At 43.7% G+C, this 137574-nt stretch overlaps 2 protein-coding genes across 7 annotated transcripts in view; one reads left to right on the forward strand and one right to left on the reverse strand.

Moving 5' to 3' along the window:
* Window positions 1-52037: 52037 nt before the first annotated feature.
* On the reverse strand, window positions 52038-104500 carry RNF182 (ring finger protein 182). The gene is made up of 2 exons (XM_086370239.1): window positions 101765-104500; window positions 52038-55164 (listed from the first exon to the last, which is right to left on the reverse strand). Exon 2 carries the CDS (start codon window positions 54943-54945, stop codon window positions 54196-54198), a length of 750 nt encoding a protein of 249 aa, XP_086226365.1. The 5' UTR covers window positions 54946-55164; window positions 101765-104500; the 3' UTR covers window positions 52038-54195.
* Window positions 104501-134017: 29517 nt separating this feature from the next.
* MCUR1 (mitochondrial calcium uniporter regulator 1) overlaps window positions 134018-137574 on the forward strand; it is a 22274-nt gene continuing 18717 nt past the window's right edge. For all 6 annotated transcript variants that reach the window (XM_086370243.1, XM_086370242.1, XM_086370240.1 and 3 more), the window contains exon 1: window positions 134018-134518. In XM_086370243.1, coding sequence (XP_086226369.1) covers window positions 134080-134518 — 439 coding nt within the window. In that variant the 5' untranslated portion in view covers window positions 134018-134079. The remainder of the gene's footprint in view (window positions 134519-137574) is intronic.

Here is a 137574-nt window from a genome sequence, read left to right on the forward strand (position 1 = left end):
CTCCTGCCACTCCAAACTTGTCTCCTCACAGCCACTCATTCATTCATTCATTCACTCCCACCTACTGAGTAGCTTCGATGCATCAGTATTCTATGTGCTAGAGCGACACCAGGAAACAATCCGCACCTTTATGTCCTTTACATTCTTCTCAGAAAGACTTAGAGCAAAGAATCCACATATAGTAAATACTCTGCTACATGGTGAATGGTGCTGTGGAGAGAAATAAAATGGAAATAGGATAAGCCAAGATGAGAAGGAGAGGTTCGAGACCAGGCATTGGCTCTGTGTCAGGGGGAATTGAGCCTCCCCATGGGATATGTCCCAATGTCTGGAAACACTTTTTATTGTTACAACTGTCAAAGTGCTACTGGCAGGCAGTGGGTGGGGGCCAAGGATTCTGCCAAACACCCTACAATTCACAGGAAAGCCCCACACAGCCAAGGATGCTGTACTTCAAAGGTCACCAGCACTGAGCTTGAGAAACCTGCAATCAGGCATCACCCAACAAGGAAACAAAAGCCGCACAGTGTCCTGAACAAGGAAAGGGAAAGATAAAGACTTATTAACATGGGATCGACAGGCAGTGGGCACTGGCTGGGGAGAGTTAAAGAGAATTCTAAAGGAAATAGAAGCAGCAGCCTAAGGAGCGTACACACCCCCCAGGGCTGAGGTGGACCACCTGAGGATGAGCCCAGCTCCGGGGCTGAGAGCCGAAAGTCCTTGGAGAGGTCAGGGCTGCAGTTTATGGGCTGGTACGGGAGTCGCTGCTGGACGAGCTGGACATCTCCCCCCTGGGAGGCCGAGGGACCTGCTGGCTGGTGGTGGAGCCCTGCTGCAAGGGGCACCGAGCAGGAGGCTCTAGGAAGCCCCGAGCTGGAGGAAGCGGCAGGGCTGCAGGAGTCAAGCGGTGCAGAAAGTGACGCCGCAGGAGACCCACCTGGGGACGTGGTGCTGCTGCACGCGTCCAGCCCTGGAGAAAGTGTGCTGGGCAGGAGCCCAGAGCTGAGGAAAGCCCACCAGGCATGAGGCCAGCAGGTGGGTGTGCAGGGGGAGGTCAGGACACAGACTGCAGTGCCACTGGTGGGCAGTGCACAGACTGGAGTGGACATTGTCTGTGTGGGGGTGTGGGGCACAGGGAGGTGGCCGCCAGGCCAGGCCCAGAGTTACGAGCTCCCCAAGAATCTGTATGCCCTGCACATGCATTGCTGGACACATGCCATGCAGTAGGAGCAAGAGAAAACAAAACCACAGCAGCTCTGGGACCGGAGAGAGAAGGCCTCCAGTGCCCGTTCCTGACAGAACTTAGCATCAAACCGCTGCAAGGAGAAACGCTTTCAGAGTCCAGGTTATCCTCACAGAGCAGGTACTCAAGGGTGAATTTGGAGCTGGAGGGAACACACTGGGAGCTGCCACAGAGGTCCAATCTGAGAACTCCCCTGTTTCCACAGCTTTGGCATCTGCAGATCTAACCGACTGCAGACCAAAAATATTTTTTAAAAAATCCAGAAAGCTCCAAAAAGCAAAACTTGTATTTGCTGTAAGTCGGCAACTATCAGCATAGCATACATTGTACTAGGTATTATAAGTAATCTAGAGATGATTTAAAGCATGCCAGAGGATGTACATAGGATATATGCAAACAGCCACTTTATATAAGGACTTGAGCATCCTTGGATTTTTGGTAACCATGGGTGGGGGAGTTGTCCTGGAACCAAACCCTCCAGATACTCAGAGATGACTAAATTTTAATATTTGCACTGAGGTCTTGATGGAGGGAGGGAGGAGCTGTGAAGACACTGAGAGACAGAAGGAACAGGTTCAAACACTCCCAGGTGAGGTGTAAACAGAGATGTTCATTGTCTATCACCATCCACAGCAATAAAAGCTTCTGACAAGGCAGCAGCCAGGGATATAAATTGCTGGGTATTCCTGATGCTTCCAAATCTTAGTTTTGATTGGTGTTTGACTTACATACACTTTTTTGGCTAAGGATTTACACAAATACAATAGATTGTACCAAAGGACTGCCTTGGATGTCTGCACTTGGATTTGATTCCAGCTCTGCCACTTATCGGGGGCTTCCCAGGTGACTCCGTGGTAAAGAATATGCTTGCCAAGGCAAGGAACACTGGAGATGGTGGGTTTGATCCCTGGGTCAAGAAGATTGTCTGGAGCATGTGTGCGTTTAGTCCCTCAGTCATGTCCAGCTCTTTCGACCCCATGGACTGTAGCCTGCCAGGCTCCTCTGTCCACGGATTATAAGAACACTGGAGCGGGTTACCATTTCCTTCTCCTGGGGCTCTTCCCAACCCAAGGATTGAATCCACATCTTCTACATTGCAGGTAGGTTTTTTTTTTACCACTGAGCCACAGGGGGATATCCCATCCCCTTAGGAAATGGCAACCCACTCCAGTATTCTTGCCTGGAAAATTCCATGGACAGAGGAGTCTGGTGGGCTACAACCTATGGGGTCACAAAGAGTCGGACATGATTGAGCAACTGAGCTCGCACACACTGCCACTTTTTTAAAATGAGGATGAGGTATATATGGTCTCTAACTTGAAAAGTCTTAAACATATCTGCACTTGTAACGCATCTTTCTACACATAAGAAGAAGGAAAAAAATTTCACCTTTGTCCCTGTCCCAGCCACCTTAGTTTCTCAGGCTCAAAACTGTAGAAGTAGGAAAGACCTTCACATTGGGAGTATAACCGTCCATTTTATAGATGAAGATGAGGCCCAAGTGCTAGCAGAATTAGGAGGATCTGATGGGCTGAGACCTAACTATTCCTGTTGGGCATAAGAATGGCAAGGGACTCACAGCTGGAGGGCTCCCTTGGGTGGGAGCTTCTAGAAGGGGGAAAGCTAGAGACAAAGGAGGTCCAATCAGTTCACCTTCAAAGGCTCAGGGAGATTCCCTGTGGTAGACACTTGAGAATCTCTTACTTAGGTACTTGCCTATTTCTCCCCATGAAAATAGATGGTGTATGATCTCGGGCTCTTTGCATACCTGGTTGTCTCCATAGCCATCAGCCCTAAACCTGTCCAGGAGCTCAGAAAACAATGAAGGAGGACTTGCCACCTCCATGAGCCAAATGCTCTCTCGGAGTTCAGGGGTCATGATGAACACCCCAACTCTGCCTCTTGGCCTTGACGCCCCTTGTTTGGGTAGAACTCCAGGGTACAGCTAAACACAAATACAGGTAAACACTGCAGCCGCTTAGTATTGCCTCTGTCAGTAACAGCAGTATTTTTGAAAGTGTACAGAAATCAAGAGAAAACAAGTGCATCTATATACATTATTGGATTGTTTCCAATGCATTAGCAACGCTTTTTTTAATCGTGAACTTTCTATCACTAGTAGCCTTATTCGTTGGGTATTTTGTCTCTTTCCAAAGGGTTGGGCTGAACCTGGTAGAATTACTGGGGACAGAACTGGATTTGGAAGATCTTGGGCTCAAATATAACCAGAAGGATGTACGCGTGAGAGATCTGAAGGTACAGCCAGCATAGGACCAAGATTGTTACCAAGAGAAGCCACGTTTGCCCCCAGAGACCACACAGCACTTCACATCAAATCAAAAAAAAGAGAAAGAAGAAAGGATGGAAATCCGAGAATGAGCAGCCATGTCTTGATTGGGAGCGTCCAGATAAGGTGCCGTGATTGAGAACAGGAGCAGGGTTCAGCAGGAATTTATAAGGATGGGAAAGTGACCTCTTCGTTTGGTGCCTGTACCCAATGCGGGCAGAATGGGGATTTAAAGGAGCTTTCAGATGGGCCGCCAGCAGGTCACCTCACAGGCTTTGTGGTCAGTGGAACGTGAAAGAGATGCATTTTCATAGGGGATTAAGTCTGATAGATGCAGACAGCCTTTTTCTCTGTGGGTTTGTCATCACTTGCTTTGAATCCTACAAAGAGCTTTAATGCAGGATGAGAAGCCATGTAAACATTCAATAACCAGGTGAACTTGCCACTTTTAAATAATTATTTCCCTTGGACAGCAAGGACATCAAACCAGTCAATCCTCAAGGAAATCAACCCTGACTATTCATTGAAAGGACTGATGCTGAAGTTGAAGCTCCAATTCTCGGGCCGCCTGATGTGAAGAGCCAACTCTTTGGAAAAGACCCTGATGCTGGGAAAGATTGAGGGCAAGAGGAGAAGGGGACGACAGAGGATGAGATGGTTGGATGGCATCACTGACTCAATAAACTCCAGGAGTTAGTAAAGGATGGGAAAGCCTGGCTTGCTGTAGTTCATGGGGTCACAAAGAGTCAGACACAACTTAGCTACTGAACGACAACCACAACTAAAGCAAAGCCCTTTTTATGAGAGAAAATGGAAACTTTATATAAAGTGTGCAGTTTAGATAATGTCCTACATCATTCAGAAAGAAACAAATAGCCAGCCAAGGAGAAGGAAGGGTTTACTAACCTAAAGTGGATTGTCTGGCTTTGCACATCATTCTTTCATTCAGCAAGAACTGATGTCTCTAAACACCCATCTTCACTAGGTAATTCTCTCACTCTTCCTCATGCTGCTTAGGCAGAGACAACTCTTTCTCTCTCCACAAGCAGAGAACTGCCCACTACAAAGTTCAACTCCAGAGGTCTTGGGGGAGCTGTGCCTTCAGGAAGGCCCTCCTCACTCACTGTTGCCAGTTAATTTTGTTGAGCGTCTCCATTGCCTTGAGCTTCCCAAGTGGCGCAGTGGTAAAGAACTCAGGTTTGATCCCTGGGTGGGGAAGATCCCCTGGAGGAGGAAATGGCAACCCGCTCTAGTACTCTTGCCTGGTAAGTCCCATTGACGGAGGAGCTTGACTGGCTACAGTTCATGGGGTCACAAAAGAGAAATCCCAGGGACAGAGGAGCCTGGTGGGCTACAGTCCACGGGGTCACAAAATTGTTGAATGAGACTTCGAGACTAAACAGCAACAAGTCCATTGCCTTATCAGGGCAGCTCAGGAGGCAAGAGGAGGTGACGTCATCAGGCCTGGAGAAGAATCACCAATCAGGACGGTGTCAGAGCATCTCTTGAGATGCTTCATAATGAACACTTCCGTGGGCAGTCCTGCCCTCGTGTTGACATGGAAAAGGAGGACAAAATCAAGGCTCCCCGACCAGTGACAGAATTTCTGCCTGTGACCCCAGTTATACTCAAGCAATCGGCTTCTACACAACCTGTTTAAAACAGGACACACGACAAATCTCTCAAAGGTCGTGGAAACAGCCACAATCTGTCCTAAAATCTCAGTCAAGGAAAGAAGAAAAAAGCCACAGGGAGTAAGAGAACATACAGGATTAATGATCTCCCCACTCGGCAGGGAGAAACCAACACCAGCTGGGGGGTGGATCCGTCAGAGGCAACGAACGACGTGGGCAGAGACTGCTGATAAGTTCGTTCATCGCAGAATTTGAAATACGATTTACTGTTATGTGCAGAACATGGAGGAGTATCATTCGTTGCAGAGGATAAACACCCCCCAAATACTTGCAGCCCAGCGATGAAATTCATCTCTCTGGGGCTTCTAATTTTTTCCCGAGCCTGTGCCCTTGTTGCCATACAATTCATGGGGTTTGAAGTAGGAAAATTACAAATATTAGTTTTTTTAAGCAGTAGTCGCAAAGGCACAATGTACTTGCAATATGCATTTTCACGGTAAAAACCATCTCAAAAAGTCAACTTATTCACAATCACACTTGTTTATTCGAATATTTCAGAGGTATAACTATACCAAATGTATATTATTTCCATGTAATGTGTATTATATTCTTTGTGTTAAAACTGAAGCTGTTTTTAAGGGATTCCAGTTTAAATTTCCTTGATATGTTGGAGGGCATATGTTTCCAGCTGCCCAGCTCGTACAGGCCAAAATTTCTATAATGACAGCATGATTACCAGTAAGGAGAAAATAAATTCAAACTCCATTCATATGGATTAATTCCTATGATGTCAAACCAATGCAACTGATTTAAAAATATTTTTTACCAGGCATGAGACTGGATTAACTTGAGGATTTAAATCCACAAATAATCTAATAAAGATGAGGCTTGAACCCCTAAGTCATCTCAGTGTAGACAGCATGTCTTTTCCTTCCACAAACCTTTTACGCTCAGTGTAACGAGCAACCTTAGCTTTCCCCTCTCTTCGAGCACCCTGACAATGGTATCTTCATGGAAAGTGAAAGAAAGCAGGAGAAAAAAGACGACCCACAAACTGGGGCATCCCAGCTGGGGGTCGGTCAGGGTCCTAGAATCTTTGCCTGGGAGCATTAGATCATCACTTGGAGATCAGGTGCAGAGCAGCAGAATCGAGGGGTCCAGGGCCCGAGCCAGCAAGGGGAGTGGGAGATGAGTGTGAAATGGAGGATGAGCAATCAAGGGGCACAGCCCTCCAGGCTCTTCTCCCTGCTCCAGGCTTCCAGGCGAAAAGCCTTAAACTGGAGACGCGAAAGCTTTGCTATTAGACTTGATATTAAAAAAAAAAACTTCTAAGTGAAACCACTCATTAAGATGTAAAACTGGCCAGAAACGCTGTGGGGTCAGAGAGGTCAGAAAGTGGGGGAAGAAAAGATGAAGACGGAGACCAAGCATCGAGTTTCTCCCGCTGACGCTGTGCCGAGTCCAGTCCGTTCAGGACCAGCCACACCAGGGCGATGCATCGAGTTTCTCCCGCTGACACTGTGCCGAGTCCAGTCCGCTCAGGACCAGCCACACCAGGGCGATGCTCCCAGCCATGCGAACCTTGGACCTTTGGTGGATAAGGTAACTTTCTTACCTGGACACTCGCTTGGGCTCCAGATAAGCTTAAATTGGGGCCAGTAAACAAAGCTGCTCCATCACCTTCACTAACCTTTCTTGAAGTTCGGCTATCCCGACCTAAGGGGGCCACCCTGGTCTGGACTCCCCTGTAGCCACTAGGGTATTCAGGGTTCTGCCTGCTGAATATTCACCCGTTAACACCGAGCCTCAGAACGCACTGTCTCTAGGGGAGGGAGGGCATTCCGCATCCTGGCCGGCGAAGGAATCCTGCGCTGACTTCTTGGGGAATCATTAGCCTGCCGGCTGAGGGTTGTTGCAGGCGCAGACCCAAGAACTGGAAAATGTCAGGCTCTGCTCAGCAAGTCCCTTCTGTGACTGAGAGGAACGGATGAGCTTGGAGGGAATAAAAATGGGACAACGGCTTAAAGCAACCGCATGAATCTACCAGCCTCTCCCTGACCCTTTTAGATGGAGCAAGAGAAGAGAGAAATAGAGGAGAAATCCCTTCCAGTCATCTCTCCCTCATGTAGTGGAGACATTACCTTTCCGTGCACATGACATTTTTCATGTTCTAAATTTCAAGAACTGGTGAAGAGCTATACGTCAGTATTTCTCCCTGCTTATAGTTCCCTCTCTGCATTTTTTGGTGTATGTGTGCATGTGTGTGTTTGTGTGTGTGTTGATGTACTGCATTAGCCAAAAAATTCATTCGGATTTTTCCATAAGATGTTATGAGAAAACCTGAAGAAAATTTGTGGTCAACCCAACATTAGTTTCTTAGAACTGCCGTAACAAATGATCACAAATATGCTGTCTTCAAACAACAGAAATTTATTCTCTCACTGTGTTGTCCTCAGCTTCCAAAAGACCATGTCTTATTACAACTTGGAGCCCAGCAGGTCTTTTCTGAGGCTTCTATAGAAGGAAAAAAAAAATGTTGTTTCTAAAGGAAAATCATCTGAGACTTACAATTCTGCCCTCCAGTGAAGACATTTTAATTATGTAAAACATTTAGATTCTTGTTGTTTTAAACGTCTCTATTGCAGAAGATGATGTGGGATTTATGTGTTTCATAACCAAAAAGTCCATTAAAGTGTTTCTCTGCGATTAATGAAAAAGTCTGTCCTCTGTCTCCAGAGAAAAAGAAACATTACAGGCAGCTTCAAAAAGAGCAGTTTCTTCCTATATTGATGTTTCTTAGAGAAAAAAAAAAAGACGTCCAGCAGTTCCCCAGAGCACCCTGCTCACTCACAGAGTGAAGGGATGGAAAGAAGGAAAGAGGGAGGGAAGAGGGTGAGGACGCTTCTTGATCAGTTTCAGAACTTGGTCAGATAACAGTTTAATTCTTTGTTTCCTCGTTTGTCTCTCTCACTACAGTAAGCAACTGAAGAGCAGAGGCTGTGACCTAATCAACAGTGTGAAAGTGAAAGTGTCAGCCGTGTCCGACTCTTTGTGACCCCAGGGACTGTAGCCCACCAGGCTCCTCTGTCCGTGGGATTATCCAGGCAAGAATACTAGAGTGGGTAGCCATTCCCCTCTCCAGGGGATCTTCCCAACCCAGGGATCGAACCTGGGTCTCCCGCATTGCAGGCAGATTCTTTACTGTCTGAGTCCCAAGGGAAGCCCATGTAATAGGGTCTAACAGGTGGTCAGTGAAAGCTGAACCCACGGATGCACGTATCAATCGATGGATGCATGGATGAGTGCATCAAAAGAAGGAAGGAAGGAGGGAGGAAGAAATAGCATAGATAAAATAATGGTAAGATATGCAATCATCTTGGCCCTCCCTTTACACCATTTGAAAGTGAAAGTGAAAGTGAAGTTGCTGAGTCGTGTCCGACTCTTTGTGACCCCATGGACTGTAGCCTACCAGGCTTCTCAGTCCATGGGATTTTCCAGGCAATAGTAATGGAGTGGATTGCCATTTCCTTCTCCAGGGGATCTTCCCAACCCAGGGATTGAACCCAGGTCTCCCACATTGTAGACAGACGCTTAACCATCTGAGCCACCAGGGATAGAAACACAATTCTATCAGCCCTGTATGGGTGTGTGCTCAGTCACTCAGTTGTGTCCGACTCTGTGTGACCCCATGGACTATAGCCTGTCAGGCTCCTCTGTCCAGGGAATTTCCCAGGCAGGAATATTGGAATGGCTGCCACTTCCTTTTCCGGGGATCTTCCTGACCCAGGGATCGAACCTGCATCTCTTGAGTCTCCTATGTTGGCAGGCAGATTGTTTACCACTGTGCCACCTGGGAAGCCTTTTCTATCAGGCTTGATGCTCTCGTTAGTAATGCTTAAGGAAATGAGGTGTGGTGAGAGTATAAAAATCTCCAGGTTGCCCTTGGGGCCTTGTGTAGTCCACAACCCACATGTTCTCTTTGCCCAACGAGAGCTGCGAGCCTGCAGATCCGGAGGAGAAACAACGAAGAACGCGTTTTTAACCTTCGATGTCTGGCATCTGCCTACTCATTGAGAGAGAGCAGTACGCTCTCATGTCCTGACCGCCTTCTCACTCCCAGCGAGGAACTGACACTGTGTCTCCATCACGCACATGAAGACTCTGAGGGTGACCAAGGGACGCGGAGCTTCCAAGGTCCAGCAGCTGGATCCTGAACCTAGGTTTTCTGAGTCTCACTCCAGCACTTATCCCCTTTCACAGGTGGAACGAGAGTGTTCGTTGGTGTCTTCATATCATGGAAATCAATGTTCTCTGTTAATATTAAAAGTCTCAGGAGTCTGCATTGCTGGAACAGACATCAGTTAGTGGTGTGATGTGTCAGGAGTGAGAGAATCAGCTGTCTCCTGCTCCCGGGGCAGTAATTCCACGTAAGCCGTAGTTATAACACCCAACAGAGAGCTGCAAAGTGATCAGTTCAACCAGAGCAAAAAAGCAAAGTATACTCGTTCTGCCAACACTGGAGAGGCCCTTTGAGGATGCCCCTCTGAGCGTTAGGCTGGTGGAAGGAAAGATGCCCGCTGGGACCCTGCCAGCGCATACTGACAGGCTCGTGTGTCCTCGGGCGGGTCACTCGGTTAAGCGTGTACCAGTGGAGGAAAGAGCAAGATGAAGGGCCGTCCCTGAAGGTGGCGGGGGAGGGTGCACGGGCTGGGCTGCCAGGCTACCGCGCAGTGAGGTCACAGGCACCAGGGGAGAAAGGGCATGCATGGCTACGCTGTGCCTCAAGGCACACACCGGGTCCAGGCGATGCTGGGCTTGGGCGTAACATCACCGGGCATCGGCCTAGGCCAGCAACTCCTGAATGTAGAGGCCGGAGGCTGGGGAATGAATGGGGCTTCCCTGGTGGCTCAGAGGGTAAAGAATCTGCCTGGAATGCAGGACATGTGGGTTCAATCCCTGGGTCAAGGAGACACCCTGGAGAAGGGAAAGGCAACCCATTCCAGTATTCTTGCCTGGAGAATTCCATGGACAGTGGAGCCCGGTGGGCTACATACAGTCTGTGGGGTCACAAGAGTTGGGCACAACTAAAAGTGTATCGGGGTCCATATTCTCCACCTCCAGGCCAATCCCCCTGAGTATTTGTGAGAAGGAAGCAGGAAGCAGTTGATGTGGCAGAAGGAGAACAGGTTTCTGAGTCACACAAGCCAAATAAGATGCTGGCTCTGCAAACTACTGAATGACAACTGAGTTCAGGCCCTACAGCTTCTCAGAGCCTCGGGTCCCCCATCTGCTGGGGGAAAGACAGAACTGCTCCTCCCCCTGAGAAGGGCAAGGTTTTCTGAGGCCCTGGAGGTACCTGCATAAGGTTAAAAGTGTCAAGCACTCATCTAGCAGCTCCTTAATTCCTCCAAGACATGGGGGCTCACTACACCAGGACATGGCAGCACAGGCTCCACAGTTTAACTCTTCCTCATCATGAGTAATAAAAAAAGTAAGAAATGGACCTAGAGACTGTCATACAGAGTGAAGTAAGCCAGACACAGAAAAACAAAGATCGTACATCAGCACGTAAAATGGAGTTGAGTTACATGGTATAGATGATCTTACTTACAAAACAGAAACAGAGACACAGACATGGAGAACAAATATGTGGATGCCAAGAGGGGAAACGAGCGGGGATGAACTGGGAGACGGGGATTGACATGTATACACTATTGATACTATGTATAAAATAGATAACTAGTGAGAACCTACTGTCTGGCACGGGGAACCCTATTCAGTGCCCCTGTGGTGACCTAAATGGGAAGGAAATTCAAACCCGAGGGGATACAGGTATGCGTATAGGTGATTCACTTTGCTGTACGGTAGAAAACAACACAACGTTGTAAAGCACCTATACTCCAGTAAAAATTCATTTAAAACATTTTTAAACTAAAAATAAATAAAAATAAAGTAAGAAATTAAGGCATGTAATGAGGCCATAAGGCTTCCCTGGTGGCTCAGCGGTAAAGAACACACCTGCCGAAAGCCCAGAGATAAATCCACGCACATATGGACACCTTATCTTTGACAAAGGAGGCAAGAATATACAATGGATTAAAAACAATCTCTTTAACAAGTGGTGCTGGGAAATCTGGTCAACCACTTGTAAAAGAATGAAACTAGAACACTTTCTAACACCATACACAAAAATAAACTCAAAATGGATTAAAGATCTAAATGTAAGACCAGAAACTATAAAACTCCTAGAGGAGAACATAGGCAAAACACTTTCTGACATACATCACAGCAGGATCCCCTATGACCCACCTCCCAGAATATTGGAAATAAAAGCAAAAATAAACAAATGGGACCTAATTAACCTTAAAAGCTTCTGCACATCAAAGGAAACTATTAGCAAGGTGAAAAGACAGCCTTCAGAATGGAAGAAAATAATAGCAAATGAAGCAACTGACAAACAACTAATCTCAAAAATATACAAGCAACTCCTACAGCTCAACTCCAGAAAAATAAATGACCCAATCAAAAAATGGGCCCAAGAACTAAATAGACATTTCTCCAAAGAAGACATACAGATGGCTAACAAACACATGAAAAGATGCTCAACATCACTCATTATCAGAGAAATGCAAATCAAAACCACTATGAGGTACCATTTCACACCAGTCAGAATGGCTGCGATCCAAAAGTCTACAAGTAATAAATGCTGGAGAGGGTGTGGAGAAAAGGGAACCCTCTTACACTGTTGGTGGGAATGCAAACTAGTACAGCCACTATGGAGAACAGTGTGGAGATTCCTTAAAAAACTGGAAATAGAACCGCCTTATGATCCAGCAATCCCACTGCTGGGCATACACACTGAGGAAACCAGAAGGGAAAGAGACACGTGTACCCCAATGTTCATCGCAGCACTGTTTATAATAGCCAGGACATGGAAGCAACCTAGATGTCCATCAGCAGATGAATGGATAAGAAAGCTGTGGTACATATACACAATGGAGTATTACTCAGCCATTAAAAAGAATACATTTGAATCAGTTCTAATGAGATAGATGAAACTGGAACCTATTATACAGAGTGAAGTAAGCCAGAAAGAAAAACACCAATACAGTATACTAACACATATATATGGAATTTAGAAAGATGGTAACAATAACCCTGTGTACGAGACAGCAAAAGAGACACTGATGTATAGAACAGTCTTATGGACTCTATGGGAGAGGGAGAGGGTGGGAAGATTTGGGAGAATGGCATTGAAACATGTAAAATATCATGTATGAGACGAGATGCCAGTCCAGGTTCAATGCACGATACTGGATGCTTGGGGCTAGTGCACTGGGACGACCCAGAGGGATGGTATGGGGAGGGAGAAGGGCGGAGGGTTCAGGATGGGGAACACATGTATACCTGTGGCGGATTCATTTTGATATTTGGCAAAACTAATACAATTATGTAAAGTTTAAAAATAAAATAAAATTAAAAAAAAAAAAAGAACACACCTGCCAGTGTAGGAGACGTGGGGTCAGTCCCAGGGTTCGGAAGCTCCCCTGGAGGAGGAAATGGCTCCCACTCCAGTATTCATGCCTGGGACATCCCATGGACAGAGGAGCCTGGCGGGCTGCTGTCCATGGGGTCACAAAAGTCAAACACAACTTAGCAACTAAACAACAACAAAAAATGACCCACTAGTGATTCTCTTCTCTGAAGAACAACATCCCTTAAAATGGTGCTGCAAATTCGAAATCCAACTTGTGGCAAGATTTTAAAAAGTCGAACTCCTACACTCAAAGCTAGCATTGCCTTGCACAGAACCATCCACTGTGGCTCAGTTTAATCTTGGCTCTTTAGCTTACTCGCTTCCTTTCCTAGTTCCCCAAATGCTAGATCTATATTTTCTTAGTAGTACTATTACTTTGAGGCTCTATAGAGCTGTGTGTTTAAAAGAGAAAGAAAAGAGGAAAGGGAGGGGGGAGGGGAGAAGGAAGGAAGGAAGGAAAAAGAAAAGAAAGCCTCCTGGTTTAGCAGGATGGCATGTTACTTCTGCTTTCAAGTTCCACCAATTAGCCCCAGCACATGGTTTCTCTTGGCAGCCTTCTGCTTCCCATCACAGATGGTATGGAAAAGTCTGACTGCTGACTTTCTGGCTCTCCTTTCCTATTTCCTCTCCCCACAGCTAATTTAAGAAAGTCTACGTGATACCAGGACAACTGTCAGCCCTGCCTCGTCTCCCCTGCCCTGGCCGCCTCCAGCCCCCCACGGCCACGGCTGGTCCCTCCAGCCCCCGAGCCTGACCTGACGGCCACAGGGAAGAATCAGCCTCCTTCGCCAGTGACGTGGGATTAAGTGACACCCTTAGAGGGGGGGACCCCAGACTCTGAACTTCAGGGCTCCTCCAAGATCCCACTGCCTCATGTCTGAACGTCTCCGCCCTCACAGTTTGGGTCCAATCCGTGGAGCTGGGCTATTCCCTAGTGCACCGGTGCCTCACTCACCCTGGGCAGGGAAGTCCCAAAGTCCAGTTCATAAGCCAAATTCTGGGTCTCGCCATCGCACCCTGCAAAGGCTGCTCATTTCCAAATGCTTATCAGCAAGTAGACAAGATTCAACCAGCTCTCCCTAGGTAGCCCCACCTGTGATTGAACCTGCCCAGGCCAGAATCTCCACCTGGGGGCTCGCCTAGTCCACACCCACACTTCCTTCACTTAGATCCCAGGACGCAGGAGCCAGTTTCCGGGGCAGGCAGAGCAGAACAGAGCCTTCTGCTGGATGGGAAGGAGCAGAAGGGATGAGGCAAGACACACTCTCAGCAGTTCCTGAGGACAAAGTCCAATCTGCTGCTGCTGCTAAGTCGCTTCAGTCGCATCCGACTCTGTGAAACCCCATAGACGGCAGCCCACCAGGCTCCCCCGTCCCTGGGATTCTCCAGGCAAGAACACTGGAGTGGGTTGCCATTTCCTTCTCCAATGCATGAAAGTGAAAAGTGAAAGTGAAGTTGCTCAGTCATGTCCAATGCTTAGCGACCCCATGGACTGAAGCCCACCAGGCTCCTCCATCCATGGGATTTTCCAGGCAAGAGTACTGGAGTGGGCTGCCATTGCCTTCTCCAAGTCCAATCTGAGTCTGTGGCAATTGAAAGAAAGGAACGGCTTTCCAAGGATTGCAGGTAAACGGACAAAAACTCCTTACTGTTGGTTATGTGACAGAAGCCCACTGCTGTCAGGGAGGGGCAGAGAGAGAAAGAAAGATTTATTCCAAGGAACTGGCTCATTGATTGTGAAGGCTGGCGAGTTCAAGATCTGCAGAGTAGGCCAGCAGACTGGAGACCCAGAGAAGAACTGATGTTGAAGCTCAACTTCCAAAGGCAATCTGCCAGCAGGACTCCCTTTTTTCCCGGGAAGGTCATTCTCTTTTCTATTAACACGCTCAACTAATTAGATGGGGCTCACCATCTCTGGGAGATAGCGAAGGACAGGGAAGCCTGGCATGCTGCAATCCATGGGGTCACAAAGAGTCAGACACGACCTAGTGACTGAACAACCACCACCACCACCCACCTTATGGAAGGTAATCTGCTTTACTCAAAGTCCACTGTGTCCGACTTTTTGCAACCCCATGGACTGTAGCCCAACCAGGTTCCTCCGTCCATGGGATTTTTCAGGCAAGAATACTGGAGTGGGTTGCCATTTCCTTCTCCAGGAGATCTTCCTGACCTAGGGATTGAACCCAAGTCTCCTGCATTGTAGGCAGATGCTTTACCATCTGAGCCACCAGGGAAGATCCAATTTATATATTAGTCTCATCTAAAACAAGCCTTCACAGAGATGTCTAAATAATATTTGATCAAATATCTGGGTACTTTGGCTCAGCGAGCGGACACCTAAAATTAATCATCACAAACATTGCATCCCAGCTTCTCTTCCCATCATGCTTCTATATGGGCTCGTCTCCCAGCCACTCAGAGACTAGTGATGGTTCCCTGGCCAGACAGGGAATTTTCAAAGCTCTGGGCCCTTGTCCATCCCTGCATATCCCAGAGCCGTGTTCCTGTGTCTCAGTATTTTTCATCACAATTAGTGTTCATCTGCCTGTCTGCTCATCCGTGGACTCGGACATCCTCAAAGATACATCCCCAAAGACTAAAAGAGATTCCGTCTCTTACTCATCATGTTGCCAGCATCTAACATAGTAGTTGGAACTTGAAGACTTTCAATGGATGTCTGTGGAGCAAAAATTGGTCCAGAAAGCTGAAGACCCACACCAAAGATGAGGGCTGCTGGGATAACTAGGGACTGAGATGGACAAGGAGGTGGAAATTCAGAAAGTCACGGTGAAGCCCAGAATCACTTCTGGCTTTGAAAATCCCAAAAGATTTCATCAAGGAGTTAGCATTTCAATTGTGCTCCGCAGAATGGTGGGATTTCAACAGGTAAGAATGGAGGAAGGGCATTTCAGCAGAGGTAAGGCCTTCAATAAAAGCCCTGAGGTGGGACGATGCAGAGAATGTTCAGGAAAGAATGGAGAGAGTTACACGCAGGCCGGGAAGGAGGCTGGAAAGGCGGCAGGGGCCAGATGCTTGCAGGCTGCAATGCCAGGCTCTGCACGCTGGATGTATTCAGATGCAGTGGTATTCAGATCGGAGGCTGTCTACACCGGGCAGGGGATGGGGAGTGACATGATGGTTCAGGACGGGCTGTCACTTCTGTCTATGCCTGGAAAGTTATTCGAGCGAGGTCGCTGAGGTGCCAGTCCTGGGAGGTGAGCTCACTGATGCCTGAGTGGATTGAATGCCAAGGGTGGGCGAGGGACACCACCTTCACTGTCATTCATTTGCAAACTGTAGGCAGGACCAGAGATCTGACTGCTTCCTTTACATTTAGCGGTGTCATTTAGACACTGTCGGAATGCAGGAAAGGAACAAGTTCCAAATGCTGAATGACCAAAACAATGGCTGGGCTTTAGTCCTGGCTGCAAATGCAAGCAAACAAAAGGATGTGTGCAGTGATGTCATTGTTCAGTCAGTTCAGTCACTCAATCGTGTCTGACTCTTTGCAACCCCATGAATCACAGCACACCAGGCCTCCTTGTCCATCACCAACTCCTGGAGTTCACTCAAACTCAAGTCCATCGAGTCAGTGATGCCATCCAGCCATCTCATCCTCTGTCGTCCCCCTTCTCCTCCTGCCCCCAATCTTTCCCAGCATCAGGGTCTTTTCAAATGAGTCAGCTCTTCACATCAGGTGGCCAAATTATTGGAGTTTCAGCTTCATCATCAGTCCTTCCAAAGAACACCCAGGATTGATCTCCTTTAGGATGGACTGGTTGGATCTCCTTGCAGTCCAAGGGGCTCACAAGAGTCTTCTCCAACACCACAGTTCAAAAGCATCAATTCTTCGGCGCTCAGGTTTCCTTATAGTCCAACTCTCTCATCCATCCATGACCACTGGAAAAACCATAGCCTTGACTAGACGGACCTTTGTTGACAAAGTAATGTCTCTGCTTTTTAACATGCTGTCTAGGTTGGTCATAACTTTCCTTCCAGGAGTAAGCGTCTTTTAATTTCATGGCTGCAGTCACCATCTGCAGTGATTTTGGAGCACCCCAAAATTAAGTCTGACACTGTTTCCACTGTTTCCCCATCTATTTCCCATGAAGTCATGGGACCAGATGCCATGATCTTAGTTTTCTGAATGTTGAACTTTAAGCCAACTTTTTCACTCTTCTCTTTCACTTTCATCAAGAGGCTCTTTAGTTCTTCTTCACTTTCTGCCCTAAGGGTGGTGTCATCTGCATATCTGAGGTTATTGATATTTCTCCCGGCAATCTTGATTCCAGCTTGTGCTTCCTCCAGCCCAGCATTTCTCATGATGTACTCTGCATATAAATTAAATAAGCAGGGTGACAATATACAGCCTTGACATACTCCTTTTCCTATTTGGAACCAGTCTGTTGTTCCATGTCCAGTTCTAACTGTTGCTTCCTGACCTGCATATAGGTTTCTCAAGAGGCAGGTCAGGTGGTCTGGTATTCCCATCTCCTTCAGAATTTTCCACATAGGTTTATTGTGATCCACAATGGTCAAAGGCTTTGGCATAGTCATTGAGAGAGTCTCTAACGTGGGTGGAAAGGTGGGGGTCAGGAGCTGGGGGCTGGCGTCCACAGCAAGGCCTGGATGGGCTGGGTTTCATGGCCTCTCCTCTGTATCCTCAGGATGCCCATGGTCCGTCTGATGGCCCCAGGCTGCTGGCCTCGATACAGGGAGAAGCAGAGCCCGGCTCATTCCCTGGAGATCCATGCAGGGAGGCCAGGCAGGTGCAGATGGGGGGGGGGCGGTGCTTGGTAGTACCAGGTCCCCCACTTCCACCCTCCTGTGTTGTTTTCCACTGAGTTCAGTCTTAAACATGCTTGTGAAGAAGGACTTTGCCAGAACATACTTTCTAAACGCTTTCCCTAGAGCCTCAGCACCCAGAGAAGAGCCAGTCCCCAACATGACCCTCGGATGCATCACAGCTGTTGGAATGCCTTGCCTGGGCCCCAGGTATCACCTCCCCTGTGGGACTGAAAGAGGCTCACGCCTATTCTCTTGGTTCCCCCCACATCTGACGAGCCAGGCCGGCAGGTGCACCCCTGGCACCCCATGTTCAGGGCTCCAGTCTCCTGAGTAATGGTGGACATGCACACAAGTGTGTTGAGAGTTGGCAGAAAGTTCCAGGCGTGAAACACTCAATGCCAGTGTTCTGGGGGTGCAGGGCACAGCCTGCCCCACTGTGTGCAACCCCAGGCAGTGAGAAGAGATGCTCCCTGGGCAGGCGGGGTGCTCCACTCCAGCCCTCTTTTATTTCTAACTGGGTTTTGGCTGCAGCGCTTTGGGACAATTAAAGCAGAGCTTTAGGAAGGAGAAAGAAGGGCAGAGGACCCAACATCCTGGAATATTTCTTCTACTGGGATCTTTCAGTGAGGAAAAATATGGACAAAATTATTTTTCCACTAAAAAAAAAGTAAAGAAAAAAATTCTAGCAGGAGATTAAGAAAATGAATTGAAGGCTTATTAAGCACAGAAGTATTTTGTTTATTCCCTGCAGGCTGCATTTCATAATTATTACCTTTCTTTCTTTAACAAATAACCCAGTCAAACGATAGGATAAATTGTCAGCCCGCAGCCTCATAAAGCTTTCCTGAGCAAACCTTCTCCAGAAAGACCGGGTGGCAGTCTTCGGAGCTCTGATTCTTCCAGTCAGACAGCAGGAGGCAGGTAATTCCAAGGACGGTGTCGGGGGTCCCCTGATTTCCTAAGACAAAGCCTGGAGAACATTTTAAAACTCCTCCTCCTGGAAAGAAAAGAAGTCCCATTCAACAACAACATTGGATTCTGACCCCTAAGAGCCAGGGAGGGAAGGGCACCCTTCCCTCTGGCAAAGTCCTGCGTAGGCAGAAAGGTCCTCTGGTTCAGCCAGCCTGTACCCCATTGCCCCCAGGCTGTGATGGGTGACATTTATGGGGAGGATCCTACACTGGCCCCTGAAACAAGAAGAGTAGGTGCTCCAGGTGGATCCACTCGCTGAGATGGACAGACTGGAAGAAAAGTTTAATGTGGATAATAATCTGGCTCTTAGGAGCAGAAACATATCCCATCTAGCTTAAGTGCAGATTAAAGGAACAAAGGATTTGTAAGGTTGCTCCCCACCAATCTACCCATAATAAAGCCTGATATTAAACACATCCAAAATAGAAAAAAGTAGACCCATCCACTGCTCTATCTGACTTAGTCCTCACTCTGGCCCCACGGGTTAAGGAGGTACTATGATTATCTCCATTGTCGACATAGAAAACAGAAGCCCAGAGCAGTTAAGTAACTAGCCCAAGCTCACACAGCTAGCAGAATTCGAACTGAGGACTGTCTGAGCCCAGAGTCTAAGACTTCCAACATTTTTTAAATTAGCTGCCTCGTGCGCTGGCCTGAGTGTTGCCATCAGCTCCTTCTTATCCAAGCCCTGCCACTTAGGATCAGGGAACGGGGAGAGGAACATGGTTGGGCAGAACAGCCAGAGTCTAAGAACAGGGCAAAATAACAGGGACACAGACATGGGCAAACCATACCCCAGTCATTCCTCCAGCAAAGATGCCACGCCTAACCCACACCTAACCCATGGGGGTGGCTGCCATTCTATGACTCCAGCTAGCCATAGATAATTTTTTGTCCAGATAGTCTGGGTCTTACAAACGTAAAACAGAAACATCAAGCCTCGTGAGATGCAGCATAAGATGACAAATTCAACATATGTGACCTCCTCCTTCCTCTCCCTTTAGTCTGTCCTGGGACACGCCAGGGAACAGGGAGTATATTTGCAAATGACGTTGCTTTTCTCACCCTCTTGACTCACCTCTGTCCAGTTATCTTGAAAGTGAAAGGGGAATTTCCAGGGACAAAACAAATAGGGGAGTGTTGAAAATGTTTAACAATTTTTGATGATTCACTATGAAAGCCAGTGCATTGCGATACTGCAAGGCCACTGTGTTCTTGGAAACTCTAACCGTTGTTAAGTCGCTAAGTCGTGTCCGACTCTTTGCAACTCCATGGACTGTAGCCTGCCAGGCTCCTCTGTTCATGGTATTTCCCAGGCAAGAGTACTAGAGTGGATTGCCCTTTCCCTCTCCAGGGGATCTTCCCAACTCAGGGATCAAGCCCACATCTCCTGCATTGGCAGACAGATTCCTGCATTGGCGGGCAGATTCTTTACCTGGGAAGCCCGAACCCTCCCAGAGACCTGACAAATACTGATCTCAGCTTGGCAATGCACTGAGCTGCCCAAAGTCAGAAGCATCTTCTCCCATGCTGCACAAAAGAGTCAGTGTTCATGGGTGCCCAACATGACAACACAGGATTTATGTAAGATCCAGCTTAAGTAACACAAGCATAGCATCTCTGCGTAGCATCCCCCACGTAACATCTCTGCCTTCATGAGTTGAGAGAGTGAGGGGATTCAGGGTCTCCATTTGTGTGATGAAGCCTATCAAGACTTCTTTTTAATCCTGAGTAACTCATTTTCGATGTTGTTATGATTATTTTCCAAAAGCTTTGGAGGAAGTCTCCAAGGACGCCAAATCTTCAATCAACTCTCTGGGGTGCTGGCTATGCGATACCTGGCAACCTTCTCACTGGCAGGCAGTGGGAAGACAAACGATGGTTTCTTATTTCTGGGAGCAGTGGGGTGTCAGGATAGCTCAGGGGCCTGGCAGTACTTCAACCAAAGTCTCAAAAATCCCCTTGCCTCTCTATGTCATTAATCCCTAATGAGAAAACAGCACTTACTTATCCCACACAGTCTCCAGGGAACACAAGTACAGAAAATCTATCCCGATGCACAGGATCAAAAGATGTACTTTGGAAGGTGAGTGTGCATGCTAAGCCACTTCAGTCGTGTCTGACTCTTTGCAACCCCACGGGCTGTAGCCCACCAGGCTCCTCTGTCCATGGGGATTCTCCAGACAAGAATACTGGAGAGGGTTGCCATACCCTCCTCCAGGGGATCTTCCTGACCCAGAGATCAAACCTTTGTCTCTTGTGTCTCCTGCATTGGCAGGTGGATTTCTTTACCACTGAGCCACCTGGGAAGCCCCCTCTAATCCTGTAGTGCATTCAGCTGCACCCCATTCCTGGGGCTGCTCCAGCCCTGTACCCTACCTCTGTCTAATGGAAACACACCAGGACATAGCTGATGCTTTCTCTCTGCTCTAAATCAAAAAAAAAGAAAATCACAAGAGCACCAAAGAAAGGAGAGCTCTAGAGAGAAACTAAGCAGCTGTCAGAGCAATTTATACAAGAGACACACACTCAAATATTGGTCTACTCCCAAGATCTACAAAAGCCTATTTATAAATCAGCAGTTGAATTGCTTGGGAGCACCTTTGCACAAATAAATGCTGACCGGGAACATCAGTCCGCAGTAGAAAACGATCCTGAAGGGACGAATGATGATCTGCACTTGGGGAGGAATGATTCATGGCACTGCTTTCCACTAGACCTTCCCCTGCCCTGCTTTGAGCGAGGGGGAAACAGGTGAATTTAAATATTCATTCGTGGCAGACGTTCTCCTTTTTGTTTCCACTGTATGACATCCTTTTGGGAAATGTTCATCCTCACCCTCTGTGACTTCCCAGAGCTGCCAGTCCTTATCTGTCCGGCCTTAATGCCTTCTGTGTACAGGAATGAGCATGACCTGTGCCTGTGTCTGAGGGGGGGCGGCTGCCAAGATGACCCACCCCTGTGATCTTGCCTCTTTGGGCAGCGCCACACCTTCGTGTAGCCCCACCATCTGGGGACCAGAGCTGGGCCGTGTGACCAACGGAAAACAGCGGAAATGATGGGATGTCACTTCCAAGACTAGGTTGTAAAAGACTGTGGCTTCTCTATTGGGTTTATCCTCTCCAACTCTCCTCTCCCCTTTCCCTCCTGGATCGGTCACTCTCGGAGAGCCAGCTGCCACATGGAAAGGACACTCAGACGAGCTAGGGAGAGGCCATTCGGGGAAGCCCACAAACAGCCTCATGGATGAGCGAGCTTGGAAGCGGCTGGTCCAGCCCCGGGTGAGCCTTGACAACCTGACTGCCCCCTTGTGAGAGACTCTGAGTTAGAACCACCCAGCAAAGCTGTTGGCAGATTCCTGCCCCAGAGAAAACATTTGAGATAATGAAGGTTTTAAGCTGCTAAATATGGGAGCAATTTGTGATGCAGCAACAGAGAGCAAACAAGCCAATCAGACTCTGCCAAACTCCTGAACACATCGAACACCGTCCTCGGCCCAGGGGTGGAAACACAATCTAAAGCAGAGCCAGCAGGTTTCCTTATAAGGACTGACATGGAGCCCAAAAGAACTAAGTAGCAAAGAATCCGCCTGCCAACACAGGAGACACAGGTTCTATCCTTGGGTGGGGAAGATCCCCTGGAGTAGGAAATGGTAAGCCACTCCAGTATGCTTGCCTAGAAAATCCCATGGACCGAGAAGCCTGGCAGGATACAGTCCATGTGGTCACAAGAGTCGGACACCACTTAGCGACTAAAAACAAAAAATAAAACCAAGAGAATCATGGCTGCTTCCTCATTCAACTATCCATTCATTCCAATAATAATGATTGAGCCTTTGCTGTGTGCAAGCCACAGATTTAGATCCCAGAAAATCTATAGTTAAAGGTGGCACATTTCAGAAGGAAATGTAATTACTAATTACAATGCAGAGTGATATGAGGTATTTATACACACACACACACACACACACTTCTTTTTAATGCTGAGGAAACAAAAAAGAGGAACATCAGCTCAGTCCAGGAGGAGGGAGTCTGGAAAGAACTCGGGCAGGTATAAAAGGAAATTGATAACTTCTAAAAGACTGTCTGGAAATGCCAGCGAGAAGGCAGAGGAGCCTTGCTTGATAATCAAGTGACTCATTGCACAGGCCAAAGCTTTTAATCTATCCTGGTCCTGGTTGTGGAGGCTGAGATCAGAATGATTCGAGAATCACTTATGGGTCATTTGGGAAAACACAGAGTAATAAGACAAAGCGGCCCTGATCCAATAAACTGTCTCTTCTAAAGGCACCCAGGTCTTTTTCTTTTTCCATTTTCCATTTCTTCATGATTTCTAGTATTTCATCTTGAGAAATAAGCCTCTATTATTAAAGCCACTCTGTTTTAAAAAAGTGATTTAAAAAAAAAAAAGAATAAGATATTCTTTCCTAACCAGACACAGGTCAGAGTGAGCAAAATCATTTTTATCATTCCTGACGTTTTTGCATCTCCTTTGCCTGATGTGAAGAATTATGGGAGGAAGTTACATGCTATTAATTGGTGCACTGCAATAGCCCTGCTTCCTAGGAAGGGAAGTATGGAGTGCTCCATGTTAAGGACGCTCTCAATCTCTTGTGAATACCCAGGCTGAGTCCTGGGTATAAGTGAAGAAAGAAGTAGCAGCTGGATTTTTTTCCAGAGACTGCTAAACATTCCCCCAAGTAACACCCCAACCCAGAACTTTCCAGGCCATCCATCAATCACATGATCTTATTGATCGGGGGGACTACGAGAGCAAAGCATCGTTTCAGGCACCAGAGGAAAGCACAGGGAGAGAGAGCCTGTCCTTGTTCTCAAAAGACTTACAGTCATTAGAGACACCATCAGGAGGCGACAGGAGCTTACGTCTCAGAACTGGCTGAACCACAGTGAGAGAACAGTCAGGAGGCAGTCCAGAGATGCCTGCCAGGGTCTTGAGTGAAGGATAGAATTTGACCAAGAAGAGAGAAGGAAGAACACTTCCTTAAGGCCAGAGGATCAGAGGCTAGAGCAGAATCAGAGGAGCATTGTGAACCAGATGGGGAGCCGCCTCAGGCCAGGGTCCAGCTCTATACCTACTGCTCATCAGCCTCAAATCCACACTTCTTCACCTGCTCTGTGATAAGAAAGCTTTAAGCACTTCTCCTGTGCAGCAAATGCAATATTAAGCTTTCTCAGCAAAGAGCTCTGCAAGAGGCGTGCGAGGGGAAGGGGCTTCTTTTCCCGGCTCTGGGCTGATGCTGTCTTCTCCCCTCCTTGGGTTGCGTGGCACCCAGCAGCTGGTCACTGGTGTGCACCAGCCTCATCACCCCCATCATCTGGCCCCTTGTGCACTCACGGTGATCAGCTGGGGAAGATGATAAATGCAAACTTGCATCGACTGGCTGTGGGACTGGAGAGTCCAATGAAGAATGGACAGGATCTGGTGGTGGACTGGATCCAAACAAGAGAGCATTCTGGGGAAGGAGTGGAGAGGAAAGCAGTAATTATTTCCAGGAAACCTCCTCAAGAAAGAGGACACGAGGGACTTCCCTGGTGGTCCAGAGGTTAAGACTCCACGCCTCCAACGAAGGGGACGTGTTTCAATCCCTGCTTGGATAACTAGGATCCCACATGACGTGTGGCATAGACAAAACAGAAAATACAAGCCACTCACCAGGAGATATTCTGGTGTATGCTGTTTAATGATTGATATCAAGAATATATAGAAATTATATATATATACCACAACATTTATTAACAATGTTAAACAATGCTCAGTTGTGTCTGACTCTTTGTGACTCCACGGACTGTAGCCCACCAGGCTCCTCTGTCCTTGGGATTCTCCAGGCAAGAATACTGGAGTGGGTTGCCATGCTCTTCTCCAGGGGATCTTTCTGACCCAGGGATCAAACCTGCATCTCTTATGTCTCCTGCATTGGCAGGCAGTGCCACTGGGAAGCTTGATCAATTATACTCCAATATAAAAAAAAAATTAAATAAAGTTGGAAGAAAAAAGAAGACATGAGGGAAGGGAAGAATTGGCCTCTCTCCCCTCAGCTTCCTTACTTATAGTGTAGACATACTAACACCCACTGCAGAGTGTGGGCTTAAGGAGTCAACGCAACACACTTAAGTGGTATATGGAATTCGGAAATGCTCGCCATGTGGGAAAGTAGAGTGCAGAGATGGGCACCCCATGGGTGGGCTTGGGCCTCAGTGGGATGGGAGAGGTGGATGGGGCTGGCTGCAAGGACAGGGCTCCTGCCACCCAGAAAAAAGAGGGAGCATCAGGAGGGCACAGGCCCTGGGCAGGGAGGAGGGCCCTAGTGATGAGCGGACATCAGCAAGGAGGGCGTGGTACCACCCTCTCACGACTTCACCTGGGGCTGGGGGGCTTTTGAAATTTCAGACTAATCATAGCAATACATTTATTGTTTGTCCCTTGCCCTTTTCGGCAGGACAGGGTCATTGTATTGGGTCATTCAGAGTGACCTTTTTTAATGGTAACCTACTACCTTACACTCCTGGGTCAGAGGTCACCCCTGTTCTGGGGTCATGCCCAGAAGTCAGGAGAAAATGCCTGTGTTACCTTTGTCAGAGAACTTCCTGCCTCTGTTTTTTTTTTTTATTTAATCTGTGATCTTAGAAAATTCCCTGCAGGTTAATTAAAACCTTTCCATTGCAGCCTCTGGTGTGTTGTGCTCAATATATTTGTTGGTTGGGATGTCAACAGCAACTGATGTTAGTGCAGATCTTAGCAACATCAAAGGGTTGAGGGAAAGGAGAGGGAAGAGACCGCAAACACCGCACACCACAGCTGAATCACTGCCTCGCCTTCAGCGCTTATTAAAATCATCTAATTGTACACAGGAAGCACTTTATTAAAAGGCTTCAGGTAAATAAACATATTCAAACAGGGCACACTTTTAAATTAAATAAAGCACTCCAATCTTCACATGTGTTTATGAGACTATGATCGCACATCGACGGTGTCGAGTCATTGACAAATACAACATGACAAAAATGATTATATGTTAAATTGTTTGGTAACCCCCCTCAACACACACACACACACACTCACTCACACACACACACATGCACACACACACACGCACATGCACACACCCACACGCACGCACTCACACGCATGCACACACACATACGCGCACACACACGCATGCACACACACACGCGCGCGCACGCACGCACACTCACACGCACATACGCGCACCCGCGCACACACATGCACACACGTGCACACACGCACGCAGGCACGCACGCACACACATGCACGCACGCACATGCGCACACACACGCACACACACGCATGCACACGCACACACACGCACACACACATTCCAGACAAGAGACTGAGCAGACTCATTCATCACCCTCTAGCATAAAATTAAAAGAAAGAATCAGGATATTAGTCAAGAGTTTCAATCTCTTGAGCCAGAATTCTAACCTTTATTGAAATTCTAAATCTGATGATGATGATTTTTTAAAAAGATTCCAAAACAAAAAGCAGGATTTTTTCAGAATGACACATTTTAAAGTGTGTTTTTTTTTCCCCCTTTGAAGGACAACCCCAATCAAACTTACCCTACCACTAACACACAGTCTCTCATGAAAGAGGTTTATGTTAATTAGAGCCAGCTCCCTTGGTTTATCAATAAGTAGTTACCATTAAAAACAAATTTCATTAAGTCCCTCTCCAAAGTTCTGAACTCTCTGCTTCTGTTAATTACCTAACGATTGTGCAGTGTGTTAGGGACCTATTTGGAAACACCAGAAGGAATGTTAGAGTCGCTTAGCACTTGCTTACTTGGCTTCTGCATGAGTCAATGTGCAGGGAAATAGAACTTGAACGGTCTTGTGAGGGAATCCGAGCCTGGCCATCCCCTGCAGGTAATTCTTGGGAGCCACCACAGTCCCACTGCCCTGTCCTGTCTTCATCTTCAGTCTCTGTCAGATGCCTCCCCTCATCACCACATCTCAGGGCCGTGTCACCCTCGCTGAACCATGCACTCAGACTACCCCCCTGACCTGGGTTCAACCACAGGAAGCTGAGCACATGCCCAAGAAGCGTGCTATTAAGCTGGATAGGCTAAACTCAGATGAGCCACTTCCTGGTCTCTGAGTAAACTGGCAGTCCTATTAAAAAAAAAATCAAAAATTGCATACTGGAAATTATGTGGAAAACCAGAAAGAGAGAAAAACAAGGAAAATCAACTGTAAGCGGTGAACAAGTCACCAGCACTGCACCTTGTCTCTCATGATTTAGAATCCTAGACTCTCAGGATTGGATGGAAATTTAAAGCTTGATGTATTAGGTAAGGTGACTGCTAGCTGCTAAAACAAATAAACCCAGAAATCTCGGTGACTTAAAATAAAAGTTGAAAACAGCAAAGAAAGCTGGAGAGTGTAGTCTTCGGGGGGAGAGAAAAGGTTAGTGAGCAACTCGCCCAGCCCTACCATAGTTCCCTAGAACAATCTTTCAAACCTCCCCTTAAGCACCTACACGAGTGTGGGGCACCTGTCCTTGAGCTCCTCCGGGTGAGTATCTCATCCCCAAGTGGAAAGCATGTTGCATACTCAGGGCTGGACCAAACGAGCCAGTGGAATATCTGATGGTTGGATAGGTCCTGCTCTACCTCCTGTATCAGAAGAGAGAGATAGGGGTACAGGCTTAACAACTCCACTGGGAGTTAATTCTAAACTGACCCCAGTATGGTCAGAAATTCAGGCTCTACAAACATAAGACCACTGGAAACTTTGAAAGTCAGCCCAGTTTGCTTTTGGAAGGGTTGTTAGTCAGTCAACATAAATAAAGACATACAGCATCTTTTTAATATCTAAGGCTTATGAGTCACAGCAGGTCATTGTTTAAAAAATCAGTGCATAATTGGCTCTTGTCCCTTGGTTTACAGGAACGCTGGGGTGCTTTGTAAACTGCAAAACCCTATGCTGTTGCTTAGCTGCTCCTGCCCACTCTTCAGGACCCCATGGACTATAGCCCGCCAGGCTCCTCTGTCCATGGGATTTCCCAGGCAAGAACACTGGAGTGAGTTGCCATTTCCTCCTCCAGGGGATCTTCCCAACCCAGGCATCAAACCCGCATCTCCTGCATTGGCAGGTGGATTCTTTACTGCTGAGCCAGTAAGCTTGGGAAAGCCTGTAAAACTCTACACAGGTTAAAAAAAAATGTGACTGTTGATTTTCAAAAACAAGGGCTTCCCTTGTGGGTCAGCTGGTGAAGAATCCACCTGCATTGTGGGAGACCTGGGTTCGATCCCTGGGTTGGGAAGATCCCCTGTATTCTGGCCTGGAGAATTCCATGGACTGTATAGTCCATGGGGTCGCAAAGAGTCATACATGGCTGAGTGGCTTTCACTTTGTCAAAAACAAATACATATTAATTTTCAGTCCATTGTGTAATAGGTTTATTAGTAAACCCATTCTTCCTTGGGAAGACTGAAGAAAATAAACACAACACAAACACCCTTAGCACTGTCTGCCTATTTATTACCATCTCTACCGACATTTATGTCCACTCCTCTAAGAGTTTTGCACGCTGACAATCAGTCCTAAGAACATGATCTTGTATCTGCACACAGGTTACTGCTGTAGCCAAGTGTGATCTTACTGGGAAGCCTGTCACCTTGTTGAGAGTCAGATTGCTCTGTAATACAGGATGTGCTAATTCCTGACAACAACCGTAGCTGTAAATGCCAATAGTAAAATGCCATGAAAGAGCAGGTGGAGAGATTTTAACCGTCGGAAATGAATCGTATCAGGAAAATAAAAAGGCTTCAGGATTAAAGGGGAAGAAGAGTACAGTGGACAGGACCCACTCTACAGGATATTTCTTCTGTCCTAAATTAGAAGGAGGCTTTATCCCTCAGCCCAGACAGCCCCATTTTTCTGAGGACATTCACAGACAGACAGACAGACAGACGTCATTTGTCAGGGAGCAACAACAATGCTGATATTTGAATAGGGGACTCCCTGCATGTTTCAAACATATCATGAGCTCAATGGAGACAGGCACGGGGAGGGCTTTGAAGTACAGCTGATGACATCTGCACTGGGCTGGGGGGCGGGGCTGGGGACGATACCAAGGACAGCAGGCATGCAGCCACCTTGGGGGTGTGGCCTTTGGGGGCTGAGGAGGATGGCCATGCTGCTGGCCTGGGGCTGTGTCTTCCGGAGGCGGCCAGTAGGAATGAAAATAGCTCTGGTAGCAGATGCAGAAAAAGATCTGAGGCTGTTAGACTCAAAATTAGCCTATCTTCTGTATTACCTGAATTCAGGTGCATTTTAGACAAAAGTAATGGTCTTCGCAGCAATTTCACTGAAGGAACTTACTTGTGATGATATGGACATGTCCATTTCCAGCATGCTACTGACAGATTCCTCCCCCGCCAAAAAAAACCCACAATTTTTTTTTTTAAAAAAAGCTTTTCATTTCCGAATTTTTCTCTCTAGCATGAAACGTGGTAAATTCTACTCATCCAGGAGTATATTCTGCTATTGAGGCCGACAGCTACTTCAAAGATCTTGATAATGCCAATGTTTACAGGATTACTATCGAATACAAATGTCTAAGGGGATGCATTTGGTTTTCACCAAGCCCGCAAAAGCTCGTACAACAGGAAAACAGAAAAAAAAAAAAAAGTCTTCTTTTCTAATGAACTCAGAGCATTTTAACGTATTCCCAGGTAAGAGCAGCTTTATGAGACAGATGAGGTGGAAATCAGCGTGTCCATTTAATAAATGGATACAAAGAAACCCAGAAATTACTTTCCCAAAGCTCTATGGCACATTGCATCGTAAAATGGGGTGACAGGTCACCCATGACCCACTGCAGATAAGCCCCCAAGAGATGTTTCCTGGTGACCCTAGGACATTAAGGCCCCTGACCCAAGGACCAGAAACCTGTCGATGTCCTAACTTTCTTTCCTGACTCCCTAGACTTTATCTCAGAAAAATGCTTGAAAGTGCAAGAAGGGACTTGCTGTTCAGTAAAAGCTGGGCACAGAGCAAACATCTAATTAGAAAGGGATCTGTCTGATTGTTTTACAGACGGAGAGACTGAGGCCGAGAAGGCAAATGGCAGGGAGTAAGTGCAGAGCTGGGCAAGAACTCAGACTTCCCGATCCCTTCTCCCCGCAGGTGGAGAGACTGGAGGCGGAACCCCTCTTTTAAGTCCCCCTTCAACAGCAAATAGCCAGGCGAGACTAATCATGGTTTTGGTAAAGCCCTGTGTTACATCTGATCAAACTCTGCTGAGAGTTCATCTCACTGACATTTCGATTTCTAAAATGTCAAAACATGTAAAGGATCGTGAAGTTAAAATTAAATCTCAGGTGAGTTGGAGAAAATTGTCAGGCTTGAAAAAAGAAGAGAGAGAAAGAGAAAGAACCCACTTAGTCTCTCTCACAGACAGCAGGCATCACAGTGGACAGTACACTGGCTTCAGTGACGAGATTAAGACAGCCACCCTGTAGAGGACTCCGCTTTCTTTCCTGCTCCCTCCAAAACATTCGGTGGAGAAATTCAGCCATGACAGGACCGGAAAGTGTTGGTAGAGGATGCTGAGACGGGGAGAGTCCTTGAGATGAAATCCATATATTGGGAAGAGTGAAATAAGGATGTAGGATAAAATAAGAATAATTGTGAAGTGAGTGAAAGTGTTAGTTGCTCAGTTGTGTCCAACTCTTTGTGACCCCATAGACTGTAGCCCGCCAGTCTCCTCTGTCCATGGGATCACCCCAGCAAGAATACTAGAGTGGGTTGCCATGCCCTCCTCCAGGGGATTTTCCCAACCCAGGGATTGAACACGGGTCTCCTGCATGGCAGGCAGATTCTTCACCATCTGAGCCACCAGAGAAGCCCAAGAATAATTGTACTTAATAGAAATTCATTCCAAGGACTTCCGTGGAGGTCCAGTGGTTAAGACATCACCTTCCAACACAGGGGGTTCTGATTGAATCCCTGGTCAGAGAGCTAAGATCCCATATGCCCTGGAGCCAAAAACCAAAACATAAAACAGAACCAATATTGTAACAAATTCAATAAAGACTTTAAAATATGGTCCACATCTCAAAAAAGAAAAAGAGACTCATTCCCTTCACCCTAAGGGAGCCATGAATCTAAGAAGCATGTTTTCCTTGGGAAAAATATAGAGAGTATATTAGGGAGGGAGTGGGGGAAGAAGGTATAGAAATCCTCATCATTTACATCCAGAAAGAGGCTGAAGTCCATGGGGTCGCTAAGAGTCAGACACGACTGAGTGACTTCACTTTCACTTTCCACTTTCATGCATTGGAGAAGGAAATGGCAACCCACTCCAGTGTTCTTGCCTGGAGAATCCCTTGGACGGAGAAGCCTGGTGGGCTGCCGTCCACGGGGTCACACAGAGTCGGACACAACTGAAGCGACTTAGCAGACTGTAAACTCCCTCAACTCTGAGCTTCTAGAACATTCCAAGGCCCCTACTTCACCTATTTCGCCTGTCAGGCATGGGTTAAACACAGAGAAAATGTAAGAATCCCAAAGCAAAAATCCCAAAGAGCAAATCAAGAAATCTTTTCCTATAATAAGAAAAACCATAGATGAGCAGAACAAAGTCTGACAAACTGTCATCGGGGAGTGAGTCTCAAGCTCTGTTTCTCTAGGGAGCGTGACATTCTCACTTTGTAAAAACCAGAAAAGGCAGCTCTGGATGTGGAACTGCTGATGGCAAGTTGCCAGCAGGACAAGTCGGGTAAGTGACAAATGGGGGCACACCAGCAAAGGAGCAGGCAGGCGCAGGGTGGGGGGAGGTTCTTCTAAAACCACGTGCAGCGCTGGTCTTGAAATTCAGGTCAGTTTGAAGATAAAAGGAGATATTTTTCTTTCTGAAAAAGAAAATGGTTTTTTTTTGTGTGTGTGAGCAAAATCGAAAACCTAAGCATAGCAAGTCAGGTACAAAGAGTCCCAACACCAAGACACAAATCCCCTCCTCTGCTCTGGGCTGTCATTTGTCACCCATGCAGTCACAGTGGGATTCACCTCTTATTTGGGACACAGAGGCCCTCCTGAGACACGGTGTTAAAGGAGCCCTGAGATGCCATGATGAGTCCTTCTTGCAGCAGTGGAAAAGAAGAACCCAGCTTTCTACTGGAAATGCCTCCCTCAAATGTAGCAAAGTAGATGTTTGTGTTCCTGGCTTTTATGCCGCATAAAAGGAAGCATAGAGAAGGCAGAGAAGGGCACACGGCTATGCGCCCACAACCGTGAATGGAGATACCTGAGCAATAGTCTTAGCGCTGCCCTGAGAATTTACCACTAGCAGACTCTGAACTGTTCGCCTATGCATATTTAAGTAGCCTGGAGTCCTCTGTTTAGGTCATAAAGTAAGAATTTAATAGAAGGATTTTCCTAGACTTCCCTGGTGATCCAGTGGTTAGGACTGTGTACTTCCACTGCACAGAGTGTGGGTTGGATCCCTGTTCAGGGATCCAAACTCCCACGAGCTGTGTGTCATGACCCCCCCCCCAAAAAAAGATACTACAAACACTAAAAAAAATGGGGGAGGCGATTTACCATTTTCCTCCATTTTACCCATTCAGAAGGGTTTTCCATGGAGTTAGTCATGGAGGGGCAAGAAGAACAGATTATGCTGAGGTCATGGCAGCTTTCCTACAGCTGTCAACAGCTCCTCCTTGTTCATATCTGGGAGGCCCATCTAGTTCTGTTGCTATGGAGATTTACAGCGGGTTGAGGAAGTACATGGACCTTTCCTTTCACCCCACAACTTGAATAAGAACATGTATGCTGATCTAAGCCTCAGCTATCACACATCTCTATATCAATGAAGAGATCTACTCAGGTAGACATCTGAATCTTAAACCTCTCTCCATTCATGCTCCCCCAGCTCATCGATTTCCAGCAACACAATAACACACTTCTTTTATCAATATAAATTAAAGACAGAAGTCTGCAGAACAGGTCTCCATCACTAGCAGCTTATGGGATCCTTTCTGACCTTCAACCTAAACTCTCATTTTCATCTAAACTTGGTCTCCTGAGCGTGACTTCATCATGTCTGTAGCATCTGATGTGCACTGGAAGTGTAATAGGAGAAGAAAAAATTGAGAAGTGGTCACTCAGCACTTTTTCTCATACAAAGCTCCACAACCCAAACCATCTTTCTCAACCAACACTAGTGAACTTCTTCAGCTGGCCAAGAACTAAGTCCAATAGGTTATATGACATGTGCACTGATCCTTGTGTCTACAGAAAGCTGAAGGTGGGAAGAAGAAAAAGATAAAGGATAAAACAGGGAGTGTTTTAAAGACATATGGAAAATACTGGCAACTATAAAGAAAAAAATGTTATCACCTGCACTCTATGAACTGCCAGTAATGACAATTAACATGTTGCCTCAATTTACTCCAGCTCTTTTTCTAAAGTTTCCCTCTCCCCATAGTTGAAATTGTACTGAAAATAGAAATTTATTTCCTGATTATTTTTCTTTCAACGCTATAAGAAGACTATTCCCACACTACCAGAGAAACCCCACAGACAAGATTTTTTCCTAATTAGCTGTTTTGCGCTTGCCCTCCTGTGATACAATCATTCATCACATTTTAAATGCTTTTGCTTCAAGGTTTCATTAGGCTCTCATTAAGCAGGGATTGCAAAATGATGTTCCAATGTGGCCGAGTTTTGTGGGTGTTTGCTCTAAATCTTGGGTATGAGAAGGTGCTACTGGACTGTCCATCCACACAAATACACCCAGGTTCAAAGCGCAGAGAGTTAGCGTTGATGGGAGCAGTCCGATCACAAAAGCCAGTGCCAGGATTTCAGGCTGACAAATGCAGAGACAGAGAGCAAAGGGATTATTGGAAGAGTCAAATTAACTGCTGATCCAAAGCCCAGATTATACATCTATTAAGTACAATCAGGTCCAAGAATCTCTTGTCAGAGGTCGGCAAAGGCAGTAGGCGATTGGTCCTCCATGGAGCTAAAGAAACATGGGGAAGTAGTAAAAGAATTTCAGGGTTTAAAGAAAGTCATGTTTTCTTTAAGCCCAGACATGGGCAACACCAGGATTAGATGAGCAATAACCAAAGAAGGTTTAGAAACAGCGTCAGCGGGGACTCATCTGGTGATTCAGTGGTTAAGACTCCATGCTCCCAATGCAGGGGACCCAGGTTAGGTCCCTAGTCAGGGAACTAGATCCCTCATGCTGCAACTAAGAGCCCCATGCTGCGACTAAAGATCCTGCATGCTGCAGCGAAGATGCCAAATGCCCAGTGCAGCCAATTTTTTAAAGTGTCAATGGCTATTATTAACAGTTTTAATCAGATTTTTATATTTCTCGAATCAAAGTCAGTAGAAGATTTGCATTATGTCCCCCTTCAAATTCATATATTGATGTCCTATCCCCACACTAGAATGGGACTGTACCTGGAAATAGTGTTGCTATAGATGTAATTATTAAGCTGAGGTTATGTTCTTATTGTTCAGTCGCTAATCATGTCCAACTCTGTGACCCTCTGAACTGCAGCACTCCAGGCTTCCCTGTCCTTCTCTATCCCCCGGAGTTTACTCAGACTCATGTCCATTGAGTCAGTGACACTGTCTAATCATCTCATCCTCTGCTGCTCCCTTCTCCTCCTGCCCTCAATCCTTCCCAGCATCAGGGTCTTTTCCTGATGATTCGGAAAAGTCGACTCTCTGCATCGGGTAGCCAAAGTATTGGAGTTTCAGCTTCGGCATCAGCCCTTTCAATGAATATTCAGACTGATTTCCTTTAGGATGGACTGGTTGGATCTCCTTGCAGTCCAAGGGACTCTCAAGAGGCCTCACCAGCACCAATTTATTTGAAAGCATCAATTCTTTGGCACTCAGCCTTCTTTATTGTCCAACTCTCACATCCGTACACGACTCCTGGAAAAACCATAGCTTTGACTATATGGACCTCTGTCGGCAAAGGGAGGTTATACTGTTACATTAATACCTACCCTACCCAAAATGATCAGTGATCTTATGAAAAGGGGAAATTTGGACCCAGAGACTGAAATCCGGGGCGAACACCATGTGCAAGCTGCAGTCAGGCTGCCACAGCCAAGGAACCACTATCAGCAACTGCTCCTCCCCTGCTGGCTTCAGGAGAAGGGCGCCCCCGCTGACACCTTGACCTTGGCCTTCCAGCTTCCAAGACTGTGAGACAACTTCCTGTTGTTTAAGCCAGTCAGTCTGTGGTACTTTGCTCCAACAGCCCCAGAGAATGCATATAGAAGGAACCCTACAAGCAATTTCCTCCAACTTTCTGTTTCATGCAGATCTCCTTCCTGACATGGATCAATATTCACTTCAGCCTCCATAGAACACTTCCAGGGATGGGAGCAATGTCCATGGGTCAATGCATCCAATTATTGAATAAGTCGTATTATTTCATTGTATGGGTATCATACTTTTGCAATGTAATTGTTAGTAATGCTAGCTACTGTTACGGAGAAGGCGAAAGGCACCCCACTCCAGTACTCTTGCCTGGAAAATCCCATGGACAGAGGAGCCTGGTGGGCTGCAGTCCATGGGGTCGCTAAGAGTCGTACACGACTGAGCAACTTCACTTTCACTTTTCCCTTTCATGCATTGGAGAAGGAAATGACAACCCACTCCAGTGTTCTTGCCTGGAGAATCCCAGGGACAGTGGAGCATTGTAGGCTGCCGTCTATGGGGTCGCACAGAGTCAGACACGACTGAAGCGACTTAGCAGCAGCAGCAGCAGCTACTGTTAAGCCTTGCTATTTATTTTACATGAAGGTCTATTTGATGTTCAATGAAAGCGTGCTGCATAGAAAATATGTGGGCATCTACAGATTAGCCTGTAACGAAGGCACCAGCATTCATTCAGGGGCAGTGAAATTATTTGGAAGGAAAGTATTTGGATGGAAATAAACAGCTTGGGAGTCAGACAGAGAAGGAGCTATGTCGTATGACATCCTTTATATGTGGAATCTAAAAAGAAATGATACAAATGAACTTACTTACAAAACAAAAAGAGACTCACAGACTTAGAAAATGAGCTTATGGTTGCAGCAGGGAAGGGATACTTAGGGAGTTTGGGAAGATCATATAAACCCTGCTATCTTTAAAATGGATAACCAACAAGGACCTACTGCATAGCACAGGGAACTCTGCTCAATGTTATGTGGCAGCCTGGATGGGAAGGGGGCTTGGGAGATAACGGGTACATGTATGTGTATGGCTGAGTCCCCTTTGCTGTTCATCTGAAACTATCACATCATTGTTAATTGGCTATACCCCAATACAAAATAAAAAGTTCAAAGTGCAGGGAAAAAATAAAAAGAAATAAACAGCTTCAGAGTTCTGGCCCCGCCAATGCAGACTAAAAGGCAAGAGCACACTCACACCCTCCTCTGGGACTTGTACAGCCTCCCCCACCACCCCCGACAAAGAGCAAATCAATGCTAACCAGTTGACCGACTGAGTCATAAGCAGCACAGTTCACGAGCCAGAAAAAAGAGTTTTGCTTTCCTGCTACCAAAGGGCAGGGAAGGGAAAAGAGTAGCGCATCACAGAGGACCACTGGCAAAGGGAAAAATCCCTCCGGAGTAGTCAAGGGCATGCAAGAAACATCTTTGATCTGTTCCATTGCATTTTGTTTCCCAACCAGCCATACATCAGGATGGATTGAGGCCTCAGTTGCTGCCGTCTCCCTTCAGTCTGATTCAATAAGCATGTGTTGTAGATACGCTGACCATTTGCCCCAGGGAGAAACAACCAAGTGATGGGAGCAGATTAATCCTTGTGAGTCAACTGCAAGGCGGCGCCTGGGGACTGAGTGACTCATGATCAGAGATCAATGCCTTGGGAATAGATGGCAAACAGATTTCATTTCCAGAAAGCCTGGTTCTGGATGCTGATGACAAATTCTGTCCCTACTCCGTATGGTGGCCTTCCTCCAACATCCGGTGATGAGATCTAGCCATCTCCTGTAGGAGCGGATTCTGTATTTTAACCCTCTAGGCCTATGAACAATGTTCTGATCCCTTTTCCCCTGGCAGCACCAAGGGGACTCACACATTCACATAAACACTCACTTGAGTGGTGCTCGTTCCAGACCAGCCCGTGCTTGGTGCTGCGACTCGATGCCCTGAAGGAGCCTGGGGAGAAAGCAAGCCAAACACGCTGTCTTCACCTGTTGGCATCAGCGCCTAAGCTGACATTTCAATGTGCTTTTCACGTGGGGATTGGAGAGATCGAAGTCCATGCTCAGCACGAGATATTTGCTTGCTGGGGAACACTAGGCAAAAAATTCTGGAGGAATTTCATAAAATCTGACAAACTGATTGAGAAATGTATTTGTTGTTGTTGTTCAGTCGCTAAGCCATGTCGGACTCTTTTTGACCTTATGAACTGCGGAAACCATTTTAAAGGTGAGAGCTAAGGTTAGGGGTCCTTCACTGCAAGAAATGAGATCAAGAGCTGTTTGGATTTGTTGTGATTAAAACAATGTGGTATCATGGAACAACAGAGTCCAAGAGAAAGCCAGAAATAAACACACCAATGTGAAAAAGTGATGTAGGACAGAGATTTGTTCTTATAAATTTTGTACTGACAAAATCAATCAAGAAAGAGATATTTGTTCTTACAAATCAATCAAGAAAGCATGGACTCTTCCCAAATGGTGTTGAGAGAACTGATTATTTCAATAAAAAGTTAATTTCATTGGGACTTCCCTGGCAGTCCAGTGGTTAAGACTCTGCTTCTATGGCAGGGGGCCCAGGTTCCATATCTGGTTGGGGAACTAAGATCCCACACGCCACATGGCATGACAAATAATAATTATAGTAATAATTTTATTGATCAAATGATCCGATTCTGTCCCCCTTCTGGATCCAGGATGGGGTTGCACTTCCCATCCCTTCTTAAGTTAGATACACAGTCACAAGACTCTACAGCCACTGAAATGTGACCAGCAGACAAGCGTTACCTTCAAGTACAGCTCTTGGCGGCCAGTGTGTGACCTGCCATGTTCCCCTCCCTGCTTCCGGGGTTCTGGATGTCCCTGTCTAGACAAGCCTCCATCAGCCTGGGTCCCTGCACACTCAAGGTGGACAACAGCGTCATGAGACTTAAACTGAGGGTTAAACCTCTGAGATTGGGGCATTTGTTTCTTCAGTATAATCTAGGCTCCTCCCAACCAACACAAAAATAAGCCCCCAAATAAATGACCTAGATGTGAAAACTATACAATTTTTAGAAAAAGATACAGGCAAATATTTCTCTGACCTCAGAGTACAGAAAGACTCCTTTTAAAGGTTTTTAAAAATTATAAACCATAAAGGAAAAGATCAATGTATTTGACTGAATCCAATTTAAACTCGTCTGTTTGCCAATACACACCATAAATTGAAGAGATAACTGCAAACTGTTAAAGATCCTTGCAGTCTTGTAACCAGCAAAAGATCAGTTGTAGAACATCCATAAAAATACTCCAGAGGTCAACACAAAAAGACAAACAGGCAAAAAGTGAAATAGGCAAAATATGTGAAAAGATAATCAACATATGTAGTAACTGGGAAAATGTCCATTAAAGTGATTTAAACCACTTCACACTGGTAGTTTTGGTAAAATTTTAAAATATGGTAATATCTATGATTGCCAAGAGTATAAAGAAAAACTGCATGGAGAAGCAACAGAGCCAAGTCTAGAGAGGCTGAAAACATGCATACCTTTCAATCCAATCATAATTCTCCTGCTTACTGTATTTCCCAGGAACTCTTGCACATTTGCACAGGAGATGTTTAATCAGAAACATTCAGGGAATTTCCTGGGGGTCCAGTGGTTAGGACTCCCTGCTCTCACTGTCGAGGGGCTGGGTTCAATCCCTGGTTGGGAAACTAAGATCCCACAAGCCACATGGGGCAGGCTTATATTTAATGGAAAATAATCAGAAACAATTCAAATATCCATCATCAGCAGAGTAGAGAAGTAATTTGCTCTACATGCAAAGAAATACTACACATTTGCTGTGTCAGTGTGGATAAATGTCAAAAACACAATATTAAACAACAACGAAAAAATGAAGTTGGACAAAGTCATGTGGTATATGTGCCATTTATACACAGTTTGAAAATACACACACTTTAATAATCAAATACATATATTGTATGTGTACAGTAAGAGTTCTAAAGGGGGCATGGAAATAAACCCAGTTAGAGAGGTATTGGGGTCAGAAACATAGGGGGTTTCTAATGCATATGTATCATTTTAATTATTAAGAAAAAATGAAAAAAGTACAGCCCAACTTTAGACTGAACTGAAATCGGAGCCGGGAGGTGATTAACACGTGTTCATTATGCTATTCTCTGTACTTTTCCACTAATGAAATTTTTTTCATTTATGACTTCTTAAGGCTTCATAATGAGCAAATGGTAGGATGAACCACAGGTCCGTGTTTTGTTCACCTCCCCACACTTATGTTAACAAATGTAAAATCAGTTATCCCTAATTCTGACATTTCCGTACCTCTCTCACATACGCCAGCTCTGGAAGACCCTGGTTCTCAAATTTGTCTCCACATTGGCATCAGTGACGCCCCTGGGTTCCAACCCCAGAAAGTCTGATTAAACCTGTCAAGGATGTGGCCTGGGCAATAAGAGATTTTAAGGCTTGCAGGTGATTTTAATGTGCAGTCAAAGTGGAGAATAACTGCTTTCAGAAAAAAAAAAAAAAATTGGAGAAGAAAACTCCGAGTTTAGAATCTGTGGGGGAGAATGGATACTTGTATACGTGTGGCTGAGTCCCTTCACTGTTCCCCTGAAACTATTACAACATTGTTAATCAGCTATAGCCCAATACAAAATAAAAAGTTAAAAAAAAAAAAAGAATCTGAGGGGAGAACCTCAGATCTATGACTGTTTTATAGCCCTGGGCAACTGCACTATCCATTTCTCCAACAGTATGAAGGGGATAATATCATCTATTTTGGGGGGCGTTGCTAGAAGGGCTTCCCAGGTGGTACAAGTGGTAGAGAATCTACCTGCCAGTGCAGGAGACACAAGAGATGTGGGTTCATTCCTGGGTTGGAAAGACCCCCTGGAGGAAGAAAGGGCAACCCACTCCAGTATTCTTGCCTGGAAAATGCCATGGACAGAGGAGCCTGGCGGGCTACAGTCCGTGAGGTTGCAAAGAGTCAGACAACACTGGGCACACATGAACAAACACACACTCACACACACACACACATACATTCTCACACACACACACACACACACACACACACACACACACACACACACGAAGAACTAAATAAGAATGACGTGTATAAATTACCCAATACAGTATCAGAGTAATAGCAGTAATAAGCGAGTTTTCTCCTGAGGATTGAGAAATGAAATTCTAATCTATTTTATGGAAGTAGAAGTTATTACCATCCCAGATGATCTTATAAGAAGTGAACATTAAGCAGATCATTCAGATCCTGGAGAGGATGGAGCATAGCAGCACCACCCTCTGCCCCCAGCTCCAGTCTTCCCTCTTCTTCAAACCTGGGCCTATGCCATGAAAAAGCCTAACGTCCTATTGCTTTCTGAGCTTTTTTCATTTAAATGAGTGCTTGGGATTTTTAAAAGCCACAACTGCACATTTAGGCCCCAAATACAGCCCTTCAGCCAATGACTTGGTCTGTTGATTCCTCAACATTTCTTCTTAACTTGTACCAAATTGAGCACAGGGTATATGGGAGTTCTGTTTATAGTTGTCTAAGTGTTTCTAAAAGAAAAGTTTATATAAGAAATAATTAATGCCACTCGGAAGCTTGGCATGAAACCTTTCTCAGAGTCTCCATCCCAAATCAACAAAAAGCTGAGATCTAAGAGTGTAGGGAAAAAGGAAAAGCAGCTAGTCATGGAGAAATAGGCCTGGGTGTTAAAATATATCAAGGTACAAACATCATCAGTAGAAAGATTACAAATGGCGTAACTAAAAGAGTGGAGAGAAGAGCAAGTAGGGGGTTGCTGTTGTTTAGTCCCTAAGCCGTATCCAACTCTTTGCAACCGCGTGGACTGTAGCTCGCCAGGCTCCTCTGTCAATGGGATTTCTCAAGCAAGAATACTTAAGTGAGTTGCCATTTCCTTCTCCAGGGGATCTTCTTGATCATCTTGGGATGATCTTGGGATGATCTTCTTGGGATCATCTCCCAAGTCTCCTGGATTGCAGGTGGATTTTTTACCACTGAGCCACCTGGGAAGCTCAAGTAGCAGGTAAAGGTAATATAAGCTAAATAATTCCCCTTTTATGGGAGTCAAGAAGTACTGTATAAAAGAGATTAAAAAAAATTTTTTTAATAGTTAAAAGGGAATACCTCTAGGAAGTGCAGGTGGACTGGGGAGAATAAAACTTTTATATTTTACCTGGTAGCATCCTGAATTTAGCTGCTAGATAAAGATATTGAGATAATTGCTGTGGGGACTTCCCTGGTGGTCCAGTGGTTAAGAATTCACCTTGCAATGAAGGGATACGGGTTCGATCCCTGGTCTGGGAAGATCCTACATGCTGTGGAGCAACTAAGCCTGTGCGCCACAACTACTAAGCCTGTGCTCCAGAGCCCAGGAGCTACAGCTACTGAAGCCTGCGAACCCAGTGAAGCCTGTAAACCTTCTGTTGTGCTCAGCAACAAGAGAAGCCACTGTAGCGAGAAGCCCAGGCCCCACAACTGGAGAGTAGACCCCCTCACCTCAACTAGAGAAAATCCGAGCAGTGACAAGGTTCCAGCACAGCCAAAAACAAATGTAATGAATGAATTTTAAAAACAAGTCACAAGAAAATAAAATTACACACTTATATATATTTATATATATATATATAAAAGCACAATGTAACTTTAAAAGTGCAGGAAATTACTTAATTGCTCAACAGATCTCACCTCTGCTTTAGTACTGCTTAATATATAGCACGTTATGATTTTGCAACCCAATGTTAAGCAGTAATTGGCTGACGTACCAATGTGTCAAATGCTTTTATAGGCAACAGACTCCAGCCTCACATTTACCTGCATAATTGAAAACAAATGATGCCTGGCAAATGCTTAATTATTCCTGAATTTCATATGAGAACAATGTCAGCATCTTGCAAAATAGTTTGATGAATAGCCTAGCTGCAGTAAACCTTTTAAAAGAAAAATACTGACTTTGATGATCTGAGATTTTCAGTTTATGAGGTCATTAATCATGGGAAGTGTTATGTCTCATTTCTGCTAGAGAGTTATTTTCTACCCTTAGGGCCACAGAATGTTTATTAGACTTAAATAAGAAAATGGTTTCTGCTCATGGCTATTCAAATTCTATTAAAAATAATTTCTAAACCAGCAACCATTTCCCCTATCTCTCTGTTAAACATAGGAAAGAGTAAGCTTTTTAAAAATCTACCAGGCTGCCCTGTATAAGTTTTCACCCCCTAATGTAGTGAGATGATAATAACACCTATTGATTTTTTTTAAAAAAATCCTTTCCTTTGGTGAGACTGCTACAAGGGTGGGTGTCTCGTGCAGTTTTGAACTCCAAGAGGACTCATCCGTCTTTCAGGAGGAATCAGTACATGACACTGCATGTGCTTTTTGGAAATGCTTAACCTTTATCATGTTGTGTACCTACTTCAACCACCTTATAAGGAAAAAGTTCTAAGATTTCCAGAACCCATGGAAGTTCATTTGGAATCACCACAGCTAATAAGCACAGTGAGCACTTTATTGGAAGCTTCCCCAAAGCCTGCAGTTGGAGCGAACAGCAGAGGCATCAAGGAGAAGGATGCCAAAGAAAAGAAGCCAGTTCATGCCGGAAACAGAACCTTGGAAGAGCTCAAGAACAGAGGCACCGTCTCTGAGGATGGAGTCACAGAGTTGTCGAGAGTTAGCACAGTGGAGAAGACAATGGCACCCCACTCCAGTACTCTTGCCTGGAAAATCCCATGGGCAGATGAGCCTGGTAGGCTGCAGTCCATGGGGTCGTGAAGAGTCGGACACGACTGAGCGACTTCATTTTCACTTTTCGTGCATTGGAGAAGGAAATGGCAACCCACTCCAGTGTTGTTGCCTGGAGAATCCCACGGACAGGAGCCTGGTGGGCTGTTGTCTATGGGGTTGCACAGAGTTGGCCACGACAGACATGACTTAGCAGCAGCAGCAGCACAGTGGAAACTGGCCTTCCAGGTCTTCTTGTCTCCTCCTCCTATTGGCTCCTCCCTGGTCTGCTGAAGACCAAAGACCGAGACTTTCTTTCTAGAGGAGCTGCATCAGAGTTAACTCTGTCTCTAGAGGCACCAGGAGCACCTGAGGGTTGAGGTAAGGAGTCCTACAGAGAACAGAAGTATTAAATGATAGGCTACGTATTAAAATTGCTGTCTGACACCCTCCTCCCCTTGCTCAGCTTCCCAAACACTGGCAGCCAGCATTTCCTCTGTGGAGAAACTCATCAACTTAAAAGAAAGACCTAGATGGAGTGATAACTGAGCATCCGCCAATGAAATAGAGGACCATCCCCAGAGGCCCATCAGTTGACAAGCCCCAGCCGTGCCTACCATTTCCAACCTGTGTATTTAGCTCCTTGCTAAACTGAAAAGACAGCCAAGGATCAGACAGATGAGGGATGGTTCTCCATGCAAATCTGAGACCAAAGGAAACAGACAAAATTAACTTGGAAGAAACAGACAATGTGGGAAACAAAAGAATGTATTAAAAACTCTAGGATGGAATATTCTCTCTAAGGGAAAAAGATGCTGTGTTCATGAAATGAGAAGAGAATGAATGTCATCTGAAAGAAGAAAAGAAACATTCAGAGACCAAGAAAGCATTCTAATAAATTTTAAATGATGGCAAACAGAAATTAAAGAGAAAGGTTGATAAATAAAACTGAGCAAAAGTCTAAGTAATTAGATTTTAAAAAAAGGAAGAGATGAGAAGTAGGAGAGGCAAGATAAGCAAACCAGAAGATTGATCAGGAAGTTTCGAAAGTTAACAAACACGAGTTCCAGAAACTAGAAGGGAAAAAAATAGAAGAAAAGAGATTTTGTAAAGACAAATACAAAAGCATTTCTAGAACTAAGGGAATAAACTTTCATCCTGAAGAGGTCTACTTAATACCTAGCACAATATATGGGGGAGAAAAAGCATGTAGAACTGATTTCTCACTGTGAAATTTCAGAACAACACAGACACACACACACACACACACACACACACACACACACACACACACAAAGATGCTAACGGTTGCCACAATGGAAACAGAAATATCATATACAAAGCCTCCAAGATTAGAATTCGTAGAACTTCTCCACAGCAAACTGGGGTTGCAAGGCAAAGAAGCAGCCAGAGAGAATGATTTCAAAACAAAGCATCGATCAGGCCTAAGCCTAGAATAAGGATATTTTCAGACTATGAGGACTTTAAAAGTTATACCTTCTGCCTTTTTTCCCCCTGCAAGCTGCTGGAGAAGGTGCTTCATCAAAAAAATGAATAAACCTGTGATGACCTAAATGGGAAGAAAACCCAAAAAAAGAGGGGATTTACATATACAAACAGCTGATTCACTTCACTGCACAGCAGAAATTAACATAACATTGTAAAGCAACAACACTCCAGTAAAAATTAATGGAAAAGGAATAAACCAAGAAAAAGATCTCAGGCAATTCAAGAAAAGAGGATTCCCAGGATGAAAGGAAGTCCCTGGATGACAGCTGTGCACAAAGCAACTCATCTAGATGGGATCAAGATGCGAAAAGGCTCCAGGAGAGTCAGCAGGCAGATCATCTATCCTGTTTGACAAGAAGGAAAAGAAAGTGAAGTCTCTCAGTTGTGTCCAACTCTTTGCGACCCCATGGACTGTGGCCTACCAGGCTCCTCCACCCATGGGATTTTCCAGGCAAGAGTACTAGAGTGGGTTGCCATTTCCTTCTCCAATACTGTTTGACAGGAAGGAAAGATTTTTCAGTCTTCAGAGACTCTGGGGATGACTCAGAGAAAGTACAAGTACAGAGAAAGCGATGTAAATTTTTTAATGAGGCAGTTAATTCCAGGGAAAACTAAAAATTGAATAAGAGAGGAATTGGTGGCGGTTGCTAGGGACTGAGGGTTTGGGAAAACAGGGAGCTATTGGTCTATGTCCAAGATGAGTAAGAGCTAGAGACCTGCCCTAGCACACAGCATTGTGGTTAACAAGTCGGTATAATTAAGAGTAGAGCTCGTGTTAAGTGTTTCTATCACACACACACACAAAAGAGGTGGGGACAAGAGGGAACTTTTGGAAGTGATGTTATTTAGTCTTTAAGTGGTGTCCAACTCTTTTGCAACCTCATGGACTTTAGCCTGCCAGGCTACTCTGTCTGTGAGATTTTGATTTTTCCAGGCAAGAATACTGGATTGGGTTGCCATTTCCTTCTCTGAAGTGATGGATATGTTTATTACCTTGAACGTGGTAATGGTTTCATGTTGAGGTCCTTTAACGGACTGGAACCTGCTGGTCTGGAGTCGACGATAAGAAAGTAAAGGAGAGAGAAAGAGAGCCTGATATTTCTTGGTTTACGCAGAAAACCAATAAAGTCCCTGACACAGGGCTTGCTCTGTTCATGAAGGCCTCAGGCACCCTCTCAATGGGGTGAAGGCCCAGAGTGCCTTCTCGAGAGGGTCTTAGAAGCCCGGGCAAGAAAGTGAAACCAGAAGGCCTCTGCGCTCCAAAGAATTAGCCTGAGAGAGAGAGAGAGAAAGAAAGCAAGACACGGGGACCAAAGCTCTGATGGAACAAAGGTGTTTTAATCAACATGGTGTGGTCATATATACTGTTTTACAAGGTAGTATTCTCAGCAAAGATAAAGATTAAAATTCCAGACTTACAAAACATAGGCGATCCATATTAAAGAGAGAGAGTTGTAAACAATCACTTTTACCATATGGTTCATACGCAGGAAGAGGGTACTTACCACCGTATAGAAAAACTAATGAAGGAAATGCCTGGATTCCTCAGCCCCGGGAGAGGCTTGCCTCTCCTTTTAATTCTGTCAGGAATCCTCTGTTCTTTATTCAGGAATTAATAAAGAACAGAGGATTCCTAACAGATCCAAAACAGCACACAGGAAGCCTCCTGTTAAATGCTTCCTGACAGTTTCACATAATATTTTTCTTTGCCAGGATGGAAAGAAGAGATGGACGTGAGGGTCTCCATGCGTGCATGCTGCATGATAAGTCGTCGCTTCGTGTCTGACTCTGTGCAACCCCATGGACTGTAGCCCACCAGGCTCCTCTGTCCATGGGATTCTCCAGGCAAGAATACTGGAGTGGGTTGCCATGCCCTCCTCCAGGGGATCTTCCTGACCCAGGGATGGAACCCACATCCCCTTTATCTCCTGCATTGGCAGGAGGATTCTTTACCTCTAGTGCCAGCTGGGAAGCCCAATGAGGGTCTCCAGATCCTGCTAATTTGTCACATGTGTACTAACCTTTCACCTCAATACCCCTTCCTTTCTCCTAATGACGACAACTATCTGCTTGCTCGTGTGTGATAAAGCTCTCCATATCTACTTTATGGATGAGGTTTTGATACTTAGAATGCTTTGATCTTACTCCTCCAGGACAAAGAAGGAAGTTGAATAATTCTGATGACTATTTCTTGTCTTCATTACATATTTTTTACAACTAGATATGGCTTCTAGGGAAAAGATAATGTCTGTCCAGCTGCACATTTGTTGCCCATAATTTGATAATCCGTGCGGAAAACAGAAGTTGGCTGATGCTGACTCCACAACAGGGACATGTAGGGTAAAAAGCAGACGAACTTCAAAGGCCTTGGTTAGAACTTGGCTCTAATGCTTGTCATGTGACTCTTTCGACCTTTTCTCAAGAGTTTTACAATCTGTGAAATGAAGCAGTTGGACTGTAATCTTGGAAATCTTTCCAGCTCTAACATTCAATGATCAGAACTTTAAATCTGGTGCATGTTTTTCAAAATTTGGAACCTTAGTTTCCACTCTTTGAGAATTAACTGGGGAAGTTTCATAGGCTCAAAAAAATAACCAGTAGTTAACTGTTCTGCTTGTGCCCTCCTTCTGCACGTTATTTAGCTGCTTCTCTACATGTACTGGGCAGACTGATGCTGGGTTACAGGCACAGTTTGAATGTGTCATTTCATAAAACTTTGGTAAGAATGTAAATTGTCTAATTTGGAAACAAGTTGAAATTGTGGACATTTTACTGCCCCGGCTACAACCAGCCTATTCTTGTCCTCTGATGCATTTCACGGTTCAACTTGGACCTACAGCTTAATTATGACTCTCTCCTTGACTGTTTTCATAATTCATGTACTGGCTCCATGATTTACACCTGTAGTCAGATTCCATATTATAACTGTTTTATCAATTTCCTAGTGAAAAGTTCGCAAAACGAGCACCCATTCCACACAATATCAGTAGATGTTTGGAGGAAAAAACTTTGATGGTTTCATAAGTTTGAGAAAACATTGGATGTAATCATTGAGCAGGTTTCTTTATCTGAGTGTCTAAGACGCTTTACTGGGCTGATGCTCAGTGAGCATCTCTGAGAGGAAGATACAGGGTGCTCAGCTACTCCAATGTGCACAACCAGGAAGTCCTCTCTTCCCGGACCACCTACCTGGATATGATCCATGGCACATATTTTGGAACAACTGTTTTTATAAGATACTCTTTTTAAAAACCATGATTGTCGTAATTTTTTTTCCCCATAAAGTGTGACATGCATGGATGGCACATCAAAGAATCAAGGAATATTTGTACATCATGCAGAATAGAGAGTTAATAGTATGAGTTAAATAATGAATCTTTTGGCTTCCGTTGTGGCTCAGCTGGTAAAGAATCCACTTGTAGTGCGGAAGACCTGGGTTCAATCCCTGGGTTGGGAAGATCCTCTGGAGAAGGCAACAGCTACCCACTCCAGTATTCTGGCCTGGAGAATTCCATGGACTACAGTCTATGGGGTCGCAAAGAGTCAGACACAATTGAGTGACTTTTACTTTCAGTAATGAATCTTTAGCTCGTTTTATCAAGAAATTCTGACAAGGTTCCCACTTGGGATATAAAGCTACAGTGTGGAAGAAGATTGGGCTTCCCTGGTGGCTCAGACAGTAAAGAATCTGCCTGCAGTGCAGGAGACTCGGCTTCGATCCCTGGGTTGGGAAGATCCCCTGGAGAAGGGAATGGCTACCCACTCCAGTATTCTTGCCTGGAGAATTCCAGGGACAGAGGAGCCTGGCGGGCCACAGTCCATAGGGTCACAGAGAGGTGGACACAACTGAGCACCTAAGGCTTTCACACTTGCACACGTGGAAGAGGATTAAGTAGCCAGCTCCTCAAGAGCTGGTGTCCTGGCTCTGTGTCACTCCACCCTCCACTGCAGGAACAGAAAAACCCCACAAAACTGTGATGTGCTGTTGCTCCCTTTCAACCAGGGATTACAGCTCGTCAAATTACGAGCTGTGAATCGTTTCATAATTTTAAAACCCTAACGGAAAGTAATATGTGTGATGACAATGTATTTAGCCATGGAAATACACAGTCCTAGCCAGAGTACCTTGAAAAAAAATCACATCAGATGGAAGCAGTGTCACCAACCAGTCCATCATACAGCTCAGGATAATCTCCATTGCTTAGTAATGGCAAATACTGTCCAAGAGGAAATAATCACCCGAGACAGCTGAATCCATTATTCTTTGAGAAGTCATAAATATAGCCAGAGGTCACAAAAATATTTTTAAATGGTACTTAAATGGACAATCACCAACTGGTGCGAGACTAATGTGGTTCTCTGTCAAATCTTTTTCAAATTTCATAAAATGTAAAGGCTTGGTATGCATGCATGTGTGTGTGTGTGTGTGTGCACACATGAATGTGCAGGAGAAATGGCGGGGGCTGGGGGGGGCAGTGTGGCTGTGAGGAACAGTATGTTCTCCCATGAATGGCACTACAGAAATCAGAGGTAATGGGAAAAAAGGAAAAGTGCAGGAGGTTTTGGCTCAGCATGTTACAAAAACAGATGTCCATTTATTGACTAATAATGTTATTTAGTATTAAAAAACAGCATTTCATAGCAGAAGTGTTGCTTTAATTCATTTTCCACATTAGACACTAAGCTTTCTTATCTATAGATATGAAACACCAAAGGGCTTAATTTATTCTAAACTACTCAGAAGGAATTTGAAACATTAAGCCAGCGCTCGGAATGACCTGACCCTAGTCCAGCACAAGTTTATTACCCAAGAGATAATTCATGCTTGGCTCAACCAAATTAGAACTGTATTGGCAAGAATCAGGGAAAGATACCAAGTTTAGGATTATATAGCATGCATTTTACCCACAAGTAATACTTACTAGACATTTAAAAACATTACCTGTAGAGTATAGAATCTTTTATGTGAACCGATAAAAGCTCTGCAAGTGTTTCATCTACCACTCAAGGGGCTGAAAAATCTGAAGCCAGGAGTGACAGAGACAAAGTGCCAGAATGGTATCAAGGCTGGGCACACAGAGTGAACTTTATGAATGAACCCACCACCTAGAGGGGTTTTTATGAATGAACCCACCACCTAGAGGGGTTTTTATGAATGAACTCACCACCTAGAGGGGTTTTAGGAAGGAGGGGAATGGCCAGGAAAAAAAAACAAGAGGTTTTTGTATCTAACCGAACAAGATCATTTTGAGGAATAAATTGAGGAGTGAAACGGATTACTAGAATAACCAGAAAATGAGCTGTCTGAAATGAAGAGTTCAAGAAGAAGACCTGGTAAAGACTGAGGAAAGGGACTCAAGAAAAATCACAGGCATCACTCAGCCAAGATGGATTCCAGCAAGAAGGATTCTGGGAGAAGTTTTCTCTAGTAACCCAACCGCCGTGCACTGCACTGGCGTTTTGAGAGCGGAAAGTAGGCTAAAAGCCAGAGATTTGCCCAAGGTCACATGGGGCTGATCAGGGAACTGCAATCCTGTTCTTTCTCACATCCTGGTTCTAGATTACGTTCATGGTAGCCAGTTACTCCTCACTGCTCTGAGAACATCAGGTGAGATCAAAGGATGTTTGGGAAAGGATTCCCAAAGCCTGCAGCCCCGTTAGTTCCCACTTCTTAGAACCTTAGGCGAGTCTGCGCATGAAATGTCCCACGCTTTTTCTTCCTCCCACTTACACAGTGTTGAGAAGCTACTATGAGTCCAGCACTGGGAATACGGAGATGAATAGAAAAGAATTGCCACCCACAAGTCCTCAAGAAGAGACAGAGAGGCACAAGGAGCAAACGCCATATGAAGGCAGAGACTGCGACTGGGATGATACGGCTACCAGCTAAGGAATCCCAACATTACCAGCAGCTGCCAGAAGCCAGGAGAGAGGCAGGGGGCCGATCCTCCTTGCACTTCCGAAAGGGAACAACTGTGACGACATCTTGATTTTGGATTTCTTGCCTTCAGCACTGTGAGAGAATAAACTTTTGTTGCTTAAAGCCAAAAACAGAAAAATCACACAAAGACTAAACATGATTTGAAAGATAACTAGAGAGCTGGTTAAGCAACTTAAGTAGAGAGTAAAGACATGTTTCAGATGGGTGGTTAAGAAACCCAAGTGGTATCATACATTGAAAGTCTGAGGTTAGAGTCAAGTGCATTATTTACAGGTTTAAAAAATGTTATTTCATGGGTGATTTGGGTCTCTTCTTCTATGAGCTCATAGAAAACACCTCAGGAGATAAAAGATTATTATACATTTCGTTTCTCCCTTCAATAATCGGATGACTGTAAAGACACATTCCAACCTTAACGTCGACCAAAACTTTAGACAGGCTTCCATGAATCTCTCTCCCGCACCAGACACCTGTCGAGAAGCACTGGACCAGCTTCTCTTGAAAACCTCCAGTGAGAGAGAAGTCAGTTCTCACTGGATTAGATTAGTGAGAAAAGTGAAATAATTGATTCAGGCAAGGATCCTCGCTGGATGCTAAGACCATCAGGTAAAATTTTTAGGGAAAATGCCATCTGCATAGTACCAAAATTCACCACACAGATTATGTTGTGTTAATTGCACACAGGAAATGGTGAGACCTGGAGGTCACCCCCTCTTAACCGAGTGATGAGTCCGTGTTTCAAACGATGGGGCAACCTTCCACTCATGTCTCCTGATGGGATGCAACTCCAGGTACATGCCATCATCCTAAGACAAACTCTTGCCCCAAATCTGAATCCAATCACGCTTCCAAGCCTAACTCTCAGTTTACAGAAAATAGAAAATCACCATTTGTCTGACAGTCAGTCCAATCCAGAAGGTGGGGGCATTGACAAGGTAACTGGCCTGCTTTTTTGAGTCAATGTCACAGGAAAACAGGTAGGGGACTGTTCCGGAATAAAAGAGAATAAGATACACAACAACCAAGTGCGACGTGTGGAGCTTGATGGGATTCTGGTTTGTAATTTGTGTTTCAAATGATGAAAGGTATTTTGGGAACAAATAGAAAAATTTGAGGAGGCTGCGTATTAAATGATATTAGAAAAGTATTTTTAAGTGTTTTAGATACAATAATGATATTTTAGTCAAATTAAAGTATGTCCCTTATTCTTGAGGCTTCCCTGATAGCTCAGTTGGTAAAGAATCCAGCTGCAATGCAGGAGACCCCGGTTCAATTCCTGGGTTGGGAAGATCTGCTGGAGAAGGGATAGGCTATCCACTCCAGTATTCTTGGGCTTCCACTGTGGCTCAACTGGTAAAGAATCCGCCCACAATGCAAGAGACCTGTGTTCGATCTCTGGGTTGGGAAGATCCCCTGGAGAAGGGAAAGGCTAACCCACCCCAGTATTCTGGCCTGGAGAATTCCATGGACTTTATATTCTTAGGGGAGAGAGAGCAAAAACAAATATAACAAAAGGTTGACTGTTGATGACTCTCAGTGGGTCTCTCAGCAGATAAGCATAAATTAACATTCTTAAGTTATGACAAGCACAGGTAACTGTTTCCCTTAATCTGATTCTTTCCTCATTTACGTAGAGATTCGGAAATGAATGAAGCCATGACTCTAGATTAACATATGGTGCCAATTTACTAAGTATCATAAGCATAAAACTGTGACATTCCCAAATTACCATGACCTTGCCTAACACTGGTCATATTTAAATATCAGGTAAATTTTTTAAACTTGTACTGATCACACAAGGTTAGTGAATTCCCAACCAAAATGGATTCTGTTTTGCTCAGCAGCTAGGCAGTCTGGAAAACAAATCAAGCACATTAAAACCAAAAAATTTTATTATAAAGACAATGTTTTTATTTCATCTTTCCTACTTTTGTCCTTTTCCTTAAAAAAAAAAAAAAAGCACAAAGGTCTTTTATAATAGAGTAGATCAGCTTTGTCAGAAAGTTCTAGAATCTTTATTTGTATAATAAAGGCATTAGCTTAATCAATGTGTTTGAAAGCTCAAGTTTGCAATTATCTAATGTTAAAAGAAGTCCAAAATAATTGAATTTCAACCATCAGTCAGAAAAAAATCAAACATCTAGCTTGGAAACAATAACAATTTAATGGACAAATAAAACATCACCACAATAAATAAAGGATTGAAGCACTGTCCTTTTTTCATCCAACATCATGAAAAGGTTTTTTGTTGTCATACATTTAAAACTGGTTAACACCAAATTAACTTACTGGCAACTGGGAAAAAAAAAAAAAAGAAAAGAAACGAAGACTACCACATTACAGAGACACAAAGCGAGCACAGCGGGCCTGGCACAAATAGCAAAACGCACGGCGCCCACAACCAGAGCTCCCTAGAGCGCACGCCCCCGATAACGCACCAGGCCATCTGATGTTACATTTCAGGCAAAGCAAGCCTTTTTTAAAAACCTCATAAACATATAAATCCAAACCACAAAACACCTCCTAAACATGACATTTACTCTAAGTACAAATGGATATTTGGAAATTGCATTCACAATGCCATCTAAACTAGATTTCGGGAAATTATAAGTATATAGCTATATTGGGGCTTAAATTCACTGGGCCACATCCCACACATACTTTCCCGTCATATTTACCCTGGGCATACACAGTCTCCAAGTTAACAGTTACAGAATTAAAAACTACTGTTCTAGAAAAGTATCGATTTTTCCTGAATAAACAGATTGGAACTGGTCCACTGTCTTTCACCCAACAAATGTTTCGTCACAAATACGTAAAGTAGCCTTAGTAATGCCCTTTTCTAAGAGTTATAAGTATTTAAACATTTATCATCAGTAATGAGTTTTAGGCTAAAAAACCTTTTTTTTTTTTTGCCTACTTTCTGTGGGCATTCTATTCCCTCAAACCTAAAATCTGTTACCCAATTTCTTCTCGTAAATATATACATTCAATGTCCCCTACCTCACGAAAAGAAGTTCATTAACTCAAGTCATATAAGCTTATGCTTTTATTTGAAATAAACTGCATGAGAACTTGAATCCATTCTAAAAGGGACTTAACAGGGATGGCAATATGGGAGATTGCACTCTACCCTTCCATTTTGTTATATACTCCCTTGAAGGGCATCAGCTTGACATCTCTCTTGCCCATCCTTTTGCCTGAGCTACTGCACATAAGCCTAAACCATTATATTTTGGTACAGCTCAACAGAACACAGCAAAATACTTAGGTTCTCGGCACATCAAACCATGAGCTGGAACAGCTCCTGAACTGGGCCTGGGTTTCCACTGCCACAATTTATGCCAAATTGTTACAGGATTAAGTTAAGTGAGTCCATAGTAGAATTTAAAATGAAACGGGGAAAAAATAATCGAAATCCACATATAGTTATAGCAACTAATTTAAATGGAACCCCATCCAGGATAAAGGATGGTGCTGAATGAACAATGTGGTTTAAAAAAAAAGAAGAAACTAAACTAAAATGCTTTAAGGAAAAGCTCAAATTGGATCTCCATGAACTGCTCTGACAGAATTTCAGAGAAAGCTGGAGAGCAGAAAATAAACATGGAGAAAAAAAAAAAGGGTGTGTGTCCCAAACGAGTGGCCACATTCTGCTTTGAGGTTTACTGATGCCAATTTCCCGGCGTTTTAAGCTCTCTATAGTAATGTGACAAAACAGGCATATAGCTGAAACCACGCAAGAGGCTGGGTTCCTCTTGGCAAGTACCATGCACGGAGGGACCAGCACCTGAGCTGGAGAGGATCCAGGGAAGTGCCAACCGTGGGCCAGGGGCAGGGGTGTGCACTGTGCAGACGGGTGTGCCCTGGGGCTGCCCCCCTCCTGGGTCTACCCTCCATCCCAGGCTAAGATGATGAGAAGAGGCACCAGTTCATGCCTGACCGTCCACAAAGACTCCAGCCGCCACAGCACAACACGTCGGGCCCCGGGGTCCATCTAGCAGCCCTGAGTGGCGGCTGCCCTGTCTCTGGGAAGACTCAGTAGCAAAGCGCTAGAAGGCTGAGCTGATCCCTGTCTCTTTTTTGCTAACACGTAAGTAGAAATGAACATGTTACTTCCAGCATACAGGAAAACCACAGAGTCAATATCTGGATGGAAAACAGACCACAGACATATGCCCAGTGGCTCTGTTCACACCATGGGCGCCGATCACAGAGACTGTGATAGAAAACAAAGGCTAAGTGACCTAACTTGACACGTGGCAAGAGGTGTCTGACTTCTCGGCGCGCCAGTCTCGCTTAAGAGGACGGTGCCAGACAGTCTAGGAATTCGTGGCAGACACACTGGCAGAAGCCATACACCATCAGGATGACGAGGCTGGAGGGGACCAGGCTGACGAAGACGACCCCCAGTGTGACCTTCTTGGAGACCAGTAAGTAGATGCCCAAGGGCAGGGAGCTGAAGTACAGCAAGCCCAGCAACCACACCAGCACCCGGATGGACGTCTGAAAGACCAGGGACGTGCAGTTCCACATGGTCCAGTTGTGCGACACGGCGGTGGTCACCGAGTCGAAGCTGGAGGGCCGGTAGAACTCGACCACGGGCGTGGAGCTGAGCGAGGGCGAGCTCTCCCGCTGCACCTCCATGATGGTGATGACCAGGCAGTTGGAGGACGCGTGGGAAGGGCTGACCAGCGAGGCCAGCCGCTTGGGGGTCAGCAAGAGCTCGGTGGGGTTCTCGGGCAGGCACTTCTTGCCTTTGCCGCCGCCGCAGGTCAGGTTCAGCAGGATGTTGTTGTCGTCGGGCAGGCTGCTGACTTCGTCATCCGGTAGGCACGTCTCGAACCTGCAGAAAGGGCAGACGATGACGCCATGCGGGGAGTCCCCGAAGTTGATGATCTTGCACAGGCATTTGGCACACACGCGGTGGCAGCACCCCAGCACCTTGGGCTTCCTCTGTTTCAGGTTGTACCGGTTGTAGCAGATCTTACACTCCAGCTCGTCTGAGACCTGAGACTCGGCTGCCTCCTCTGGCAGCTGACTGGCCATCCCGGGCTCTGTGCCTCCCGTCCTGGGCCGGACGGGCTGGACGGGTCCCGCAGAAGGAAGGCTTGGACGGTGCCTTCTCTCTGAATTATCACATCGTCCAAATCAGGCAAAGATGCACACAGGCAGGAAAAGGAGGGACAGAAATCGGCCGGGCATTTTCAGTTTCTGCGTATCGCTCTCTGTCTCAAACAGCATATTGACATAAGCCACGAGAGGGGTCTGCAAAGGAAAAGAGATTCTAATATGGTGAGCGGTTCGCTGAAAAGTGCTTTACGGAATTTTCTGAGCTTCCAGCGATTAGAAGTGGCAGACTTGAAAGGTTAAATCCCCAGCATCTTTTCACGCGTTTCTGCCTCCAGGATATAGGAAAGCATTATCTCCATGCTTAGCTTTTTTCAGTCCACAGATATGATAGTAAAGAAGGCATTAAGAATCTTAGCGGTGTGAAGTACACTGCAGAGCACTGTGTGTTCAGCTCAATAGAGAGATTTTTCTCTCTGAAATTGTACAAATTCGGCCTTTTTGAAGACAGAATGGGACACTTACCAGAAATAGATACATTTGCAGTTAAACTCCATTCAGTATAAATTAACTCTTTTAGAGGCTCATTGGTAATAAACTCCGATTGTCTAAATAACCCCAATAGTGCTTCAGAACACACTAAAGGAGGGAAAACTTAAGGATAGATGTTGAAAACATGTTTTCAGAAAGTAATTTATACAGATGAGAGTGTATTTAAATACAGCAGACTATTCTTACCTTTCCAGTGTAAAGAAATCTGTTACAAGTGTCTTCCTTATTTGACTATTCAATTTCAAACTTTCTGTTTCAATACTAGTCTTGCAAACCATGGCTGTACACATACATTCACTCAAAGAAGAGTGAAGCATATGACACCTAAAATAAGCATTATATCCAAGTCAAGTCTAATTGCCAAGACAGAGAAGAAAACACAGAAATGGAGTTGTTAGTCGTGTCTGACTCTTTGCGACCCCATGGACAGTCACCTACCAGTCTCTTCTGTCCGTGGGATTTTCCAGGCAAGAATACTGGAGTGGGCTGCCATTTCCTTCTCCAGGGGATCTTCCCAACCCAGGGATCGAACCCAGGTCTCCTGCATTGCAGGCAGGCACTTCATCATCTGAGCCAAGAGTGTTTAAACACAGAACACACGTGCAGTTATGTCTCAAAACATGAAGAATCATGCATGCATGGCTATCAAAAAGTACTCAAACTCCAGCCACTTGCCTACTTTAGCTCATGTAAACTCTCTCTATGGTGAACAGAAAGCATGATGGTTGCTATTACTGCTGACTTTGGACAAATGGCTGAAGACTGATGTCACATAAACAGTCCATTCTCAATTATTAGGACTAAAAGAAGGGAGCAGCAATGTGAGAAATCTCCAAATAATTTTTAGCTTTAATATATGTGATTCGGGGCTAGTAGATTTGTCCTGGGCTTCCCAGGTGGCGCTAGGGGAAAAGAATCTGCCTGCCAATGCAGGAGACTTGAGAGACATGGGTTCAATACCTGGGTCAGGAAGATCTCCCGGAGGAGGGCATGGCAACCCACTCCAGTGTTCTTGCCTGGAGAATCCCATGGACAGAGGAGACTGGTGGGCTATGATCCACAGGATCGCTAAGAGCCGGACACAACTGAGCAACTTAGCACACAGGCACGTGCAAAGATTTGTCTTAAATTATATTTTGCTTGGAAAAATATCAGAATGTATTTGAATTTCTGAGAAGACCCCCAAGGAAATAACAGCAGAGGGTGGTCATAAGAGTTCTGAGAAGTAGAATGCAACTATGCCAGCATTTTAAATTTGCCATGGACCCTACTGCCTTAACAGAGAAAAGCCAGTGTGCAGGTAAACTTGGATGGTTTTTGAAATCATGACTAACTGGTTTGTGAATATGTATTATCTTCCTTTTAAATTATGACCTTAGTTAATTTTAAACTGACTCAATATAGTACAAGAATGTATAGTGTAATGGCTAGCATGGTAAGATGTACTCTTGGTGGGAAAAGGAAGACAATCAATAAGTTAGGCTCTTACCTCTGGCATCAGCCAAAAAGTATAGGTAGAGTTTTTTTTAATAGAGTTTACTATTGCAACCCACTCCAGTATTCTTGTCTGGAGAGCTCCATGGACAGAGGAGCCTGGTGGGCTACAGTCCATGGGGTCACAAAGAGTTGGACATGACTGAGCGACTTTCACATCACTTCACTTTACACTGTATATGAATGCGTGTATTTCAAAACTGCTATTAAAGCTAATTTCTCTGTAACTACACTGACATGCAAAAAAGAATATATAGAACTTATTGTGATCATTTCACAATATATATGTAAGTGACATCTGTTGGGATCCCATGGACTATATCCCGGCAGCCTCCTCTGTCCACGGGATTCTCCAGGCAAGAATACTGGAGTGGGTTGCCATGCCCTCCTCCAGGGGATCTTCCCAACCCAGGGATCAAACCCAGGTCTCCCACATTGCAGGCAGATTCTTTACCAGCTGAGCTACCAGGGAAGCCCCTATAATGCTGTATGTAAATTGAATCTCAATAAAACTGAGGGAAATGAAAAAAATTTAAAGGCTGTGTGTGTGTATAAGAATACATTACATTGTCAACATCTGATAGTCAGCTGGTTACTGTAATACTTTCTGTACCCAAGCTTCCTACCATTAAAGGAGCAGCAGGAAAGTTCTATTAATATGTTGAGCCAGCACAATTTTTATTTCCTAATTCTGGGAACATAAGTTATTCACTGAGCCAATGTGTGTCTGAAAGTCACTCAGTCAGGTCCAACTCTTTGTGACCCCATGGACTATACAGTCCATGGAATTCTGCAGGCCAGAATACTAGAGTGGGTAGCCATTTGCTTCTCCAGCGGATCTTCCTGACCCAGGAATCGAACCGGGGTCTCCTGAGTTGCAGGCGGATTCTTTACCAAGTGAGCTATCAGGGAAGCCTCACTGAGCCAATACTGAGCTATTATTTTCAATAAAGCTTACCTTTTTCACAGAACCACTCTTCATTCCTATGAACATGTTTAGAGTGTTATGATCATAACGTTCTAAAAATTCATACAGGGGCTTCTTGGTAATGTGCAAAAATAAAAATACTGAATGTTTAAATATCCAATCAAAAAAGTACCTACTTTATCTCTAAGGAGTTTTCTAGAAAACCCACTCTATTAGCTTGAAATACTTCATCAACTCCAGGCTCTGAAAGTGGCACTTCTGGGCAGGACTGGCTGACAGCCTTGAGCTCGGGTCACATCCCAGGAAATGCAGCCAGCACAAGGGCTTTCTTTCTGGAATGGCATAAACAGGGCAGTGTCTGTTCCTCTTGGGAGGATGGGGTACCAAGTTCTAGGATACTTAAATACTTCATGTGTCTCCTTTTAATTCTAAGGTCCCCCTAAGTACTCAAGTAATAGCCTAAAATCTGTAACTTTATAGGGTTACAATTAGTGGGAGTTGTTAATCTGATCATCTAAAAGTTGGACACTGCAGCTCATTCCCACCCTGCATTCACTCCACAACTGTGGGCCTCAATTCAAATGCTGAATGAAAGAAACTAGACCCCGGAGAGCACACAGTGTATGACTCCATCTTTAGAAAGCTCAAAAAACAGGCAAAGGTAAGCCGTGGTAGGGATGCAAGTGTAAGTGGTAAAACTAAGAAGCCAAGCCAGGAAGCGATTAGCATGAAAGTCAGGACAGCAGATACACCTGGGTGTGGGCTGAGAGGCTTGACACGGGCGGTGCCTGTGAGCGTCCCTGTCGCCCTACACCATCGGGCAGCATGTTTTTCTGTACTGGCGTTACTTTCAGAGTAAAAAGTGTTTTGTTTTGTAAGTCCATGGCTAAATACATTTGCTACTTTGATAGCCCAGACTTTTCTGTCCATGGATACTTTGGATCAACTTATTTTTTTCCTCTGTGATCTGTAAGTTCATTCATTTTTTTTTCCACAAAATTGAGATGCCAGTCATTTATTTATCATGTAAATATCCAAGCGTCGCTATAAATCAATATTAAAAAGGATGGAGTCTTTAAAGTGAGCAAATCTGGAGCATTACTTGATGAGAAAAACTAAACGTATGTCTCACCAGACACAGGGCAAAGAATCTGGCATGCTAAACTGCCTCAAAAACAAATACATGTGGTTACGTGAGGTGAGTGATGTCGTACCCCATCGTGTTAATCACTTTGCAGTACATCCGGGTATCAAATCATCACACTGTGAACGTTGAACTCACATAATATTGTGTACCAATTACATCTCAATAAAGCTGGAGGGAAAATAAATACAAAAGGTAGATTTTCTTTTCCTAGAAAAATATCTATTCAAATATCTGAAGCTGATATTCCTCATTAGCCACTTAAGTCTTTAATCCTTTTATAGATTATCTAGTGTAAGTATATACAAAGAGATAATCACCTACTATAATTCTTATAAATTAACTTGAGTTTTAGACAAAGGACTAAATATTTTCATTGCCCTAAATGTGTTAAGGTCCATATAGTTAAAGCTGCGGTTTTTCCAGTAGTTATGTACGGATGTGAAATTTAGACCATAAAGAAGATTGAGAGCCAAAGAATTGATGCCTTCGAACTGTGGTGCTGGAGAAGACTCTTGAGAGTCCCTTGCACAGCAAGGAGATAAAACCAGTCAATCCTAAAGGAAATCAATTCTGAATATTCACTGGAAGGACTAATACTGAAGCTGAAGCTCCAATGCTCTTGCCACCTGATGCAAAAAGCCAACTCACTGGAAAAGACCCTGATGCTGGGAAATATTGAAGGCAGAAAGAGAAAGGGATGACAGAAGATAAGATGGTTGGATGGCATCATCAATTTAATGGACATGAGTTTGAGCAAACTCTGGGACATAGTGAAGGAGAGGGAAGCCTGGCATGCTGCAGTCCGTGGGGTCACAAAGATCAGACACAACTGAGCGACTGAACAAAAAGTGTGTGGTGGTTACTGCTTGACTCAAACCCACTGTCTCCACTACTGAAGTCCTTTGCTATTAAAGATGCAAACTTGGCTTGTATTTCGAACCAAAGTCCCTCCAGGGGACATCTGTTGTTCACCCACCCAGGATCTTTTTTTTTTCCTTTAGACCACACTGCTCCTTCCCACCTGCCACGGCTTCTTTGGGGAAGCCTTCCCCTCACTCAGATTCTGTGATGTGGACAATGCCACACTGCCTCCCTTCTCTCCCAAGCTGGGATCCGTGACCCCGGCCTGCCTCACCCCAGGACTCCACAAACCCCGTGCTCACAGGGACCACAGTCTAGGTGGGCATGTGACTCAAACCAGCCCTGTCACAGCACCTCCTGAGCCTTTTTCAATGTAAAGCTTGGAGGAAAGAAGAAATGTACTGAAGGCCAGGGAAGGGAGGACAGACCAAAAATAAATGTACCGGGCAACTGTCATGCCATCAAGAGGGAGAGAAGCAGAAGATGGGCCAAAAAGAGAGAGAGAGAGAAGTAAAGGAAGGCAGAGATGCAGGTAAAAGCAAAAGACTTTTCATGAAAGCTGAACTGAGCTTCTGAACCTAATCTTGTGTGAGGCGCACGTGAGTCAGTAAATCCCCATTTTTGCTCATGTTAGATTTTTTGGTAGGATTTCTGCTACTCACAACACAAAGAGCCAGGATATAATTACCATGCTGCATTTAACTTAGAGAATTTACTGTGTATTTATATCTAGGCTTCTGCTTAGTACTACAGAAATTATAAATAAATAATTGAGTAAAACAAGCCAAAGCCAATAGGAATTCTTTAAAAGTTTCATTTGCACATGCGTGTCCATGTGCACACCTGCATGCACACACACACAAATTTATATACAAAAGCATATAAACATTATCGCCTGTGTGTATGCTCAGTAGCATCTGATTCCTTGAGACCCTATGGGTTGTAGCCTGCCAGGCCCTCTGTCCGTGGGATTCTCCAGGCAAGAATACTAGAGTGGGTTGCCATTTCTTCCTCCAGGGGATCTTCCCACCCAGGGATTGAACCCATGTCTCCTGTGTCTCCTGCATTGGCAGGCAGGCTCTTTACAACTGAGCCACTTGGGAAGCCCCCAAAGGCATCATTTTCAGTTCAGTTTCAGCTCAGTCGTGTCCGACTCTTTGCAACCCCATGAACCACAGCACACCAGGCCTCCCTGTCCATCACCAACTTCCGGAGTCCACACAAACCCATGCCCATTGAGTCAGTGCTGCCATCCAACCATCTCATCCTCTGTCGTCCCCTTCTCCTCTTGTCTTCAATCTTTCCCAGCATCAGGGTCTTTTCCAAGGAGTCAGCCTTCGCATCAGGTGGCCAAAGTATTGGAGTTTCAGCTTCAACATCAGTCCTTGCAATGGACACCCAGGACTGATCACCTTTAGGATGGACTGGTTGGATCTCCTTGCAGTCCAAGGGACTCTCAAGAGTCTTCTCCAACACCATAGTTCAAAAGCATCAATTCTTCGGCGCTCAGCTTTCTTCACAGTCCAACCCTCACATCCATACATGACCACTGGAAAAACCACAGCCTTGACTAGATGGACCTTTGTTGGAAAAGTCATCATACATATTGTTTATTTATTAGTGGTCTCTCTATGTGTTCCCTTTTTATTTGGTTAATTTCTCCTCTTCATTTCCCTTCACTGGTATCAGCCTGAAAGGCACTCCCTTCCCTCCAATAACCCATATTAACTACCTGCTATGTTTTCTTCCAGGAGAAGGTGATGGCACCCCACTACAGTACTCTTGCCTGGAAAATCCCATGGATGGAGGAGCCTGGTGGGCTGCAGTCCATGGGGTCGCAAAGAGTCTGACACTGCTGAGCGAATTCACTTTCACTTTTCACTTTCATGCATTGGAGAAGGAAATGGCAACCCACTCTAGTATTCTTGTCTGGAGGATCCCAGGGATGGTGGAGCCTGGTGGGCTGCCATCTATGGGGTCGCAGAGTCGGACATGACTGAAGCAACTTAGCAGCAGCATGTTTTCTTCCATATATATTCCAATGTGCATATTATCTATCCACGTACATATAATTGGAAAGACACTATAAGCACAGTTTTTTCCATTATTTTTCCTAACTATTACACTATATCCAGTTTTCTGCATCTTGTTTTTCCCACTAAATAAAGACTCACTTTTAAAATCTCTCAATTCAACCAATACAGCCCCAAATTCCTTTTTAACGGCTGTATAACATTTCACCATTGGGATGAATGTAATATAGCCCACCATTCCTCCCCTGATAAGCATTCATGTATCTCCATTTTATCCTCCACACTAACATTACTGTAGAACACAATCTTGGGATACACACCCATGCATACAGTGTTTCATTTTTTTAAGAGAACAAGGAGTGGAATTCCTGGGTCAAACAGATGTTACTCCGCACACATGCTGCTGGATTGTCTTCTAAAAAGACTGTCACACAGACTTCAAAACTCAGTAATGTGAGAGCTCTTCTCCCCTAACAGCAATAGATGATATTGATGTAATTTTTGCCAGCCTGAGGGGTGATATGTCATGATTTGAGAGAGACTGTCTTCTCATTTGTTGGCCTCCAGGATTTGTTCTCTGAATTCTGTCTTCACGTTACTGTTGTTTAGTCGCCAAGTTGGGTCCGACTCTTTTGCAGCCCCAGGGACTGTAACCCACCAGGCTCCTCTGTCCACGGGGATTTCCCAGGTAAGAATACTGGAATGGGTTGTCATTTCCTTCTCCAGGGGATCTTCCCGGCCCAGGGATGGAACCAGTGTCTCCTGCATTCTAGGCAGATTCTTATCTGCTAAGCCAAGTCTAATTTGTTGGCCTTCTGCATCTGCTTGACATGTATTAAAATCTCATGCGTTCCGAGATCTATTTCCGATGTTCTACTATATTGCATTGATCTATTTGTTTAGCCATATGTCTCGACCATAGTAACTTGAGTATCATGGCTTTTTAGTATGTTTTGATACCTGGTAAGTTATGTCTCCTTGAGGAAGTCTCCTTTATTAATTCATTCAACTATTTATTAAGTGTCTCGTATGTTCCAGACACAATTGTAGGTGCTGACGATTCAACCGCAAGCAAAATCCCTTCTCTCCTGAGCTTACATTTCAGTGGTCTGGAGGGAGGCAATGGAGCAATTATTTTCTTGGCTATTAGTGGCACTTAACCTTCTGTTATAAATTTTCAGATCATTTTATCAAATTGGAAAAAAAACCTGTTGGGATTGGAATCGCATCAAATGTATAAATATTAAGACTTCCAAGCAATTATCCTCCAATAAAAAATATACTAAGACTTCCAATCCAAGAACATGGTCTCTCACTTGTTCACAATCTTGATCTGTGTTCTTCAATATATTTTCATTTTCTCCATGTTTCATGCCTTTTAAAATTATTCTTTAGTATTTTTAGGGTTTTGCTTCTATTCTAATTTGTCCTTACTCTTCATTTATAAGGGACTGTTGCTATTTTGGGGCAAGAAGGAGGCTTTGATTTTATTTATTTTAAATTTAGCCACTTACCAAATTCTCTTATGTTTACAGGATTTACTGGGGGTGTCTTGGATTTGCAAGGTATACATTGATATCACTAGGGGGAAAAGATAGTTTTAGCTTGTCTTTTCTAGTATTTATTCCAGTTATTTCATTTTTCTTGTTTTAATGAACTTACCACAAACTCTAAGACAAAGTTAACAATTCCCACTAGAATGTAAGCTCCATGAATCACAGCCTTTTCTCTTTTTTATTCATTCCTGAGAACACAGACCAATATCCTGACCCAAAGGAGATGCTGGAAAAAACATTTGTTAAATAAATAAGTGATAGAAAGGTTTAGTTACTTAATAACTAAGTATTAGTAACACTACTGTAAATTTTGTGTTTTGCTGTTTAGGATGACACTGTTTATTTTGGTAAATGGTCCACTGTACTAGGCCTTATACAGCAGGGCTTCCCTGGTGGCTCAAAGGGTAAAGAATACACGTGCAGTGAGGGAGACCTGGGTTCGATCCCTGGGTTGGGAACGTTCCCTGGAGGAGGGCATGGCAACCCACTCCAGTACTCTTGCCTGGAGAATCCCCATAGACAGAGGAGCCTGGCAGGCTGCAGTCACGGGACTGCAGAGTCGGATTCGACTGAGCAACCAGGCACTACTATACTCACGTAGTTTCTTTCCATTCTTCCTGTTTCTGATTTATATTTTTTTACTGTGTCTACACATTTTATTAAACACTTTTCAGCATCTCCTGATATGACCATATGGTTTTCTAGCCCTAATTTGATCCGGTGAAGGATTTCACTGATAAGATTTCGACTCTTCTGTTCTTGGGATAAACCCTACTCAAATGGTAAAGAATCCACCTGCAATGCAGGGGACCTGGGTTCAGTTCCTAGGTTGGGAAGATCCCCTAGAGGAGGGCATGGCAACCCGATCCAGTATTCTTGCCTGGAGAATTCCATGGACAGACGAGCCTGGTGGGCTATAATCCATGGCGTCTCAACGAGTCGGACATGACTGAGCGACTAAACATTCACACACATAAATCTCATCTATAACTTCATATGATCCCATTGCCTTTTTAAAAATAATTTTTATTTATTTTTTGGTTTTGATCACACTGGGTATTCATTGCTGCAAGCAGGCTTTCTCGAGTTGCAGAGCACAGGCTTCTCACTATGGTGGCTTCTCTCGTTGTGGAGCAAGGCGCTGGGGCACTCGGGCTTCAGTAGCTGCTGCACAGGGGCTCATTAGCTGTGGTTCGCGGGCCCTAGGGGGCACAGGCTTCAGCAGTTGTGGCGCATGGGCTCGGTTGCCCGTGGCATGTAGGATCTTCCCCAATCAGGGACCGAATCCGTGTCCCCTGCATTAGCAGACCGTCTCTCACTCATTATACCATGAGGGAAGTCCCACCACGGCCTTTTTAAAGGGAAGATCTTTAATCACTTTTCCAATGTCTTTTATGGTATTTATTGTCTTACTCAAATTTTCTACTTTTTCCTGAGTCAAATTTAGACATTTATATCTGGCAAGGAAATAATCCATTTCAGGTTTCTGAAATTTTATTGTCCTGGAGCTGAATGAAGTTATCTTTTTTAATCTTTGTTTTTATTTATGTATTGGTTTGCACTGGGTCTTAGGTGCAGCACGCCGGATCCTTTATTTCTGTTGTGGCATGCAGCGGGATCCTTGCTTGCAGCATGGGGGATCTCGTTCCCTGACCAGGGATGAATCCTGGGCCCCCGGCATTAGGAGCACAGAGTCCTAGCCACTGGACCATCAGGGAAGTCTCAAATGCAGTTATGTTTGTTATCTTCTTTGAATTGCTCCTGTAGCTCTGATTATATCCTTTTTCTCATTTCTAGTCTGTAAATTTTTCACTCTCTATTCATTTCCTAATCAGACACAAATCTTTATGTCTTATCTTACTGTTTCAAAGAACCAGCTGTTTACAGCTGGATCCCAGGGACAGAGGAGCCTCATGGGCTCTACAGCCCATAGCGTAGGACATGACTGAGGCAATTTAGCACATGTAAATTTAGCATATGTATTTATCCTTTCTATTATTTTTTATTTCACTAACTTCAGCTTTTGCTATTGTCTCCTTCTGATTACTTTAGTTTGTTTTGTCATTCTTCTTTCTCATTTCATGATGAGGTACACTTTGTCTCTATTCTTAAATAATGAACACATCCCAAGGCTGTAAACTTCCACTGCCTATAGCTTTCATTCTACCTCACAGCTTTTAGAATAAATCATGCCCCCTTTATTGATTTTTAGATATCGTGTAAATTGACTTTTGCCTCTTCTTTTGATACAAAGGCCATAAAGAGTGATTTTAAATTTCCAAGTAAAGTTTCTTTTTTATTACCTTCTCTTGTTCATTTCTAATCTTACTGGATTATGATCAGAGAATGAGATCTGTAAAAATCTCTTTTCCTTTGGCTTTGTTAAGGTCTTCTTTGTGGTCAAGTATATAATCAAGGTTTGTAAGTAAACCAGAAAAGAAATATTCTGTATTCAAAGGATGTAAGGTTCTTGCATATCTGTTAAATCTAACTTTTTTACTTATTCAATTTCTCCATCTTAGAGGTCTGCATGAAGTTAAGATGGGTTGAGACAAACGAGAAAGGCTTACTAAAGTGTCTCATCGTAACTGCATTTCTAATCCTCTGCTTTACAGATTTAATGGCTATGTTCTTTATATATACAGGCTTATGTATCTTCTTCATAAACTGTGCTTTTTAAGAATCATTATATAATCTCTTTCCTTATCCTAAGTATGCCTTTATCTTAAATATAACTTAAATACTAAACCTAATATTACTAGTTCTTCTGACTCTCTGTATTGACCTGGGATCTTTGTCTACCGTTTTTTTTTTTGTTTGTTTTTTTGTTTTTTGTTTTTTCAACTTCCGTTACTTTGTTTCAAATGTTTCTTAAAAATACCCTATAGCTGGGTTTTGCTTTTGAATTTAGTCTAATAGTATCAAATTTTTAATGGGAAAATTCAGTTCATTCACATTTAATGTAAAGACTATTTGAACTTACTCTTTCCTTTCCACTTCAATTAAATGGTTAATTTAGAAATTAAAAAAAAAAATTCCTCTCCTATTGTCTCTGCTCACCTTGAAGTATTTCTGATTAACTTTTGTTTACATGCTTTTCACTTGATACTCTTCTTAAGTACTTTTGTTAGAAAATGGGTGGTGACATCTCTGAATTTTTACGTAACAGTAAATTTCTTCTACCCTCACAGAGAGATGGTAGCTTGACTGTGTATGCGATTTTCACTTTTGTCTCCATGGTCTATGGAAGGGACTCCACTATCTCTAGCTTCTGGGGTCATCAGTGAGAAATGTGTTGCTAGTCTGCTGCTGCTGCTGCTGCTAAGTCGCATCAGTCGTGTCCGACTCTTTGTGACCCCATGGACTGTAGCCCACCAGGCTCCTCCGTCCGTGGGATTTTCCAGGCAAGAATACTGGAGTGGGGTGCTATTGCCTTCTCTGATAATCCTTAAATGGTAGGTAATTCATTCTCTCTTTCTGGAAGCTTTTAAGGTTTTGCTTTGTATTCTTAAGAGTTCGAGAACTTTTCCAGTATTACAGAGAATTTAGAAATCTTGCCTGGAACTTGATGAGCCATTTGAATGTACAGACACAAGTCTTGATTTTCAAGCTCAGAAAATTTATTTCTTATATTTATTTAATTATTGCCTTTCCTCCATCTGTCCTTTTCCTCCCTCTGGCTCTCCTGTTACTCACATGTTATATTTCCTAGATCCATTTTCTCTTGTGATTTGGATCCCTTTCTTTATATTTTTGTTCTATGCTTTCAGCTTCTTCCACTTGAGAGACCTGGCTCTTCATTCAAGTCTCCAGGAAGACTGTCATCTCCTTCAATTCATTTACTGAAATGTTTGATGGGAAAATCATGCTTTTCCTCTCTAGGAAGTCTTCTTAGGCTGCATTTAAATCTCCTTATGTGCTCTTACTATATTTTGTCAGGTCGGCGTCTGTCTCCAGCTGCCACTCTACCGCATTAACCATGTGTTCATGGAACCATTATTTCTGTTATATCCCTGGGGATCTGGCTGGGAACGGGAGGACCCACGTGACTACACTTCCATGAGGGGACACAGAGGTCTCTATTCTGTGACCTTGAAGAGTGACAGCAGGCAGCCACCATTTATCATCATCCTACCTAAAAGACTTCCTTGAATACTTTGAAGCTGCCTAAGAGATCCTTGCAATTTTTGTTTGTGTTAGAAAGTTCTTGGTCAAAAGAAAGTCCCCTGTACCTTCCTCTATATATAAACTTTTATAATTTTTACTATAATTACTTCTGTTAATTAAGAGACTTTCTCTAAGAAACTGAAAAATTTTAGAAACATACATAACCTTCATAATAATGAAGGGCACCATCATTCCTATTTAATAGACATATGCTGTGCTGTGCTAAGTTGCTTCTGTCGTGTCAGACTCTTTGCGACCCCACGGACTGTAGCCCCCCAGGCTCCTCTGTCCATGGGGATTTTCCAGGCAAGAATACTCAAGTGGGTTGCCATGCCTTTCTCCAGGGGATCTTCCCGACCCAGGGATCAAACCCTTGACTCTTGTGTCTCCTGTTTTGGCAGGTGGGTTCTTTACTACTAGCACCACCTGGGGAGCCCCAAAGGAATGTAAATGGACACAAAAGATAAGCATTTTTTCCAAGATCACATAAGAAATAAGAACAAAGGGAGCTCAAAAAATAAGCCATCAAATGTGATGCTATTTTGTCGCCTGTCCAGGGCTCTGTCCTCTGTCTCACTCCAGTGTCCATATAAATTATCTTTATATGTCTCAGGGTGAATTTAGTTTCTTCCAATATTTCTCATACTGGTTTCATTTAGCCTGAATCATGCTCACGGAGTCCATCAACCATTTTAATTTGGCATTAACAGGACAGGTTATATTTTTTCCCCTTATGAAACAGCAACACTGCCAAGTCTCAATTCTCATTTCCTGGATCCTCCTCCAATCCTGGAAAATAAACAGTATTAACATTGCTTCCTACATGGGTAGACAGTATATTTTAAAGGGTTCTCTAACCAAAAAACTGATACAGATTGAGCAGCAGTCACTTACATTACCTATGGTTCCTGTTTTTAGAGATGGTGCTAAAGACTTGCTTCTATCTTTAATTTCTTTTTGTGCAAAACTGGAACATCATTATTCAAACATTTTCGGGTTTTGATCATCAGTTTTTATGACATCTTAAATTCTTGACTGATAGCTCTAACCCACCCCCCACCCAAAGAGTGAAAAACAATATGAGAGATGCCAGCACTTGCAGCACCATCCTTCTTTGTGAATAACCAAGGCAGGACACTGATGTTAAGCTCAGCTACTAAAAATGACACATACTGGCCGTATAATGCTAAATCGCATTCACAAATCCCTACACTCCAAATCTTAGTATTTATGGCTCTTGAGTCTCAAAGTAAACTTATACCATATATGTGGCATCTACCTTCAAGAATGTCCAGTCTTTCCATCCAGAGATTCATTAAGTTAGCTTCCAGTTAGAGTCTGAAAAACTCACATTACTGGTAATAATTACAAATTGCCAATAATATGCTGATTTCAGTCCCAGTGATCATAGTGGCCCCTTAGGGAACATTAACAACATTTAAGCTTTTGTATAGCATGATAAGCTCAGATTGGTGGGGGTGGGGCGGTTGCTGTGCCTTTTCATTAAGAACAATCCTTCTTGCTATTAAAAAACGGCTCTAACTTAGAAAACTCTGGAAGAAGAGGCTCAGTAGATGCCGAACGCTCATTCTTGAAGGATCACCAGCCGACTCTAAAACGAATTTAACCTCCAACACCAATAACCCTTAGTGGTTGCTTGGCAGCCTTCTGAGCACTTCCAGAAAACTTCCGTCAAAGACAGAAACTCTTACTTTACCCCTCCTCCACAACCAGGCAATTTAATTTGATGGGGAATCATAATCTATTTATTAGAATACAGCAGAATTAATGACCGAGCGCTCCAGGCTTTAACTGCTGGATGAGAGGCCACTGTTTATACAGATGGAGGAGGGATTTAACGATTCATCATTTGCCAACTCTCTTAAACCAGTGTGTATGTCCAGCAATGACGGAGAAAAGTCAGGTTCTCCTCACCCTACGTATATCCACACCTGCAATCTCAGGACTTGTGGGGAGTCAGAGGCATGGCCATCACTTGAAGGCAGTCTGAAATGAGTCAGGAGACCCAGATGTGGGGCTCGGCTCTGACACTGACAGGCTATCTGATCTTGGACTAAGAAGGAACACCTGTCTCAGCAGTTGTTGTAAGGATTCAATGAAATCATATGGGTAGAAATATTTTACATAAGTAAATACTATACGGATGCTGTCAGAAATTTATAAATAATGTATCCACTGATATTTTTAAGTACTTCAGCATTCTAAACCGGTAGCAGTTATAAGAATATGCACTGAACCAAGCAACCCAGGTTTTCTATCTATAGACAGAACTCACAGCAAGTAAAACGTTATCTACCAAACTTACAGGATTCTAATAATCTCCACGACCTGATGAGTTGAAAGGGAAATTTTATTTTATTTTTTTTCAATGAGTATTCTGTCTGTATAGGACATGAACAGATGTCTTATTAAGTCTTATTAAGTTTTGGCTTCCCTGGTGGCTCAGATGGTAAAGAATCTTCCTGCAATGTGAGAGACCCAGGCTTGATCCCTAAGTCAGGAAGATCCCCTGGAGAAGGGAATGGCAATCACTCCAGTATTCTTGCCTGGAGAATTCCATGGACAGATGAGCCTGGTGGGCTACAGTCCACAGGGTCACAAAGAGTCAGACATGACTGAGCAACTACACTTTCTTTCATTCTTTCTTTTATAAGTTTAGATTGCTTGTCTGGTATCTTACTTTACTTGGAAGAAGCAAAAGTAGAATATAAGAAGATCAAGTGTTAATAGGAATATAGGCTACAAATTACATTGTTAAAAGTGACTGAATCCTTTCCCATTAGACAAACCTCTTTGCTGTTAATCCTTCCCCCATAATTTCCCTTGGCCAAATTGAATAAAAGTCTCTAACTATATCAAGAAAGAATAACATGATCAAAGAGACTAACATAGGTGCTTTGCAACATTTCTACAACTTCAAACTTAGGTAGAAATAAGTTAATTATTTTAATGCTGATTTCAAATAAAACTAATACCACACATACACATATACTCAAATGCTCCTTCTCCCAAACCAATGTAACTGCCTTTATTTTGGAAAACAGAGGAAACATACCTACTGGTCAAAAAAAACTGCACAATCACACGCCTGAAATCATAGCTGAAAATCAAAGACTTTCAAAACATTTTAATCAATATATTAGTAATTGATAGGAAAGCCATCTTCAATTCCTACAGAAAATACTTAAAAGAGCAGTAGTTGGATTTTAATTCCGATAGACACATGATGTAGCCCTCTTTTCATACCACCTCTTTCATTTAATTATTCAACAAGTATTTACCCAATGCCTATGATGTGTCAAGCTATGTGCTAGACGTTGAGGATACAAAAGCAAGTAAGATGAGATTTCTGAAGGCAGAAGTCGACTATAAAGGTAATAAATGTATCCTTCTCTGCCTTCATCTCGTTTCACCTCTCTAGAGTTTTCCACCCACTGCCCACGGCCTTCCTCCCCAAACCCTCTCTGCTCATCCCTGCCAGGATGCCACATTTCCCCAGTTCTCTTCGGGACCACTCGTTCTCTGCCAGCTCCTCCTCTACCACGTCTCTGAAGGTTGGGGCACCCGAGCACTTGGTCTGGAGCCACTGATCATCGCATCTGCTCCCAAAGTTTTAAGTGCCACCTGACAGCCCCCCTGACTCTGGATCTACAACTCACACCTTTCCCCTGAGTCACAGACCGCCTACTAGACCCCACCCCTTGTCTTCTCACTAACATTTCAGACCTGAATTCAATCCAAGACCAGTTTTTGATCTTCACTTCTAACCACACCCAGTACAGTTTCTCCATCATAATGAATGGCACCACCCTCCTCTGCTTTTTAAATTAATGATTAGTTACTTTGTAAATTGGGGTAAAACTGCTTTACAATGTGTGCTAGTTTCTCATTCTCTGTTTTTCAGGCCACAACCCAAGAGTCCTGCTTCATCCTACCCCGCATCTCACTCCTCACACCCGACCCACTGGGGAGAAGAGTCAACTCTGCCCACAACATGTGTCTCCAGTCTTCCATCTGCACCCACGTGTGACTTTGTCCATTACAATTGCTGTGTTTGACTCTTTGCGACCCCATGGTGGGACCCCATGGTGGGACCCCATGGGTGGCCTACGTGGTCACCCCATGTAGCCTGCCAGGCTTCTCTGTGTCCATGGAATTTTCCCAGCAAGAATACTGGAGTGGGGTGCCATGCCCTCCTCCAGGGGATCTTTCGGACCCAGGGATCGCACCCACATTTCCTGCATGTCCTGCATTGATAGGCAGATTCTTTACCACCAACACCACCTAGAAAGCCTATCTGTTAGGATATGGTCTCCTAAACAATCTTCCTGCTTCTGTTTTGCCCCACTACAAACTATCTTCTTTGCAGCTCAAATATGAACTTCTAGAAATGTAAATTAGATTATATTTTTATAGACATCAACCTAAGGAGGTATACTTTGTCATTAAGGTTTCTATATTTTCTCTAAATATTGTTTATATATGAATATTAATACTAAGTTTCCCTGGTGGCTCAGAGGATAGTGTCTGCCTGCAGTGCAGGAGACCCAGGTTTGATCCCTGGGTTGAGAAGATCCCCTGGAGAAGGAAATGGCAACCCACTCCAGTATTCTTGCCTGGAGAATCCCATGGACAGAGGAGCCTGGCGGGCTACAGTCCACGGGGTCACAAAGAGTCAGACATGACTGAGCGACTTCACACATTAATACTAAGCAAAACAGTCACCATCACTGACTAGTTTTCCATTACATAGAGATTAGAGTCCAGACTCCCTATGGCACAGTCTGGCCTCTACATTCCCTTCGGTCTTGTCTGGATTCACCACTCATGTCACCTTCCTGTCACATCCCCGTTTGCTAGTTCCAGGAATAGTCCAAACTCATTCCTGCTTTAGGTTGATATGCTGCAGCTGCTGCTGCTGCTAAGTCGCTTCAGTTGTGTCCAACTCTGTGCAACCCCATAGACAGCCTCCTACCAGGCTCCCCCGTCCCTGGGATACTCCAGGCAAGAACACTGGAGTGGGTTGCCATTTCCTTCTCCAATGCATGAAAGTGAAAAGTGAAAGTGAAGTCGCTCAGTCGTGCCCGACTCTTAGCAACCCACGGACTGCAACCCACCAGGCTCCTCCATGCATGGGATTCTCCAGGCAAGAGTACTGGAGTGGGGTGCCCTTAAATCATACCATCTAGAAAGCCTCCAATATATGTTGAACAAATGAATGAATTCTTTTATCTTCATCATTGAAAATCCCATTTTCATAAATATTTATCCACAGTCAGCTTCAGGTTTAGGCTCCTAGATACTCATCAACAAAAATCAGAGATTACAACTTCTGTAGGATTGTTTGTCTGTAAATATCAGGACATCAATCTGAAGAGGTATGCTGCTGCTGCCGCTAAGTCGCTTCAGTTGTGTCTGACTCTGTGCGACCCCATAGACGGCAGCCCACCACCAGGCACCTACATCCCTTAGATTCTCCAGGCAAGAACACTGGAGTGAGTTACCATTTCCTTCTCCATGAAGAGGTATACTTTGCCCTTAAAGTGTTTTAAATTTTCTCTAAATGTTTCCTTATACACTAAGTAAAAATGACCACTACTATTCTCGAAACTCACAACTTTCTCAAAATTATAAATATAGTAAAAGCCAGAAAGGTATTCTTGCTATACTATTATTCTAAAGTAAAAACAAAGTCACAAATGAAAATATTTTTCCTTTTCATCTCTCCCAAAAGTGTTTTGCTCACTTCCCATAATTCTAAGGAATGTATCCTCTCTCCTCCATCTTCAATAGAAATGCCTACATATCCTGAATATCTGTACTTACCAAGGCCCACCTGTGGTCTGACTCAGTAAAATGTGATCAATCCGATGAACAAAATACTTCAATTAATAATGGGCAAAGATTTTTAAAGGAAAAAAATCACTTTCTAAATTCTACCACATTTACTATTTGCCTTAATACAAGCTTGGTAAGCAGAAACAGAAATATTAGATTAAGTGTTATTGAATTTTCCCTGAAGGGCTTTTCTCAAAAGGCCTTTCAGCCTCAATCTTAATGAACGTGTCACTCTGCAACACAGTTACATAAAGTGGCTTTATTGATCGACACATACTCAACTGTGAAGATTAGGATACAGCAAAGAGCTTCAATGTTTTTTTAATGAGATAAAAATGATGTTTGTATAGGAAAAGGAGCATACTTTTAGGAAATAAAGTTTTACATTTATTACACATTAGGGTTAAATGATTTTGTTGTGTGTCAGCCATACTAAATACTCACATCTTCAAAAGATAAAAAATAAAACATTGCTTCCCTTCTTATCAGTGCAGAAAATAATGGGTTTGGGGAAGTTTTCAAGTCATGAAAAAAAAATCCCTCCTAATTTTGTGGTGTTGTTATTTAGTTGTTTAAGCATGTCAGACTCTTCTGTAACCCCATGGACTGTAGCCTGCCAGGCTACTCCATCCTTGAGATTTTCCAGGCAAGAATACTGGAGTGGGTTGCCATTTCCTTCTCCAGGGGATCTTCCTGACTCAGGGATAGAACCCTCATCTCCTGCATTGGTAGGCAGGTTCTTTACCACTGAGCCACCTGCTCGAGCCCCCCAGGTGGCTCAGTGGTAAAGAATCACCTGCCAATGCAGAAAACTCAAGAGACTGGAGTTTGATCCCTGGGTTTGGAAGATCCCCTGGAGCAGGAAATGGCAACCCACTCGAGTATTCTTGCCTGAAAAGTCCCATGGACAGAGGAGCCTGGCAGGCTACAGTCCATGGAGTTGCCAAAAGCACACACACACACACACACACAGTTTTATGGTTCAGAGAAAAGGGGTTCAGCTTCTGGTATCTAAAGATGGTCAGAATTCATCTGGAAAATCTTTCCAGAAAGAAGGGAAACTGGTGGTGTGGCAAGATATATTAAATAGAGAAATGTTATAAAGTAGTCTAAAGCAAGGACAGCCAGCAGATATAGGGCCAGAGCAGAGACAGGGTATAGCCGAAGATGGAAACGGAGAGGGATCTGTAGACAAGTTTCAGAAGGCTTTAAACCCATCTTCAAGATCGTTTCATTGATCAGCCAACCACCAGGGACTTCAAGAGGGATAGGACTACATTGAAAGGTACCTCAGGAACACGGTATACTCTCTTCTCTTGGATCTTATCTTCAGTTGTTAAAAAAAAAAATTAGTCAATGTTTAAACATCTCATCCTTGACAATAAATATAGAAATAGAAACATCGGAGCTCAGCGTTGGAGACAGGGCTCTAGAGTCAGGTGCAGAGCGGGGATAATTAAAATCATGAACCCAAGACTGGCAAACCACGAGCTTCCCAAGCAAGTCAGAGAGAAACGCGGAGGTGAGATCAAACAAGATCCGGGCACATTGCTGGTGGGTTGGGAAAAGAGAGGAGAGGGAAGCAAGCAAGAGGAGGATGAGAAGAAAAACTAAAGGTCGCCCCTAAATCCAAGGAAAGAGAGGGTGACAAGGAGGTGTCAAAAGCAGCAGCAGGGCAGTGACACCAACACTTAAAGGAGACCTCACAGAACCTCAAATAACTGAGGGGAAGACAGAGCCTGTGGGTTTAGGGTGAAAGTCCGGCCACAACAGAGAGAAAATGCAGAGCGAACTCAGCGCTAAAACAAGAGAGAGAGGAAGCGAGAAGGAGCATCGGAACAGTCCACTGATTGAAGAGAACTTTGGCTGATTCACCAGGAGAGAGCATTTCAACATTTCTGACAATGTTAAATTTGAGCTCTTTAAATGTGTCCGTTTTTTCCCCCACTTGGCACTAATGAAAAACCAGAGGGTATTAAATCAAATTTCAGATTGCAGGCTAACTAAATAATATTGCATTGTGAACACTTAAATGTCAATCTCGCTTAATAGCAGTGACTTAGCCATGATTAAAAACAAATGTTTTAACACAGATTAAAAACTATGGAAAGCTATGTGAAAGAATCTCACTGTTGAATTTGAAAAACGTGTTTTTCTTACCTGATAAAACTGGAAACCAGAGCATCGTGGATTCTACAGCTGCAGAAGGAGACCACTTATTCTATAACAACTGTACATCAGAGCCTTTCTGCCAGGGATATAAGGATGCCTGGGAGGAAAGGATCCAGGACTGGGTCTGACATAGAATGGGCACTCATTTAACACCTGCCAAAGGAAAATATTTGAGGACATCTGTCCTTGAGATTTGGGATTTAGATTCACTCAAAGACAAAAAAAATAATAATAACAATAAAATAAAGACGTCTGGGAAGTGCCACACGGCTGCAGTTTAACTATTAAGACAACAGCTGAGAGGCTCTTCTGAGCATGTAGAGGGCCGAAGTCTAGGAGGCCTGAAACATCGACCATGTCACAGATCTGGAATTCCATGATGGTACTTTAAAAACAAAATGATCACCTCTGGAAGATGCTAGGAAACCAACACCATATTCTGAAGGTGGATAATAAACAAAGGGAAAGACTCCAGTATTTACCCTGCTTTTCCTTTACAAACAGTTGCTTAGAGGAGCCGAATAACAGATGAGGTCAAATTCTTTACAGAAGGCTTTCAGTGAATAAACAAAGAAAGAATGATAGAATCATATCATCTTGCAACCCCTTATGAAATAATTGATGTAGGTCAGGAGTCAGCAAAAAAATTGGCCAACAGGCCAGACCTAATCTGGTAAGTAAAGTTTTATAGGAACACAGTCATGCCCAGTTATTTACATGTTACCTAAGGCTGCTATGTGCAATGATGGAGACCATATGGCTCTCAAAGTCTGAAATATTCACTATCTGGCCCTTTATAGAAAGAGTCTGCCAGCCCCTGATCTAGACAATAATTACCAGTGATTGCTAAAACCACCAGGCACAAAGCAGATGGGGGAGTTTATAATGGATGTGTCAGGCTGACGACACTTGTTCGCAGGTCAAACTTAACCCTACAAACAGGAAGGCCAGGTAGCATGTGGCCCCTGATGTCCTGCAGGACAAAGTATACGTGTGTGTGTGCTCAGTCAGTCGTGTCCAACTCTTTGCAACCCCATGGACTGTAGCCCACCAGCCTCCTTTGTCCATGGGATTCTCCAGGCAAGAATGCTGGAGTGGGTTGCCATTTACTCCTCCAGAGAATGTTCCTGATCCAGGGATCAAACCCATGTCTCCGGTACTGCAGGCAGATTCTTTATCACTGAGCCACCAGGGAAGGTCACTAGAAAGCATATGCCCCCTACCCCAAAATCTGCCAAAGCTCTGGTTCTAATTACCAGTTTATGGGAAATACAGGGGACAGGAAAATTAAACTACATCAGGGCTATACAATTAGCAAAAATTCATACTGTAGGAAATTCTACAGGTGAAGAATTTGGTTTCTGCAATAAATCGCAAGAGGAGGGAGAAAAGGGTGAACCTATAGATTAAAAGAGGCCTGAGACATTTATCAACTAAGCGCATGTGTGGCCCTTATTTGGATCTGATTCTAACTCACCAACTGAGAAAAAATTTACAAGACAATCAGGGAAATCTGAATACGCATCAGATATTTTTGATGACAGCAAAGAATGCTGTTTTCTGGTGTGCTAATAGCACTGTGGTTATTTTTTTTTTTACAAAGGCAAATCTCTTTATTGTTTTAAAGATACACTCTGGCATAGTCACAGATGAAATAAGACATCTGGGCTTTGTTTAAAATAATCCAGTGGGGAGGGGCAGATGAAAGAAGCTAGATTGGCCATATGTTGACCATTGTTAAGGCTTCATGATTAGTGAAATATGGATTCATTCTACCATTTTCTCTACTTTTGAATACATTTAAAGTTTTTCCATAATAAAAAGACAAAAATAAAAACCACTAGCAACGCTTTCTGTCCCTACTTGCCAATGTTTGTGTTCAGGGATGCTTACTTTGTCCTGCTGGGTGTGGGCTTAGTCACTCAGTCGTGTCTGACACTTTGCGACCCCATGGACAGTGGCCCGCCAGGCTTCTCTGTCCACGGGGATTCTCCAGGCAAGAAGACTGGAGTGGGTTGCCATTTCCTTCTCCAGGAGATATTCCCAACCCAGTAATTGAACCTGCATCTCCTACATTATAGATGGATTCTTAACCACTGAGCCACCAGGGAAGCCCAATTAACACCTAAAACAGCATAAATGAAAAGATTTGACATAAGTAACAAAAATGGTGCATTTTAATCTTTGAAATTTTTAAAACGCTCTAATGCTCACATTTAGGCAAAATAAATAAATAAAGAAAAGAAAGGTTTGGGTTTTTTGTTTTTGTTTTTTAGATGTGTGTTGGGTTTTTTTGGACTTCCCAGGTGGCGCTGGTGGTAAAGAACTCACCTGCCAATGCAGGAGACATAAGAGATGCGGACTCAATCCCCTGGGTTGGGAAGAGGCCCTGGAGGAGGGCCTGGCAACCCACTCCAGTATTCCCGCCTGGAGAAGCCCATGGACAGAGGAGCCTGGCGGGCTACAGTCCATAGAGTCACAAAGAGCCGGACAGGACTGAAGCAACTTAGCACGCACGCAGGTTGGCTGTTTTGTTGTTATTGTCATGTTGCTATTCTTTTATTTTTGCCGAAGCTATAGCATTGGGGCTAGGGTGGAGGGGGAGGGCCACTAAAAGCCATCTGGCAGATGGAGGCAGAAGTATCTATACAGAGAGTTCTGCTAAGCCATTAACGGGCTCAAGGACACTGCTGAGTCACTGTCATCTCCACCCACCGACAACTTCACCTTTTAAGGTTATTTTTCTAAAGGAATGCAGTGGAGACGCTGTGGCAGTTTGACATTTGATAAATATGTTCTGTGATAAGGACATCTTAGGGTAAATTTCCAAATCGGGCCACAATAATTTGTCTATTCCAATCCCAGCTCTGTCTAATGAGCAGGCTCTGGGATCTTGGAGTAAATCACTTGGGGAAATCACTTACCCTTTCTGGGTCATGACGTTTTCATCCAAGAAATTAAGATTCTGGACTTGATGGCTAAAGACCTCCCTGTTCCAACATCACAAGGATCTAGGATTAGGGCCGGCCTTTCCATAGGTATTAAGGGTGTCGGCAGTCATTCAAATGACAGCTGAGAGCATTTACATCTGGACAAAGCAAAGCACTAGGAACAGTCTGACTTTCTCGCTATTCAGAGTTTATTAGATCTTACTAAATTTTCCCCTTAGGATCTGACACCTAGTAAGCAGCTTATCGATATTAACTGCTACTAATGTAAATTACTTCTAAGAAAAGTAGATTGCTGTATAACAATATAACACTGGTATATCAGAGTCAGATCAGATCAGATCAGTCGCTCAGTCGTGTCCGACTCTTTGTGACCCCATGAATCACAGCACGCCAGGCCTCCCTGTCCGTCACCAACTCCCGGAGTTCACCCAGACTCATGTCCATCGAGTCAGTGATGCCATCCAGCCATCTCATCCTCTGTCGTCCCCTTCTCCTCCTGCCCCCAATCCCTCCCAGCATCAGACTCTTTTCCAATGAGTCAACTCTTCGCATCAGGTGGCCAAAGTACTGGAGTTTCAGCTTCAGCATCATTCCCTCCAAAGAAATCCCAGGGCTGATCTCCTTCAGAATGGACTGGTTGGATCTCCTTGCAGTCCAAGGGACTCTCAAGAGTCTTCTCCAACACCACAGTTCAAAAGCATCAATTCTTTGGCGCTCAGCCTTCTTCACAGTCCAACTCTCACATCCATACATGACCACAGGAAAAATCATAGCCTTGACTAGACGAACCTTTGTTGGCAAAGTAATGTCTCTGCTTTTGAATATGCTATCTAGGTTGGTCATAACTTTCCTTTCAAGGAGTAAGCGTCTTTTAATTTCATGGCTGCAGTCACCATCTGCAGTGATTTTGGAGCCCAGAAAAATAAAGTCTGACACTGTTTCCACTGTTTCCCCATCTATTTCCCATGAAGTGGTGGGACCGGATGCCATGATCTTCGTTTTCTGAATGTTGAGCTTTAAGCCAACTTTTTCACTCTCCACTTTCACTTTCATCAAGAGGCTTTTGAGTTCCTCTTCACTTTCTGCCATAAGGGTGGTGTCATCTGCATATCTGAGGTTATTGATATTTCTCCTGGCAATCTTGATTCCAGTTTGTGTTTCTTCCAGTCCAGCGTTTCTCATGATGTACTCTGCATATAAGTTAAATAAACAGGGTGACAATATACAGCCTTGACGAACTCCTTTTCCTATTTGGAACCAGTCTGTTGTTCCATGTACAATTCTAACTGTTGCTTCCTGACCTGCATACAGATTTCTCAAGAGGCAGATCAGGTGGTCTGGTATTCCCATCTCTTGAAGAATTTTCCACAGTCTATTGTGATCCACACAGTCAAAGGCTTTGGCATAGTCAATAAAGCAGAAATAGATGTTTTTTTGGAACTCTCTTGCTTTTTCAATGATCCAGCAGATGTTGGCAATTTGATCTCTGGTTCCTCTGCCTTTTCTAAAACCAGCTTGAACATTAGGAAGTTCACGGTTCACGTATTGCTGAAGCCTGGCTTGGAGAATTTTGAGCATTACTTTACTAGTGTGTGAGATGAGTGCAATTGTGCCGTAGTTTGAGCATTCTTTGGCATTAAGGAATGAAAACTGACCTTTTCCAGTCCTGTGGCCACTGCTGAGTTTTCCAAATTTTGCTGGCATATTGAGTGCAGCACTTCCACAGCATCATCTTTCAGGATTTGGAATAGCTCAACTGGAATTCCATCACCTCCACTAGCTTTGTTCGTAGTGATGCTTTCTTAGGCCCACTTGACTTCACATTCCAGGATGTCTGGCTCTAGGTCAGTGATCACACCATCGTGATTATCTGGGTCGTGAAGATCTTTTTTGTACAGTTCTTCTGTGTATTCTTGCCATCTTTTCTTAATATCTTCTGCTTCTGTTAGGTCCATACCATTTCTGTGCTTTATCAAGCTCATCTTTGCATGAAATGTTCCTTTGGTATCTCCGATTTTCTTGAAGAGATCCCCAGTCTTTCCCATTCTGTTGTTTTCCTCTATTTCTTTGCATTGATCGCTGAAGAAGGCTTTCTTATCTCTTCTTGCTATTCTTTGGAACTCTGCATTCAGATGTTTATATCCTTCCTTTTCTCCTTTGCTTTTCGCTTCTCTTCTTTTCACAGCTATTTGTAAGGCCTCCCCAGACAGCCATTTTGCTTTTTTTGCATTTCTTTTCCATGGGAATGGTCTTGATCCCTGTCTCCTGTAGTAGGTGAATGTAATTTCTGTGTATCTAACAATTTTTTGAAGACTTTAATTTTTTTTAGAGCAGTTTAAGACTCACAACAAAATTGAGAGTAAGATACAGAGATTTCCCACTTACCGTTTCCCATCACACCTGCACATCCCCCCACATAATCCGTGTCATTCATCTGAGCAGTGTATTTGTTACAACTGATGAACCTTACCTAATAATTTTTAAAAGCTATTTTCAAGATTGATTTTTACTTTCTATAATAAAAAGTATTAGATCCAAAATTAACTAGCTCTAAAAATTAAGCATTCTGTGTTGTTTCACTTAAAATAAAAAAACCTAAACAATAATTTGACACTATAAATATTTGTGTTTTCCAAATCGTAAAAACAATATGATTCTTCGCTGTTGTTCAGTCACTCAGTCGTGTCCAACTCTTTGTGACCCGCTGGACATGCCGGGCCTCCCTGTCCTTCATTATGTCCGGGAGTTTGCTCAAACTCACGTCCATTGAGTCGGTGATGCCATCCAACCATCTCATCCTTTGTCGTCCCCTTCTCCTCCTGCCCCCAATCCCTCCCAGCATCAGGGTCTTTTCCAATGAGTCAGCTCTCCGCATCAGGTAGCCAAAGTATCAGAGCTTTAGCCTCAACAATAGTCTTCCCAATGAATATTCAGGGTTGATTTCCTTTAGGAATGACTGGTTTTATCCCCTTGCTGTCCAAAAGACTCTCAAGAGTCTTCTCCAGCACTGCAGTTGGAAAGCAGCAATTCTTTGGCGCTCAGCCTTCATTATGGTCCAACTTGCACATGCATACATAACTACTGGAAAAACCATAGCTTTGACTGTACAGACCTTTGTCAGCAAAGTGATCTCTTTGCTTTTTAATACACTGTCTAGGTTGGTCATAGCTTTTCTTTCAAGAAGCAAGCATCTTTTAATTTCACGGCTGCGGTCACCAAATGCAGTGATTTTGGAGCCCAAGAAAATAAAGTCTGTCACTGTTTCCACTGTCTCCCCATCTATTTGCCATGAAGTGATGCATGTTAAAAAGCAGAGACATTACTTTGTCAACAAAGGTCCATCTTAGTCAAGGCTATGGTTTTTCCAGTGGTCATGTATGGATGTGAGAATTGGACTATAAAGAAGGCTGAGCACCAAAGAATTGATGCTTTTGAACTATGTTGTTGGAGAAGACTCTTGAGAGTCCCTTGGACTGCAAGGAGATCCAATCAGTCCATCCTAAAGTCCTGGATGTTCACTGGAAGGACTGATGTTGAAGATGAAACGCCAATACTTTGGCCACCTGATGCGGAGAGCTGACTCATTGGAAAAGACCCTGATGCTGGGAGGGATTGGGGGCAGGAGGAGAAGGGGACGACAAAGGATGAGATGGTTGGATGGCATCACCGACTCAATGGACATGAGTTTGGGTGGACTCCGGGAGTTGGTGATGGACAGGGAGGCCTGGCGTGCTGCCATTCATGGGGTTGCAAAGAGTTGACATGACTGAGCGATTGAACTGAACTGAACTGAACTGATGGGACTGGATGCCATGATCTTCGTTTTTTGAATGTTGAGTTTTAAGCCAGCTTTTTCACTCTCCTTTTTCACCTTCATCAAGAGGCTCTTTAGTTCTTCTATGCTTTCTGCCATTAAGGTGGTGTCATCTGCTTATCTGAGGTTATTGATATTTCTCCTGGTAATCTTGATTCCAACTTGAGATTCATCCAGCCCGGCATTTTGCATGATGTACTCTGTATATAAGTTAAATAATCAGGGTGAAAATACACAGTCTTGACGTTCTCCTTTCCCAATTTGGAACCATGTCCAATTCTAACTGTTGTTCCATGTCTGCTGTTCCATGTCCGATTCTAACTGCTGCTTCTTGACCTGCAAACAGGTTTCTTAAGAGGTAGGTAAGGTGGTCTGGTATTCTCATCTCTTTCAGAATTTTCCATAGTTTGCTGTGATCCACACACTAAAAGTCATTATCAAATTTTTGTAAAATTTCCTTATATAGTCATGATTAATTTTACTGTAAGAAGTAATTCAAAATAAAGCATTCATAAGACCAAAATTATAATAACACTGCAGGTCAATTTATGCAAAACAATTTTGTCTCTTAGCTACTGATATATTTTGAGTAAAATTTCCCTAGTTCAAATTTTGCAAGATGATTTTTCAGTCTTTCCAGTCTAGTTATTGTATCTTCAAGAGACTCCTTGATTATTCCAAGATTCTAATCTAGAGAAAAAAATTGCATGATCATACATCTGTCAACTTAGATCAAATAAAGTATAATGACACTAAGAATACTTTTGTGGAGTTCCACTTCCATAAAGAGTGAAGTAGTTGCTATCAGACCAGTAATCCCATGAAGAAAGAGGAGATAAGATTGAAAAAAGCAAAAGCTGAGTCCTTAAACAGCAACCCAAGCAACCAGGACTTGAGAGACAAGTTGCTGGAGAGAAGGGAAAAGCACTAAAGTGGGTAACTTGCCATGATCTGCCACGTCGATGGTCAAGTGCACACAATTTCTGTGTACACTTGGGGGCCAGTAGACCATGAAGAAAGTGGTGGTTCAAATATTTTGGTTCAGCGGTATGTGCTCAAGAATTAGAGTTCAGGTTTACCAAAGTGAGTAGGACTGGATGAGCCAAGACACCAAAGAAAAGATAGGTGCAGAGAGCAAGACTAACATTTCACAAAACATTTCCCTTCAAGATTCCTAAGCTGCACACTCTGAGAAGCCAGAAAACAGTGGCACATGTGAGGTTAAAATACTCAGCAGAGATTTTGGTAGATTTGTAGGACTGAAGAAAAGAAAGTGGGGCTCAGGCTCACCAAGGAGGAAGCCCCCAGCAAACACCTTAGGTTTCAATTGGGATCTCTAAAAGCTTGTGCCCCAGGAATAAAAGAATATCAAAGTAAGATATTCCTCAAGAAGAATAAAACTCTGCCACGGTGGACCAGAATCCACCCACCAATGCAGGGGACACGGGTTCGATCCCTGGTGGGGGAAGATTCCACATGCCTCGGGGCAGATAAGCCCGAGCGCTACAACTACTGAAGCCAGCACACTAGAGCCCGGGCTCCCCAACAGGAAAAGCCACCGCAAGGAGAGCCCGAGCACCACAAGGAAGGAGAGCCTCCATGTGTCACAACTAGAGAAAGCCCGCACAAAAGCAGTGAAGACTCAGCGCAGCCAGAAAAACAAACGAAACTCAGAATCACATCGTCTCGATTCTTGACCGAATCAAAACAAGCAGCCCCCTAACTGTCTTCCAGAAGAAAACTTACTGCACTCTGAAGAAAGATTGCATCATTCAGAGCTTCTTACAATTTTTACAAATACACGCTCTGACACTCTAGCAAAAATATCGTGTGAGGGGATAAGATGAAATGTCTAAAATCAGGGCAGAGGTGTGGGGTGGGGAGACATGAGATAAAGTGACCCCACTGGTGATCCAAATACTGGAAGTTATCCAACATGGACATTAAAAGAAATATGATTAATATGTCCAAAAAAAAAAAAATGACAAGTGAAGAATTACACCAGAGAACTGGGACCTGTTTTAAAGAGAAAAAGGAAAGGTAAAAATCAAATAAAGATTGTAAATCTCAAAAATACAATAGCTAGAACAGATTCACTTTGGCATGATGAAGAGGTTGATAAATCATCTCCCCACAAAGCAACTATAAAGCCAGTCAGAACTGTCAAATACAATCATTTCGGCATTCTGAAAATTCCAGCAAACAACAAACAGAAGGAGAACTCTGGAGAGCTTAACCTAAGTATTGAGAGCTCTTGCCTGGGGCCCTCCCATCACCCCCCGCCCCCGCCCAGCAGCATGCTACTTCACCCAGGGCACGACCAATTGCGAGAAACAGCAGCTCCATTGCCACTGTCACGGAAGCTCACTTGATACGAAACAGTGTTGTTCAAGGTGGTGATCTCGGTTACAAGCTAATAGAGACAGCATTTCTGCTAGCCTAAGAAAACAATTTGAGACAAGCCATAGGCAGGATGTTCCGGAAGTTAAGATGGCAAAGACAGGCTTGAAAACTTTTCCACATAGCCTGGGGTTAACCAGAGGCTGAGCACATACATCTCAGAGACTAATGTGTAACACATGAACACATTCACAGCAGAGTCTGAATACCTGCATAGAGAAGACATGAGTGCCCGTGGAAGTAAAAACGAGAGCAGACTTGAAAATGCCCTGAACTTGAATGGACTTCCCAGGCCACATGCAGCTCTCTCCATAGAGAGGGGAAGTCTTCCTGGCTTGAGAAAATTGCGCACAACCTCTGTCTCTGGCTGAACGTACAGCTATGCACACACAGAAAAGATCCCCAGGAAGCCAAGCTTTAAAAATAAAAGACGAGGGAAAAAAACTCAGCAGAGACATCAGTGTGTAGACTCATCATGGGGAGACAGACTTCATAGCAAGTGTCTAAGTTACCTAAAGGTCAAAGGAAAAAAGTACCATGACCATTTTAAAACATCTTGAGCAGAAAAATTAAAATACAACATCAAAACTTCTAGGATGCTATTAAAACCACAGTTTAAAGGAAAATGTAGAGTTGTGAATGCATACATTAGAAATGCAGACTGAAAATCAATAATCTAAGTATCTTTCTCAAAAAAGGTAGACAACATCTAATTTTAGTCCAAAAAAAGTTAAACTGGACACAAGAAATGGTATATAGAAATATGTCTAGGCCTGTACTTAATATAATTACATCCATAATATAAAACTTTGCTACAAAGAAAACTCCAGTCTCAGATGCCTTCACTAATAAATTTTCTATCAAACACTGAAGACAGAAGTAATACCAATCTCTTCCAGAGAACTGAACAAAAGAGGGAAACACTTCCCCATTGATTTTATAAGACCGGCATATCCTTGATGCCAAAACAAGGCAAGTTCATTACACAAAAGGAAAACCACAAGCTAACCTCCCTTCCCAAACACAGAAGCAAAATTCTTAAAATATTAGCAAATTGAATCCAATCAAACACAAAAATGATAGCACATCTGCTGGGTTTACGACGAACATGAGACTGTTTTAATGGTTTTTAATATGATTACCATGTTGACAAAATAAAGGAGAAACAAATTCTATGACAATCCAGTAGCTGCAGAAAAAGCATTTGATAAAAGTCAACACATGTTCATAGTTAACTGCCTATCAAATTAGAAATTAGAGAGTTTTCTTTAACAAAAAAGTTTTCAACCAGACTCCTAAGTAAACGCCCTACTTTAAATACTGAAAGCTCTCCTTCCTGATTTTGGGAACCAGAAATACATGTTATCATCACTACTATTCAAAATTATAACTGAGGCCCTAGTGCAACAAGGCAATAAAAAATAAATAAATGGAAAGTATAAGAACTGGACAGTAAAAAATAAAACTCTTCCCTACATAAAATGATCATGCACAAAGAAAATCCAAATGAATCTATGGGTAAACTATTAAGACTAAGAAGTGAATGGAGCAAAATCCTTGGAAACGAGGTCAATACAAGAAAATCTATCACATTGCAACAGATTTGTACAGGCAACAAAAATTAGAAGATGAAATGGTAAAAGATGTCATTTGCAATAACAACAAAAAGAATATAAGTTGATGAAAGATATACACGAATGCTACCAACAGAACTTGAAAATATTAAAGACAACCTGTAGCATTCATTGATTAGAAGAGTCAATATCGTAAAGACAGTAAACTCTCCCAAACTGATCTACAAATTCAATGCAATCCCAACCCAAGCCTCGGCCAGGTTTTGTGTGTGTGGAAATTGATAGAATGATTCTAGGATTTTTATGTAAATGCTAAACACTAAGAAAAAGGCAAAAAAAGGAGAAAAATAAAAATGAAAGACTTACTCAACCTGACATCAGAACGACAATAATTTAAGGCATTTTATTAAAGAAATAGCCCAGTAGAACAGAATACAGAGAGTCCAGAAACCAATTCACAAACATTACATGATTATTTGATTGATGAAAGAAGGGCCACTGCAATTTAGGGGAGAAAGGATGATCTTTATAACAGATAATGCTGAGTCAACAGGATATTTACATAGATATAAATAACCTTCACCCCTACCTCACACCATATACAAAACTCAATTCCAAGAGGATTATAGATCTAAATGCAAAAGGTAAAACAGATGATTACACAGGTGATAACTAGTGACTTAGTGAAAATGCATAGAGCTGTATGTCACGTTCTGCCTTGTATACCTTTCTGGCTGCATGCTAACTATTAATGACACAAGTTTACTTAAAAAGAAAAACAATGCTTCCTTAAGTCTCTACGTGATACACAAAACACAAAACAGATAAAAGAAAGTGATTCTGAAAAGTCTACACTCAGCAACCAGAGAGATTTTCTAGAACTCAAAAGCAATCACTTATGCCCCGGCTGAAAATACCGTGCTGTTGTTTAGTCACTAAGTCTTGTCCAACTCTTTGCAACTCCAGGGACTGTAGCACACTAGGCTCCTCTGTCTTCCACTGTCTCCCAGAGTTTGCTCAAATTCATGTCCACTGAGACAGTGGACATGACTAACCATCTCATCTTCTGCCACCTCCTTCTCCTGTTGACTTCACTCTTTCGCAACATGAGGGTCTTTTCCAAAGGGTCAGCTTTTCAAATCAGGTGGCCAAAGTATTAAGCTTCAGCTTCAGTCCTTCCAGTGAATGTTCAGGGTTGATTTCCTTTAGGACTGGCTGGTTTGATGTCTTTGCAGTCCAAGGGACTCTCAAGAGTTTTCTCCTGCACTACAACTCGAAATCATCAATTCTTTGGTGCTCAGCCTTGTTTATGGTCCAACTTTCACATCTGTAAAGAATCTGCCTGTCAGTGCAAGAGATATGGGTTTGATCCCTGGGTTGGGAAGATCCTCTGGAGAAGGCAATGGCAACTCACTCCAGTATTCTTGCTTGGAAAATTTCATGGACAGAGGAGCCTTGTGGGCTACAGTCCACGGGGTCACAAAGACTCGGACATGGCTGAGTACACACACATGCACTCACATCCATACATGACTACTGGAAAAACCATAGCTTTGACCATATAGACCTTTGTCAGCGAAGTGCCATCTCTGCTTTTTAATTCACTGTCTAAACTTGTCATAGCTTTCCTTCCCAGGAGCAAGTGTCTTTTAATTTCACGGCTGCAGGAACCATCTACAGAACTTTTGAAGCCCAAGAAAATAAAATCTGTCACTGCTTCCCCTTTTTCCCTTCTATTTGCCATGAAGAGATGGGACTGGATGCCATGATCATCGTTTTTTTGAATGTTGAATTTCAAGTCAGCTTTTTTCACTCTCCTCTTTCACCCTCATCAAGATGCTCTTTAGTTCCTCTTCACTTTCTGCCATTAGAGTGCTATCATCTGCATATCTGAGGTTGTTGATCTTTCTCCCTGAAATCTTGATTCCAGCTTGAAAACATTTTAATGTCTTCCTAATCTGACTTCTGCTTCCTCACCAGCCACTCCCTCATCCCCTCCCCACTTCACTCCATCCCCTCCCCAACTCTACCTGTTCTAGAAGCCATATTCTCCCTAGAATAGATTCTAGGATTTCAATATGCAAAGTTCCCTCCTTTTACCTCTTGCCTACTCTCACCAACCTGGCCAGTTTGTTTTCTGTTTGTGAGTCTGTTTCTGTTTTGTAAAAAAGTGTATTTGTATCGTATTTCAGAGTCCACGTGTGATATCATGTGATATTTCCCTTTGCCTGACTTACTTCGCTTAGTATAAACCTTCGGTCCGTCCATGTTGCTGCAAATGGCATTATTTCAATCTTTTTTAGGACTGAGTAGTCCTGGGTGTTCACTGGAAGGACTGATGTTGAAGCTGAAACTCTACTTTGGCCACCTGATGCTAAGAGCTGACTCATTTGAAAAGACCCTGATGCTGGGAAAGATTGAGGGCAGGAGGAGAAGGGGACGACAGAGGATGAGATGGTTGGATGGCATCACTGACTCAATGGACATAGGTTTGGGTGGACTCCGGGAGTTGGTGATGGACAGGGAGGCCTGGCGTGCTGTGGTTCAAGGGGTCACAAAGAGTCAGACACGACTGAGCGACTGAACTGAACTTAACTGACGTTTCCCATTGTCTATATGCACATATATATATGTACATATATACATACACCACATCTTTATCCATTCATCTGTCAATGGATATTTAGGTTGCTTCCATGTCTTGGCTATGTAAACAGTGCTTCTATGAACATTGGGATGCATGTATCTTTTCAATCTTGAGAGTTTTCTCTAGATGCACACCCAGGAGTAGGACTGCTGGGTCATATGGTAGCTCTATCTTACTTTTTTTTTAAGGAATCTTCAGTAAAACTTTTAAAAAAGGCACTACCACAATATATTTAACCTAAATCCCACAATTTAACCACAGTTATTTTAATTTTATTTTCCTATCCTGATTTCAAAAGATGGCTCCATCTAAAAAAAATAGCTGCTACATGAAATATGTCTTATAAAACACATCAATTGATGAAAATGTATTTGTAGAATCAGTTTAATAAGAAACTCCAATTCTATTCACGGAAATATCATTGATGCTGTAGTTAGTATGTCTGACATTTTAATATGCTAAACTATTAAACAGTATATATATCATTTATTTTACCTATGTAAATGAATATATTCTCTTATAAAACCAAAAAATTCATGGGCTAAATATAGGGTTGACACCATCAAAAGTAAAAATATGCCTACCTGAAATGTAAAATTACATATTGGACAGCATCGGTCTAAAGATTAAAATGCCAATACTATATCTAAAGAGCATAGTTTGGAATCACTGGTTGTCATGGTGACTACAAAAAATGGGTGAAGCCTGTGAACGAAGGTCACGGGAATATTACTCAGGATGTACGCAGCCCACGTGCAGTATCTAAGCCTTAAATCTGTGATCCATAAGGAGCCGTATTTTAATGAAAAAGAGTCAAACAGTAATTTGAAATCAATGTGGAATGGGATGATAACAAAAGTTCACCTAAAATGGTACCTCCAGCTTACCCGAAATAATACACTTCTTTCTAACGGGTAAGTGCCTCTCCAATCTAGAGAAAGTTTAGAATCAAACAGAGACTCTCAGATGGCACAGGAGTAAAGAACCCCCCTGCCAATGCAGGAGATTCAAGAGACTCAAGTTGGATCCTGGGTCAGGAAGAACCCTTGAAGTAGGAAATGGCAACCCACTCTAGTATTCTTGCCTGGAAAATTCCACGGACAGAGGAGCGTGGTGGGCTCCGGTCCACGGGATTGAAAAGAGTCAGACGAGACTGGGCGTGCACAGTAGCATAGAGACCACAAGGAAAATGAGACTCACGTTAATATTTTTTAGAATATTTTAGAAATATGTTTTATATTAACTGGAACAGTTTGTGCATAATTATTACGTTTTTAATGTTTAAAAGAATCTGACATAAACTGACATGTGATTCTCCTTAAAATGTGAGCTATATTTAGACATATGATTTATTTAGATTGAAGTGTTTAAGAGGATTTGGCTATGTCTATAAAATATTAATTTTGTAAGTGATGGAATAGTCAAAGGAAATTGAGCTAAGTACTTGGAAAGGCTTCACTCATTTGAATCATACATTTGCCCACTGAGCATCTGATTTGTTTAAAAAGAAAATCAAATATATTAAATAAATATATACAATTGAAAATATTTTAGGGTTTAAATTTAACTAAGTTTACAAACGGGACTGATAGTTTAAGGAACTCAATCTGTTCAATTTGAACTAAAGTTTCATCAAAGAAAAAGGGATTGTGATTGCTCACATTTAGCAGATTTATAAGCAGAATAAGAAGATATGTAACTTAAACGCTTAAAGGCAACTCGATATTTATTTTTACGTGTAAAAACTTAAAATATTACCGAAATTGTCCTTTCTGCAGACAAAATTGATTCTTAACAGCTAATAAGACTTTACAAATATTAATTCACTTAACCCTCACAACCCAACCAAGTAAGTAATATTCTCCCCATTTTATAAGTCAAGAAATGAAGGCACAGCATTATTAAGCCACCACCCTAAGGTCATAGAGATAGATGGTAGCACGGCCGGAGTTCAAATACAAGCTGTCTGGCATCAAAATTCACGCTCTCAACCACTGTGCTTTGCTGACTCTCAGACTGCCCTTGAACATGAAAGAAAGAGCTCATCCTGACAAAAATAACTAGTTGCTCAAAAAGGTGAGCTTTTACACGCTGTTAAGATGTTAACGAAAAATCTCGTTTCTCTTTTTTTCCCAGTAACTATCAAGAAAGGTTTGCGCTAGGAATTCCAGGAAAAACCCGTGATGCACAAGGGAGGGACCCAAATGAGAGCAGTTTCCAAGGCTTCTAACTTCATCCTGACCTTGCGACTCCAGGCTGCTGGCGTTCTAAGACAAGGAACTCTCCCGCAGCGACAGAGAACATGTTGCTCTGACCCTCAAAGAAGTCCAGCCTGAGGGAAATGACACGTACTGAGTTACTTTTCATGGCATTTCTTTTCATCCTACAACATCTCATCTGGCCTCTTTTTGGGTGTGTGTTGCCGGGGGCGGGGGGCGTTAATTCTGAATCCAGGGCACAGTACAAAATAAAACAAAATAAACTCAGGAAAGAGAAGATAATTCCTTTTAATTTTGTTTTTAATTCTAAAAATAGATTGGGGGAGGGGGAGACTTTGCCCCCTCCTTCTACACCAAAACCCTATCTGGGGGTCTGAGGCAATGAGCATAAACAAGGACTATGGTTTTGATTACCTCCTGAGAACCATCTCCCCCTTCAACACTGACCATACCTACCATCCTGAATCTTCCCCACCAGGCAGCCACTCTTTCCAAAGCAAAGGTAATTAAAATGCATGTTCACTGCAGCAGGAAAGCATTCTTTGTTGACTGGCAATTAACAAAGCTGCTGCTGCTGCTGCTGCTAAGTCGCTTCAGTCGTGTCCAACTCTGTGCAACCCCATAGACGGCAGCCCATCAGGCTCCCCCGTCCCTGGGATTCTCCAGGCAAGAACACTGGAGTGGGTTGCCATTTCCTTCTCCAATGCATGAAAGTGAAAAGTGAAAGTGAAGTTGCTCAGTCGTGTCTGACTCCCAGCAATCCCATGGACTGCAGCCCACCAGGCTCCTCCGTCCATGGGATTTTCCAGGCAAGAGTACTGGAGTGGGGTGCCATTGCCTTCTCCGATTAACAAAGCAAGCATAGTCAATTTCAGATTGTGACTTATCACACAGATGACGGTTTTAAATTTACCAACCTTGTGTGATCTTGGATAAGCTATTTATTAGCATTTTATAGATGAGGAAAGAAGAGTGATTGTGAAGATCAAGAGATAGTTTGTATAACATACTAAATGGACTACTGGGGTGCCAGGTAAGTGATCAATAAATTATAGCTATCACAATATTTATTATTAAAAGAACCTACAGAACTGTGTTTTCTTACTTGCTTTTATGGACACCTGTCTCTTATTTAATTTTGCTTTTCATATAGCTTAAATAAGAAAAGCCCCCTGAAAGTAAAACACTTGATCACTCTTCTATGGAGACAGTGAGAACATGAGTTTATAATGGGGTGGGGTAGATAGAAGATAAAATAGTAAAAGCAATGTAAAGACAAATGTAGATGATTTTTAAAGATCCATTTTTTGCTCTCTTTGACTTGAATAATCAAAAGCTTATGCATAACTTCGAGTATAAACTTCAGCTCAGTTCAGTTTAGTCACTCAGCCGTGTCCAACTCTTTGCAACCCCATGGACTGCAGAAAGGCTTCCCTGTCCATAACCAATTCCTGGAACTTGCTCAAACTCATGTCCATCCAATCGGTGATGCCATCCAACAATTTCATCCTCTGTCGTCCTCTTTTCCTCTCGCCTTCGATCTTTCCCAGCATCAGGGTCTTTTCTAATGAGTTAGTTCTTTACATCAGGTGGCCAAAGTACTGGAGTTTCAGCTTCAGCATCAGTCCTTCCAATGAATATTCAGGATTGATTTCCTTTAGGATGGACTGGTTGGATGTCCTTGCAGTCCAAGGGACTCTCTCAAGAGTCTTTTCCAACACCACAGTTCAAAAGCATCAATTCTTCGGCGCTCAGCTTTCTTTCTAGTCCAACTCTCATATCCATACATGACTACTGGAAAAACCATAGCTTTGAATAGATGGACCTTTGTCAGCAAAGTAATGTCTCTGCTTTTCAATATGCTGTCTGGGTTGGTCATAGCTTTTCTTCCAAGAAGCAAGAGTCTTTTAATTTCATGGCTGCAGTCACCATCTGCAGTGACTTTGGAGCCCAAAAAAATAAAGTCTCTGTTTCCATTGTTTCCCCATCTATTTGCCATGAAGTGATGGGACCGGATACCATGATCTTCATTTTCTGAATGTGGAGTTTTAAGCCAGCTTTTTCACTCTCCTCTTTCATCAAGAGTCTCTTTAGTTCTTCTTCACTTTCGGCCATAAGGGTGGTGTCATCTGCATATCTGAGATTATTGATATTTTTCCCGGCAATCTTGATTACCGCTTGTGCTTCAAAATTAAGCTAGCTAGAGTTTTTTGTGATATATATATATATATACACACACACACATACACACACACACACACACACACATAGGTGAGGTGAAGTCGCTCAGTCGCGTATACACACACACACACACACACACACACACACACAGGTGAGGTGAAGTCGCTTAGTCGCGTCCGACTCTTTGCGACCCCATGGACTGTTCCCTACCAGGCTCCTCCCTCCATGGGATTCTCTAGGCAAGAGGACTGGAGTGGGTTGCCATTTCCTTCTCCAGGGGATCTTCCCGATCCAGGGATCAAACCTGGGTCTCCTGCATTCCAGGCAGACGCTTTAACCTCTGAGCCACCAGGGTGAGCCACACACACACATACATAACCTTTTAAGATATGACCATCAGGAATCCAAATAAATTGAAAATGAAACGATGATCTTTGATTTCTTATGTTGTATTTCAAATAACTAAAAGCTACAGTGATTTTGCAGCGCCCTGATGACACACTGGAGCTTGGATAACTGAAGTAATGCTGCTCTGTTTCCCCCATGGTGCTGTGGTCTCTCTGCCAATGCAGGAGACAAAAGAGGCGAGTTCCACCCCTGGGTGGGGAAGATCCCTGGAGGAGGTCACCGCAACCCACTCCACTATTCTTGCCTGGAGAATCCCCATGGACAGAGGAGCCTAGTGGGCTACAGTCCATAGGGTCGCACAGACTCGAACATGACTTAGGATGCACGCGTGCAGGAAACCTGAGTCACTTTCCTAAGACCCTAACATTGACACTTGTAAGGTCCTCAATACTGACTTTGGAACTAGACTTTAAAATAATCTTTTTATATCACATAAAAAATCTTTTAGGCATTCATTTAAGGAAAGCACATTTGTATTTATCTTATCTTTGGAAATGAATAAGGCATAGTTCTTGTTTACAGTCTGGCACACATTTGGTAAAGAATCCACCTGCAATTCAGGAGACCCTGGTTCGATTCCTGGGTTGGGAAGATCCGCTGGAGAAGGGATAGGCTACCCACTTCAGTATTCCTTGACTTCCCTTGTGGCTCAGCTGATCAAGAATCTGCCTGCAATGCAGGAGACCTGGGTTCAATCCCTGGTTTGGGAAGATCCCCTGGAGAAGGGAAAGGCAGCCCACTCCAGTATTCTGGCCTGGAGAATTCCATGGACTATATAGTCCACGGGGTTGCAAAAAGTTGGACAGGACTGAGCAACATTCACTTTCACTTCACACACACACAAAAAAGATATATGTCTTTTCAAACAACATGCTAAGTTGTTTTTCGGTTTTGGTTTGTTTTTTAAATAGGTATAGACAGAGTTCTCTTGGAAGAGAATGAGTGAGAAGGGAATATTACCTGGTCCTCAGGACATGAGAGAGCTACTGAGAAAAGACCAGACAAGCCTACAGCTCAGGGAATGATAGCCATTATCTTGTAGTAGCTTACAACGATTATGCTGCTGCTCCTACTGCTGCTAAGTCGCTTTACTCTGGGGACCCCATAGATGACACCCTACTTGGCTCCTCTGTCCCTGGGATTCTCCAGGCAAGAATACTGGAGTGGGTTGCCATTTCCTTCTCCAATGCATGCGTGCATGCTAAGTCACTTCAGTCATGTCTGACTCTGTGCGATCCCATGGACAGCAGCCCACCAGGCTCCTCTGTCTACAGGATTCTCTAAGCAAGAATACTGGAGTGGATTGCCATTTCCTTCTCCATACCATGATTATAACCTGCAAAAATACTGACTCACTGTGCTGTCCACCTGAAAACTAATACAATACTGCAAATCAACTACATTTCATTCTTTTTAAAAAGGTGTGCCTAGACTGATGATACACCACATAAGGCAATCCCAAATAGACAAATGTAAAAGATACCTTCACATGTATATAGCAAAGCTAACACCACCGAAAATATACATTCTTTTAATATATGAATACAAATAATAAGTGAAAGAACAACTATCTTCAAAAGTATCTTTTCCATAAATTAGTCTGTTCTAGTTTTTAAGTAAAGAAAATACTGACATAGGTCACAATATGCTATGAAGAAATAATTCTTGCTTTATTCTTGAAGAAATCATTCTGGCTTTAGGTTTTGTTCCTTTTTATTAAAATAAGGGGGAAAAAAACGAAGTACCATTACAATTGACGCCTTTATTTCTACACTTGATATCAGTTAATTAAAAAGCAAAGTTTGCTGCATTCCTTGACATAAAGAAGCCAGGATTCTGCTACATATTTTGCCTGCGTGCTTGTGTGTGCTCAGTCATGTTCTAATCTTATGACCCCATAGACTGTAGCCCACCAGGCTCCTCTGTCCATGGAATTCTCTAGGCAAGAATACTGGAGTAAGTTGCCATTTCCTCCTCCAGGGGATCTTCCCAACCCAGGAGTCGAACCCGTGTCTCCTGTGTCTCCTGCATTGGCAGGTGGATTCTGTACCGCTGAGCCACCTGGGAAGCCTCTGTACTTTTAGAATAATATAACAGAAAGATCACATCAGTTTCTTCCTTCTTAAAATGAGGATCACAGTAGTACCTACTTCACAGAGTTCTTAAGAAGATTAAATAGATTGATATTTGTGAAGTATTCAGAAAAGCGCCTGGCCATTAAGAAGCACTTGCAAGGGTTTGACTGATAGAAAAGAGATGGAACTGCAATCATGCTAACCAGGGTCTAAGGAAGCCATATGAAACAAGACAAAATGCCAGATGAGACCACACAGAAACCTTTCATTAGAGATTTACAATTCAGGAGTTTGAGTAATCATCTGTCCTTCAATTCAACTCTGCCTGACACATCACGTAGTAATAAAATTGTGTAAAATGCCATGTCTTCCTTGAACAGCTACGACTGTAACAGAGGGAAGATGGTTCACAATAGACTGATACTCAGAGAAACAATTTCTCATTTAAACACCCCCAAATACATGGGACAAACCCATAGTTTTCTTTTCAAGCTCCATTACTGTCTTGGCTATTTAACTGGTCTCCCTGACCAATTATGGGCTTCCCCAGTGGCTCAGATGGTAAAGCGTCTGCCTGCAATGCGGGAGACCCGGGTTTGATCCCTGGGTCAGGAAGATCCTCTGGAGAAGGAAATGGCAATCCACTCCAGTACTCTTGCCTGGAAAATTCCATGGACGGAAGAGCCTGGCAGGCTACAGTCCATGGGGTCGCAAAGAATCGGACATGACTGAGTGACTTCACTTTTCCTGACCAATTATACACTATAATCATGTGGAAATCTTTATTCTTATGTCCTAACTTGTGGTTTATAATATTAAAAGTGCACTCACATCCCAGTTCAGGGGAGTCACTTTTTACTCGGTTGTAAGGAAAAGTGGGGGTAAGTGAACAGAACAGCCTCTCTGCTGTAGGAGTGATCAGTCTCTGGAAACCATGTAAACACTCGCTGGGGAGTTGCTTTAGGATTCTGGACCACAAGGTGCTGAAGAGATGATCTGTGTCATCCATCTTTTTCCTCCCCTTCACCCGGTCCTGAAAGGTCTCAGTATATATTAATCTCAAATCCCTTGGACAACAAGGAGATCAAACAACTCAATCCTAAAGGAATTCAGTCCTAAATATTCATTGGAAGGATTGATGCTGAAGCTGAAGCTCCAATACTTTGGCCACCTGATGTGACTCATTGGGAAAGACCCTGATGCTGGGAAAGATAGAGGGCAGGAGAAGAAGGGGGTGACAGAGGATGAGATGGTTGGATTGCACATGAGTTTAAGCAAACTCCAGGAGATAGTGCCAGACAGGGAAGCCTGGTGTGCAGCAGTCCATGAGGTTGCAGAGAGTCAGACACGACTTAGTGACTGAACAATACTTTTTAACTCACCGAACTCTCCATCTTGAGATTCTTTGGCTTTCACTTCAATTGGTTATGAGGTAAAGAAGCAGAGATCTAGATCTAGGCAGTTAGGGAAAACAGCACTTCATCACCTAACAGGATTCCAGATTTTCCTATCCACCACACGACCTTTGTACATGTCCAGAATGTGAAATTAAGGATTATAACATGGCCTGGATTGGAGGGGAGTTTGGGAGAGAATGGATACATGTATATGTATGGCTGAGTCCCTTTGCTATCCACCTGAAATTCTTACAACACTGTTAATCAGCTATACTCCAATGTAAAATAAAGAAAGCTTAAAAAGAAAAAAAAAAGATTATAACATGAATTATGAGTTTTTTAATACACACCATTATAAAGTAAGTTTTCTAATATTCTGGTTGAAAAACAAATTAACCAACTTATATTTTCTAAAAGCCCTGGAGGATATAAAATTACTTACAAAGCATTAAAGAATTAACTGGTAACTTTTCCCCATAAGAAAAGGAAGGCTAACATAGAATATTTGGGTATTAGGTATCATAAACAATGAGTTACACATATAATAAGAATAATCGTAATAGTTGGAAAACAAGTAATTCCTCAACTATAAAATCTCAGGTGACTTTATCAAGCAATATGGAATAAAGAAAAGGAATCAGCTGATAAACATTTGCTGACTGATGTCCAAAACTATTCTATATAATTGCTACAAAGAACTGGCACATATGGAAATCAAGCGTTGATCTCGAACTATGTTTATAACACTCCAATTCTGTGTCAGACTGAATAAATATATGCATTTCCCATTTTGTAAAGTGGTTTACAAAATGGCTTAAGAGATCTTACCCTCATTTTAACTGAGAGCAGGAAAAAAATGAAACACACGCCCACAGAAGTTTCTCAGCCTCCGTCAATCTCTACTAACTGTCCGTAGCACAAACACCCCTTCCTATCACCACAAGCATGGATTCCCATGCCTTTTCTCAGCACTGTGGTTACAATCAATACTCACCACACACAGCAGGTCAGCTGACAATACCTTACATTTACAGCATTTTTTCCTTGAAGTCCCAGGGCTAACATTATTCTCCCCAGCCACAAATCCAAATCCAAGTGTTTTGGCAGTGAAGAAATTATGTTTTAAAAAACTATCATCTTTTTCACAAATACACTTTTACAAATGCTACAACACGTTGTACGAGACGCTAAATTACCAACCAGTCATCACGTTATCACAGAGCTAGAAATTGCTGGAGAACACTGACCCAGAAACAGCCAACAAAGCCTCCAACGGCCTAATGCTGCCCGTGCAGGCTCATATGGTTAAAAATATGACTTTCAGTGGCACAAGAACAATGTTAATCTGACTTAAATGAGAACATTTCTTGACTCCTTTTATCTCTTTGGACATGCTCGCTAAGTCAAGTTACAGAATTCTTCAGGCTGTGTTTATAATTATCAGACCAAATTTTACAACGTATACCAAAAATTAGGACCAGGGTTTTATTTTAATTATTAAATTAAGACTATAAAATTATGATGTTACAAAATTATAAAATAATTTTACAAAATTGAGACTTTTCTAATTTTAAGGCTCTGAAGCTTAGAAATGCAAAAGATTTCTACTACTATGAATGAGCCGGTGACAACTGGCATATTACACCTAAGGATGCTCTGTGCTGTTCCCTACTTCCACCAGGTGGCCGATCTCAACCAGGGACCTACTGCACACTCCCATCTGCATTTCCTAAGGGGCTTCTATAGATATCACAGCATTTTTTTTTTTTTTTTTGGCTTTCATTCAAGGAGATCCAACCAGTCCTTTCTGAAGGAGATCAGCCCTGGGATTTCTTTGGAAGGAATGATGTTAAAACTAAAACTCCAGTACTTTGGCCACCTCATGCGAAGAGCTGACTCAATGGAAAAGATTCTGATACTGGGAGGGATTAGGGGCAGGAGGAGAAGGGGATGACAGAGGATGAGATGGCTGGATGGCATCACTGACTTGATGGATGTGAGTCTGAGTGAACTCCGGGAGTTGGTGATGGACAGGGAGGCCTGGCGTGCTGCGATTCATGGGGTCGCAAAGAGTCGGACACGATTGAGCAACTGAACTGATTTGGTCATGCACATACCTCGTGATGCTAGTAACATATATAAATATGCCAAATTATTGTTTTTCACTTCACTGACAAAAGCTTCATTTCTTGCTTCAGAGCTTGTGTAAATAAACCACTAGGACAAAGTTGTGCTTGCAATATATGCCTGTTTATTTCTGATGTTTACTGACTTTATTTTCTTGGCAGAAAGTGATCCAGCTTTAAAGATGCCAAACTATATTGAATCCTGTGCCTTGGGTGAGCTAGTAGCAAAGGCAAAACACGAGTTATCACTGTGCTGAATTAACACTGGCTATCACCAATCTTCAGAATCCAAACCAAGAACCACAGACTAGAACTCATAGTGAGGGGCCCATGTAGCTGAAAAGCAGGTCCAGAATCCTTGCATTTGAATGTTGGATTTGCTAACAAAGATATGAATAACGCTGTACTGTTGCTGCCTCAGAAAGAACACAAAACTAATTATTTTTAGCACAAAACATGAAACGATATTCTGTCTATAGAACAGGACAAGGCCTCAATATTCATCCTAGTTGTCTTTCATGCTCAAGTGAAAAAAGGCTTATTTTTCCTCTCCTGGTTATCTTCTGAAAACAGATCAACTTCATTTTAATCAATGTACCATTTCACTACCATCATTGCAGAGTGTCTGTGAATCACTCTACAGGTTAAGACTCAGTTTAATAACAAAACCAATTGTGAAATAATCTGCAAATTGTTGCTGCAACTCAATTCTTAATAGTTTCCAATACAATCTTCTAATGAAGTGACATTACTTAAAATTACTAGCAAATATGAACAGACTCAGAAACCTAGTAATCAGCCAGCTAACAGGTGTTGAAATCCCAAAAGAGAGAAGTATCAGATAATCACTTTATGTCTGACACCTCAAGTAGCTTTAATATCCATAATTCTAATCAACTTAACTGCAATTCAAAATGATCAGTGCCAATGGTTTCTTCTCATTGACTACCTTTAAGCAAAAATACAATTTCTTGCTTTCCATAAAATTTTCTCTGACCTCTTCCAACTTAAAGATTATTTTGCTAAGTTGGGTATACAATTCAATATCTTCCTATTATCCCCTATTTCAAAAAAATTAACAAATACCTTATTTCCTTCTGCACTGATCAGCTTCTTAAAAATGAAAACTGTCTTCTTCCACATAAGTACACCTAAAGATGATATCTAAGTCTTCACAATTCTATTTTTAATCTACTCTAGGTCTGCTACAAACTAAATATCACGAAATGATGGCAAGGTTGGGGCCCGTTGAGAAAGGAGGAGACTACCCATAACTTGAGCAGGTCTCCATCCAGTAACCCTATGCCCTTGACAACCGATCGTAACCCTCTCACCACACTCATAAACAGACGCAAACACCGCCCAGACACCTGCCCTCAGAGGTGCTTTGGTTTGCTTCCTCACATAGAGAAACCAAAAAAAAGGCATTTCCAGTTCCTTAAAGCAAGAACACATTGCCTTCCAGAAACAACAGCGCTGACACGGGTGCCAAGCATCTAATCTACAAGTACTGGTCCTGTTAACTCTCGTATTGCCAGAAGGAATCCCAGGCTACCTCTCCCATTTAGTTACAGGTGCCAGCACCCATTCCAAAGATAAAGGTGCTGATGTTCAAAAGCCCAGGGAACTTTAAAAGCGCCTCAAAATGCTCCCGTCCCAGGCATCGAAACCTGGGCTCACTTTTCAGAGGTTGTTTTAAAATAATAATAATAATAAAGTCTCATTTGTTCCCTTGGCGACCTATAGCATCATCCCGCCCTCAAAGAGGATCAACTCGGCAACATCAAAGTCCCAGAGGGAAATATTTTCGTATCTTTTTGTCTCCCCCCCTACCCCACCCCCCCACCCCCCGCCAAAAAAGCCTCGCTAACACTCCAAAAGAGACAGAGAAGGACGGATAACGTAGACAGGTACCACCCCCGCCTCTCCGCACGGCCTCACCCCGCGCACCCCGCTGGCTCCGGGCACCCCAGCGCCCCGCACTCGGTCGAGCGGAACCGGGACGGGCCGGGCCCGTCGGGCGCGCCCGCCGCGAAGTTTGCCGCCCGCCGCCGCGCCCCGGGGCGCCGTCCGGGATTGCGGGGCGGCCCGGCGGAGAGACCTTGTCCGGCGGGGGCGCACCCCTCCGCGGAGACCCGCTCCCCGCGGCGGGTGGACGCCCCCCGTCCCCACCCCCCGGCGCCCGGCCCGAGCCTCCGCCCCCGCCAACCCCCGGGCGGCCGGCGCGCTCGCCTCACCTGACCCGCGGGCGGCCGCGGCAGCGGGTGTGTGAGCGGCGGCGGCGGCGGCGGCGGCGGGCGGCGCGGGCCGGGAGGCAGCTCCGGCGGCGGCGGCGGCGGCGGCGCCCGGGAGGGGAGGGAGGCGCCGGCGGAGGAGGAGCTCGGGCGAGGAGCGGGCGGGCGGCTTTGTTTCCACGGCGCGGAGCCACCGACCCTGCGTCACCATGGCAACCGCCGGGGGGGCGGGCCCCCATCCCGGGCCCTGCGAGGACCCCTGGGCATCCCGGGTCCGGGACCCCCGCCCTTCCTCTTCCCAGTCTGGCTGCTCCGAGGGGACAAGGACCACCCCCACCCCCAACCCCCCACCACCCAACAAGTAGCCGCCACCACCGCACACGCCCCTCTCTCAAGGGCCCAAAGCGTTCGTCTGGCCCCAGCAAGAGGGGAAGAGGGGGCGAGAGGAGCCCACCCCGGGCCCGATGCCTATTGGCATCCCCCGTAGGCACCCTCTTTGGCTTCACACACTGGACATTCCCAAAGCCCACCACCACCAACCACACCACCACCACCACCCCACCTTTCTCCTCTCTGGCGCTGTGCCCTCAACATGGAAATTCACTGAAGAGAGGAGAGAACGGTGCAAACAGATAAAGTGTGGAGCAACTGGTCCCGGTGCATCTGTTGCGAGCTGCCGCAGAAGCCCGGCGCTGCCAAGAGGCTCCGGCGCCCCGCCGCCTCCCGCCCTGACCGAGCTGCGCCTCGACGGGTCTGGGCTCGCTCCACCCAAATCCGTATGTTTCGTGGGGGGCTCCAGTAAGAGAAGAGAGAAGGGGGCTTCGTGTTTTTTGGTGTGTGTTTTTGTTTTTGTTTTTTTTAATTTAAACACTGGATACACTTGTAACCTCACGCTAAAACAACTTGGAGGCTGTCCTTGTGAATCTCTGCTGCTGCTACTGTTCGGCTACTGGCCGTGACCGCTTAAGCGCCTACCTTGAGCGCGGGCTCGCTCGCTCTCTCTGTGCCAAGCCCCCGAGCCGTGCACTGCAGGTCGTGGTGCTCCGGGGAAGATGAAAGGGTGAGGCTGACCTTGGCACCTGGTAGGCATCCTCTCCTATGGAAATTCTTGGAGAGGGAGGGAAAAGTACTAGCACGGTCACAGTAATACTTCCTCTGAAGGACAGAGCTGGAGGACAGCTACCACCGGGGTGAGTCATCACCCCATCCTATGTTTTCCTGAAATATCAGTGATTAAACCTAGGACCTACAGTGTCTTCGTTTAGACCCCGGGGAACGCGGCATTTATTTTCTGGCACTTGTGAATCACCAAAGGAATGTCAATAACATAATAAAACCCCAGGGTAGCTGATGTTTTCTGGATTTGCTCCCTATCTGAGAAGCCATAAAGGAAAACAAGGTTATTACCAATGGAAGCCACACATTTTAATTAATGAAAATAGAAGATTCATTTTAGGGTGAATAGAAACAGCCTGTTCCTCAGAACAACTGGCCTCTTTCCTGTACTGGGAACATTGGTGATTCCAGACGAAGCCCAGAGACAAGGACTTCTCACAGGCTCTTAAGCAGTCTGACAGTATTTGTCAAAATTTTAAATGTACATCCCTTTCTCCTGGCTAGCTCAATTCTCAGAAATTTGTCATGCGGAAATACACAAGTGTACAATGATAGATTTACAAGGATGTGCATTCCAGCAATTATTTATTAGCAAAAAATTGAAACAACTTGTTTGTCCATCAGGTAAATAAGTTTGGCACACTCATACCATGTAGTCCAAAGTGACTTGTTCAGTAAGTGCAAAATGCTCACCAGATTCCAAACACTTGGAACAATAACCCCCCAAAAGTATTGCTACTGCTAAGTCGCTTCAGTCGTGTCTGACTCTGTGCCACCCCACAGACGGCAGCCTACCAGGCTCCCCCATCCCTGGGATTCTCCAGGCAAGAAGACTGGAGTGGGTTGCCACTTCCTTCTCCACTGCATGAAAGTGAAAAGTTAAAGTGAAATCGCTCAGTCATATCTGACTCTTAGTGACCCCATGGACTGCAGCCTACCAGGGTCCTCCATCCATGGGATTTTCCAGGCAAGGGTACTGGAGTGGGGTGCCATTGCCTTCTCCGCCCAAAAGTATAATATCTCATTAATAATCCTTATATTGATCACATGGTGAAATAACATTTTTAATATATGGGGTCAAATAAAACATATTAATTAAAATTAGTACAGTTTCTTTTCACTTTAACATGCTTACTAAAAAATTTTAAATTATGTAAGTGGCATATTGGACTGCTCTGTTTTAGAGCTAGTGTTTATGCTAAAAATCAGCAGGAAATCCAAAGTTAACTTTTAGTTAAAACAAGATATAATTTTCACATTAATGTTTTCATACATGTGTCATAGCAATTTATGTTAAATATTTTTTACTTATTGAAAATGTTAAACATAGACAAATGTTAGAGATAAAACTAGCTCATTTGTTTATATTTTAGAAAGACTTTACCACAAGCACTAAAGTTCAATTACCTGGGCCTGAATCCCAGCTCTTCTACGTATCAGCTATATGACCCAGGCAAGCAGTTTAATACATCTGGTCCTCAGTTTCCACATTTGTTAAATGGGTCCCATAATAGTACTTACCTCACTGAGTTATTTTGAGAACGAGATAAGTGAATGTGTGGAAAACTCTAATTATGATGTCTGATCATATACAATGCTGAATAAATTTTAACTATTTTTTTTATTATACTTTGTCAGATCTGTCACTATTCTATTAATCTTCAATTCTGGTTAGTCTAAATTTGTCTGGTTAGTCATAACAAATCTTTTCATCTTCCTTTAAGTAAGCTGATTGGCACTGTGACTGAGACATGAAATTTAACCCTCCTCACCCCTGAACTGGTTATAAAATTACTATCAAAATCAAGGAGATATTTTAATCCATTTAAAAATAAACAAAAATGTTCAGTTACATCATCAGTCGTATGTTTCAGAGTCTCCAAAAGATGCTCAATTAACATTCTCAATTCCTTTATCAGAGTGAATCTCTTGGAGAAAGAAAGATCCAACCAGATGACAAGAATGTCACCTAACTTGAAATGAGCTCTGTGCATCAATTCCTTCATCACTGGGAATTTCTTGGAGACATAAAAAAAATCCAACAAGCAACAGGAATGTCACCCAGCTTGAAAGGAGCATTTTGTGTAAAGTGTTGGTTGACGAAAGGCTATGCATCCCCAAATGGCTCTAGTCAGGTTTCCTACCAATGCCAAAGTGAAAGTGTTAGTCACTTAGGCATATCCAACTCTTTATGACTCAGTGAACTGTAGCTTGCCAGGCTCCTCTGTCCATGGAATTCTCCAGGCAAGAATACTGGAGTGGGTAGCCATTCCATTCTCCAGGGGATCTTCCTAACCCAGGGATTGAACTTGGGTGTCCCACACTGCAGGCGGATTCTTTATCATCTGAGCCACCAGGGAAGCCCATCAAATGTCAAACAGACCCATAACTGCTTACAGGAGGACTAATTTTTCATTGCAATCCATTCCACAAAGATAAAATGAATTTTGAAATTCAGTACTTGAAAGTAGCAATGTATTTACTGAGCTATCTGACATATCAACCTCAGTGTGAGAAACTGGCTGCTGATTAAAGAAATGTATCCTGTAAAAATCCTGGAGGATACAGGCAAAAGTAGATAGGATTGAGAAGTACTGTCCATTTTATCATTTCTTAGCTCTGGTGTGTATTGTGCAGCCCAATTAAAAATATATACATATTCTGTGCCAGTGGGAAAAATGGCAGGGAAACAGAGAGTTAAACAAATACATCATAGTTCTTTGCCAAGAGCTCCCTATGGAGAGATTCCACATGATGTCTCAGCCAAAAGTATAATTTGATATCGACCAGATCCCATTAAAGTTAACTTTTGATGTGCTTTAATCTGGTTCAAATAAGTTTTGTTTTAAATCAATTAATTTGGAGCTGTGTTTAAAAATGTCACAGTTTAAAGATGTTGCTTCCTTTTTTTGAGTCATTAATAGAGCCTCACACCTCTTTTCAGGGTTCCCTGGTGTCAGACTTTACCCACACTCATAGCTTATCTCATTCCAGTGGCAAAAAGTGTGTCAGAATATTAACCAGTTCAACATGATGTTTTAAATTCATAGGTCATTTACTTATTGATCCCTGACATAGCTCTCAGCAGACTGGAAATGATTTGTTTCTCGTTTCCTCGCCTATAAATTGAGGGTACTGAAGGCTGCTCTTGTTAGCGGCAAAGGATTTCCTAAGTCTAAATTAGATCGTTCAGTAAAGCTCATTGATCAAAGGTTCTGTGCAACTCTAATGCTGTAACACTTTTGAAGTGAAAGACTAGAATTGGTGTCAAAAGGAAACCCTGTGCTGTACACATCATTAGAATAGTAAAATGATGTGAAAGGCCTTCTTTGTGACTAGCTCTTTTGAACATTATAAACGAAGAACTCTGTGCCATCAAAGCCATGGATATTGTGACCAGACAGGCTCTCCGTGGATGAGGCACACAACACAGGGAAGGAAAGATGGCTCGGGACCCTTCCACTGAAACCTCACCCTCACTCTGAGAGCTTACCTTGCTCTGCTAGACAGGCATAGATGACCGGAAGTACCCACTTGTAGGCTTGTTTACTGTGACCAGACAGGGTAGTTCAAGCAGAGGGGAGAGAGACAAACTCTGCTCAGTAGGATGGCAGAACTCCAGACAAAGGGCAGGATAGAGTGACCAGGTAAAATACAGGACACGAAATCTGGGGGACATGCCAGTACTTTACTCCTTGGAAGGAAAGCTATGACCAGCCTAGAGAGCATATTAAAAAGCAGAGACTACTTTGCCAACAAACGTCCGTCTAGTCAAGGCTATGGTTTTTCCAGGAGTCACGGACATGAGAGTTGGACTGTAAAGAAAGCTGAGTGCCAAAAACTGATGCCTTTGAACAGTGCTGTTGGAGAAGACTCTTGAGAGTCCCTTGGACAGCAAGGAGATCCAACCAGTCCATCCTAAAGGAAATCAACCCTGAATATTCATTGGAAGGACTGATGCTGAAGCTGAAGCTCCAATACTTTGGCCACCTGATGCGAAGAGCTGACTCATTGGAAAAGACCCTGATGCTGGGAAAGATTAAAGGCAAGAGGAAAAGGGGACAACAGAGGATGAGATGGTTGGATGGCATCACCGACTTGATGGACTTGCATTTGTATGAACTCTGAGAGTTGGTGATGGACAGGGAGGCCTGGCGTGCTGCAGTCCATGGGGTCGCAAAGAGTTAGACACGACTGAGTGACTGAACTGAACTGAACCGATACGAAAACATTTTTATGTGTTTATCCTAAGTTCAAATCTAACTGGGTGTCCTCTATCTGTATTTGCTAAATCAGGCAACATCAGGTACAGGAGCAGCTCTGGGAAAGAATCTATTCTAGTGGCAAAGCAAGATCTCTCAGTGACGCGATGGTCAGTGCTACTAATGGCGGTGCCCACGAGTCGTCCTCGAAGGAAGTGAGGGCCAATGTGAGGGCGCTCACGGGGAGGAAGAACAGTTATTAGAACAGGGAACAAGATCGAGGCTACACTAACAAGAGTGAGCTGACTGTGAGTTCCAAAATAGTGGGTGGCAAGTGTGCTTCTCCATGTTTCTGCCTCCATACCATTCCCAGAACCCGACAGTCCAGAGAACCCGGAGGTGTACCAAATTTCCCAACAGGAGATAGAGGCTTAAAAAAGCCACCCTTCAGCTTCTAATCGTAAACGAGGCTATCTCCCCAATTAGCAGCTTTTTGCACATCCCTCTGGTTGATGGAGAATGGATTTGTGGTGAGCAAGATGAAAACAGGGAAACTCACATGTGTATCAGTTTACTAGAGCAAGTGGCAGATGATTTTGAGTTGGACTGGGTGGGTGGTGACAGATGAAATGGCGAAAAGTAAAAAGATTAAAGAGGCATTTTAGAAGAAGAACAGAAACCTCTTCAGAAGGTTTCTTCCAGGTCATGGAGGAGAGGACTGTGCCAAGAATGCCTTCTAGGTTTCTGGCCATGAAAGGTTCTGTGCTGAGGGAGGTCACCTGAGCCAATTAGATTCTCTCTCTTGAAAGAAGAGTGGGGGACGAGTGGGTGGAAGTGGACAAAGCTGGGATATATGATGCACAGCCAATGCAGACCGCCATGTTCATCCCAGGGCCAGAGAAGGACAAGCTACTGCAAACAGAGAAACAGACATCATTGTGTGACCTGCTAAGAGACTAAAGCCTCACGGGCTTGCTTTCTGCTGTCTGAATACATCAAGTCTATTCCTGTCTGAGTCCCCTGCCCAGATCTCCTTCCCTCGTGTCTTTCGGCCACCCACTAAAGCGTCACCCACTCAAAGATGGCTTTCCCGACCAATCTGCAAGAACACCCAGTTTCTCATCATCATATCAGCATCCTCTTTTAATATTTTCAAAACGCCACCTTCTAAAACTGTTGTTCATTCGTATGTGTGTCTCCCACCACCTCTGCCTCTAGAATGCAAGCTTCCAGACCACAGGGACTTGCCTGGCCCTTTCAGACTGACCACCTTCCACCTCTAGAACAACACCGGCATGGCCGGACACTCATCGAACACCTGGTGAGTCGGTTCTGATCTGGCCGGCTTCCCAGTGCCGGGTTCTAGCTCACAGAGATCCAGCCATAAACTGCTTTCTACCCTTGGCTGCTGTAAAATCGCCACATCCTCATAAGAATCTTTTCTTTTCCTTGATCTTATTTGAGTGACTTCTTGACCTTACCAACAAAAGGGCTGTACCAGAATACACATAGAAATCTAAGTCAGTAGAGGGCTGGACAAAGACCAGGAAAGGTGCCAAAAAGATCAACCTCTAATAAAAAGAAAAGCCACAGCTTTTTTTGAAAAAAAATTAGGACAGATACATCAAGGGAAGAATACTCCACTAAGACACTAGCCTGTCTTACTGCTGACGAATATTAGCTAATTCAAAGGTTTTATTCCTTCCATGTGCAATCTCTGAGCAAGGCCAGGGATCCAGAGATGAAGAAGGGGCAGCCCAGCTGTGAGGGAAGGCAGCGTGCACAGGGCAGATAAGAGTCTCGGTAATGGTAGCATGGGAGATTCCCAGGTGGCGCTAGTGGTAAAGAACCTGCCTGCCAATGCAGGAGACACAAGAGACTCGGTTGGTTTCCATCCCTGGGTCGGGAAGATCCCCTGGAGTAGGAAATAGCTACCCACCATAGCAGCCCACTCCAGTCTCCTTACCTGGGAAAATCCCATGGACAGAGGAGTCTGGCAGGCTGCAGTGCATGGGGTCCCAAAGAGTCAAACACGACTGAGCAAACCCGTAGCTCAGGTGGTGAGCCTTCTGTAGCAGTCTGCAGATCAGGCTTCAGGTACTGACAGCCACCAAGGAGGTACTGCTGCTGCTAAGTCACTTCAGTCGTGTCCGACTCTGTGAGACCCCATAGACGGCAGTCCACCAGGCTCTCCTGCCCCTGGGATTCTCCAGGCAAGATCACTGGAGTGGGTTGCCATATCCTTCTCCAATGCATGAAAGTGAAAAGTGAAAGTGAAGTCGCTCAGTAATGTCCAACTCCTAGCAACCCCATGGACTGCAGCCTATCAGGCTCCTCCGTCCATGGGATTTTCCAGGCAAGAGTACTGGAGTGGGGTGCCATTGCCTTCTCCGCCAAGGAGGTACGTTTCCCATTATCTTGAGATAATGAAGGAAGGAGGTCATTGCAGGTAGAGGAAGCAGCAGATGTGAGGCGCTAAAGATGCTGAGCCAGGGTATCAAGTTCTGAGCCCTTGATTCAGTGTGGCCAGAATTCAGGGTGTTCAAGAGCCAGTGACAGAAATGATACTGAGACAGTAGCAAAGACCAGACTGGATGGACTTTTGTAAGGAAAAATCATTTTCTTTAGTAAATAAAACCCAAGACAATAAAATCTAGTCCTGGAAAAAAAGTCTTGCCTGGTGAACAGGAACTCACAGAGCCTCTGCTCCCTTCTGGATTTTTCCCACCTCCTGGCAACTCTCAATACTAACAAGCCTCAGGGGGACCCTTGTTCTTCCAAGCTGGAGAGCTGGGACTTTATTTTCTAGCTGACCACACACACATACACACATACACATCCTTTCTTGAATGCTATTTGACATTCTCCATGAGACTGCCTTCAAAAGAGCTGAGCAAATATTAAAGCCGCGTGTGATTATTAATGAAGTGCATTGGAAGTTAAGAGGCCGGCTGGTCCCAGTCCAGGTTCCCATGGATGGATATCCAGTGTCGCCAAGACCAGCGCCATTGTCAGCCTCCTCAATGACAGCTTGCCAGAGGAAGGCGGCGAGCCAGGAATCCTCCAAAAGCTGCCTGTTGTGTAGGCTGCCGGGGATCACAGCATCACAAGGGGCTTCAATTCACGAATTTAACAGGAAAGACATTCATTAGAACAGTTTGATTTTCATGAAAACAAAACCTGTTGCCTGGGAGGTACTCTGTCCTCTCAGAAACATTAGGGAGGAAACCCGGGGTAAACTTTTTCCTCTGCTTTCTGGCAATTTGCCACTTTCTGTCAATTCCATCTTTTTATTTAAATTTCAAACCCACCCTCCTGCTTCACTTTCATTCGCATAATTGTAGTAAGGACTTTAGTATATTTTTATCTGAAATATCATAATAGCGTTTTAACTGGTCACGTGATTGTCGGTCTCCCCTTAGCATCACTCATCATTGGACTCATTGTTTCTGGCTCCATCTTCCTAAAGCAGTGCTTTGAACATGCCATGCTCTGCCCCTGAGCTCTCTGTAACTCCCCGCTGTCTACAGAGAGACATCCTTGCCCAACTCTCACTCTCTGTGCTCTGGCGCTAACTCACCTTTCCCACTGTAACGCCTACTACTTCGTCTTCATATTGCAGCTGAACTAAAACATACTGTCCTTCTGTAGTGACAGGTTTATTCAGCTTAAAGTGCCCTTTTCTCCAACTTTCCCCACCCTTCAATGCTGACTTCAGATGCCCACACTTCACTGAAGCAATCTCTCATCCTTTGGTGGGGATGGACTCGCCTAGTAGCTCCCATAGCCCGTGACCTCACATCTCTCTTATAGAGCTAATCCCCTGGCATTTTGTGCCAGAGTGGTATTTGCATGCACGCCTGTGTGTATGGTGGGTGAGCAAGCTCAGTCGCTAAGTCATGTCCTACTCGTTTGCAACTCCATAGACTCTAGCCCACCAGGCTCCTCTGTCCATGGGATTTCCCAGGCAAGAATACTGGAGTGGGTTGCCGTTTCCTTCTTCAGGGGATCTTCCCAACCCAGGGATCGAACCCACATCTCCTGCATTGGCAGGAGGATTCTGTACCACTAAGGCACAAGGGAAGCCCGGTATTTTCATATGTCAAGAATAAAAACTCCCAAACCACAAAGTGCGTGTCTTCTTTTGAATCCCTCATAGCCCCTAGCATGGCCTGTCTCTCCCTAGCCTAGTGTCTCGCCCTCGCTGGCAGTCTGTCTGTTGATTTAATGACGTTAAGTATTTGCTCCCACATAGAACTCCCAGCCCAGGTGTAACTTCATGTGGCATTGTGTTTAGTTGTCAGACAAGAGTGCCCACCGAGGATTTGTTTCATTTTTCTGTTTTGTGCGGGAGGAGGTGGTTGGCTGTTGGGGGTTTGGGGCAAAAGCAGACTGAAGAGGTGCCCATTTGTAAAACGTGGCCTGGAAATCAACTAAACCCCTGCCCTGAAGGGGCTCTTTCTGGCACAGAAGCCCAGCTTTGGCTCTGCAATCTGCGCTTCCTTTCCTGCGTCCCTAATTACTCACGTGGGCTCCTTTGTTGGGGGTTTTTTCCATCTTGGACCTTTGCCCTGCTTAACAGCCCAGAACACCCTAGTGCTAGCAACACATTTGTTTTGTCAGCTTTTACTCCGAAAGGATTTTATAGGATCAATTTGCTTAGGCAAACTTTTAATTTGGTTTTGTTTTCTCTTCAGGGACTTTATTTGTAAGAACTGAAACGCGTGTGTGCAAAATCGGATGATTAAAGTGCTTGAAATGCCAGGGAGCAGAAAGACAGCTCAGTCTCAGGGGGCGCCGAGACAAACTAGCGGCATACACCCCAGATGTTCATCTGGACTGTTTGCACGTTTGCAGCGGCAAAACGTGCAGTGGTTACAGTACCTGTATCTACGTCCTTTCAGGCTGCTATAACAAAAATACCATATACTGAGTGGCTTCAACAACAGACATTTGTTTCTTGTAGTTCTGGAAGCTGAAAAGTTCAAGATCAAGGTGCCAGCAGATTCCTCTTGGCAAGGGCCCACTCCCCAGTTTATAGATAACCATCTGTTTGCTCTAACCTCACATGGCAGAAGGAGAAGAGCTATCTCTGGGGTCTCTTTTATAAGAGCACCAATCCCATTCATGAAGGTTTCACCCTCATGACCTCAGCATCTCCCAAAGGCTCCACCTCCTAATACCATCAGATGGGGGCAGAAGGTTTCAATGTAAGAATTTGGCGGGCGATGGTGAGGGAGCTGGTGCACAAGCATTCAGACCACAGCAACTTAGAGCAGGTAAGACACCTTCAACTAACAGGAAGGAAATAATGATTAAAAGTCGTCCTAGGACTACTCTGGCGGTCCAGCGGCTAAGACCCTGCGCTTCCAGTGCAAGGGGCACAGGTTAGATCCCTGGTCGGGGAGCCAAGATCCCACATGCCATGGGGGCATGGTCAAAAAAAAAAAAAGTTTTAATAAAAGTAGTCCAAATAATTGTGTTTATTTCATCAAACAAGACATCTAAAGGAAGGTACATCTATAGGAAGGTAGTTCTAACATCAGCAAAGGATAGGACTCTTGCTGTCTCCTTGCTCTCCTCTCCCAGTAATTAGCAGGGTCCCCAAATGACTGGCATGACTGCAAGTATCACGTCTTCACACAACCACATCCAAACAGGAAGAAATGGGGTGTGACAAACGGCCTTTCTCATCCTGCTGCTCCTTTTCATCAGAGAGGAACTTTTTCCCAGAATTCTTCAGTAGCTTGTCTTGGTGTACTGAACTGGGTCACATGTTCATCCCTGGACCAATCACTGTTAAAGGGAAATCCTGAAGTCCTGATTGGTGTAGGCCAATGACATCATTTGCAGGAGCTGGGCAGCTTGTCAGATAAAAAAAGAAATGGGTTCTGAGAGCAAGAAAAACAGGGCATGGTTATCGAGTAGGCAGCCCACTTTACCTGCCAAGTGCTGTACACGGCTCTTCATCTTGTTCAAAATCAAGAACGTATTTTTTGTGGATAATCAATCAGTACTAATAAGAGTGAAAGGATTTCTCATTACTCCAAATCAAATATTAATAATAGCCCACTGTTATTTTTATTGTTGTTATTATTATCGGCATCATCAAACAGGATGATGATAAAGAACAGAATCTAAAAGACCAAGACTGTCTTCCCGCTTTAAGCTATAGTTTGTTTTATTGTCCTGGGTATTTTTATACAGGGTTACTGAAAACATTTATCTTATGTTTACTTGAATTAAGCTGAAATACTATCACTATTTATTCTTTTCACATCAATTGCTAAATTAAATAGTGGCTTATGTATAATTACTGGGCCTGGAGGCTTATCCCAACCTGTGGGAAAATTCCTCTCCATCTGTATGTCACTGTGAGTTTTCATTCAAACTGAGTCACCCAACCTTTGACCCTTCCTGCTAGTCCAGCCACAGCTGTCATTTACCTTTTACCACTGCTTCCCAGGACACTTCCTGCTAGCCTTTCTTCCTCAGTGGTTCTGTCTCACCTCAAATTTATTTCCTTTATTTTTGCGTGGGTGGCTCTTCCTCTGTGTCCTGCATTCACTGCCACGTTCTTCTGAACACATTGCAATCTGACGTTGCCCACAGACACAGACATTCCCCCAAGGGAAGCCGTCAAGGTTACAATTCCAGTGTAAGACTGCAAATATCAGAGTCTTCTTTGAAGCTGTGCTCCACTTTGAACCTTTCAAGAAACAGTGATGGAACAGACAGAGCAGTTGAACAATTCAAGGAGGACGAAAATGCCAGGGAACAGAAAGATAGTTCAGGCTCAGCAGAAACTCAGAAGACCTTGGACCAGATGACTGCCCTTATTGTAAAGAGACAGGGGAACCTCAGAGCTGTCGGAGGTCTGTTCTAGGAGGCTGGTTTAGTGAATAAGAGAACGGCAGGGGAATGGTGATGGCGAATTTGATCATACGCTAATTCTGAAGGCTTTTATTGGTCCCCTGTCTTTAAATCAGGCTTCCCAGGTGGTGCTAGTGGTAAAGAATCCATCTGCCAATGGAGGAGATGTAAGAGACGTGGGTTCGATCCCTGGATCTGGAAGATCCCCTGGAGAAGGGCATGGCAACCCACTCCAGTATTCTTGCCTGAAGAATCCCATGGACAGAGGAGCCTGGTGGGCTACAGTCCACGGGGTTGCAAAGAGTCGAACATAACTGAAACAACTGAACATGCACACACGCCTTTAAGTCACTTAATAGGATATTAAGGTTTATCCCTGCTCTCCCATCTTTCTCCATAGCCTGCTGCTACCCACACTCTTCCTAACTAGATTTAACAGTGAAGCAGAAATGGCATGTGGAATACCTGAGTTTCTCCTATAAAAAAGAATCCCTCTAACTTCAAGCAAGATCTCTCTGCAAATTTAGTTGCCTTGAAATCCTCTGATAATACATAATGAAGAATGAGACAGGCACTATTTCGTGGACATGCTTGCATATTATTTCAGTTTCTCTCTCATAAATTCCCAAATCCCCAACCAATTTTATTGCCTGCTCCATCATTTTCTTCTATTTAATACTCCTGCAACGCCATCTATGCAGTCTGACCTACCTCTCCCCCTAGATTCAAAAGTAATAAATATGGAGTTTAAGAAAAGACTGTCTTTCTGTGTATGCAGATGGCTCAGACTTTGTCCTTGCTAGGCCTTCTGTATCTGAGTGACGGGATTCATTGGAGAGCCCCAGCTCGGGCATATGTGGCAGCTGCACCCTAAGTGTGCCTTCTTTTCCTGTATATTAGCTCAGCTGGTAAAGAATCCACCTGTAATGCAGGAGACCCGGGTTCAATTCCTGGGTCAGGAAGATCCCCTGGGGAAGGGATAGGCTACCCACTCCGGTATTCATGGGCTTCCCTCGTGGGTCAGATGGTAAAGAATCCCCCTGCAATGCGGGAGACCTGGGTTCAATCCCTGGGTTGGGGGAGATCCCCTGGAGGAGGGCATGGCAACCCACTCCAGTATTCTTGCCTGGAGAATCCCATGAACAGAGGAGCCTGGGGGGCTACAGTCCACGGATTCAAAAAGAGTCGGACATGACTGAGTGACTAACACACACCTGTAAAATAAGGAAGATTAAAAGTTTCCACCTCATGAGATTTTTGAGAAGATCACAAAAATTAACATATGAAAAGCCTTCAAAGTTTTACATAGGTAGCCATAGGGGACTATGGATTCTTTTTGGTTTTTTTCCTCTCTTTAACAGCTTTATTAAGGTGTAATTCACATATTCACCATTCACCCAGTTCACCCATTGTATGAATCAGTGTATTTACGGAGTTGTGCAACTATCATGACACTCAATTTTAGAACATTTTTATCACCCAGAAACACCATGCTCTCTAGCGATCACCCTGTCCCCTCACATCCCACCCCCAGCCCAGGGCAATCACTAATCTGCATCTGCCTGTGTAGCTCTACCTGCTCTGCACATCTCGTATAAATGGAACCACACACCACGTGGTCTTTTACGACTGGCCTCTTTCAGTTGCAGCGTAGTGTTTTCAAGGTTCATCTATGTTGTAACACATGTCAGTGCCTCGTTCCTTGTCATTGCTAAATAATATCCCTTTTTATGGATATCTTCATTTATCAATTAATGGACATTTGTGTTGTTTCCACATTTTCACTATTATGAAAAAATGCTGGTATAAATAGGCATGTGCGAGTTTTTGTGTGGATGTACGTTTTCATTCCCTTTGGGTATAAACCCAGGAGTGGAATTGTTAGTTCATTTTGTAGCTCTAAATTTAATCAAACCGCCAGACTGTGCTCCAAAGTGGCGGCACAATTCTTCATTCCCATTTGTAATGCATAAGCATTCCGGTTTCTCCACATCGCTACCAACATTTGCTGTTTTCTGACTTGTGGTTTCTAGCCATCCTTAATGGGTGGGAAATAGTATCTCTTTGATTTGCATTTCCAGATGGTTGGATGGCATCACCGACTCAATGGGCATGAGTTTGAGTAAACTCTGGGAGTTGGTGATGGACAGGGAGGCCTTGTGTGCTGCACTCCATGGGGTCACAAAGCGTCGGACAAGACTGAGTGACTGAACTGAACTGAATAACTAAGGATGTAAAGCATTTTTGCATGTGCTTATTGGCCACTGGTAAGCTATGAGCTCTTACAAAATACCTCTTGTTGATGCTTCAGGAAACTTACATCACAAGAGAGATTCTGAGAGCAGATCTAGCTCCTACGTTCTCTTGAGATTTTGAAATGATCCAGATTACTCCTACAACTCAGCCCTTGCCAGGTGGGAATACTAGCCATGTTTTTAAACATACCAATCAAAAGAAACTGAAAGAACAGAACAAGTTCATCTTATGTTCAATACGTCTCCTATTTAGCTTACATTTCTACCCAGGCCTCTTCTGTTTCTATGAAAACTCTTTTATTCCAGTATCTCCCCAAGATTACACTTACCGTAATTTGGGTTTTCTCAAATTCTGCTGCCTTGATGTCTTTTTGATGTGTGTAAGCCGTCCCACTGTAAAGTCTTCAAAGATATGGAACATTTACATCTTTCACAATGCACATGGAAGCAGTCTGAACATACTGAACGAGAAGGTCAAAGTCTTCCCACGTCTCAAGAAAGGGCCTCCTTAAACCAGCCAAAGCAGTTTAAACCAGATTTACAAACTTCAACAAGTTAATTCACTTCCATTTCCACACTGGTCAAATGAGATTCATAATTTCTAATTTATGGAGCTCTTGTGGATAGTAAGAAGTTGTATATATAGTATTTGGCACAGTGCTAGTCAAATAATAAGCACAGAATAAAAGGAATATACCTACAAATCCATTTATGCCAACTTTAAATTATTCTGTCTAAAATCATGTGCATGCTGGCTCTCTAGTCTCCAGGGACCAGTGATACACATGAGGACTCGAGTCAGGGGCTGCCCAAGAATACAATTTGCTGAGAGGTTGAGAAAAAAGAGAGAGAGACTCCAGACCCACAGGGGCCAAGGGACAATGCTGAATTGTCAGAGGCACTTCCAATTCTTAAGGCTTGACCTGAATGAGTCAAGGCAGGAGGCAGAGGCCCTGGGCAATTCAAGGAAGGCCTCAGCCATATGCACTCCCTGGATGACCTTGGCCTTCCCATCCAGCCTGACCCTCCCTATTTGACCTTGATGGCTACTTCAGTGCTGCTGGGGTTCTCCAAAGCCACAGAAGAAGAATCAAAACAGAACGGAATTCTCCAGCTCTAAAGACGAGGGCTACATCTCAGAAAACAAAATGAAGCATCCGTCAGAGATGCAATCTGTCATCTTCCATGTTCTTTGCTTTACCAGGGTTTTACAACAAGGGGCTGATAGAAAGAGACTCGAAGGCCCTGCAGATGGTGACTGCAGCCATGAAATTAAAAGATGCTTTCTCCTTGGATGGAAAGCTATGACAAACCTAGGCAGCATATTTAAAAGCACAGACATTACTTTGCCAACAAAGGTCCGCATAGTCAAAGCTATGGTTTTTCCAGTAGTCATGTATGGATGTGAGAGTTGGACCACAAAGAAGGCTGAGAGCCAAAGAATTGATGCTTTTGAACTGTGGTGTTGGAGAAGACTCTTGAGAGTCCCTTGGACTGCAAGGAGAGCCAACCAGTCCATCCTAAAGGAGATCAACCCGGAAAAGTCATTGAAAGGACTAATGGTGAAGCTGAAGCTTCAATACCTTGGGCACCCTATGCAAAGAGCTGCCTCATTAGAAAAGACTCTGATGCTGGAAAAGACTGAAGGCAAAAGGAAAAGGGGGCAGCAGAGGATGAGATAGTTAGATAGCATCATCACCAACTCAACTGACACGCGTTTGAGCAAACTACGGGAGATAGCGAAGGACAGAGGAGCTCAGTGTACTGCAGTCCATGGGGTTGCAAAGAGTCGGACACAGTTTAGCTTCTGAACAGCAAAGGCCCAGTGTCTAGCAGAGTAGTCACTTGCTGCCACCTATGGGTAGGACATTAAAAGTGACCCAAGGGGAAATGGAAATTTCTCTCATCCCTTACGTGCATTTAAATGTAATTCTACAGAAAGTACCAAGGAAGATTTTTCGCTTATTTGTTGATTTTTATATTATGCAGAAACAAAAGAAAAAAGATTAAAGATAGCTACCAACTCTACAACAAATATCACCAAATCTTCCTGAGAACAGTGATTCACAGATTATGCTATTGGTTTGAAAAATAGATTGATTCTGACTTGTCTAGCCCACCACAGCCTTTAACTGAGAGCAAGTTGAAAAACACACATCAAATTAGGTTAAAAAATTGTCATTGTTCTGATTTAAAATAAGCTCATCAAAACCTATTATAGCAAAAGTCTGTTTGTCATGGTTACCATGGAATTAGGCTCTTCACAATTATTTGAAAATAGTACTTCCACTCCACAGCTCGAAACTTCTGCATACAGAAAGGGAAGAATGGGCAATAATGAGAAAAGCTCAACTGTGTCCTGAAATATTTATACCAGCTTTTCAAATAAGTATAAAACATTTAAGAGTTCTGCCTCCAAAGATATCCTTGAAAAAGATGGGAAATGTAACCTCTGATTCACCAAAAACAGAAACAAAAATATGTTTTGGCTTATCTGGTCTGCAATTTTAGGCAAATTTAAAAGTATAGGGTAGATGAATAGAACAAGAAATCGGGAAATGGTGACTTTAATTGGGGTGATAGAGAAAGAAGATGCTGTGCACACAATTCTTAAAGCATCCATATTTCTGGTTAATATGCCTGTCTCCTAAGTAGATATAAGATATTTGAAAGCAGAAGTAGTATTTTATACTTATATCCACCAAAGGTATTCTGAATGCCTAAAGTTTAGACAATAAATATTTTTAGATATCTAGCCTCCCAAAATTTATTTCCCACCTACTATGTACCAGAGACACAAGCTTGATTTAGAAAAGGCTGAGGAAGGACAGATCAAACTGCCAACATCTGCTGGATCATAGAAAAAGCAAGGGAATTCCAGAAAACACCTGCTTCATTGACTACACAAAAGTCTTTGCCTGTGTGGGTCACAATAAATTGTGGGAAATACTCAAAGAGATAGGAATACCAGACTACCTTATCTGTCTCCTGAGAAACCTGTATGTAGGTCAAGAAACAACATTTAGAACCAAACGTGGAACAAGGGACTGGTTCAAAACTGGGAAAGGAGTACATCAAGGCTGTATATTGTCACCCTGCTTATTTAACAGGGTACATATGAAAAGTACATCATGCAAAATGCTGGTCCAGATGAATCACAAGCTGGAATCAAGATTGCCAGGAGAAATAGCAACAACCTCAGATAGGCAGATACCATTCTAATGGCAGAATTAAAGAGCTTCTTGATGAGGGTGAAAGAGGAGAGTATAAAGGCTGGCTTGAAACTAAACATTCAAAAAACTAAGATCATGGATCCAGTCCCATCACTTCATGGCAAATAGAAGGGGGGAAAGCGTAAACAGTGACAGATTTTATTTTCTTGAGCTCCAAAATCACTGTGGATGGTGACTGCAGCCATGAAACTAAAAGAGACTTGCTCTTGGAAGAAACGCTATGACAAACCTAGACAGTGTATTTAAAAGCAGAGATATCACTTTGCAATAAAGGTCCGCATAGTCAAAGCTATGGTTTTTCCAGTAGTCATGTATGGATGTGAGAGTTGGACCATAAGAAGGCTGAGCGCCGAAGAATTGATGCTTTCGAACTGTGGGCACAGCTAGGCCTGAGGGCACAACTAGGCCTGTGCACCATGACTGCTGAAGCCCGCATGCCCAGAGCCCATGTTCCACAGCAAGAGAGGCCCACGCACCATGGCTAGAGAGCGACCCTCACTCACTGCACCTAGAGAAAGCCCGTGTGCAGCAAGAAAGACCGGTCGCAGCCATAAATAAATAAACCTGCTTTTTTTAAAAAGGAAGAGTCCTGACTTCAGCAATGCAGGCCTGATACAAGGCAGGAGGAATAGTATCTTGTTGAACGGATAAGTCCAGATAAGTTCAATTGATTTGGCTAATAAGTTTGGCACAGTTTAGCCTGCCCTGTGGCTTCCCCACTGGCTCAGATGGTGAAGAATCTGCCTGCACTGCAGGAGACTTGGGTTTGATCCCCGGGTCAGGAAGATCCCCAGGAAAAGGGAATGGCTACCCACTCCAGTATTCTTGCCTGGAGAATCCCATGGACGGACAGAGGAGCCTGGAGGGTTACAGTCCATCGGATTGCAAAGAGTTGCACACAACTGAGCAACTAACACTTTCCCCATCAGCCTACAATACCAAGAAGAGGTGATACATGAAGGCTAAACTTCAGTGCGGTATATTGACAAAATTCAAGCAGATTAGCTGATTACTTCCGGGTGAGGAAGGCAACAACCTCCCCTTTAGGGGAAAAAAAAAATAGATTATCTCTTGTTTACAACTGTATCTCTAGCTCTTACAAGAGATACAGCTGAATAAATACCTGTCAGTTCAGTTCAGTCGCTCAGTCATGTCCGACTCTTTGCGACCCCATGGACTGCAGGACACCAGGCTTCCCTGTCCATCACCAGCTCCCGGAACTTACTCAAACTCATGTCCATCGAGTCGGTGATGCCATCCAACCATCTCATCCTCTGTCATCTGCTTCTCCTCCCGCCTTCAATCTTTCCTAGCATCAGGGTCTTTTCCAATGAGTCAGTTTTTCACATCAGGTGGCCAAAGTATTGGAGTTTCAGCTTCAGCATCAGTCCTTCCAATGAATATTCAGGACTGATTTCCTTTAGGATGGATTGGTTGGATCTCCTTGCAATCCAAGGGACTCTGAAGAGTCTTCTCCAACACCACAGTTCAAAAGCATCAATTCTTCATAAATACCTATGACTAATATTAATATGATACTCTCCTACTGGAAGCATTATCTGCATATTAGTGAGAATGAGGGCTTCAGAGAGATGGAATGATCATCCCAAGGTCATTTAACAGGAAACTTTGAGTTCCAACTCAAATCGTATCCAAATGGGAGATTTCTGAGGTCCCAACATTAGTCATTAGACCAGACTGTGTTATACTGCTCAGATCTCAGACCCCAGTCTTATCGACACTAGCAAATAAATACACACAAAGAAACTAGTGACTCCAGCCTCTTTACCTGCCTCTGCCCCAAGCCTAGCTCAGTCCACCTTCTGTCTGAGGCTCTCCGAAGGCTTTCATGAGAGTCACTGAGTTATATAACCATCCAGATGAGATTGTCCTTCCATCTGTCAAGGGCCATCAGAGCCCCTGTGCACAGAATTTCAATTTAAGGAGTTTCATGTCCCATCTGGAGCAAGAGGATTCATTCGTACACAAGAGAAAGAGATCACTGTGATTTTAACCCGGTTTTAACAGAAATGACTCAATTCTAGTTTTAAAATTTAAATGACGTTTACATATGGCATGTTCCACACACAGCGAGAATTATCTTGCCAACCATTGTTTTCAAAGTCACATTAGCACAGCAGTAAATGCTCTTTAAAAATAAACCATAAAGACAAGAACTCTCATGGCAGCTTTGTTTGCCAGAGGAGAAAACTTGAAGCTAACCCACAAGTCTATCAAAGGAAATGAGATAAAGAGATTGTGTTATGTTCCAACCATGAAGCTATTAAAAAGGATGAAGTTGATCTACATGTGCCAAGGTGACAATATTTAACATCTACTGATAAATGAAAAAAGTGAAATGCAAGACACTATGCATGTCTCTAATAGTAATGATAACAGCAATAAAGGTCAGTATGTGCATATCACAAAATCTGGAAGAATAGGCAACGAATTATAGAGAGTAATGACTCTAGGAAATGACATTATGGGGTAATTTCACTTTCGACCTTATTCATCTCTGTATCTTATAAACTTTTATAAGCATTACCTATCGCTTATGTAATTTTTTAATGCTTCTGTCTCATTTTAAATATAAATAGGTATAATAAATTTAAAATTAATAAACTGGAAGTTTTCAACGACAGTTTATACGTCAGCAGAGCATGATCCTTCTAGAGAGTTACCATGTGCCACAAGCATTGTTCATGCTCTTTGGTCCAGTAATCTTTAATACAGAAAACCTTCATCTATACAGATGTCTATTACAGTTCTGTTGTATTAGCAGAAAGCTGCAAACAACCCAAGCGGTTACCAGAAAAAAACAGTGAAATAAAATGCCATTCTCAAAATATTATGCAACCTTTTAATAAGAAGTGTTAGAAGACTATGAAATACCATGAAATCCTTACATTATAATATGAAGGGTAAATGCAAGATATAAAATTATATATTCAAATGTGTGCAGTCAGATGTCTCAATGGAAAATGAACTAGAAAGAAATTTACCAGAGCTGAGAATAATGTTGTTTTGATGGCGGTGCTCGAGTTTATTTTTTTTCCTTGCACATTTTCATAGTTTCCAATTTTTCAATTACCTCTTACTGCCTGCATCATGGAAAATAATGCCATCAGTGCTGTTGATAGGAAATTAAAGACACAGCAGCATTCTTATTACTGGCTTGGTAGAGAAATTCACATTTTTTCTTTTACTCAACTGTCAGGTTCATTCGAAGGAAAAATGAGTTCTCACCCTATGGTTGGCCCTGGCTTCCCCTGTGCTCTGGTGCAAACCCTTCCCAGCCTCTTTGCTCCTTAACTGTGAGATTAGACCATGCCATCAGGCTCAATGAGAAACTGAATAGTTTATGAAAGATGAAATTCCCACAAAAGTAGGTCATTTCTTCTAATGATTAAACTTAGCGTCACGCATGAGCAACCAGTGACTGCTAGAGAGATTGACAGGCCCGTGTCAGGACAACTGAGCTCCAGTTACAGTTCGGACACTTAGTGAGTATTCTTCCTGTCTGTTTTCTAATGGCTCCATGTTTCAACTTTTTCACTTGTGAAATAATTGTGTTGAACTAGAATCTGAATTTTAAATGCAGCCTTTTTCTAAAATGGAAGGAATAGGAAGTACCTTTTGGATTCAAGGATAATATTAGATATCGTTACCTTTATTTGATGCGTAAAGAAATGAATATATAAAGAAGGTAAGAAAGTCGACCAAGGTAGCAACTAAGCTAGGATTCAGTTCCAGGCCATCTGACTCTTTCTCTTTAAGATTTTGTAGATTAGGGAACTGAGGCTTCAGAAGACTGAATGATTTATCCAGGGTACATAGCAAGTTAGAGTTGGGGCCAGAATCCAAATTTCCTGATGCCTGTCCTACATTTACTTTACTTTAAAAAAAAAAACAAAACAGTTGCAGATTCAAGTTACTTATAGTCCTCCATTTATAGTTGTATAATCAGTTAGTGATGGACAGGGAGGCCTGGCGTGCTGCAATTCATGGGGTCGCAAAGAGTCGGACACGACTGAGCAACTGCTCTGATCTGATCTGATAATCAGTTATCGGTATTGCCTACCCCCCTTGTTTTATTTTATTTTTCCCTTTTACTTCCTATCTTCACTATAATTTAATTTGCCCTCTGGGGCTGTTTCTGGATCTGTTATGGCAGTTCACTAATTTGTCCTTTGGCTATATATTTTCTATTGTGTATCCTGCCCTCAAATTGGATGCTTTAACCATTTTCAAAATATAATCATTATATCCAGTAGATTCTCCTTTATAATCTTTCATTCCTATGTCATTTACCAAATATTCTCTATTTTAAGTTTTTGATCAATTTTTTTCAATTCCTATGGGCTTTCCTTGTAGCTCAGTCAGTAAAGAATCTGCCTCCAGTGCAGGAGACCCGAGTTCGATCCCTGAGTCGGAAAGATCCCCTGGAGAAGGAAATGGCAACCCACTCCAGTATTCTTGCCTGGAGAATCCCATGGACAGAGGAACCTGGCAGGTTACAGTCCGTGCAGTCGCAAAAGTCGGACATGACTTAGCGACTAGAGAGAAAGAGAAGATAGTGTGGAATGTGCTGCAGTAACGAGTGATACTGGACATTTCAGCAACTAATACGCACAAAGCTGTATTTCTCACTCACAGGCAACTTTAGTTGATTTTCTCAGACTGTGACCCAGGCTGCTTCCACACTGCAACCCCACCATCTTGGAGGTCTTCACTGTAAGTCATAAAAACAGTAGCCCAAGTACCACGGAGAACTCACACTCCATTAGCCAGAACTAGTCACGTGGCCCCAAGCCAACTGCCAGGAAAGCCGGAACACGACAAATGAGCACATGGACTTTTGGTGAGCACCAATTATCTCCTTGACAAGGGCAGCTTGCTTAATTTGTTGTCTGTGAGCTCATTTTCGCCTGGGACCTCACAGTCCCCCACCCCCTTTTTGGCTGGAAATATGGATCTGGGGAAAGTCCAGGAGCTGTACAGTGGGTGTATTAGTCAGGGTGTGCTAACACATATCCCAGGATCCCCAGAATCCCACAGGCTTATCATATTAGAGGTGTTGCTTCCTACTCATACCATAGATGAACCATGCATTTAAGCAGGCAGCCCTCCACGTAGTAACTCAGGAAGCCTGCTCTTTCCGTCTGGTAGGTTTCCCAAGCAGGCATGCAGAGCAAAGACCCATGGTCACCCTGGACCATTGCATGGGAAAAGCCCTAGGCAGAAAATAAAAGACACACAATTCGTGTTCAAGGTGAGATGCTCTCAGCAAGAAATGAGCCCCAGCCCAGAGGCAACTATTTGTTCTAGCCATTACTGAGATCAGAGTTGGGGCTGAGAGGATGTAAGGCCGTATGTGAAAGGCGTCAGATACCCCAACGCATACAACATTGCTCGCCTTCAAAGGACCATGATTAAGCCTAGCTCTAAGTCCGTGAATCCCGAGTTTGGTTGAACAACCCGACACATCTAGGATTGAGACGCATAAGGGAAAGTGGCAGAAGTAGCCCCAGTGTTCTTATCAATTTTAAACCAATCACAAGCCTCCATTCAATTCTCCCTGGATATTGAATGCCCTGTCATTTCAGGCCCTTGCTATACCAGAAAGTTCTGCCATGCAGCTCCAAGAATTGTTTCCTGCAAGTGTCTGTGTGTGTGTGTGTGTGTTAGTTGCTCAGTCGTGTCCGACTCTTTGCGACCCTATGGACTGTAGCCCACCAGGCTCCTTTGTCCATGGGATTCTCCAGGCAAGAATACTGGAGTGGGTTGTCATTTCCTTCTCCACAAGTAGGAACCACTTACTGGCTCAGTCATCTTGAGTGAGTATACATGCCAAGGATGCCTATATCAAGTCCTGACGTCCCTGGGACAAATCCCCACACGTTTAAAAGTATGTCTTGCCCAGGTCAACTTTTTCTGGGATAAGACATTTCCGCTTTGGTCTGCACAAAGTCTGCACATGAGATTTCCATTTCCTAGGAGCTTTACATTCAGGGGAATAATGCAAGGGAAAATGAAAACAAAAAGAAGAAAGGAAAGCCTATTTTCTGATCTTCCGGATATCTCCTCCTTTTCACCTCTGAACTCACACCCCAGCTGCCTCCCTGAGTGACTCACTTGGCAGGGTTGGATCAGAGCTCACAGGATGTCCTCAGGCATCTAGCCAGGAGTCTCCCGGGGTTTCGATCAATGTGCCCCTTTCCTTAACCACCAGGACCCTTCCCTCTGGTGCCTGCAGGGTGGGTCTACAAGCAGTACTTCAGCAAACTTTCTGTAGCCCTGCAGGTGGTACCACAGCTGCTGCCCCCCGGGGCTCCTGGTGGTACCATTCCTCCTGCGTGCTTGCAGAGCAATTAAACGCAATGCTAGCTTGCTTTAATATTAATAAACAAAATAAGTATTGTTCATTAATCACATACTACAGACCAGGCACGATTGTATGTTTTGACCTTTCATTTTAATCCTTACCTAAGAGGTAGATGGTATTCTTATGACAGAATTCTTTTTAAGAATGGTATAATTCAGTGTGAGAACAAGAAAGAAATCACCTAAGGTCATATAGTTAGTAAATGTCAGTGTGGGCACCCACAATCTTAACACTGTGCTATTTTGCAAATAGCTCTTAATTTTTGGAATACAAAATTTAAGTGACTAGATCTCAATTTTTGGAAGGCAGACAACATTCCAGGACAAAAGTCTGTCTGTTACCTGAGAAATGTTAATATAACAGAGCTTGGCTCATACTGAGAGTTACACCACCTGTCTCTCCACAAACAAAACTACATAACAAAATAAAATGGGGTTACTGTAAAGAGCTCATGAAAATTTGAACAGTTTAATCCTTGGGAAAACCCCAAAGGGGCCCATCTGGTTTTGAAATGCAAAACTGGCCAAGCAGAGTCTATGCGGAAAACTTTTAGACAAGATACACAATTGTGCTCAGACACTCAGCTGTGTCTGACTATTTGTGACCCCACAGACTGTAGCCCACCAGGCTCCCTTGCCCATTGGATTTCTCAGGCAAGGATACTGGAGTGGGTTCTAGGGGATCTTCCCAATTTGGGGATCAAGCACTCATCTCCTGCATTGGCAGGAGGATTCTTTACCATTAGCTCCACCTGAGAAGCTCACTGTACACAATAAAGTATGAAGAAAGTTTGGAGTTGTCAGCCAGTGCTACAAAAGGGAAACGGACTCCAGAAGAAAGAGAGTGGGGGATGGCCAGTGGGGGTATGCACATGTGGACAGAGCCTGCTCATCACTGCTGAGAGTGATGGGAAAACTTACAGAGAGGGACATCATTTGAAGTCCTTTTCAACATTTGCTATCAGTTCAGTTCAGTTCAGTTCAGTCGCTCAGTCGTGTCCGACTCTTTGTGACCCCATGAATTGCAGCATGCCAGGCCTCCCTGTCCATCACCAACTCCCAGAGTTCACTCAGTCTCACGTCCATCGAGTCAGTGATGCCATTCAGCCATCTCATCCTCTGTCGTCCCCTTCTCCTCCTGCCCCCAATCCCTCCCAGCATCAGAGTCTTTTCAAATGAGTCAACTCTTCGCATGAGGTGGCCAAAGCACTGGAGTTTCAGCTTTAGCATCATTCCTTCCAAAGAAATCCCAGGGCTGATCTCCTTCAGAATGGACTGGTTGGATCTCCTTGCAGTCCAAGGGACTCTCAAGAGTCTTCTCCAACACCACAGTTCAAAAGCATCAATTCTTCGGCACTCAGCCTTCTTCACAGTCCAACTCTTACAGCCATACATGACCACAGGAAAAACCATAGCCTTGACTAGACAGACCTTTGTTGGCAAAGTAATGTCTCTGCTTTTGAATATGCTATCTAGGTTGGTCATAACTATCCTTCCAAGGAGTAAGCGTCTTTTAATTTCATGGCTGCAGTCACCATCTGCAGTGATTTTGGAGCCCAGAAAAATAAAGTCTGACACTGTTTCCACTGTTTCCCCATCTATTTCCCATGAAGTGATGGGACCGCATGCCATGATCTTCGTTTTCTGAATGTTGAGCTTTAAGCCAACTTTTTCACTCTCCTCTTTCACTTTCATCAAGAGGCTTTTTTTTTTTTCCATTTTTATTTATTTTTTTTAAATTTTATTTTATTTTTAAACTTTACATAATTGTATTAGTTTTGCCAAATATCATAATGAATCCATCACAGGTATACATGTGTTCCCCATCCTGAACCCTCCTCACTCCTCCCTCCCCATACCATCCTTCTGGGTCTTTCTGCCATAAGGGTAGTGTCATCTGCATATCTGAGGTTATTGATATTTCTCCCGGCAATCTTGATTCTGCTATAGTTATCCTCAAACTTCATAAACATTTGTTAATCAAAACAGCCTTGTATTAGCACGGTTTTGGAGAAGCAATGGAAGGGTGGGTAGAAGTGACCCAATAGCAAAATGAATACTGTTCCCAGCAATGATGAGATGACAAGTTTCAGCAGGAAACCCACCTGAGCTGTGGAATAATTCTGTGTGTGTCCCAAATCCAGGAGACCCTTGGAAGGGGCAGAGAGAAGAACTAGATGCTATCAGCAGGTAGAACAGAGGGTGTGATATAATAAGAAATAAGTAGATTTGTTCTTTGTCCCCAATTCTTGGCACCTAAAGCCCTTGGAATCTCCAAAGTGATGAGTGTCTTTTGTGCACTGAACTGACTGGAGGCTGGGGGCCCCTGGATAGCTTCAGGACAGGGGCTGGTTTCCAGAAAGACCAAGGCATAGAACTTGCAGCCCCACCCCCTGACCTCCAGAGAAGGGAGCAGGGCTAGAGGCTGAGAAAAATCACTGGTGGCCAATGAATTAATCAATCATGCCTAAGTAATGAAAGCTCCATGCTGCTGCTGCTAAGTCGCTTCAGTCGTGTCCGACTCTGAGACCCCATAGATGGCAGCCCACCAGGCTCTCCCATCCCTGGGATTCTCCAGGCAAGAACACTGGAGCGGGTTGCCATTTCCTTCTCCAATGCATGAAAGTGAAAAGTGAAACTGAAGTCGTTCAGTCGTGTCCAACTCTTCGAGACCCCATGGACTGCAGCCTACTAGGCTCTTCCATCCATGGGATTTTCCAGGCAAGAGTACTGGAGTGGGTGCCATTGCCTTCTCCAAAAACTCCATAAATACCCTTAAGTGACAGAATTCTGACAGCATCTGGGTTGGTGAACATAGCCACTTATTTAGTCAGAAGTACAATCGTCCCTTGGTATCCACGGGGAACTGGTTCTGAAACCTCTGTGGATACCAGATCCATGGATGCTCGAGTCCCTTGTATACAATGGAGTAGTACAAACAAGTAACAACCTGAGACGTGAAATTGGCTTCAGAAACTGAGGCCTGAAATGCATGTTGTCTGACACCAACTTCCCAGAGTTGTTGAACTGAATTCTAAGACATCCAATTGGTATCTGGAGAGTTGGAGAAAGTGGCTGTTGCGAAAAATATCCCCACCCCTGTGATGTCAGAAATGTGAGTAAAAATGGCTCAGAGAGGATAAGGCCATTTATTGAATGGGTGACACTGGAAAAGTAGCACCTTAAGTCAATTGGTTTTCACTGGTTTATTAAAAATTGGATAAAATACAGACCAGCTTTTATGTCCCATAAAACATAGTCACAAATGAAAACCACACATGTAATTTAAACGGTTTTTTTTAGTAGGCATGTTTTAAAAAAATAGAAATACATGAAGTTAACTTTAATAATATATTTCATTTAACCTAATATATTCAAAATTATCATTTCAACAAGTAACCAATGTCTGAAAATACAAGAGGTATTTTGTATTCTGTTTTTTTTTTTCTTTTTTTTGCAGTAAGTCTTTGAAATTCATTTTATATTTTACACTTACAGCTCTTCTAAGTTTGGACCAGCCAAATGTGAAATGCACAAATCACTGAAGTTTCTCTGGTCAAGATTTAAAATGAAACTTTTAAATAATTTTTCATGGAAATTTGCATAAAAGATAGTACTATATACTATTCCTATTTGCAGCTTCTTCTCTATTATAAAAGCAATACATGTTCATTTGTAGAAAATTTGAAAAACAAAATACAAAGAAAAATAAATGCATCTATTAACCCCCTTTCAGAAATAATCACTGTTAAATATTTTAATACATGTGCTTCTAGAATAACATATATATATATTACTCTTTATATACACTCAGCACTTCAACCTAATTCGTTTCTCCCCAACATTACCATAAGAGTTACCTCTTTAACCTCCCTGAGTCCAGTGTTCTCCATTTCAATCCATCTTGACTACTGATGCAAAACTAATCTTCCAAAAATGCTATTTTCCAGCTATTGAGGGAAGGCAGGTAAAATGAGAGCTTGCATAGCCAGGTGTGACTGACTCATTCTAACAGAAACATACACTCAGTGAAATTTTTCCTTCTAATGGAAATAGAATTACTCCTCTGTTACCTCTTTCTCATATCTAGCCCATTATGGTGACGCAAAGTCTATTGCAAGATACTTAATAAGATCGAAGAACGATTTGAGAGTACAATCTCTCTAAGAAAGGCTGGAGGCAATAGCAGCTGAGCTCTCTCCCATGAGTGTTATAGCTTCAGGCTATGGCCAAGTATATAGAGCCCAAGAACTACACTCTCAAGCTGAAGTACAGACCTCGAGACAAAAAGGTCTCACAGGAAAATCAATAAAGATGTAAGACGAGACCATCCAAGCAAACTGAAGGTCTGGTTAGGGCTGCCTACATTAAGTATGTGTGTGTGAATGCTAAGTCGCTTCAGTCATGTCCAACTCTTTGCGGCCCCATGGACTGTAGCCCACCAGGCTCCTCTGTCCATGGGATTCTTCAGAAAAGAGTACTGGAGGGGGTTGCCATTTCCTTCTCCAGGGGATCTTTCCAGCCCAGAGGTGGAATCCTGGTCTCCTGCACTACAGGCGGATTCTTTACCATCTGAACCACCAGGGAAGCCCAACCTTAAAATAACTTCAGGCAAATATTTTCTTTCTCATATTAGCGTACAGCCTTGTGGCTCTTGCCTTTATAAGCCTCTGACTCTCTTCCTTGGAACACTCATTTGGTTTTACCCTACAAAGTGTCTCCCAAATTGCAATTTTGAAGACAACAACAACAACAAAAACTTTCATTTCCAGACTTTCTCAGATTTTTTGGTTGACGTTACATGGTGTCAGATGTAGATGCAGGCTTTCTGGTTTTTTTAAATTTTTGATTGACAATACTCACAACTGTTGGCACACGGTGTCTAAGGAATTTACTATTTTGCAATAGTAAACAAGTCACACATTATTGTTAAGTGTATACACACATACATACAAGATACAGCACGTGTGAGGCATGATTCTAATTCTTTACACTGGTAACTATGTGGACATTAAAAACTAAAACTGCAAATCATTTTCCAATACAAAAAGATTTATGTGGTTGTATTCCAATGTATACAATTAAATAAGCTGTTAACTTTAATTTTGAAATAAAATTTTGATTTTTAATTATAATTATTTTTCTTTTAAAAGAGCAACTCCAGTATTTTTTAAGAAAATGTATAAATTATCAAAGCAATCTACTTTTATAGTTTTTGCATTTACCTTATGTTTTTGATGTAGATCATTCAACTTTTGTTCAATTTGAGTACATTTCGCTTTTCAATTCTTTAGATCTTTCCTATCCTAGAAAATGAACTATGTGAAAGTCTCCACTATACCAAGATAATTTGATTTTGTTAAAATGAAGGAAAGAAAAATTAATTTCATAGAGTAGGTAAAAATTCATAGGATAGGAAAGTGTTTCAGTACTCATCTAAACATCACTGGTTCAGGAACTCAATGTGCCCAATGATAATTACATTCATCCTCTTTAATATTTTGCCAAGTTTCAATTATGTAAAAACTCTGCAAAACCATGAAAAATCAAGTTTTACACATTTTCTATTTTTCCAGTCTGAAAGTATATCTGTCAAGTGTAAGGAAGAAAAATTGTTTTTCCATCTTAGAATCATAGGCTAGGGCCCTGTATATTAGGCTGATTAAAAAGATAGATTTACAGGAGAAAAACAGACAAGCTTATTAACACATATGAAGAACATACACATGGGAGTACTCAGAGAGGAGTAACACAAAGGAGTGGTCAGAACTTGGACTTACATAGTGTCTTAGCAAAGAACCATAATTTTGCAGAGAAGTGGCAAGACAGAGGAAAAGGACTTTGAGCATGTAAGGCAGCAAATTGTGGCAAGGTCAATATATGGAAAGTAATGGATAAGGGCTAGTCTGAGTGAGTTGATCATATAGATTCCTCACATGCTGTCTCTGGGCTGCTAAGAGTTCTCTTTGGTGACTACCTTCTGCCCTTCACAGTAGAGAGGGGAGAGGGACACCCTTTACAAACTTATGTCCTGCTTTTAGGCCAAAATGAGAGTAGAGAGATTCTCTTCTATCAGCTTTTTTTCAACAGCCTTCAGTTCAATATAACCTTCATGCCAAAGTGTGTATTTTGGGGTGGCATATTTTGCTACCTTTCAGAGGGAAGAGGGATAAACCATATTTTATTTAACAGTATATTAGCTTGATTTTCTCTGGTATAGACAATTTACATTTCATATGATTATTACTACATTTGAATTCGGGTCTACCATTTTACTATTTGCTTTTGGCTTGTTTCCTCTGGTTTTTTATCTATTTTCCCTTTGCTGTCTCTTTTTGGGGTTATTTGAATATTTTTTATTATTACATTTTACCTATTATGTGTTTGGACTATATCTCTTCAGATAATATGTTTATAGATTAGGGATTATGGTGTACATATTTTTTTTAACTTTTCTAAATCTATTTAGACTCAGTATTTTAGCACTTCAAGTGCAATGTAGAAAACTCACCACCACAAAGATCTCTTTATCCCTGCCCCTTTACTTTGTAGTTACATTATAGAGACGTCACCCTCAGGTCACCACATGGTAACTACACCCTGGCCAGGCCCAGGGCCTCCAGGGACAGCCCTGCCATCCTTCACTCTCTTCTCCTTGGTGACCTCTGAGTGTGTGAGGCCTGCCTAGAGATCTCACAGCTGGTGGGTCTCAGAGCATTTGCTCTGCGAACCCAAATTGGCTCATGGAAGTCCCCAGGTCCAGTTGTGGGGAGACAGCAGGAGGGCCCCATGTCCAAACATATTCTCCAATCCAACTTTGTCAGAAAGTTATGAGCCCGTGGGTTGTTTGGTCCCTGCCTGAAGCCTTAATTTGTAGATACTTCTTTTTCATTTGGCCTTTTAATCCCTGTATCTAGTCTGTCTGTTTATTAAGATTTCTGTGTTAGGGTAAGAGACAGAAACCTTACTCTATCAAGTTTAAACAAAAACAGTTTATTGATTTATGTAAATAAAAATGTTGTTTTCAATCTTTTTTTTTTTGTATTTCCTAGGCTGGTGCCTTAGACATTTCATTCCTTCGTCCAAGGAACACCTCTGAGTTCACACAATGGACCAGTAACTGAGACAGGTGCAGCGGGCATTCAAAAAGCTCACTGAACTAAACACTGCTAGTATCAGATATCCTTTTAGACCAGAAGGTTTCATTTAACACTCAAACCCCCACGTTTTAAATTCCCAGATTGAGAATTTCTCACTTGATCCACTAATCCGGAAACAAAAGCTCTTCAAGTTTAGATTTAAATGCGTTGACTACGTTAAGTGCTACACCCTCGACCCTGTTAATAATTATTAAAATGCACTTCGGCGCCAACACTCTGAGGGACTTCGGACCAGGAAAATCAGGAAAACCCAGGGCAGTTCGGCGGACTTTCCACGGGATTCTAAAGGGGCCCAGGATAATTAATGTCTTTATAAGGACATTAGTGTAATAAATACGCAAATCGTGGCAGTTCCAAGCTCATTCCAGCTCTGTGAAGTCCCACGACCACCTCCTGGTCTCCCTGGTCGCCGTCACGAAGCAGTATGAGGGTTTGATGTGTACCTGACTCTGAACTGTGTTGTTGGAGAAAACTCTTGAGAGTCCGTTGGACAGCAAGGAGATCCAACCAGTCCATCTTAAAGGAAATCAGTCCTGAATATTCATTGGAAGGACTGGTGTTGAAGCTGAAACTCCAATACTCTGGCCACCTGATGCGAAGAACCGACTCATTGGTAAAGACCCTGATGCTGGGAATGACAGAAGGCAGGAGGAGAAGGGGACGACAGAGGATGAGATGGTTGGATGGCATCACCGATTCAATGGGCATGAGTTTGAGTAAACTCCGGGAGTTGGTGATGGACAGGGTGGCCTGGCGTGCTGCAGTGCATAGGGTCGCAAAGAGTCGGACACGACTGAGCGACTAAACTAAAGACTCGCCTCTCTTAGGGTGCTGGCTCCGGTAGACGAGCCCGGCCCCGCCCCCAGCGCGCGCCCGGAGCCCCGCCCCTCGGCCCTGCCCCGCCCCCGGCGCAGGCCTGGAGCCCCGCCTACCCGCACAGCCCCGCCCCCGGCGCGGGCCCCGAGCCTCGCCTGGCGGGCAGGAAAGGGCGGGCTCGGCGCCGCCGCCCGTGCTCGCTTTTGCCGTAGGTGTCGAGCGGGGGCCGCGCGTAACTGGCATGAGCGCGCTCCCGGGCCAGTGACTGCGTCGGGGATGGACTGCGGCTCTATCGCGGCCGAGAGGCCGAAGTGCCCGCCCAGCCGCCGGCGGCTCCTGCCCCTCCTGGCCGCCGGCCGCGCTGGAGGTCCGGGCGGCCGCGGCAACCCCGCGCGCCGCCTCCTGCCCGCGCTACCCGGCGGTCCGGGGGCGCTGAGCCCCGGCGCCCAGGCGGCCCGCGGCGGCGCGGCACGCGCCTCCCCGTTGCTCCTCCTCCTGCTGGTGCCCTGCCCGCGCCGGGCGGCCGCGGCCTCGCGCCGGCCGCCCGCGGACTGGGAGCGCCCGCGCGCCGGCCCCCCGGCCCCTCCGGGCCCCCCGGCCGGGCGCGGCGGCGTGTGGAGAAGCCAGCCGGGCCTGGCCCCGGGCCTCGCGGGTGCGGCGGGCGCGCTCCCCCGGTGCCTCGGCCGGGTGGCCGCCCTGGCGTCCTCCAGGAGAGGTGAGGGCCGGGCCGGGGCGGCGGGAGCTGGGCAGGCCGGCCGAGGTCGCCGGTCTCCTCCCGGGCGGGGGACTGTCCGGTCAGACGCCTGGGCCACGCGCTAACCTGGGCTTCCCCACACGGGAGGGTCCGACCCTTCCGGGAGGCGGGCGCCCGGTGTCCGGCGCAGGTTGTGACTGATGGCTGCGGGAAGGGGGTGCGTACTTCTGCAGATCCCCCGGGTCGGGTGCACACACGGCGTGTAGTAGGCTTGCGATGGGAGGTGCGAAGCTATAGGAGACGAAGGGATTGTTTCACAGTTTAATTTCAGACCCTCTTTTGGTTCGTTGCTCTGCCTGGCATTTTTCTAAGTACTCAGGGTGTATCGGTCAGCAAACTCTTTTCCTTCTTGGAGCTTAATTCTAGCAAAGGAGATTATATATATATAATATAATAACATGTTATAATATATAAATATCATATATATTATATACAACTATATATGTGTATATAATAACATCTGATCAATGGTGTCGGAAAAAATAGAGGGGGTAAATGTTGGGAAGTGGAGTGGTCCTCCAGTTATTCATTTAAATGGAGTCCTCGTAATAAGCTTCATTGAGAAGTTGGCATTTGATTAAATTCTTTGAGAACGTGAGATCAATCACTCCCTTGTATGAGATGAGGAAAGTCTAAGCAGACTCAGTGTACTAGATTGAAAACTGTTGATTAAAAAAAAAAATCATTTGGGGTAATCGTTACTTATTAGCAAAAGTCTAACTTTGGGGAATCTATACATATACATCAGTGGCTCTCCCTAACCACACTGATGGCTATTTAAAAAATGTTTTCCTCAACAGAAATGCTCGGTAAATGTTGGTTGCTTCTGAAATTTAAGAATATCTTTGGCTGGGCAAGAAACTGGTTAGTTTCTTGCAAAGCGTGAGGAGAGTTGTGTAGGAGACTGGGAAGTGAGTGGTCAGCTGGCAGTGCGCTGCAGTAATTGTGAGTCTTTATTTCTGTCCTTTGCCTTTTGTTCCTCTTTTTTTGACAAGCTAGTAACTAGTAATTTCTTTTCCTCTCATGATCCCATCAGCTAATGAGAATTTTGTTTCTTGGTCTTCAGCCTAGTGGTCTGTTTGGTGTCCAGAATTCTCCGTAGAGCTACTCAGACCTAAGGATGATTTATGAATAGGAACTTTGTGCTGAGTTTCTTCGTCTGTCCAGGGCTAACTTTGGGCTTCTTTTGTGTATGCTTTTGATGTGCTGCTGCTGCTGCTGCTAAGTCGCTTCAGTCATGTCCGAATCTGTGCGACCCCATAGACAGCAGCCCATCAGGCTCCCCGGTCCCTGGGATTCTCCAGGCAAGAACACTGGAGTGGGTTGCCATTTCCTTCTCCAATGCATGTGAAGTCACTCAGAAGGTCCCCAAAGGAGAATTACATACCATAGCTCAGTTTCCTTGTTTCCTGGTGATTAATTCTGGGAATTCATAGTTCTTGGACCTCAATTTGTTATCACAATAAAGAAAGAAAAGTGGACCAGAGCTGCTTCTGGTGTCCCTAGGCCCTGCCCTGTGATGGAGGCAAGATGGACTTCACCTTCCATCAGCCGGGGTTGGAGGGTCAAGCGACACATGACTAGGCCGTCTCCATTTTTCAGCCGATAATATTTATTTAAAATAAGCTTGCAGTATTGTTTTAAATTACGTGAATGATTGTTGTTATTAGAAGAAAGGAATTTTGTACTAGAATAATCGCATCAAGCCAGTTCTGGATACAAATATATTTAAGCTCTCTAACCCATGGAACAGTCCAGCACGGTTCTGAAATGGGTGGGGTGGCCTGTAAAGAGCCCTGTAAGAGGTGCATTCATTCATTCACCTGCCATCCAGCTAGGGCTGTTCTGTGTCGGGGTCTCTTCTCATAAAGGCCAGTTTTTGCCCAGAGCTGGAGATAAAGGATGAAGAAAGAGGTGCCAGATTTAAGTGACCTCACTTATGTGAAAAGGGAAAACCGTAGGTGAAGAGGAGAAATTAGTTCATCTCAAACTTTCTTTGTAGACGGTTTATAGATCTGGATCTAAGAATTCATACAGTTGGATATTTTGTTAAGTTATTTCTGGCCTGCAATGTACCAGGACCTCTGCTAAATGCTAGTGATACAAAAATAACTGACTGAACACTCTTGGGGAGTTTGGAATGATACACAGACATGGAAATAAATGTAGTAAGTGCTATGATGGGGTTGTCTGTCCTGGGCTGAGAACACAGATAAGGAAGGAATACAGGCTGCTCCCTTACCTGGGAGGAGTTAGCAGAGAGAACCTTACAGGGTAGCATAATGCCCTGCCCAGAGCATAATGGGTGCTTAGCACACTGTTAGATCAGATGAAGAGGGGTAAAAGAGATGCTTAAAATTTACCAGTTGAGAAAGGGGAGCAAGCCAAGCTTAAGGATGGAGTACAGAGTCTGACAGTGCGGGAAACAGAATAGCTTAGGTGGCCAGAACAAAAGCTAAAGGGGTGAGTGGGCTAAATTGGGATGAGCTTTGTGTGCCTTGTCAAGGGCCTTATGCTGTAGGCGAGTGCTTCTTTGAATCTAAGCAACTCTCAAGTTTTTCTGTTCTGTTTTTACTGTTTGCCACACACATACATACAGTAGTTGCTGCATTTGATGTTTTGTTGGTCTGCAAACGGTGCTTGGTACAAAGTGATTATTGGTTTTCTAGTCCTTATCTTGGTACAGACTGTGACTGCAGCCACCCCACTCTTTCCAGTAACTTGGGAATCACTGCTGTCGTCTTACAGAAAAGCATCAGATCTGTAGGGTTCTGTCCATGTCACATTTTTGCTTACTTGGAATTTCCTTTGAATGTTTAGGGGATGAGAATAAGAGTTGATCAGCTGAAGGATGTTTAGGAGAGCTCCTGAGAAAACCTTTGAACTCTGAATTAATAGATGACTATTCTGTCTTCTCTCACTCTTCTACACCTGGCATCTTAGACAAGTAAGAACAAAAATGTAGTAGGTTTTTATATTCAGTTCTGTGCAGTCGCTCAGTCGTGTCTGACTCTTTG

Source organism: Bos grunniens, chromosome 23, assembly GCF_055505025.1.
Source record: "Bos grunniens cultivar Pamir isolate PY7600 chromosome 23, Bosgru_T2T1.0, whole genome shotgun sequence".
NCBI lineage: Eukaryota > Metazoa > Chordata > Mammalia > Artiodactyla > Bovidae > Bos > Bos grunniens.

Coding starts and splice junctions, on each gene's coding strand:
- RNF182 (XM_086370239.1), bottom strand. CDS start 54,945: ATGGCCAGTCAGCTGCCAGAGGAGGCAGCCGAGTCTCAGGTCTCAGAC.